Source organism: Trematomus bernacchii, unplaced genomic scaffold (assembly GCF_902827165.1).
Source record: "Trematomus bernacchii unplaced genomic scaffold, fTreBer1.1, whole genome shotgun sequence".
Classification (NCBI taxonomy): Eukaryota; Metazoa; Chordata; class Actinopteri; order Perciformes; family Nototheniidae; genus Trematomus; species Trematomus bernacchii.
Window position 1 is genome coordinate 3,628,222 of NW_022987720.1, and position 144,179 is coordinate 3,772,400.

General features: G+C 40.1%; 8 protein-coding genes across 21 annotated transcripts in view; 3 read left to right on the forward strand and 5 right to left on the reverse strand.

Annotated features, from left to right (window-relative positions):
* nhsl1b (NHS-like 1b) overlaps positions 1-24,094 on the forward strand; it is a 102,261-nt gene extending 78,167 nt beyond the window's left edge. For 7 of the 9 annotated variants that reach the window (XM_034144069.1, XM_034144075.1, XM_034144070.1 and 4 more), the window contains exons 2-8: positions 708-860; positions 5,217-5,338; positions 9,016-9,220; positions 12,438-12,569; positions 14,336-17,653; positions 18,516-18,648; positions 21,377-24,094. In XM_034144069.1, coding sequence (XP_033999960.1) covers positions 708-860; positions 5,217-5,338; positions 9,016-9,220; positions 12,438-12,569; positions 14,336-17,653; positions 18,516-18,648; positions 21,377-22,283 — 4,970 coding nt within the window. In that variant the 3' untranslated portion in view covers positions 22,284-24,094. The remainder of the gene's footprint in view (positions 1-707; positions 861-5,216; positions 5,339-9,015; positions 9,221-12,437; positions 12,570-14,335; positions 17,654-18,515; positions 18,649-21,376) is intronic. The other 2 variants (XM_034144071.1, XM_034144078.1) reach the window with 1 other exon arrangement.
* Positions 24,095-25,792: 1,698 nt separating this feature from the next.
* hebp2 (heme binding protein 2) lies at positions 25,793-29,606 on the reverse strand. Of its 4 annotated transcripts, none has more exons than XM_034142223.1 (5): positions 29,520-29,606; positions 29,156-29,256; positions 28,101-28,236; positions 27,267-27,447; positions 25,793-27,006 (listed from the first exon to the last, which is right to left on the reverse strand). In XM_034142223.1, the coding sequence occupies exons 2-5, from the start codon at positions 29,231-29,233 to the stop codon at positions 26,823-26,825; spliced, it is 579 nt and encodes a 192-aa protein (XP_033998114.1). In that variant the 5' UTR covers positions 29,234-29,256; positions 29,520-29,606; the 3' UTR covers positions 25,793-26,822. The 4 variants fall into 4 exon arrangements, with proteins under 4 accessions (XP_033998114.1, XP_033998115.1, XP_033998113.1 ...); XM_034142224.1 differs by having other exon boundaries at positions 29,156-29,259; positions 29,520-29,588; XM_034142222.1 differs by having other exon boundaries at positions 29,156-29,296; positions 29,520-29,580.
* Positions 29,607-30,305: 699 nt separating this feature from the next.
* Positions 30,306-41,351, reverse strand: cmtr1 (cap methyltransferase 1). The gene is made up of 24 exons (XM_034143175.1): positions 40,956-41,351; positions 39,820-39,918; positions 39,519-39,673; positions 39,160-39,318; positions 38,877-38,969; positions 38,224-38,295; positions 37,783-37,877; positions 37,432-37,504; positions 37,154-37,352; positions 36,473-36,591; positions 36,193-36,289; positions 35,813-35,945; positions 35,129-35,308; positions 34,985-35,041; positions 34,830-34,887; positions 34,620-34,688; positions 34,215-34,346; positions 33,643-33,768; positions 33,235-33,326; positions 33,053-33,121; positions 32,567-32,614; positions 32,366-32,478; positions 31,661-31,769; positions 30,306-31,580 (listed from the first exon to the last, which is right to left on the reverse strand). The coding sequence occupies exons 2-24, from the start codon at positions 39,914-39,916 to the stop codon at positions 31,445-31,447; spliced, it is 2,481 nt and encodes an 826-aa protein (XP_033999066.1). The 5' UTR covers positions 39,917-39,918; positions 40,956-41,351; the 3' UTR covers positions 30,306-31,444.
* Positions 41,352-56,211: 14,860 nt separating this feature from the next.
* On the forward strand, positions 56,212-70,599 carry si:ch211-225h24.2 (testis development-related protein). Its single transcript, XM_034143318.1, has 4 exons — positions 56,212-56,722; positions 62,962-63,018; positions 68,311-68,423; positions 69,573-70,599. The coding sequence occupies exons 1-4, from the start codon at positions 56,636-56,638 to the stop codon at positions 70,009-70,011; spliced, it is 696 nt and encodes a 231-aa protein (XP_033999209.1). The 5' UTR covers positions 56,212-56,635; the 3' UTR covers positions 70,012-70,599.
* Positions 70,600-71,998: 1,399 nt separating this feature from the next.
* fbxo25 (F-box protein 25) lies at positions 71,999-90,749 on the reverse strand. 2 transcript variants are annotated; one of them, XM_034143434.1, is made up of 11 exons: positions 88,447-90,749; positions 87,539-87,705; positions 78,894-78,997; positions 76,239-76,288; positions 76,036-76,128; positions 75,818-75,911; positions 75,331-75,515; positions 74,933-75,115; positions 74,397-74,540; positions 73,280-73,306; positions 71,999-72,838 (listed from the first exon to the last, which is right to left on the reverse strand). In XM_034143434.1, the coding sequence occupies exons 2-11, from the start codon at positions 87,664-87,666 to the stop codon at positions 72,749-72,751; spliced, it is 1,098 nt and encodes a 365-aa protein (XP_033999325.1). In that variant the 5' UTR covers positions 87,667-87,705; positions 88,447-90,749; the 3' UTR covers positions 71,999-72,748. The 2 variants fall into 2 exon arrangements, with proteins under 2 accessions (XP_033999325.1, XP_033999326.1); XM_034143435.1 differs by lacking the exon at positions 73,280-73,306.
* Positions 90,750-91,517: 768 nt separating this feature from the next.
* fam110c (family with sequence similarity 110 member C) lies at positions 91,518-92,759 on the reverse strand. The gene has a single exon (XM_034143436.1). The coding sequence runs from the start codon at positions 92,598-92,600 to the stop codon at positions 91,542-91,544; it is 1,059 nt and encodes a 352-aa protein (XP_033999327.1). The 5' UTR covers positions 92,601-92,759; the 3' UTR covers positions 91,518-91,541.
* A 21,799-nt stretch (positions 92,760-114,558) lies between these two features.
* acp1 (acid phosphatase 1) lies at positions 114,559-123,253 on the forward strand. Of its 2 annotated transcripts, none has more exons than XM_034143424.1 (6): positions 114,559-114,642; positions 115,597-115,670; positions 116,023-116,136; positions 119,412-119,473; positions 120,386-120,491; positions 122,943-123,253. In XM_034143424.1, the coding sequence occupies exons 1-6, from the start codon at positions 114,600-114,602 to the stop codon at positions 123,018-123,020; spliced, it is 477 nt and encodes a 158-aa protein (XP_033999315.1). In that variant the 5' UTR covers positions 114,559-114,599; the 3' UTR covers positions 123,021-123,253. The 2 variants fall into 2 exon arrangements, with proteins under 2 accessions (XP_033999315.1, XP_033999316.1); XM_034143425.1 differs by lacking the exon at positions 116,023-116,136 and adding an exon at positions 116,206-116,319.
* Positions 123,254-125,479: 2,226 nt separating this feature from the next.
* On the reverse strand, positions 125,480-127,513 carry LOC117493043 (ALK and LTK ligand 2-like). Its single transcript, XM_034143426.1, has 5 exons — positions 127,231-127,513; positions 126,808-126,861; positions 126,508-126,588; positions 126,344-126,418; positions 125,480-125,597 (listed from the first exon to the last, which is right to left on the reverse strand). The coding sequence occupies exons 1-4, from the start codon at positions 127,511-127,513 to the stop codon at positions 126,354-126,356; spliced, it is 483 nt and encodes a 160-aa protein (XP_033999317.1). The 3' UTR covers positions 125,480-125,597; positions 126,344-126,353.
* Between the last annotated feature and the right edge of the window lie 16,666 nt (positions 127,514-144,179).

The window sequence follows — 144,179 nt, forward strand, 5'->3', positions numbered from 1 at the left end:
CACACCGTCAGCTGTAGCAAAAGAGAAAGCAGCTAAATATTGTTTGAGGATGTCTAACTGAAAGAAGTGCTCAAGAAAACAACCATCAAGAAACAGAGGAGTGTGTTCCCTATTTAGTAAGTACAGAGATGGTTTGATGTTTAACACAGTAGTGTTTGTTAAGCTTTTAAATACTTTTGTGATCTAGTGATTTCATTGAATGAGTATTCGTTATTGTTTTTCTGAAGTGGTTTTTCTCAGGACAAGTTAGCTAGTTTCAAAGTTAGCGTTTGTATCTTTTCAGTATCATGTTTATGTTTCTGAGCTGGATATCATGTGGTTAGTTTTTCCCTCCAACTTATTCATCCCTCCTCCCCCTCTGACTTGTGTGGCCTTGTGTGTGATGTCTCAGATGTGTGTCATTTTGTTGGTGTGAAGACTTGCACCTCGATGCAAAGCACCTTTAATCTACTTCCTCTTCTCCGACAAATATAAACAAATCCCTCCAGTTGCCGCTACTGCCTGTGCAGGACACTATTCATTCTCAGACTCCGTTACCAAAGGATATAGACTTTGTTAACCCTATTTTTGTCATATTTCAACTGTTGCTGGTCTGCAACAACTGGTCATGGGAAGATGTTTTCAGAATACCCTTCAGGAGTGTTAATACAATTGGAAGTTTAACTAAATTAACTAAATTCTCTGGCCTTATCTCTGTGTTTCTGCAGCTGTGTCTAACCTGGATGAGGAGAGCAAGTGGACGGTGCATTACACAGCTCCGTGGCACCAGCAGGAGAACGTCTTCCTGCCAGGCAGCCGGCCCCCCGCCGTAGAAGACCTCCACCGCCAGGCCAAAGTCAACCTGAAGAGCGCCCTGCGAGGTATGCATTACTATAATTGGACTGCTTCTTAGAGTTTGTAATGGTCCAACATGATCACAACAACAAACAATGGTGGTGGGTTATCTGATATTCAGGTATATACAATGGGTCCAGTGCTGCTGTTGAGTATAATATTACAGCCTCTAGAATGAATACAAAACATGAAAAAAAGAAGAAAGCAATTTGACATGGTAAAGTTGTCTTGTGTTGTTTAACTCAATATACAGTCATGTAAAAGGTGGAACGTTGTTTCAGCTCTAATTGAATTTTTTTTGAGGAATTTTAGTTCAAATGTATATATGAATAGCTTCCCCAATCAATCCTTTACTTCCCTATAAACTAAATCTACAAATATACACACTGAAAAATCTAAATTGTGGGAATATTGCCGGACCTCCTCATATATGGAACTGAACATCAGGGCATCGGAGAAAAGATCAGCTGTGTTTGTCTACAACATTGTTAAAATGTCCAAACCTGTAATCTGTGTTCACCCCAAAGTTTAGCCAACAACACAACGGTGCGAGATCCTCTCCTTCCTGTTTGTCCAGTCCAATCAGAGAAAAACAGACACAGCCTTGTTGTCAGACAAACACAGGGAGTTGAGTCACAACAGAGTGACAACTTTTTAATATCCACATTCCCGGAACAGGAAGTGGGAATACCATTTAATGCTGGCACCTGTTTACCCAACAGTTCCTGGGAACCAGAGCTGGGAAAGTTGTCCGGTCATTTCTAAGATAACGGATGACAGGCAGGTGTGAGAAAAGGCTTGGAAGAGTGTGTTTTTACAGTCAAGGCTTGTTGTTTACATAGGGTGGCCTTGTTTAGCGCCAGATAAAAAAACAGGCTGATACAGGCGGAGACAGAGATAAATAGGGAGAAGCCGGTTGTAACATGAGGCCTACAGTGTGTAAAGCTATAGTCATCACCGTAAACAAACATACACACACCCAACGTTTTTTTTCTTTGTCCTTTGCATTGTTTGACACCTTTGCTGTTGCATATTTCTTCCTGCAATATTGATGTTGCTAGGTACTCAAACACCACCTGGTAGGTAGGATTTATTCAGCCCCCCCCCCTCCTCATTCTGTCACTGGCCTTTCCTCCTGTCATCCCCTCCCAGCCCCAGGGGTCCTCACTGAAAGACAACAGGTGTCCAATGGGAGCACCTGTGCTGAATGTGTCTTTGTGTTCATTTGATGGTCCACTCCCATGCAGCTGAGAGTGGAGGTTACACATCTACCTACAGCCCAGCCTTAGAAATATATTTAATTTAGTGTTTACTCAGTGGTGTTTGCATTATTTCCAAATATAACAATATAAAAACTTTTGCATACTACTTTCATTACTACATTTCATTCAATTTCCATAATAATAACAGTATTTCTTACAAGATATTTGATTATTTATTGCTTAATTTATCAGGAGCGCATACCCAAATAGTCCTTAAACCCAGCAGGATACACATATCTACCTTCTACACTGCAAAGGCAAATAATCAAACAATCAGATGGCATGTGCTTCCCCTTTTTGTTTCACTCTCACATGGACTTCTGTGTGTGTTCAGCCGTGAGGCTTTTGCAAGCTGCTGGTGAGATACAGAACATAACCCAACAGGTCGACATAGGGCAGAGGTGTTACATAACACTCGCCTGTGTGTGTGTCAATAACATCACAAACAATAAAGTCAATGATGTCATTCAGGCGCCGTTTACACGAGGAGAAAACTGCTTGTATCTGCATAGTTTCGCGTGCGTATAGCCCTATTATTTACACGAGGCCGATAGAAACTGACCCCACAAACAATAACGGGTCCCAAGGTGGATAGATTTGCAAACGAAACGCTCTGGGGGGTCAACCGAGTCCGTGTAATCACCTCGATACGAATATTTCCTGAAAAAATAACGATAGCCCCGTCTCTCCCCACCTCTCCTGCTCACTGCTGTAGCAACTATCAAAAATAGCTGTGTTAATTAAACGCACAAGGGGTTCTTGAATGAAATAATATTATAAAAGGCAAACCAGAATTGTTAACGCCCAATATACTCCTTAAACAAAATAAACAGAGTCAGATTTCATGCATTGATCCATTATATTGACAAAGGTGCGATCTCACCCGGTGTTTGTAGAGAATATCTCTCTTTCTGAGCGCGTCCTCTCCACGGAGACGTGCTTCTTGGTCGGGATGCAATATCCACAGATTCGGTTTCTTTCAGTTAACTTCCCCGTTGCATTTATCCATATGCTGAGGAAATTACTATATCCCGCTGAATACCAGCAATAGCCACACACACTTCCTCCTGTCAGTAGCTACTGCTAGTGCTACTGCTACTGACCATGCTACAGATATTAGTGCAAAAATATACAGCTCCTCTACCACAACCATCAGCAACAAGTGGACATGGAGAATTACATGAACTACATGTTGCTAAATACACCGCAGAAGGGTAGCCATGGCAACATTGCGGCGGGGGCTGCTGGGCTGCTCTTCTTCGCTGCTTTTGGTGTATTTTGGCGGAAGTTACAGCGCCACTTACAGTCCCGGCATATGTACTACAGCGTTTCCAGCGGCCTCGTTTGAACAGACACGTTAAATGAAACAAATGCATGTGAACGGAAGACTTTTTTGAATACGCATACTGTGCATAAACGCAAACGGTCCCGTGTGAGCGGGGCCTCAGTGTTAACCAGGGGCACCAGCTTGTTGTTAGGATTTATTTTTGCAAGAATAAATGTGAATGAATAAATATGTCTTTCTAGCTGTGAGGTCATACAGAAACTCTAAGATATAATGTTTTAAAATATTGTTATATTCTTTCAATTCTCACTATCCATGAGTCTTTCTGCTCCTTGTCTCGTGTCCCCTCCCTTCACTTCTTCCTAGCAACAAGCAGCTCATCAAGTCCTATTTATCTAATCAACCTTCCCCAATCACCACAACTGCTCCGCTCCCCGTCATCATCCTCATCACGCTTCTTTAAAACCCTTCTTCCACACCGCTACCACATCAGCTTGTTACACTTGCTACCTTTGCCAACCCCATTAGGATCCATTTACTGACAGCATTATACATGCACCAGCGTGTGTCTCCACTGAGATGGGCTGTAATTAGCTATGGAGATATGTGGCACATGAAAGGGATCTAAAAGCAGCATCTCTGAGGTGCCAGGCGAGGAGCGGTGTGGGTGTGCTTTGGTTCACACACGTGTCACTCAGCAAAAGGGATTTTGATTGTGCATCACACACTGAATAAATCCCAATGAAGCAAGATAAAAGACCAGCGAGGTGTTTACATTTGTATGGATTAGGGATAATATGCAGAGAAAGACACGTATGCATGTCAGTTGATATGCTTTCAATTTAGAAGAGGGCCAATTTAGTTTATTTTTATTCAAAGCTTTTCAAAAACAAATGTGCGAGGTTCATAATAAAACAGTACCTTTTGGATACAGGCATCAGCAAATGGAAACACAACCCCCAACTGTGTGTTTTAGTCATAACAGTACTAAGTGAATATAATTAGCTAATTCAAGACTAGACAAAGGATATACTAGTAGATATTTGTAGTGACAAAGAGAGATGATGTGCTAAATGCCCCCCTTAGAGGAAGAGGGGGATGGAGGAGAGAGAGGGACAGTTCTGCCATCTGTGTGTGACAGACTGAAACTGATACCCGTGCCTATTACACACACACAATCATATATCAAGTGTTTTCTTATCACACAGTGGCATACACACACACACATACACACACACACACACAGACGTACATCACCAGCCCGTCACAGCAGGTGGTGACGAGAGGGAGTGTGAGCAGCGCTTGGCAGCGTCCAACAGGGACTGATACACTGATGAACACACACACACACACACACACACACACACACACACACACACACACACACACACACACACACACACACACACACACACACACACACATACACATACACATACACACACACAGTTATAGCAATACATCTTTCTGTGTCCTATGGATATTTCACACATCCCTACTACTTTAGTGTTATTGAATGACTTATTTATGAATATTGTACGCTCAAATTAGCCTGTACAAATTACACATTACATTTTTGGTACATCAATATATCTTGGAGCAGCAAAGAAGGATGAGTGTGAACTGTAGAAACTCTTCAGTATCACACTCAACACAAGCTCTGTTCAAAGGTATTGTGATCATTTCTCCTGACAAATTCTTCGCAAATATATACCCGTGATCTTAATGAGTGTCTGGTTGCAAACATTAAAAGCTCAGAGAAAGACAACGATCAGGGCAATCCAAGTATTTGTTGTCTTTATTAACATATTCCTTTGTTGTTGTTTGTCCTGCAGAATGCGACAAGTTGAGGAAAGATGGATTCAGGAGCTCTCAGTACTACTCTCAGGGTCCCACCTTCTCTGACCCCTTACAGTCCAACAGCAGCCTGCAGGATGAAGAGGAGGATGATAAGAAGGTACACAAACACAACTTTGCAGATGTTACAGTCAATACATTTAGATGTTATTGAAGTACATGTGTTCACAGCAGTGCTTTGCAACTGATACAGCAGAAACTCATCTCCAGCACTTTAAACAGTGTCAGACTGCCCTCTAGTGGTCAGATATTATAATGCACATTTTTCTTAATTTACAATAAACACTTCTCTGGCTCCCGGGCAGACAGTACTTTCTAATTTATTTTTTACACAAATAATTCTACATTTTAATTTCTGGATTTCTACCCTGTTAGTCTAGCTATTTAAAATACTCTAGCAAACAAGATTTTGTGAGTTAGTTAGAAATGATTTTACTTAAAGGGGGCCTATCATGCAAAATGCACTTTTGTACGTCTTTTATACATGAATATGTGTCCCCGGTGTTCCAGGGAACTCACCAAGTGTCAGAAAACACAACCATCTCTATTTTCCTCCATACCCACATTTCTAAAAAAGGGGCTGCAACGGATCTGATAAAAACTGATCCAGATTTGAACACTTCACTGACGTCACAGAAGTGGCGCTACGGCTATTGGGCCAACTCTCCACCTATCAGGGGAATGTGGAGTTGGGCCACAGCCGGCCATTGCCGCTCGAAAGCGCTGGAGACGCTGTAGTACATATGCCAGGCCTGTAAGTGGCGCTGTAGTCTGCCACAAAAGCAGCGAAGAAGACTTCCCGCCCATAGTTACCATGGTTACCCTTCTGTTTATTCTCCGCTGTGGCTTTTTTTCTCCCTCCCCGAGGCAAGCGTTTGCTCCCGCTGCAATGCAATCCCTCCCCGTCGAGGCAAGCACTGTAATTCTCTGCGGTTAGTCCACCAGCAGATGACAAACACCCACCTCTCCGCCTCTTCCAAGGAACGAGGGGACCGTGCGGCAGAGTTTCAGTTTCAGTTTCTTTCGCCAGTCAAAGATGTCCGTTAAAGTTTAAATCTTCCGGACAAAATTAGAAAAGTGCCGGTCAAAGGTCTTCTTTGTTATTTATTGAGCTTTAAAACAAATGAATAACGACTCTATAGGCCTATAACAATATAATAAAACATGGAGGACGGAGATCTTTTTTTCTCCCCCTCTTGACTTGCTCAGAGCACGGCTACCCTCTCCTGCAGGGGGGCGTGGTCAGCTGCAGCTCACAGAATCAGCCCCGTAGACAGCAAACAGCACATAGAGCGAAATGAGGCATGGCTAAAATGCATGATCTGTTTGGTATTTTGAAAACAGAAACGTATAAATATACCTTATATAGGTATGGCCCTACAATATATCATTTAAATATAGCATGATAGGTCCCCTTTAAAGAACAAGCACTAAGGCTTTTTTGTTGGGGCTGTCGGCATGCATTATGAAAAAGTATAGTTAAATGATAACTTTAACTTAATTGCCTCTCATTCTCTGGCCTGTCATCATTTTCAGGCAGAGCTGAATGTACTGTATAGACAGAATAAACTGTTGCTGGCTTCAGTCTTTTTTTAAATTATTCATCTCTTTCCTTTATAATTTGTAGAAAATAAGAAGAGGGATCGAAATAGGAAAATAACAAGGCAAACAGACACAAGTGGATGTATTGCTCTTTTTAGTGGCGGACCATTAGTGTGTACTGACATTCTCCTCATTTGTATTTCTCACACACAATGTGATATGAGGGGTCCTGAGAGGATCACAGGGGGTTTCACTGTTATGATCAGGGTCTCCTTTGTTCCCCAGAGCCCCTCGTTGTTAGCCGCTCTCTTCATGCTTGCCCCTTGACCTTCATAATATGCTGTTGTCTTTCTAAACTGTCCACTTCCATCTCTCGTTATCTGTCTTTCTACTTTCCGCTGTTTGTCCCTCTTCCATTCACTTCCTGTTGTCCTGGGGAAAGTGAGCCTAACTTTGCCTGACAGCAGCTTCAGAGGGAGAAACAGGACCGCAGGTTGAGCCACAAAGCAAAAATAACAAGCTACCAAACTATTGCTGAGATCCTTTCTTTATACCCTCCCCCTTTTCTGCCTCCTCTTGTTCCACTCCCCTATTTATTTATTTATCCATCCATCCATGCATGGTTTGTATGAAAGCACAAATAGCCGACCTTTCTTTTGAATGCTTGGGACTGTCAGGATGAACTGTAATGGACATAGGGATTTATCTCTGGATGTATTTGGAGATTCTGAGCATTTTTTTACCAGTAACTTTCAAACTCTGACGAACAAAACACACTGAAAGCTCAACCTGTTCCAGATACAGTCGGGAAAATGTTAGGTAGTGAAGTCCAAATAAGTTCGCTTTGCTTTTTGTGTCTACTGGCTTTTGAAATCTTAACCTGTCTTTACTCATGATTCAAAACAATGATTTCAAAACCTCAAATGGACACTGACAGCAAACTGTAAAAAGCTAGTTTACTGTTGACTAACTGCTCAATTTCAAGCGTGAATGGCGCAGTAAACTGTAGTTGTCTGTTTGCTTCTCGGCAGTCAATTCTGCTTCAGATGGAGGGCTGTTAGTGTGTGAGACACAGTTTAATGCATGAGTGATTCTCTCTCTTTTTCCGCACGGTTGCTCTGCTTTTATCTTGCCATCTTTAAATTGTCTGTCAGGTTAACTCTGAAAGATGTGTCTGTGTGCGAAAGTGTGTTAATGTGTGTGTGTTTCCATGTGGGTTTGATTGTTTGTGAAACATGTTTACAGCATACAACACAAGCATCTAAAGTCCCTTACACACCAAGCCGATTTTGTCCGTCGATAGATGTCGGGCCGTCGATGAGCGTCGTGTCGCCCTACTCAGATTGGTGTGTCTTGGTGTGTCCCACACCGTCGTGTCTTTTCGGCCGTGCAGACACCTTCCGCCGCCAATTCAACATGTTGAATCAGGAGGCTGTCGGCTAAAGGCCGTCGGCCAAATAAATCACTCTGATTGGCTGTTCAGCTTAGCGAATCAGTGCATGAGAAGCGAAACGGAAGTGAGGGACCCAAACAAACTATTAAGAAGGCAAATCTGAGATTTCATTTAACTCCGGCTCTCGACACAGGTTCGGGAAAGCCCCATGAGCTTCTCGCTGTAGAGTGAAAATGGAACGCACACGCTATTTGTTGTTTGTTTATATCACGCAGTCTGTTCTTCTTCTCTCGGTGTATCACGCAGTCTGTCTTCCGGTTGTTGCCTCTTTTGAATGACGAATACACTCTACCGACGCCTGCTGGTAAGGAGAGTTATTGCCACTCACGCATGCGCAGTTCGTACGTGCTACTTGGCCGTCGGCTGAAGTCTTTGCGGTGTGTTCCAGTGCGAAACATGGCCAAGACGCAGGAGACGTGAGGCGACGTTCCGTCGGGGCGTGTTCTTTGGTGTCAGTTTGGTGTGTAAGGACCTTAAAGGTCACAGCTATTGTAATATGTTGAAGTGTGTTCATACGTGTCAATATAGTCTGTACAGTCTGCCACATACTCCATTCTATAATATTGTTTTCTCACTCTAATTGTGTTTGGTTTTAATTTAATATCACAAATGATTTGTTTTCCAATGTCTTTCATCTCTTTTCCTGTGAATTTCCTTTTTTCCATACTCTTCTGTACATTCCCTCTCTTCCTGTTTCTATCTCTCTTTTCAATCCCTTTCTCTATCTCCTTGCTCCTCTTCAAGTTATACATCTTGTTAACCCATTCTTTTTCTGTCTTCAGTCCACAGCATCATCAGCGGAGGACGACAAATCTCAGCTGTCCATGAGGCCCCAGACCCCCCAGGAAGGCGTTGAGGGAGAGGAGGGGTACGAGGTTGACGGAAAGATTGTATGGAACAAGGGCGCACCCCTCCCCACCCCGGAGCAGAAGATGAGGCTGGCGGCTCAGGCCGTAGCCACAGACATCGTTGCTATCAACGTCACAGGTATGACCTCTTCGCAAACCTCTGTCACATAACCATTCTTTTCCCATCTCTCAATCAGTAGCGAGTAGCGACCACTCTCATCAGTGTTTGTAGTGGAAAACAAATCTCCTGATCCTCTAGTTTCATACAAAAAAGCAACGTAGAAAGATTCAACTGCTAGATCTGGTCTCAATCATCCCCTGGTGTCTATTCAGTAACATTAACCCCGCACCTCCCATCATACATTGTGTTTAGTTTGTCATCAAGGAACTTTCTGACTTTTTAAAACATTTTAAATCACAGAGACTTTGATGAAAATCTCAACATTATTTGAATGTCTTTTGTTGGCTTTAAATGAGATTACAAGGTCAAAGCCTAGAATACAGTTAGCTGCAACCTATATACACAGCAGCTGAGGTAGATGGGAAATGTCAGTCGTTTTTATGTCAGAGTATTGGACAAATACAAATGATGACCTGGTGGTGGCGCGATAATATAAACCAGCTATCATGTTTATTGAAATACAGTTTTTAATAATCTCAAAACTGCCATATTAACATATTAAATCTTCTGATTTGACTGGCCTTCTCATCTAAATCTCAGTAAGGCAGCAACATGGAATGAGCCAAACAGGCAAAATGTCAGACTGTTCCTTTAATTAACCCTCTGTGGATGAGTGGATTATAGACTGATCAATTACTGTATCCATGCATCCACAGAGGAAAAACCTGTATGTGTCAGTCATGGATGTCTGCCTCTCCTCCTGCACCTCCGTGTATATTCTCTCCTTCCATCATGCTTCATGCAGACTGACCTTCACCTTCCTTTATGCGCGTGTGAGCGAGTGTTTGTGTGCTCCTCCAAGGGTCAAGGCTTGTCACTGACTTGATGTCAGATCACAGGGCGTTTGACAGATGAACACAGCGAAAACGTGGCGATGCAATACCCCTGTTATCATGTCACCATTTTCTGCGCTATCGACCACACACACAAAGAAATAACGTCTCATTCTGCCAGTTCTGGTCATTAAGAATACACTGAAGCTTGTCTGATGCTTCACGAAGACTTTTTGTATGACATATAAACAGATGAGCATCACCTCAAACGCAGTTCAGTATCAAACTCTACATTTGAAGTGTTGTCAAAGGGAATACAGCTGCAATCCTGTCGTCCTTCAGACACTAATGACTGCTTAATGTGGTCCCACTCCACATAAAGCACTTCATCTCCTGTCACTTTACATTACTCAGAAAGAGAGAGGAAACACACACATACTGACACACAGAGAGAGATCAGGGATTTTTCTGTCACTTTGAGGAGGAATGTGATAGACACTATCTGCCCCTCATATCAATTTCTATTTCCCTAACGCCTGCTGGCTGTCACCAGCTAGCCAAATAGCAGAAGGAAGAGCAGCTCCTTGTAAAATGTTACTCTTCCTTCAGGGAGGATGGGTTGAAAGTGAGAAGGATGAATGTGTGTGCGTGCATGCTCCTACTCATATCTGTTCTGTGCATGTGTATTTTTGTGATAAGAGCATGTATTTTACATCTCACATTTCTCACATATATGTTAACACCTCAGTTGGGAATTATCAGAAACCTTCAGATTAAACGTGTATGTTTTATTTTTGCCAGCCAGTGTTTCCATTAATGGCCATTATATTTGGCTGGTGGAAAAAGCAGGGATGCAAACTTGTCACCTTTCGGCGAAATTCGCCGTTTTGAATCCAAAATAGGTCGTTTGTGTGATTCATGTAGATCTGCAATAAAAATATTTTTGGGGTATGGGGGGGGGCAGAGCCGTATAATAGACTTCTACTTTTACTAAAAGTAGATCGTACTCAGATCTTGTACTTGAGTAAAAGTAGAAGTACTCAGATCTTGTACTTGATTAAAAGTAGAAGTACTCAGATCTTGTACTAGAGTAAAAGTAGAAGTACTCAGATCTTGTACTTGAGTAAAAGTAGAAGTACTCAGGTCTTATACTTCAGTAAAAGTATAAGTACTCAGGTCTTGTACTTGAGTAAAAGTAGAAGTACCAGAGTGTAGGAATACTCTGTTTCAGTAAAAGTCCTGCATTCAAAATGTTCCTCAAGTGAAAGTCTCTCTTTCTCAGTATTCTCATCAAAATATAGTGAAAGTAGCGACAGTAAAAAGTAGTCATTGTGCAGATTGGTCCATTTCAGAATAATATATATGATATGTTTTATAATGATTGATCATGAAAGTGTTCTCAAAGCTGGTAAAGGTGCAGCTAGTTTGAATGACTTTGTATACTGCAGGGTAGCTTGTGAATTTACTCCAGGTGGAACTAAAGTCTGATTTAAGACTTGATTATATTTCACATCATTCATCCACATCTGTGAAGTAACTACAGGTATTAAATACATGTAGTGGAGGAAAAGTACACCATGTAGTGGAGTAGAAGAACAAAGTAGCAAAACATTGAAATACTTAAATAAAGTACAAGTATCTCAAAATTGTACCCAAGTATAGTACTTGTTGAGTTTATGAACTTAGTTACTTTACACCAGTGGCTATAAAGATAGAAAGACTAAGCCTTGAACAGAGGCATGAAAATACATTTTCAAAATGCTCAACAGTGCTGCCAACATTATAAACTGACTGCTACACAATTAAAATAAATGCTTTTATACATTTCTATTAGATGTGACTCTTTGGCGTTTCTGTTATTAACTGCTTTAGTTGTTCTGACTGCTAAAATCCTGTTATTCCTCATTTGAAAGCCGATATTCCGTGGGGTCGGGGGGCTCGGATCCTTGTCACCTTTTTCATACCTGATGAGTTTGCATCCCTGAAAAAGAGTTAAGGGGTCAGCTCACCCTAATAATAGTCAAACTATTTATTTTTATTTTATTTTTTTACTTTATAATACAATACAGAATTTTTAATGTGGTATTTGCCCAGAATTGGTTAGCCTATTAGAATGGAATTTGATTTGTGGCAATAGTTGTCTGTGAAACTACATATTAGTCCTTACAAAACTCAAACTTGGGCAAAGAAAGACAAAACGATATGCCTAGTTAGATACCACTGAAGGGAACTGTTTTGTTACATTTGGTTAAACTGACAATTAAGGTCTCTCTTCCTGCTGCATGTTAAAACTGAAAAACACAAAAAACGTTCTGCATGTTGTTGAGTTTGTGCCTTTCAACTAACCGACTGCTCTTTGCCTGTGTGTCCGCCTGCGTTGTTCTCGCCCTCCCGGCTACCAGGGGCCGTGTTTGACCGGCAGGCCACCGTCCGACGCTCCCTCATTAACTCGGACACCGTGTCCCGCCGGCCCAAGAAGGTCAAACGCAGAAAGACTATATCAGGGCTGCCTGACAACTTCAACCATGAGCTAGGTATGGATCACTGTGGGGAAATATGTTGCCCTGTACTGTCCACAGACCTGTACCAACACTCTGGACAAAGCATCCCTCCTTCTTTCACTACTTACTATAACCTTACTCACTATGCATTTTTGCCTAATCCATTCACTTTAAACATTAAGTGGAGAATGAACTCACCCCACCACCAGTATTTTCTGAGAAGTGGAGGGAGAAAATGTCACATGCAAGTCCAAAGTGTTGGATCGGGGCCCTGCAGATGTTCAGCTGTTTCAGTTCTTCATACAGAGTGTCCTCATTTGCTCTCCTCCACCTTTTTGAACTGTATCCACAGCCAGGGACCCATTATGACATTCTTTTCACTTGTATTTCTTCCCCCCTTTTTTGTCCTTACATTTGCACTTATTTAATCTCATTTTAGACGTTTTTCTCATGTCAGATAAGTCAGTTATATATATATTGTGCTATAATCGTTCAGCTTAACTATCGGCTGTGCTGCTTCTGTGAATTGTGTCTGTAAATTGTGTCTCTGTGCCTTAATCCTGGGGCTATATTGATAATCTAGCATGTGTCCCATGTGTTTTTATACTTACCAACATGTACTGATTATGAGACCCTGATCAAGGAAAACCGCCCCCCCCCCCCCAACCCTCGTCATTTTTCAGAACATATAACCCTCAAGCGCTCCAAACAGATGAGGGTTAAATAACAAATATGAAGCTCCAGTAGACTCCTTTCCTTAGTCACACAGCTGAGAGGGGTGTTAAGCGTGCGCTAAGCTTACTAAGCTGACACTGCTGTGCTGGCTGATGTTTATTTACACATCTCTGATCTGTAGGACAGCAGACATGTGTAAGGAGAATTGTCATTTCTCTTCGCGATAACATCACCAAGGCTGATAGTAAAGGAGCTTTTAGAATCTGGTTAGTTGACCAGCTGACGACAGCCTCTGAATGTCATGATTACTGGGCCGGGGTAATTGTCCCAGTGCTTCATCCCTCCCTCTCCTTGTACAAGAGCTGCCTGCGAAAGTAGACCTGCAGCTTAATCTATCGCAGCAGCAGCAGCAGCAGCAGCAGCCAAGCTGTCACTCCAGCTTTTAGCAAAGGAGGAAGAGAGTGTATGTGTGGTTCAGAGAGAGAGAGAGAGCGAGAAAAGAGGACGCAAGAATGTGTGTGTATGTTTTGGAATACGAGCATCAACAGGAGAGGCACCACAGATGGGAGACACAATAGACATCATCTCCCGTTTTACAACTCATTCTTCAAATTGTTTGTTTACAAGCCGGTATGTTCGGTGTGTGTGTCTTTGTGATATCTGCATTTCTGTGTGTCCTTGTCTCAATGTCTATCTGCAAATGCTGTATGCTCTGTCCTGTGTCAGTGCATGACCATGTCAACACTGTGTATGTCCGTGTCCATGTATGCATTAGTTGGCTGCCTCGCACCTAAACAGCTGCCTGTCCTGGACCCCAGGGTATAATTCGCTTTTCTGTCGGACTGAGCCAGACTAGGAGAGGGAGCTTAGTAAGGAGTCTTTCTGTCTCCCCTCATACCCTTTCCTCCTTAACGAAGAAGACCAGGAGTTATTAACGCATGTGACGGTTACAGCAAATCAAATTAATTAGCCTCCATGTGACCACAGTTTAGCTGTCCAGGCAGAAGAGCAGAAGCATTGTGGCTGAAGTTTTAAGAGGGGCGATATGCTTAGTGGTGCGCGAAGAGAAAACAAGGTATGTTGATCAATAACATGTTTTATTTTCCTCCTCCCTTTGACAACAGCAAAAGGAGATCTCCGACCGCATTCCATGTTCATCCCGGGACAGTACTCCACCTTGGGCAGAGTTGGGAGCGTCAACTCCACGCTCCGCCATTCGATCACCAGAGACTCCGGCTGCCAGACAGAAAACGTGAAGGTTGTGCCCCCGTCCATGAGGAGGATCCGGGCTCAGAGAGGACAGGGGATCGCGGCTCAAATGGCCGGCATTTCTGCTTCCTCCTCAACAGGAAGTATATCCATCTCGAGCAGTGACAGCTCGGGGATCATGATGCTGCCGCAGTACAACAGAGATCTTTCCCGTTTTCACAGTCTGCCTCGACCGGGGGCCAGAGTGTCTCTCAGTGCTGACCCCATCTATAGCAGCACCCCCATCAAGTCAGAGGAGCAAACTACGCCTCAGAGGCAGATTGGGAGGCTGCGGGTTGACGACACAGTGGTGCACATGAGAAATGCCCCAAGGACAGCCACCCTTCCCCGGCCCAAGTCTCAGGAGCTGAGGGGGGCGAAAGCCAGTGATTGGGGGGGTGGCCCGGCATGTGTGGTCTCCCCACATGCTGCCTATTCCACCTCCCTCCTCCCCAACGCCACAATGTCCAGCTCCTCTGAGGTCATTATGCTCAACACCTCTGGTCCCTCCCCTTCCTCATCTTACCCCACAGCTCGTCCGCTCAGTCTGGCCTCCACCAACACAGACCCCATGAGCCCCAGCCCAACATCTTTTACCCACAGTTCCACCTGCCCAGCCTTGGCCACCTCGACCCCCACTCACCCACCAAGGGATGGCGGTCTGGTGGTCGCAGCACCTGCCAGCGACTTGGGGCACTCTGACAGCAGTATACACAGCCGCAGCACCTTGGCGCCCACGCCGCCCTCCGGACTGCCCGAGGAACAGTGGATCTACGACACGCCAGAAAACATGGTGATTCCACACCGCACCTTGACCTCCAGCTGCTCCACTCCCATAAACCAGCTGTACGGCAGCCTGGACCACTCCTCCAGGACTACTACTGACTCCAGCTCCCTCTATTCCCAAGACAATGACGGATACTACACCTCCATGCACATGGACTCAGGCCTGCGCTCTCGCAGCCATGGCAGTGGGCACGGAGCGGCGCCTGCACGGGCCACCAGGCACAGCATGTACGAGTGCCGGGAGATGGCCAATCAGGAAGACACTGGAAGCTTGTACAGTGATCGCTCGCTGTCACGGAGCATCTCACTCCGCAAGCCCAAGAAGCCTCCGCTGCCTCCAGCACGCACAGACTCTCTCAGACGTAAGACCTCTGTGAAAAAGCCCCTCGGAGGCGTAAGCGCCATCAGCGGTGCTAAGGATTCAAACGGAGCCATGCTCAATGAGACTCTAATTGCCAGCTTGCAGCAGAGCCTGCAGATGGGGCTGAGAGGGGGGAAGGGGATAGGGGCTTCACCTTCCTCGCCCTCTCACAGCCCATGCAGCGACTACGATGACCCTTGGGTGCTTCGGCCACGCAGTCAGAGTAGCACCAGTGCATGTAGCTCCGCAGCGTCACTTGTAGCTAATGCCAACTGTGGCGGCGTGTCTAGCGTGTATTCGCTCTGCCATGTGACGCCTGCTCAAAGCGACACCAGCAGCTTGCGCTCAGACTATGCTGATTCCTGGGGCTACTACATGGACTACCCGCGTAACCAAGGAGACCAGAGGGCCCACTCCCCTCAGGCTCATGGCGCAAACAACATGTCGGCCGAGGCTCACCCCGGAGAGTTACACAATGGAGGTGAGATCCTCAACAGCAGCCAGGCGCCTGGAGCTCCAGGGCAGGAGGGAGGCGTGGCAGCCAAGCCCAAAATGTCCACCTCCTCCCCGGACCGGGTGCACAGACTGACCTCGCCGTCCAGCGGCTACTCCAGCCAGTCCAACACCCCCACAGCTGGGACCCCCGTCCCCTCGTTCGTCAGGTCCATGTCTCCATCGGGGACCCGGCCCAGGCCCCGGGTGCCCGAGAGGAAGTCCTCTCTCCTCTCCTCTGTGTCCATGTCCTCCTCTTCCACCTCCCTGTCCTCCAACACCTCCGACTCTATCAAAAGCTTCGGACCTCCTCCCCCACCACCTCCACCCTTGCCACTCCTCTCCTCCTCAGCTCCCACCACCCCTCTGAGCCCACCTCCAGCCTTTCCTCCCCCTCTACCGCCAAGCTCCATCGCAGGCCCTCCTCCTCCTCCATCTCCCCCGTTGCCAACCACTCCCCAGGGTCAAACACAGAGCCCACCCCCTGCTTGCTCCACCTCCCCAGATTTCCCTCCTCCTCCATCCCCTGATACACTATTCCCCTCCAGTTCATCCTTCAATGGGAGCTTCAGCCCTCCCCCTCCACCTCCCCCGCCTATCCCCCCTATGGGGCCCCCTCCACCTCCTCCTCCTCCATTGCCTGCTTGTGTCCCATCGTTCTCCTCCCCAGGCTTTGCTAAGGCAGTGAAGGATGCTCCTAAAGCAGCTCTCTCCAACAGCCCTACAAAGTCACCTAATCCCCTGATCACCCCGTTTGCGCTGCAGAGCGTTCAGCTCCGCTCTGTCAGGCGGCCAGAGAAGGAGATTAACGGCACGTCAGGCCACACCAAAGCTCAGGGAACGGGGCCGGACCTCCTTCAGGGTCTCAAGCCCCTACAGAAGTCTCAGTCTCTGGAGCATCCCACTATGATACACCTGTCAAACGGCTCCCTAGAAGACGACGACTCTCGTAACTCCTCACCATCCCCTGTCTCAAAGCTCTTAGAAGACTTCCCTTTTGACTTCAGTATCACAGACGACACGACAGATAGTGCGGTCGTAAATGGGAGATCTGAGGATCAGAGTGACTTTGTTTTACACAGAAGAGAAAAAGCAGAAGAACAGAATGTATTGCCAAGCCCCCCACAGAGCCCTGAAAGCTCCCCTGTCAAACAGAAGCCCCCAGTAGTCTCCAAGAAACCCAACATGTCTTTTCTCCACCAATTTAGCCCCCAACAAATCATTGAACAGATTCCATCTCAGCATGAGGGTCCAACCGGCCCGTTACAGACAGAAGACCAAGTGGATGCGCTGCGAAGACAAATGAAAGAAGATATCAAAAGTGAGCAACAGGCGGAAGAGGACACTTCGGAGATCTCCGAGGTTCAAGCTAAGAGCCGTGAAACATCTCCCACAATAACCCAGGAGGAGCGCACACCTGCTGCTGCCGGCCAATCAAGTCCCGACCACGCAGTGTATACCAATGGAGCGGCTCATGAAGAGGACGAGGACGAGGAGGAGGGAGATGGAACAAGTAGCACGACTGGATCCGTCAGCTCCAAGGAGGACGACACAGGTGAGTTTCACAGACACCATTTGACTTTTTGATTTTTTTTAAAAACCCCCACTCATTTGAAATGGAGTCTACTTCAATGAATTGTTGGTTCAGCTCATTTCCATAATCCTAAATGGTTAGTAGTGAAGCCGCTGCCTGCCAGCTCTTCAGGCGGCTGTGAAATGAATGTTGCCCTCCGAAGCAAACCATCCAAACTTGAAACCTCAAGCTTTTTAAAAACTGTGAAAATAGCTCAGGCTTATCAGTGGGACAGGCTCCTCTCTGACTCTCCCTGCTACATTTCATATGCAGAGATCTCTTGTGGTTACTGTCCCTTCCTTTTCCCTGCATTGCCCCCCCCCAACACACACACACCCCATCCTCCACTGTTTGTTTGCCTTTTCCTCTCCTTTACTCTTAATCTCAGTCCCCTACTCTCTTTCTGTCCTGCTCACTATCCATCCCCTCTTCTTTCTGAGGTAAGGGAGGGGGGGGGGGGCGGGCAAGTGTCCAGAACAGGATGCTTTTCATGGTGGTAGGCAGAGGGGGGAGGAGCTCCAATCGTAACAGAGGGGAGGGGAACGGATCTAGTGACGGTAGGGAGGGAGGGGGGGTGGGGAGCGTAAAGTGAGACTGCCTGCAGCGGCTCAGGCAGTCGGAGCGCAGGCGGGGGAGGAGGAGGAGGAGGAGGAGAGGAAGAGGGAGGGAATCTGGAGACTGAAAGAGAATGTAAGAAGACAGTCCAGCACCTCCTCCATGCATCTCACAGACAGCCAGGTTAATGCCACGGGACGGTGTTGAGGAAAGTGTGTTGAGTTCACTCTTGTTAGTGTGTGTGTGTGTGTGTGTGTGTGTGTAACTTGGATGTCTCTCTCTCTCTCAGGTGAGGTGTTCTTCTCCAGCACGGCTGAATCGTCTCCGGTCCCGCCCGCCAACGGGGCCTCTGAGGAGAAAATGGTGACCCCGACTCCCACCCGGCCCCGGACCACCGAGGACCTTTTTGCCGCCATTCACAGGTACAATGATGCTTCTTATTTTGTGTCACTTCTTTACACACTCCAACTTCTTCCCTCTGGACCGGCTTCAACTCCTGATGTATAATTGATTCCACTGAGCTAGTGTTTTCCCCCCCCCTCTAGTATGTTGTCATTGTGTCTCCTTCCCCCTCTTTCTCTGTCCGCATCTCATTCCCTCTTTCTCATAAACCACAGTATATCACCTTGGCTCCTTCTCCCCCTTCGACCCATGATATGTCTTCTTCCATCTCCATCCCCCCCCCCCCTCCTCCTCTTCCTCTGCCCTCCACCTCTCAGTCATAACTTTACTCAGCGCTGTCCCGTCTGGAAGCATCCATATCTGTCAAACAGCCGCTCTCTGGGGGTCTTCAAGTCCTGAGTGGCTTTTCTTGTTTCTGGTCATGGAAACGATGCGATGAAGCCACACAAGTCGGTACCAGTCATATCTGCGTTAGCGAAGTCACATTTGCGTTGCTCGTTCTCAGCAAGAGAGAAAAGGCGGGTGCTTTATCCATTATTTATCTACTCGACACCCTCGGGTCCTAATCTAGGTTAGAGGCCACGGGAGAGATTTGTCTTTCTCCCTCTCTCTCTTTTTGTTCTTCTTCGACACGCTACTCACTGACATATATTGCATACGTGCTTCAAAGGGCATACATTTCTCATGCAGCCCGCCAGTTTGTGTGTTTCACGCTCACGTGCAGCGGCAGTCGGGGTTCTCTTGAGCATCACGGGATTTCATTTTCACAGGGTTTTATTTCAGCTGGCGACAGATTGCCGATGTATTTATGGTGCACACGTCACGTGTACAAGTGCGATTTATTGTGCACTTGAATTGGATGGCAGTATTGTGTAAGCATGTGTGGGTAAACCTAACAGTGGGACTTTGTCTAGTGTGGAGCATATCGAACCATTTGACAGATTGTTTATATGCAGGGTAGTGATGACTGGAGAAGAACTAAACGTACCTATTTACATGATATCTTTCATTGAATTATAATCAATTTGAGACATTTCAATTGAATAATGAATAGAATATACGTCAGAATGATCAGCTTCAATTTGATATACTTTATGTTTTATAACATTTATCTCAGTAAATGTTCGACACATTTCCTCTCCCCCTCTTACCTGTCCAATACTTTCGTTCCCCCTCTCGTTCCCCCTCTCATTCCCCCTCCATGTTGCCCCCTCGCTCTGGGAAAACCTAGAATGATGAAAACCCTGAATGAAATGCCTTTACAGCAGCAGCCATAAAATACAACCTGTCTGGAGGGAAATCCTCCAAAGCAAATGTAATACGGCCGGGAGAAGGAAATCGATGGAGCTCTCGGAGACGGGTCTTAAATTGCAGCCTTGTTTACTTCTCTATAACGGGGATCGGTATAACCTCCTCTCCTGTGTGGCCTTATATTTTGTCTTCACAAACCATGAGTTCAGTATGGAGCTGTCGTGTGACTTGAGTCCAGGTGTGTTAGCGTGTGCGTGTGTGTGTGAGACGGTCTTATGTAATGCTGATGGGCTAATGTGAGCTCACGGGACAGCGCTAGACGGAGGTTGAAGGGCAGACACATACTTTGCAGTGTTTTCTAAACGACAAAGCAGTCTTGGATTTTCTCACAAACCATTCATACCCTCTCGTTTGACCTTCACGAGTATATTCTCTACACGTTTGTTGTCCTTCATGTAACCATTTCTTTCTGAGGATTAAAGATTTGTTCTCCCACTGCTCCTGACTTTTAGCATCAAATCGCTCTCACAGAATCTGTATTCATGCATGTATCTCTGTCTCCCCTCTCCTCTCTCCCTCCCTGTGCAGAGGGGGCATGCAGAGGGTGGGTTCCTCCTTTCTAGAGAGGTGCGAAGTGGCAAGTAGCCCCTTCCCAAACCACCGCAGTGGTGCTACCTCTGGATTAGCAACAGAGACCCCACAGTGCAGCCCCCTGGACCTCAGATTATTAACGCTGTTTCCCTGCTAGCCCTAACCCCCCCCCCCCCTGTATTCGGCCAGTTGCCGCTTTATGGCTATGCTCTTGCGCAGGAGTTCCAGCCGGTGTAGGCTGAGTGAGTGGTGCAGTCAACCACTCTGATACCCCCTGTTAAGAGGAGGCGGGATTGTCACTGTGATTAAAACTGCTTTGGGCACCTTTCCCAGTTTGTGTGTTTGATTCATTTCAATGCGTCTGAGCTTTTCTGCAGAGCTGCAGCGTCTGCAGCTTTTCTTCTAAAATCTCTTTATCCAAAATGCATAACTCTTTTTCTTATGACCTCCTTTTCTTTTTTGGAGCATCCACGCCACTCAATGCTTATTGTTTTTACCTCTTTAAGATGTGTGCTGTGACGCATAATGGCTGGGGGCAGTGCTGACATATGGGACAAAGATTGCGGCGCGTAGGCCAAGTGTTTTAAGTTAAATCTTTTTTTCTTTGGAACATCTACACAGAAACAATGACCCAACTGGGCTGAGCAGGCTGCTTCCTGCTCAGTTGTTATATGAAATCCCATACGCTGCAGCCTCATTTGAATGTGAATAATTGGATCTGATGATTGCTTCCTGACAAACTGCCCCTAACTCTTGCATTTCTTCTCTGCTCTTTCATCAGTTCAACAATTAGTTTGCCCTTAAATGATTTAACTATATCAATTCAATAACCATCCTTGCAGTCACTCGCTCACCAAGCCACATTTGTAAAAACGTGTCCATAATTAGATTTTCATCTTATCCTAGGTCGAAGCGGAAGGTCCTGGGACGCAAGGAGACGGAGGAGGACAAGTCCCGGGCTGGGAGCCAACCCCAGTCTCCACCGGCCACCCCAACTGGGGGCTCCCCAGTGATGGGGTCCCCGTCCCCGGGCATGGTGTCCCCTGGCATGGCGTCCCCGGTCATGGCGTCCCCGGGCATGGCGTCCCCAGTCATGGCGTCCCCGGGCATGGCGTCCCCGGGCATGGCGTCCCCGGGCATGGCGTCCCCGGTCATGGCGTCCCCGGGCATGGCGTCCCCGGGCATGGCGTCCCCGGGCATGGCGTCCCCGGTCATGGCGTCCCCGGCCATGATGTCCCCGGGCTCGACGTCCTCCTTGCCCCGCCAGACAGGCTCCATCCAGCGCAACCTCCGCAAGTCCTCCACCAGCAGCGACACCTTCAAGGCCCTCCTCCTGAAGAAGGGCAGCCGCTCAGAGAGCAGCTTCAGGATGTCGGCCACGGAGATGCTTCGCTCCACCGGCCCTCGCACCCAGCGAACATACTCCGAGTCAGCGTTGGACTCTCCTGCTGCTTCTCCCTCGTCACTGGGGTCCCCAAACAGCCCCTGCAGCTCCCCAGGCCGCGGGAAGAGGGCAACAGATGAGTGGAGCCGCTACGACGCGTTCTCCCTGTCCTCGCCGACGGCATCGACCTATTCAATGAGCGGGTTCAAGTACGGGCGCTCCCGCACGCCGCCTTCTGCCGCCAGCAGCAAGTACAACGCCCGCAACCGAATGCTCAGCAGCCCAATGACAGTCATCTGTGAGCGGGAGGGGGAGCTGGCTGAGAGCGAGTACGGAGACCCTGCAGAAAGTCTGTCCGGACCCTCGGCTCAGACCCGGGCTGTACTCAATAACTCCAATGGCACTTTATCTGGAGAGAGCAGAAGTTAAAGAGCAAGGAGCGCCCCTTAGATACAGGGAGCTAAACTCGATCATCATAACCAGGTAGCAGGCAGGAGGAGGAGCCAATAGTTGGCCCTCTGGAGAGAACTTCCTGTGCCACTCCCCCTCAAAGCCCGAAGGGGTGGGCGTCGGGTGCTGATGTGAGGTCAGAGGTCACCCCGTCATGGACAGAGCTGAACTTGATCTGAAGTGGACTGGTTGTGCTGCAGCTTTTCATGGATTCTCACTCTGTCCTTCGTTTCACATTTGTGTTGAAAGAAAAGTGTTTCTTTTACACCTGGTGTTTTAAGTATGTTTTCCATTTGTTTTGCTGTTTTCTTTTACTGTATCATGTCCCTAACACGCAGGACCTTTTACGTTTCTTTGAAGAACAAGGTTGGGGTGGTAAACTAAGATGAAGTGAAGGAATTGAAAAGTAACTTTGCTGCTGTGGTGCTACGTAGCTTGGCAATTGGAAAGAGTGGGATGTAGACGCTCGACTTGTGAACCTCCTCAGCTTCTGCTTCTCTTCTGTTGGCTCTGGAAAGTGTTTGAATGCACCCCGTTGTGCAAGTGTTGGCTTCAAACAGCCCATAACATTGTGGAAAGAACGAGAGGAAGTGGTACGACAGAGAGCACCACGGTACCTCTTAAGCTGTGGTTATGGCCAGGTTTTGCTTCTTGTTCTTAGGTCAGAGCTGTAGTTTGCAGAGCTGGTGTGTTCAGTGGTCCGTAGAAAGTGCAGAGGGCTCAGAGCTTCACCTAGTGATGGCCAGGAAGTCAAAAACTGTGAAGTTTTAAAGACACCAAAACAGAACATTTGTTCTAAAAACGCTCATAACATTTTAGTTCATAGATTTTGCATTGTTCAGAGGTCCTTTTCTTTGTGACTTTAAAAACATTTTAATAAACAAGTGATGTCATGACTTGTGTTTGGGAGTTCAGTATGAATCTATACATGTAAAGAGGGGATGACATTAAAAGAGAAGCTTATGTTACTGTCGGGGTCTTTTAGTGTCCATGTTTGTTACCAAAGAGCTGAAAAATAATCTGGAAGTGAACACAATCTGAGTTTGGCTTCTCTAACACCACGCGTTGCGGTCGAGTCGTCGCTAAGTTTGCTGCGACCTACTAGAAGCTTTTTAGGGCTCGAATGATTTCTATAATGATGTTAACATTTCTGCTCAGTTTATCTTTTTGCAGTTTTATATGATTCTGTATGTAAATACATAGAGGACTTTTAAGTAACATTTTGACTTATTTTCAAAGACTGTACATTTTTTAGAGCCCAGCGTTTGCTGAAAGGGAGTGGTTTCCTATTTGTAGATTATTTATGTTCACATAGCAGGGCTGCAAAGGTGTCGCGATCTGAGTTAACCAGAGAGGTGATGGGGAGGCCACATTTACTACGCTGATCCCTCCTGGCTGTTTCCTTCATATAACAACAAAAATGCAATCATGTCAATATTTGTGCTAAATCCTTCAGCTGCCCTTAATCCTTAGCCATGCAAAGCCAGCACTGGTGCTCTCAGCTGAGTAAATGTGGTCTCTATGGAGTCATAAAGTGAGGAGACAGGCGTGAGACTTCCTAACCTCCTAACAGCCATAACACCCCGTGGGTAATCACCTGTGACCAAAGTGTGTCTCTGAGACCCCGCTCGGCTATGATTGAGCACTTGGGGCTCCGAGCTTTGTCTCAGGACAGGAAAGCGTCTCAATCGCAGGCAGCTTGTGAAAAGACACGACAGAAAAAGTACTGGGGGCGGAGCTGCTGAAGCTCATGTGTATGTCTGTGTAATAAAAACAAAGTGATATTTAAAGACATGGTTTCTGTCATTTTTTTCTATAAGTGTGTGTGAGCCATCTGCCAAAACGCAAATCACAGTCTCATTAGTGCCGTTGCCATGACACCCACACTCGTCCGTCAAGCCCCACGGGGCCCACTCCCCCCCACCCAAAGGTTATCAGTTATGTCTCCTTCTGGACATCCTATTAGGACACACACTCATTCACAGGCTTGACCCATAATAGAGCTATCCAGTGACTGCAGAGTGACTGTCTGACTGCCCACGACTCACACCTCATTCCCAGACCAGTAATATGTCGTGGATCCCTTCCCAAGGGCACAGAAACAATGACCGCCCCTCAGTATTTATAATGAAGTCCCTCCACCTCCAATTCAGCAGTGTCATCTGCTCTCTGATGCCGTGTCCATCTGGCCGTCAGACCGAAATCAATACAAATCCCTCCCTGTCCAAATATATATAAGGGTCCCCCCATTATGAAAATTTCACTTTTTTGATGAGGGTCTCCCGTTGAGTCAGGAAATATTTGTTTAGATAAGGGTCCCCTAAGCACTTACTTTTAAGATAAGGGTCCCCCCTATTATAGGGAGGCGTGTTGTGGTGCAGTGGGTAGTGCGTTGGTGTTCGGATCAGGGGGTCACAGGTTCAAACCCCACTGCAGTCAGCATGTCGTTATGTCCCTGGGAAAGACACTTCACCACAAATTGCTCCTGTGGGGATTGCCCACAGTATTGAATATGTAAGTCGCTTTGGATAAAAGCATGTAATGTTATATATAACGTTAACTTTTTTGATGAGGGTCCCCCTTTATATAAAACATTTTTTATTTACATAAGGGCCCACCCTTATATAAACATTACATATTTTAGATAAGGGGCCTCCCTACGATAAAAAAATATTTTTTAGATATAATTCAAGTAACAATATATACACACATGCTGACAAACCAAAATGTCCATTTCAATCCCACCACTCTCCCACCCAACAACCCGTACACCAGTCCAGAAAGTACAGTTTTTGATAAGGGTCCCCCTTAAGTCCGGAACTCTCTTTTTAAATATAAGGGTCCCCCCTCAGATAAAACATTATTTTTGATAACGGTTCCCCCTTATATCTGGAACTAACTTTTAAAATAAGGGTTCCCCCCTTTAACAATATCATAGTATTTAAAAAAAAAAAAAAAAAGCTTGATCACAAGGCTTGGAATAACGTCATCAAAATGATTTACCAGTCCTTTTTCCTCCAATATATCTCTGACAATTATTTTACATATATGCTGACTGAAGTCCTCCATCAGGCAGGAAAGAAATACACGTGTTTAAATGTTAGCACCATTATACATTTGCTATCTGTAGCATAGTTTCACCTCACTGAGCAGGGACGGTGAGATTGATCTGACTGGCGAATAACAGATATATAGTGTGTGTGTTCAGAGGATAAAAAAAGATGTCAGATCTGCTGAGTGTCTGAACATGATATTGGGAACATTTCTGCCACAAATAAAGAGAATGACTCAGCAGACATGAACCAACAAGAGAGCCAGAGGAGAAGGTGAGAGAGGACGAAGCTTACAGTGTGGAGTACATCACCCTGCTGATGAAAGGTCTCAATGATCAGTGTGTGGAGGACGGCCTGCACTGTATCCCCTGCAGATCAAATACACCACCACACTCCAGTGAAGATGGAGGTACAAAATATCAGAAAAGTCAATCATTTAATGCAGAGGTATATTTATTAATAATGAAATCATAAATGTTTACATTCTTAAACATCATATTTCCCACGATTCATACTTCAGTGCAGTGCTTCTGTCACCATTCCCTCATCAAGTACCATGCCGTTTCCCTTCTGCAGGATTGCAAGCATGACTGGTCTAGATTTAACCCGACTCCCTCACTCATCACAACGAGCGTGATAAGGTGACAGAAAGTGAAGTCTGAGATCAGATTTACCAAGTCACCTTCACAGCAGGTACACGGACTGATAAAGGGAAAACCTGCTGTCAGTTTGTAGGTGACCTACAGAGTGAAAGGATTAATATAATAATTAAGATAATTACACTATCTCTGGCTATTAAAGCATCATATTGGTTATGGCTCAACTTAGATTGCATTTGTTCGCAGTCGCGCGTCATTTAGCATTCTCTGGGCAACTCGAACAGACAAGAGGAACCATTACGTTGCAATTATTGCTTTCAAACATGTGAACCTACCCTTTATTTCATCAGTCTTTTCATATTACTATTTAGGAAAACAAAAATTGAATTCCCACATAACAAATCAATTTGTAATAAAATAATGAAGAGGCACTTGAGGTTTTTGTCATGACAAGACGCACCAAATGAGAGGAATGTTTTCTGACTAGTTGGCACCACCTACTGGTAATATTTAACTATTGCATGCAGTTTTTCCCCAGGTTTTTTTTTTTTTTTTTTTTTTTTTTTTTTTTTTTTTTTTAAATGCTATTGTAATCATTTGTTAGGACTCTTTGTCAAGACCATCAGTAAGTGTACAATTCAGTAACTTTTAGTCAAAGGAAATAAAGCACAACACACAATCAGACAAATTAATATAATAATAATAATAATAATATACAAAAAGTATTTTGTTAGTATGACCTTCCATTTTGTTCCACATACACATACATAATAGGTATATTTTTTCCCTCATGTATTTTCTGTTCTTCCATGATATGGTTATTTAAAGCTTGTAGTGGTCAGAGCTTAGTGTAAACATTAAACGTATTATTCCTGCTCCTTCTTCAGGATCCACACCTCGTTCCTGCGGTGGGTGAGTTTGAAGGGACTGTCATACCCGGCTACGTAGAAGGGATGGTCGACGTATTGAACTGCGTCCCTCTTCAGGCTCTCAATAAGTTTCAGAAGCTCTTCACGCTTAATTTTCTCATTGGAGAAACCCCCATATGTCCTGAAACAATAACAAATTATCTAAACTTAAAAAGGTCACCTATTATGCAAAATCGATGTGTTAAGAGATTCTGAAAGTTTCAGGAAAAAAGATTTGCTCACTTTTTGTCCTGAACCATTTATATAAAAATCTGTCTGAAAATGAGCGGATCAGATTTTGGCCACTTTATGATGTCATAACGATGTTTTGGCTCGTTTAACCATTAGCCAATAACCAACCAAGGAAAAAACATGTATTATCAGTCATAAGCTGTACTCTACCTGACATAAGCTGTGAACTCTTTCCGGTGCTCCACAAACACGTCGGGGTCGCTCGGCTGCGGGGGGGCGTCCTGATGCTCCTCTGGGATGTAGAAGGACACGGTGAACTGAGACTCACAAGCGGGCCCGGCTCCAGGGTCAACACGGCACGACACAGGAGCCGTCATCTCCACTTTCACCTCTGACAAACAAGGCACAATCACAACACATTTTAGAAAAAGGGAATAAAAGACAAGCAGAACTCACATCTGCCTGCGAAAAAGATATAAAAGTACGTGAGAAATGTTCCGATTTGGTTGAGGATTGGTTTGAAATGTATTCTATTCAGCGAAATGTGTAAACTATGTGTAAGTTGCCAGCTGGAGGATCTACATTTCACTACATAAAGACACCTGAACAGATGGTGGAAACATAACACAATGTGTGGCAGATGTAGAGGATTAAACGGCAGGTTTACACATCAGCCTACACTGCAGTACTCAGTTCACACAATGTGTATTCTCATAAATAATGCTGCTGTAAACTGCTGAGTCAGAAAAGTCAGAGGTGCGGTTTGAAACTGCTGAGCAAGCACTAAAGTGAACTTTTTCCTCAGCTTTCTTGTCTCCACTTTCCTTCTGCCACTTTAAACATTATTTACCAGACTGATTGTGTTTTATCAAGTTTTTTTTAGGTTTAAGGATCTAACACACGTTTCTTTAACAATAGCAAAGAAAAGCCACTTCCACACTTCCCTGAATAAGTATCGACAGACTAAATAAAGATGTATACAGCCTTAGATCAGGCTGTACATGCTTTATTTATTATACAACATTAGGACTGGATGAAACTCACTGTTTTGATTGTTGCCTTGAATGTATTTGAAGAGCTTGCGGAAGCCTGCGCTGAGGGCCGCGTCCCATTCCATATCACTCAGAGTGGTGCTCACCCAGTTTGTGGCAAGGTATGTGCGGATCTCATAGTCTTGTCCCTGCAAACACACTCGTTATAAATTCATCAGTTGATTCCTTTTTTCAACTAGCAATAGATCAATAAAATACCAGAAACCAGTGTAAAATAATCAGTTTACAACATACTCTGTGAACTGATCAGGAACCTTGCCTGTATTTCCATAGGGATTGTTTTATCTATGTAACTAACTGAATGTGTATGTGTTACTTTTTAACTATGAGCCCACATATTTTAATATAAAAGTTTATATGTCACATATTTTAGAAACATGATATAGAAATAAAGTTTCAAAAGTTGATCGCTCATCAATACTATTACTGTTCTCCCCCTCCAGCATTACAGAACCTGACTGAATAGAGATTTAGATCTGCAAATGTCATGTTTGTTTCACACTCTGTCCAAAAGTGACTTCATCTAAATTAAATGCAATAAATAAAAGCAGCAAGTTCTCACAGTGGAGAATCTGGAACCAGCAAATGGTTTACACTTAAACTGGATAAAATTGAGTTTTAAAACCAACTGATTTTCTGTTGATCAACTTGTCTTTAGCACTACAGATAACTTTGAAAAAAACCTATCATTCACGACAAAACGACATCCTCAAATATTTCATTTATTATGATATATTCAACCTACATTTGTAGTAGTTCATATGTATTTATCATCAACGTGTATTTTATAATCCACACTAGCCTTATCATTATTATTGCACTGTTTTCACTATAAATTAGTCTACTTTTTACACATTACATCTGCATAAACTGCTATCCGAAACATAGAGATTGTGCATTCGCTGAAGGTTTGTCACTTTAAACTGTATTTTTCGACATTTCAGCACTACCTTTACTAACATCTCTTGTCACATATTCAAAGAGAACAATCCACATCAGTCCAACATTTTACTGTCATTTGACACAATGACAACTGGAAACATTTACCTCTTTCTTCTCTCCTTCTGTGTATTTAGGGTTCTGCAGTCCGGATGAGAACAGAGCCTGTCCCACAGCTTTCAGCATGACTGGAGTGAAGGTTGTCCAAACTACTAAGAGCAAAATATCGGTGAACTCGTTTTCCAACACCTGCAAATTAATTGTTCATGGAAAGGCATTACAAAACCCCACAGTAGCACCTGTTACATCAGGTCACGAGACGAGAACTCACACCTTAGCTTATAAAACTCTGCACATACATATTCACTCAATAATTCAGATACTGGGATGCAATTATTGACAGTACAAGATATTCTCACCTCGTAAGATGTTAAATGACTGAATAAATAATAAAATAGAAATACATAAATACCTGTAACGTCAAACGTACTCTCACTATTTGCAAGGGTGTGAATCCAGCGCGTTTGTTTTCAGAGCATCGCTTCCTGTTAAATAAAGCTGCAATCTGATTGGCTGAGCGAGTGGAACTTCAAAATAAGAGTCCCTATCTTTTGTGTCAACAACACCGTGTAAATAAAGAAAAGTTAAACTGAAGTCACCATTTACACTTGTTTGGGTGTTTTTGAATCATGCAACAACGCGGTGCAGGAATTGATAAAAAAGTATACGTTAAAAAATAAAAGAATACATGTAAAAAAACGAACTACCGTCAGGTGTCTATCAAAGGGAGGGGATACATTTGGCCGGCTGAAAATGCTGTTTTTTTAATTAATTTTCGTACCCCTAGAACTTTTGCTAGGAAAAAATAAAACTCTATATTCATCAATATGTTTGGGCATGTCCTCTGGTAGGTACAACATAAAACACTTTAAAGTAGGGAAACGCATCATGAAGGGGTTACTGTATCATTTTAGACGACATGGCCAGCGCTTAGACAATTATTGCACATTTGTTTACTTTAAAAACTGAAGTAAACTACAAACTGGGTCCAACATTATTATGTAATGTCGTGGACCTTTGTCAAAATGTAGTTATAATCTTTTTGTTTTTGTGCTCACTGATTGTATCGCTGTGTCTCTGTGTTACATATAATGAAGTTGGCGCCTTACGGCAACAAAGGACTCAAAGCTGCTTTATCGTCGTATTGTTATCATCTTCAGACAGGCGTATAAATGAAATGTTACCAGGCAGTTAAAAGTTATTTTTGGGAAGAGCATCTTCACCCATTTATTTACGACATCATAGTTATTTACATCATAGGGATTCATAGCTAACTTTACAAGAACAAAAATAAGTCATTTGCAGTATTTAAGAAAAACACAGTCCAGGCGATATGAGGCACAATAACAGAGGAGTCGGAGTAAAAGCCTAAAACCTAACAGGACCCCTTCCAACTGTTTAACAAACACACCCAAACAAACAGGAGATAGATAGACCACGTATGAACGAGAAATGCTACATCTATAACTCTTACCAACTTGAACGAAATGGTGAAAATAAGTCGGAAAATGATAGCTGTATTTGGGCTTAAGCTACATTTTTGCTTGAGTGATTACAAGGGGCCTGTTGGTGTGAGATATAGTCTCCATGGAGATGAGAGGTTGAGCAGTTGTAGAACAAGGCAAGCGCGACAGATATGGATGCATAGTTTAACAGCTGAAACTCTATCTAGCATTTTTCAAAATAGCAGGTGCATCTCTCTTGTCAAAGCTAATGTGATGTATGCACCCACACCCACACCCACACACACACACACACACATGCAATGTATGGACATAAGTGTAAAAAATGGATCTACAGGGACATGCGATCTAATGGAGGGATCATTGCAGCAGCTTTTTGTCTCCATTTTGTCCTATGAAGGGAGACCTATTCGTTACTATCCATAGAGCCAAGGGCAGTGGAAAAAGGCAAAAAGACAGAGTGGTTTGTCAAATGTTCGTTGCTTACACACGGTCCAAATGTCACTGCTGGAAATAGCAGCAAACAGTTCCTCCCCTGAGCCCCAGTTACAACCTGTTAATCATTTCCATACGCTGCGTAATATATAGTAACAAGCGGGCCCTAACAATGGTTATAAAACAATTTACTGATTGATATTTACTTGGGCAACAAAAACAGGGATTTATAAAAAACTAAAAGTTTATGATAGCTCTCATCAATGCATTGGTGGATTTATTGAATTGGTAGTATTTTATGAATCCCTCTTTAACTGTCGAAATAAAATCAATCAGGCAATGAATGATAACCTTTTTTCAAAGACTCTATATTCTCCACATGGTAGTGCGTTCTCCGTGTAGTTTGCAGCCAGTGAAGCTCCAGGGCTCTGTAAGCGTTTCAGGGCTGGTGGTTCTGGTGGACGAAGGACAGAACATCATCTTTGGACAGTTTCTCGGGGTCCATCCGTGTCTGAGAGTCGTGGACTATGACCCCGTCCACCCAGGCCCAGAAGTACCGCTCAGCGTGGCAAACACTGAAGGTGAAGACAAAGGAAGGAAACTGTTAAATCACATAAAGATGTTGCTATCTCAATGTGGAGAAGACGCTACAAACCTGAAGGGAGCAGCAGCGATGGCTGGCATTTCATAGGTGGAGTCCTTGGTGGTTTTGTTGAAGAAGAACTTCATTTTGGAGTTTTTGCTGTATGCCATCGTCCAGGGCTCTGATGGAAGGAGGCGAAGAGACACACATATTTTGAACATTTCTGAATTTAAATGTATGAAATGTAAAAGGTCCCCTATTATACTGTTTTCATCAATATATTATAGGTCTCAGATATATACAAACATGTCTCTGAAGTGTTTGGCTCGAAATACCAAACAGATCGTGAATTGTAGCATCCCATAATCCCCTCTGTTTCAGCCCTGTTTCAAAAGTGCTGATTCTCTGTCTATTACTTTAGATGAAAATAAGGAGCCACTCCCCACGCCTCTCTGAGAGATATTTGGTTAAAAATAACACAATGGTGCTCTAGGAGGAGATTCAGGTGATAAGGTGGGGGGGGGGGGGTTACCTTGGTTGGTTATTGGCTAATGGTTACACAAGCTAAAAAATCGTTATGACATCATAAAGTGGCCAAAATCTGATCAGCTCATTTTCAGACAGGTTTTTATATAAATGGATCAGGACAAAAAGTGAGTGAATCTTTTTTCCTGAAACTTTCAGAATGTCTTTACACAGAGGGGACACATGTTTATGTGTAAAAGACGTGAAAAAGTGGATTTTGCATAATAGGTGACCTTTAAGTGCCACTCATACCATTGACAGTCTTCACGACGTAAAGGCCGGTGGGAAGGAAGTGTCGGTCGTCTCTGCCCGTGTAGGACAGACGTGGGATTCCTCCTGAACTCTTCGTCACCTTCATCTCTAGTCTGTATGAAGAAAAGATAGTTAGAGAAATGTGAAACTTGGCCTGATGTTATAAAGCTTACATTCTCCATTACCGACATCCTGCCATACCTGACAAAGATCTTCTCCATTTCCTCCAGCCTGTAGACCTCCTTCACTCTGTTTGAGAAAATACAGAAGTACCATTAAAGAAATGTAAGATATAAAAGTACTCTCAAACTAATCAACTCATTCAAACCCGAGCACTGGACCCATATCACATTTTGTTTGAGCTGCATATTGGACCGGCATCATAAAGTAGTAGCTATGTCACAATCTCAGCACGTGGGTGTGTATTGTTTTAGTGTCAAATAAACTTGCTGACCATGTTGGCTTTACGTGATCAGAAAATGTCACAGGGGGATTAAAGTCTAAATCTACTTGTAAGCTTTGTGTTTACATTTCCATGACATTTGAAATGTTTTATGCGTGAAGCTTGATACTATAAAAGTGAGTTTTCTTCATGCCGGCCACACTTTTGGTGCTTTAGTGAGAATAAGATCTCTTCAAAAGACGACAAAGCACATTTAAAATAGTGAAATTCATTAAAATGATGACCTGATAGGGTTCATGTCTGGTCGGCTGGGTTTGGCCACTGCTTTGACAAACTTCTCAGCCATCTGGATCCTGGATACACAATGTACATTATTTAGTAAAATACAAAAACTGGTGTGAAAGGGAATTGTAATGCAATCGTAGGTGAATTTATTTATGAAGATGTGTGTGTGTATCATTCCTACCGTTGGTTGAAGTGCCGATCTCTCACATCAGTGCCATTCAGTATCAGAGCATCCATCACATGAACTGCGTTGATTCTCCGCTGGGCTTTGCCCTAAGGACCAAAGAAACTGTATTGAAACCTTTATATCTTTACAAATACAAGCAGCAAAATGCTTTTTGAGGTGTTTTTCTAACAATATGCAACTGTTCTTTTTTTCACGGGGGAAAAACACTGAAAACTCCTACAAATACAACTGAACTCAACAACCTGAAGCATGTTTTTGGAGAAAACAATTAGGAATGCAGGACACAACAGAAGTACATAGCATCTCATGAGAATTGTTGTTATTTCAGAAAGAAAATAAATAGAGCCGAGCTTAAAGAGATTACGATACTGGCTCCCATATTTCATCTGTTCTTCGTCTCACCTCGCCCTTTAGTTCTTGGACGATCTCCACACTCAGAAGTGTATCTCTTGGCAGTTCCAGCTTGAAACTCTCCAGTTTCCTCCAGCGCACCGGCAGCTTCCCCTCCCATATGTATATCTGAGACTTCTACACAAGCCAAGGGGAAACAGGGAGAGCAGATAAAGAGGTCAAAACAGGTTCATCTACAGGCTACCATGCTTTAAGAACATATTCAATCCCCTTGGCTCACTACTAGCCCTCTGAATAAACAAATACAAACATTAGGGTTGAATAGATTAGCCTTTCAGCGCTGCATGAAAATCTTTCCCAAAATCAAAGCAAAGCCAAGGGGAAGTTGAGAGAACAGATAAAGAAATGGGACGAGGTTTAAGGACAGCATTTGATGATACTGGCCTGGATGTTGAAATACAGTACATCACACATATAGGCTGCTATCTGATATCAAATATGTTATTCTTGACAAAGACTTAAATTACATTTCAATATTCTTCAATATTATGACATCTACCTAATAATAGAGGATTGAGCAGGTTGTGTGGAAAAGACATAACTACAGTGCTACATTGACTCACCCCTTGCGAAAGAAGGAAGATCTGCTCTCCACCTCCCACAATGCACCTGTGGTCAAGGATATGACGCAACTTCTCGAGTGAAGTGGAGGTGAGAGGTGTGAGCTTTGTCTGGAATGACTCCACATCTGAGTTCTGAGGAGATATGGAGACACATGTTACATTTTAAACCAGCTCATATATTGGAGTTTTACTCATTTGTGAACAGATCAAAACAAATATTTGTTTTGAAATCTGTTTTGAACCAGATAAATACTGTTTAGGATTCACCAAAGTGCAAAAAGCTGCCCCACTTTTTTATTTGACATGTATTATTAATTAGGAAGTAGAATCCTCTGACAGCCCACATTCATCAGCGTCACCTTTTCGCCCAGTAGGGTTTCTTTAATCCCAGATTCATTCACTGACCTTTATCAGCTCGTAGAACTTTGACTTTGGGTCTGAGGAAGTAGGGGTGACTCTGGCCTTGTCTGGGACCTGGGGATGGGAGTACAATGTATTTAGGAGTAGAATTACATAGAACAAAACGGCATTATTCAACCAAACCTATTGCTTCTATTAGATTGGTTTTATTCCGACTTCAATCTAGTAAATATATAACACAGTTTCTCCACTCACCCCCCACAGTTTCAGGCACTCCTTCCTAATCTCTGCCTGCCTCGTCTCAGAAAGAGTCCTAGAGGAACACACGTCACATAATCAGTAAAAAAAAAAAAGAAGACTTTAATGTCATACAGATGAATGCACACAGAAGTACAAGACAGCTCACTCACTGGTCTACAACGAAGGCGTGGATCTTAGCCAAGGCCTTGATCTGGACCACACAGAGGCTACAGTGAGAGTAAACACATTTCTGTCAGTCATTGATTCTGAAATAAAAAGGTTAACAGGCCTTTGTGAATACTGTGTGTCTGAACCTCTCGTTGGAGTTGACCATGAACTGGTAGAAGTCTGTGTCTTCCTTGATGAGGCTCAGAGGAACCACCTCCGTGACGTCAGTGTCCGTGTTCCTCAGCTGGTTCAGTTTCAGGTTGACTCTGAACATGTATTCTCTGATGGCGTCTGAGCCGGGCTTCAGACCACGGCACACTACGTACCTGCAGAGCGAGAGAAGCACCAGTTTCTTGTAAGAATGAATGAAACATTTGATCCATAGCACAGAGTGTTCCATTTCTGTTGGGTTGAGACTTGCTGAACTTTATATATATATATATATAAAGTTGAACAAAATATCTGTCATCAAGAACATTTTTATTTCATTATGGTCTTTATGGTAACTTTTATTGGCCTGCAAAGCCACGTTATGTGTAAGGCTGAGGCTAAATGATACAGTAAAAAAGTTATATGAGGGAAAGTCCATGTTAGAATCACATGATGTTTTGAAGACTAACAGTCAGTCTTCATAATGCCTTTATCTAGTCATGTAGTTTACAACAACGTTTTGCACGTATGTATGATATATATCAGAGAACATGCAGATTATATAAGTTAATAAAATGTGTTTAAAATACAATAATTACCCTGTCAATAAACATACACAAGCAACAAACTCCACACAGATTTTCTAGCACATGGTGTACATTCATCACACACAGCCGCACCTCTCAGAGTTGGCCGGCCTGCTGGTGATGGGTTTGAAGAGAGAGATCCTGTCGAAGGAGAGGTAGAGCAGGTAGATCAAACCCACACTGAAGGGAGTGAAGAGGTCAAAGGTCTTGCAGACAAAGTGACCACCTGGAGAAGCAAAAAGAAACTGGTTTATTCTAATCCTTAGCGTAAACAAACAGTACATGTGTGCAGAGGTGAGTATAACATCATGAATAGGATGAAGGTACGTATAACAAGACTGAACAGAAATGTTTTCATTAGTTTCCCAGAGTTTTAGGGACATGTTGAAAGGTTAGGAGCTACAGCCAAAGTCTAAAATGTCATGATGGACAGGAAAGCTGACTGATTCATTTATGCACATGAATACACACACCTGTCCTGAGTGTCGAGATGGCAGTGAGGAACTGACAGAGCAGCAGCTGTTTGCTCAGGATCTCCTGGATGTTTTCCTGGCCTTCCACAGAGAAACCCTGCCAGAAACAGTCAGTTAGGAAACCAAAAGTGATCCAATCAGTAAAAAAAAAACCCAGAGAGCAGGACTTTGTAACCTTATCTTCTGCTTGATATGTATATCTAAGATACTTTGCTGCAGAGCTGTAGCTACAAATAAACCCCGCAGTAAAAACTAAAATAGACATGTGAATTAGTCTCACCCCATCTGCCATGAGGAAGTGCATCCCTCTTCTCTCTGTGCTCTCCAGGACGAAATTTCGGAAGGCGGTGATGTTTTCTGGCCGAGTGATGTCTCCGTCCCCATCCACCCCTCCCTCACCTGGGACACATAAAGGTCAAGAGTTTGTCTGAATCATTCATCACCTGAGACGTGACTGTTTTCTCTCCTCCTCTCTGAACGTGATTATTATTATTATGTATTTATTTCAACAAGGACCATGCATACAAATACATTAATCTCAGAAAAAAGAGAAGAGATGAATTATGCCAGATTATAGGTAATAGCTCATTTCCATCTGCAGTCCTGAGGTAGGTACATAACAATCAACAAACACTAAAAACATTGCTTAATCTCTATCACACAAACGATTATAAAACATGATCTAAGTACAGGTCAATCAAATAATACATAGTACAGTTCAAATATAATATTACAATACAGTTAAAATGGAAACACTCAGATTACAGTGTAATTAATGTTGGCATGACTGGTTGCTTAATATCAATTTGTTTGCACCATAAGAGAATGAGTTAGTGTTTTGATGGCGGTAAATGAAAATGCAGATTGTGCAAAGGCAGTGCGCCTCAGAGGGACGGTAATATCTGCATTTAGTGCAGATCTTGAGTTTCTGCAGCTCTGCTCACGTGATGTGTGTGCGTACCGTAGTAAGGCTCAAACAGCTCACTCGGAGCCGCAAAGAAATCTTCCAGTTTGAAGTCAGAGGGTCCTTTCAGCGTCATGCCAAACCCCTTGGCGTGCCAGCGCCTCCTCCACAGTATGTACTCTGAGAAGCCTCCAGGCCCCGCACAGACGTCACCGAAGTACAGAAGCTCGCCCTCGCGGTCCTTTGTCAGAGGTTTCTGCATAATGAGAGAGGTTTGTTTAAGCATCTGTTTATAAAGGTCTCTGTAAACACATATCTGCTGCTGACCAACTCACCCCTTGTGAATCCTTAGGGTTGGTAAACATTTGGTCGAAGCAATGGTCGATGTTGGACATTTTCATAGCGGCTCTGAATAGAGAGAGACACAAAAACAACTTGTCATTGTCGTTAGTAAAAGCTGGAAACTATTAGTCAGATTTTATTTCCTGATATTATGTACAGATGATATATACAAATGTTAATTAAGCGTACACACAGCCACATTCTTTACATTGCCATTGTTCAAAAACAGCTATTAGTAATTCATAATTTGAGTTTTTTCAATATGTAAGCAGAGCAAATGACTTACACAAAATGACCCACGTTAATAACATGACAACTCTGCTGATAACCGCCTACGTACTGACCTGTTGAGGAAGATACCTCCTCTGATCGTCTCGTAAGGGTTAGAGCGTGTCCGTGCTCTCCTCATCTCCTCGCCCTCCAGGTTATCGAATACTGTCTGAAAAACAAACACACACCGTGGTTAAACAACTCAGGTATATTACAGTATTATGATTTAGATGTATCCAGTATATGTGGACATTCACAGAGCTTTACACAAAGAAGAGTCCATTGATAAACTCATTCACCATAGCACCATATTGAAAAAGGGATTCCAGTAGTTTATCAGAAGAGGAAACAGACAAGACACTTAAATGCAGTAGTGAACTCTTTTGATTGCCTAGACAGCACACATACACACTAAGATGTTCATCATAGTGTTTCATAGGTAGGTTCCTGTATAGACAGTTCGATGTTTGTTAATAACATTTAAAAAAGCATAACAATTTGAAGTTAAAGCTCACCTTGCACCTTAGAAGAGTGTGCAGAAGATCTTCAGTGCAAAACTCTGTTTCATCCTCAATCTTAAGTTTTCTCTGTAAGCAGAAAAAAAGAAGACTCAGAACAAAACGTACACATTTGAGGCAAAAGAGGGCGCTTGATGTTACAGGGCTTTCAGCACCACACCAATTCCATACTTGCAGACCGCCCCTTCAGGTGTTTTGCTTTTAAAATCAAATTACATTTATTTAACTTTAAAGATCAAAGGCCTCTTCAGATATTGAGTGTTATCAACAAATATATCTTCTTGTAAAATATCCTGAGTTTTTGGTAAAACCAGTGTTTTCACAAGTTAATTAACCGATAGGCACACTGCGGCATCCCTAGGGCCTGCGTGAACAATGAAATATATATACAGTATATATGAAGGCAAGTTTATTTATTCAATGCAATTCAAAATGTAGGTCTGACTCTCAATCATTGCTAACTTTTTAGCAGAAATAGTTTTCTTTGACCTCAATTTCTTTCTACTTTATTTTTTAACTTATCCTTTAGTTATTTCAAGTGTTTCGTGCTAAACGAATCCACCTTTTGAAAATTTTAATCTGCAACCCAATATTACGAAAATGCAATGGATCCTGGGTAGATCAAGTAAGTTTGAAGTGTTTGTATTTACCGGCCCCATTTTCATCCAGTCTCTCAGCTCAGTGGCATCTGGGTTCTCTGTAGTGCATTCTGGGAACCAGTCTACCTTTTGTACGGCCGTGGGCTGGAAAGAAAAAAGTCAAAAAAAGAGAGAAAACAATAAAACAATGGAGATATAGATCATGTCAACAGGTCATTATGATGTATGTGTAGGAATTAAGGATTGGAAATGAAAAACACAGTTGATGGTTCAAGATAATTTCACATAATTAAAAGAGAAACACGCAATATGGTTATTATTTACTTCTGTGTACCTCTGGTTCGTCGCGCCAGTCGACACTGAGCTCCCCCTGAAAGCCCTGCAGAGTGAGACCGAGACCCCTTCTCCCTCGCTGGGTAGAGGCCTCAATGATCTCTTTGCGTCCCTGGCCAAACTTTCCCAAACCTGAACCCTCACGGAAACCCATCTTGGCCTAAAGGTGTAAGAGGAAGCAGAGAAAAAGGGAATTATACAAAAACTGTGGAAAACTCTTCTGAATATCTTTGCAAATAATCTAAAATAAACATTATCTGGGTTCCAGAAATCTGCAGCACAGACTATGAAACTGTCAATATCTAGTATATTAGATAATTAGTAAGTAGAAGTAAGTAAGTGCGGTTTAGAATACATTACCATGAGTTTCTGTGACACACTGTTGTACATAGAGAAATCAGAGGAGGCATCATTTTGAGTGGGGTCATTGTCCGGGTCATCAGCTATTACAGAGGGCATGGAGAATCCTGGTCTCTGGTCCTCCTGGTCACTGAGGGAGTCATTTTGGCTCGAGTCTAGAGAGAATAAAACCACAGACACACAGGGAAACACATTCATTTAGAAACAGGAGCAGGCAGCGACACGCAGGCAAACAAACAAACTTCTTGATAATCTTTTCACTTGTGGGAGTCATTGTTTGCAGGGGGAAATAATGTTTTACCTTGTCTGGATAACTGCGACTCTTCATCTGAGCTGCTGTCATCGCGTGGCCTCTTCGCCCCCTGCAGTGGTGCTGCTTCGACTCGTCTCTTCATCATGGCTAAAAGAGAGTAGAGATAAAACAATTATGATGTATTATTGTATCTGATGGATGAGGTGTAACAGAACATAGATGATTTAGTAGAGGAACAAGGACTGAGACAGCAATACCAAACCCTGGATGAGGTAACTTTAAAAATAATCTGAAATAATAATCAGCAATGATGCATGTATGAAAAACAAGTATTGTGACCGAAAGTGCTGAAGCTTTATTATAAAAATACATGGTAGTGATTCATGTTGAATATGTTGTAAATCAAAATTATATTTGCTGAGTAGTTTTACAGCTAAACATTGTTTCAGATTTTGTGTTTTGGGACATCAGATGATGTTGTTAATTTTTTTAAATGTAACCTTAGATAGCTCTTTGCAAAATAAACAAACCCCAACGTTAGAGAAAGAAAACATTTAGTTGCGAATGTAATGGCTTTCTATTGCATAGTCAACAATGCAAATGCACTGTCTTGCCCATGTTTTTCTTACACATGAATTCGTGACATACAGTACACAAACAATATATGTATGAAGTAAAAAGAGGAAAGTCCTTTTCAACAGTAACCACCACAACATTGGATCCACCAATTGTCCTGCTCTGAGCTTATTTCTTATCTGAACTAAGCAAATAAGAAAAAGTGCACACTTGTTTTGTTGTTGCTTTTTGTCTGTGGCCGAAAAGGGGAATTGGAGGGAACACTTCCATGCAAGCACTAAGAAAAGCATTAATGCGTAAATGCTATGTGACTGTATTTATATCGTGATGCAAGGCGTAACGTTATTAAAAGCAGCACTTCTACCAAAGCATGGTTATTATCAACAAGTCTTCCTTTAAACAATAACATAAACGGCTCGCTTGGTTATATTGGGACACCTTGCCCCAGCTAGCGCATTTGATGTATTAAAATTACATTCACAAAAGACGTAAACTGTGACTCGTCAACATCACATATAACTCAAGCGACTTCTTCACCCTCCACCTGGCCAGAACTTGACAATAATGTCACAATCTTAAATACATTCCTTGGAAATATGAACAGTTACCTCTGTGGTTATGTTGTAGTTAGCAGCAGTCAGCTATAAAAGTTTTGTATAGTCGGCCCATTCCACTTTCCAAGATATATTATGGCAGGAAAACACAGCTTAGGTTACAGACTATCTAGTTAGTGTCAGAGTGTTTTCGTGTTTTCTGTGAAACGAAACTGCGCAGCTGTAGCAGCTTTAGCTCTTAGCTAAATTAGCCAGCTAGTTTTTACCAGCTCAGAAGAAACACTTCACTCTTCTGTGTCGAAACAGCAGCGACACAACGTTAACTCCGCATGTGTTTCGAGCTCCCCACTTGGATTTTTATTTGCATGGAAACTTTTGTTAAACACTTTCCTTTTTAAGGTTTACATTAGCCCGCGTTCTGAAAGTAGAATTTTCAGGGGTCCTTCCTTCAGTGAGGACAAACAGTAATGGCGCGCGTGACGTAACGAGTGTCTATACAGATGCCTGTATGTTTTGGTTGTTCTTTTTATTTATTTATTATTATTTATTAATTTTCTATTCAATGTATAATATATGATCAATGTCCAAGGTGATACTATGCAGGGGCGGATCTACCGGGGTGGCAACTGCCACCCTAAAAAATAGCCTTGCCACCCCAGCGCCCACCTCAGTTGGCAGCTTTGTTTTGAAAGAAAAGTTGTGGCTCATCGGACATTTATGAGAGAACATCTCTAATGTCCGAGTGCAAGTGAATGCAGCACAAGACGCGAGCCTTGCCGGGCGATACCACCAAATCTTGATTCGATCCGATACCAAGTATTTCAGGGCCAGTATCGCCGATACCGATATCGATACCGATACTTTTTTAAATGAAAAGCGTCTTATGTACTTTCATATATGGGAGAGCTGCATGACATGATTTTTGAGCTGAAAGCATCATAAATAGACTAAATCTGAATTCATTTTCATGAATAAAGACAGGACAGTTTTTATAGACAAATAAACGTTTTATTTTTGCAAATTTAAAGTGCAAACATGAAAAATAACAATACAAAGTGGCCACAGTAGCGAACTGCCTTCTTGCACACATCACAGTTCGCTAAATTGTCATTGTCAGTTGTGAAATAGCTCCACACAACGCTCCTCTTTCTCTCAACCATCATGCGTGTGTGTGTCGCACACGCGAGTCGCTGGCTGCTGCTGTCCTGCCCTGCTGGCTGCTGTCTGTCAGCTTGGCGTTCAGGCAGGGAGCGCGCTGCGCGTGCGCGAGCCTCGAGGAGAGGAGGACAGCAGTGGAGAGAGAAGAAAAGAGCGCATATACTTGTGTTCGTCTGCACATAGTTTTTGATGAAATTGACGAGTAGAGGAGAGGAAAAAAAAAAGTATAAAAGTATCGATCCTATTGGCTCTAGTATCGATATTTTGAAACGTAACGTAATATCGGAAGTATCGATATTTTGGGATCGATCCGCCCACCCCTATTGCCCCTCCTCCGGCCCTGGCGCGAGCGTCGAAAATATGATTGGCGGCGATTGCATCTGAACAGGACGGCGCAAAACGAGAAGCATTTCGGACCATAGACTGTATAAAGATTCGGACCCAAGTAGATGGAAGGAATGAGGTATTTGCGGTCTACAATGACAGAGAAGAGACTGTCAGTTAGGCTGTACTCAGCATTGAATCAAAACGCACTAAAGCTTTAGATCTTAATAAGTTTGTGAGGCGTTTTGCTGAACAGAATGGTAATCACCGCATTCAGCTGTTATAGGCATGCCAACTGCTCATGGATGATCATAAACAACTGTTAAGATGATGACCTTGTATGTGTGTATATATTGTTTTCCTTTGTGGGGGTCTGCCCCCAAAAAACAGTTTTAAGTCCTGAGAAAGTCAAATAAGACGGTGTGTAAAACTACACATGCCCAGCCAAAAAAAAGTAACCACTTTGATTTAAGTAGGCCAGTAGGTAAGGACTTTCCACTGGATAATAACTGCAGCGATGTATATGTTTTAGCTGAATACACGTTTTTTAACCCTAACTGATGCAGTTAGTTACTTTTTTAATGTTTGTTCTTTCTGATGTAAAGTCAAGGTTGTAACTGTTAGCAATAAAGTCGTGGGGCGCTGAACTATTCCTTTGAATCTTTAGAATTTTGATATTTGATAGTAATTACTTGTCTTTCAAATTTGAAGGAGGGTGAGCAAACATATTGAGGAACATTCATCATTAACTCCTCCAAAAAATAATAATATATATATATTCAATACTAAATGAATATGTGAATCATAACAGTGATTGACAGCTGATAGGAATTATATGATTGTTAATATTATCATATTCATTCAGACAAACATCGATGAGAGAGTTATTAATTAATGTACTTATTGCAGCAGTCTTCATAGATGTGGTACCCCTGCTGCTCTAAGAGTGAAACAAACTCATTCAGTTATTGTTCAGTTAAAATTCATTAAATTATGTCTGCCACCTTATATATTTATATTTCAGGCTTTACTGATGTGCCACAATAATGTCACCTAATGTTATTGAGTTAAAATATCAATATTGTGGCTTTCAAAGTTAACATTGATTGATATGCCACAACATGAATATTTTTAGATTTTTAGATCTAGAAAACAGCATGTCATTTTGCTTGAAAATTACTTCGAGGATGAATGCAATTATTTTCCTGACGATTGACTAATTGATAGAATACGTAGTGTGGTAGCTCCAAATACCTTTGGAATGTTGAAATTAAAAATAAAATGTGCATGAAAAAGTAATCACTTAATCCTTCGTCTTCAAGTTATTACGAGTGACTTGGAAAAAATGGTGTATACACAATCAACACAGAGTCTCTTCTGCAGCAAGACAATCCTACCTGTCATTGTAGTTAAACTGGCCTGTAATGGCTTACAACAAAAACTAAGTGAAAATGCTATCTTTACGTCGTATTTATCTTTTAAAGACCTAGAAAGGGTTATTAATGCCTTTGTTACCTCGAGACTGGACTATTGCAACGCTCTGTATGTGGGTATGGACCAGGCCTCAAATAAACGCCTGCAGCTAGTCCAAAAAGCAGCTGCACGTCTTCTGACTGGCCACAAAAAGCGTGACCACATCACCCCAATTCTGCCTCACTACACTGGCTTCCAATTCGGTTCCGAATTGATTTTAAAATCCTTTTATTTGTTTTCAAAGAGCTGGCTCCTGCCTATATAGCCAAACTCCTCCATCGCTACACCCCAGCCAGAGCTTTAAGGTCTGCTGACCAGCTGCTGCTGGTAGTGCCCAAGACCAGGCTCAAAACCCGAGGGCACCGAGCCTTCGCAGCAGCTGGCCCCAGGCTCTGGAAGAGTCTGCCCCTCCATGTGAGGTCGGCCGAGACACTAGGGGTTTTTAAATCCTCACTAAAAATACACTTCTTCTCCCTGGCCTTCTAGTCAGAGCGGAGTATGACACCTGACTATTCCCTGTGTTTTTGTTTTTTATATTTCCGTTGTAAATTATTGTCTTTTATTGTGATTGTAGTAATGTGTTTTTATTACATGTACAGCACTTTGCCTCGACCAAAAATCGCTTTTAAATGTGCTATATAAATAAAACTTGATTTGATTTGATTTGATTACAGTTTTGTGGGTGCACACAGCTTTGAATTTATTGTAAGAATACGCTGTAGCTGGGACTTATTAACATAACACTTTAATTGCATTGTTTTCTGTGTGTGTGTGATAGGCCTCCTTCACACGGGAACGTTTGCGTTTATGCACAGTATGCGTATTCTAAAAAGTCTTCCGTTCACATGCATTCGTTTCATTTAACGTGTCTGTTCAAACGAGGCCGCTGGAAACGCTGTAGTACATATGCCGGGACTGTAAGTGGCGCTGTAACTTCCGCCAAAATACACCAAAAGCAGCGAAGAAGAGCAGCCCGAGCAGCCCCGCAGCAATGTTGCCATGGCTACCCTTCTGTTTAAGCCCCGCGGTGTATTTAGCAACATGTAGTTCATGTAATTCTCCATGTCCACTTGTTGCTGATGGTTGTGGTAGAGGAGCTGTAGATTGTGCACTAATATCTGTAGCATGGTCAGTAGCAGTAGCACTAGCAGTAGCTACTGACAGGAGGAAGTGTGTGTGGCGATTGCTGGTATTCAGCGGGATATAGTAATTTCCTCAGCATATGGATAAATGCAACGGGGAAGTTAACTGAAAGAAACCGAATCTGTGGATATTGCATCGACTGACCAAGAAGCACGTCTCCGTGGAGAGGACGCGCTCAGAAAGAGAGATATTCTCTACAAACACCGGGTGAGATCCTCCTTTGTCAATATAATGGATCAATGCATGAAATCTGACTCTGTTTATTTTGTTTAAGGAGTATATTGGGCGCTAACTATTCTGGTTTGCCTTTTATAATATTATTTCATTCAAGAACCCCTTGTGCGTTTAATTAACACAGCTATTTTTGATAGTTGCTACAGCAGTGAGCAGGAGAGGTGGGGCTATCGTTATTTTTTCAGGAAATATTCGTATAGAGGTGATTACACGGACTCGGTTGACCCCCCAGAGCGTTTCGTTTGCAAATCTATCCACCTTGGGACCCGTTATCGTTTGTGGGGTCAGTTTCTATCGGCCTCGTGTAAATAATAGGGCTATACGCACGCGAAACTATGCAGATACAAGCAGTTTTCTCCTCGTGTAAACGGCGCCTAAGTGATTAGATGTTCCTTTAATCAGTCTTGCATGTCTGTTACATTTCACTAATCTGTTCTTGGCATGTGAGTTAAGAGATCCTGAGCTTCCCTCCAAAACAATGATTAGGCTATTTCAGCTGGTACTTTACAATGGTTTAGAAAAGTATCCCCTTTATGCTTTCCTGTGGGAAAAAAAGCACTATCCCAAATGTCAGCGTAACCTTTACGACTCCAGATAGTGTACACATTGGGAGAAGATTATTTCTCTCCCACAGGCTAAATTAACCATCGTGTTAGTGTATTTTAAGATACACTGTTCTCTAATACTATTGAAGTAAACTCGCCAGTGCATTGCATGCCTTCAATGATGAGTCTGTGAAATCCTTCTTAGAAGAATCTGTCAAAAGCTTGTTTTCGTGACACCAAAGAGATAAGTAAGCACTCTGCCTCACCTCTTCCAAAAGTAATTATACATTGCTGTGTTGTTTTTCAGAGGTTATTTAATATTGTCCTGTGAAGATTTTTGAACTCGGATAAATAATAATAAAAATATTAGAGCAAGGTAACTAAGGTTATATATACATAGTGTTAACCCAGACAAAGTTTTGAAGTAGCAGCCTGTCTAGGATTTTCTAGGCAATTCAAAGTGCTTTACAAAAATGAAAGACATTAAGAAAATGACATTTAAAAACAGTCATTAAAAAGCAAAGATAATAAAATAAACATTGAAAGAAAAAATACATGAATACAAGTTACAGTGCAGTTTAAGATGTGAATAGTTCAATTAAAAGCAGCGGCAAAAAGATAAGTCTTCAGCCTTGATTTAAAAGTAGTCAGAGTTGCAGCAGACCTGCAGGTTTCTGGGAGTTTGTTCCAGATATTTGGAGCATAATAACTGAACGCGGCTTCTCCATGTTTAGTTCTGACTCTGGGGACAGAAAGCTGACCCGTCCCTGAAGACCTGAGAGTTCTGGATGGTTCATAATTTGAGCAGGTCTCCCTTGAAAAAGAGATCAATGATCTCAATGGGATAGACCTGGATAAATAAAGGTTTGAAATGAAATGAAATGAATTTAGCAGTAGGTCAGAAATGTATTTTGGGCCTAAACCATTCAATGCTTTATAAACCAGCATTTTGAAATCAATTATTTGACACACAGAAAGCCAGTGTAAAGACTTCAGTATGTATAGTATTAACCTTTTACTAAAGACATCCCTGCTAACTTCCCCTGAACTTTTAATTGTCCTACATTGTTTATTTGCCTCACAGTGACCCCAGCAGACGTCAATACAGCAATGCTTGTCATCTGTTAATTGGTCTATTTGCTTCTCCCTACATAATTGATTGCCAATGGATTTAGGTAATCTGTCACAGGTATATTAATCCACTCAGTTGCTCTGCTAATCCTCCAATGACACAAATGCACACACACACACACACACAAGGACCGACACAAACCTAGTCCAACACCATGTGACCAACTTACGGAATGAAGCCAAGGCTTTAAATACTACCTATGGGGACTGGTTTCACTCAGGGGAGATCATCACAGAGCAGGTGTGTGTTGGTGTATCTAAGAGCGAGAGGCAGCGGGCAAGCAGGGTGTCTCTCTGGACACAGGGGAGAGTTTCTGCTGCTGCTGCCAGGTGGAGAAGACAGAGACCAGAGGGATACAGAGAGCTTCACAGAGAGAAAGTTGCCTAGCAGACAGTCCTGAGGGCTGGTTCCAGAGGGGTCTCCTGTGGTCTCAACTGTGAAGCGCTGAAGAGAACAACAACAATGTTTTTTCGAATCCCTCGGCTGACCCCAGGATATATAAGATACCTCCAGGTGCGTAAGATGCTTTAGACGATTTTCTTCTTTGGAAAGATTAATTATGAGTCTTGGACATCAAGGGACATCTGCAGTGGCGCGCCAGTCGAGCAAATTCCATTAGAGCCTCTAAAAACAAACAACCGTTGAGACCTAGATCACCAGCCCTGCACATTTCTTCAGTAAAAAGTAGCAATGTAGTAAACCAAGCCTTAGTGAGGAGATTTCTCTTAATGCTGCCTTTGTTATGCAATGTGCTGTTGGAGTTCAACCACACGATTCATACCCTTAAAAGGTCAACATATATTGAAATGAGATTTATATTAAATTGTAACAACTTGCTTTAAAAGCTTATTTTATTTTAATTCCACTGACCCATCCCTTTACACAAGTGCCCACTAGTGTGTGTCATGGCAGAATTTAGAAGAGAGGATTACAGCAGCCTGTCTTTGAATGGATTTGAATTACAGATGCCTTAGCTAACAGGGTCAGGTAAATGCCCTCTAATTGGATCTCCAGGGGAATCGCATGAGATCTATGTTTCCTATCGCCCTGGTGGGTATTTCAGAGACCGACAACTGCACTTAGAAATCAACAGTGTGGCATGTGATTCTTTAAAAAAGGACAGTTTCAAACCTCATGAGTCTCAACTCATCAGAGTTTGATTGGATAATCAAATGGGGTTCTCATTGATTTATTTAGCTTAGAAAATGTGTATTTTCCTGTTGAGAAACACTTAATCCTTAATTTTTATATAAAAATAACTGAATGTATATCTGACTTTAGGACATGTCTTGGATTTGCTCACATTTCTGAGATGTCCCCAAACCTGCACAAGACTGACACACATGCAATGACTGTATGAAGTTGAGAATGTATTGACAGTTGACAAAATGGAGACTCTAGTGCGACTCTTCCCCTACGGTAAGACCTTGGCTGGGATGAGGCAGGCGTGTGATCAGAGTCACCTCTTTAAGGACTCCACCGCGGCCAGAGCCAGGAGGAACGCTGCAGGCAGACCGCCTTGGTCGTCATCGTCCATGGCAATGATCGTGCCTGGTAGTGGTTGTCGTGGTGACCCCTGCTCTCTCTTTCAGACTCAGGCAGCCCAGACTGTGCTGCAGAGCCGGGAGGGCCCTGCGATGCCGCGCATGGCTATGCTGCTGGGGTTCATGGGGATCGGCGTGTCCGGCTACAGCTCTCGCCAACTCACACTGAACTGCAAGCCATCGAGTCGCCTCTTTAGATGAGAAGGATAGAGGACAGGGTCAAACAAATGCACATTCTAAACACTGAGAACTCCACTTTGGACACTACATAAACACATGTAAGCACATAGATACACACACACACACACACACACACACACACACACACACACACACACACACCTTCTTTTAGTCCAAATTTGACATTTTGGGAAATATGCTTTGTGTAACAATTTCTTAGCAGCATCTTTAGGAAGTTTGTGATTTTGGAAATAAATTCTGGCCCCATAATTAACTGTAAAGCAGCACATTGACATTTTATTCACTGGTTTTTGTACAGAATAGACAATTAATGTGCTTAAAGGCACTGCTATGTGGATTTTATTATAATTTGACAGAACCAGCCAAGCCATTTACCTGTTTTTCAACTCTTATTTCCAAGCCTGGCGTTATGTAGGCTATGTATCTCATCAAAAAAGCAAATACGGTATTTCCCAAAATGTCCAACTCAACCACAACATTTACAGACAAACAGGATTGAGGGAAGAGAAGGTTTTACGTTTCTTTTTTTTCTGTGCAACATTACTAATAATCCCCTCTGTGTTTCAAGTTCAGGTTCCTTGTTTTTTGATTTTATTACGCTTTCATTGTGTTTGAGAAGAAAAGATTGTTGCCGTAAGGCTCCGTTTGTGCAGTAAAAGTAAAAGCAAAACCTCCCTGATAAAATCGACCCATCCTTTTAAATGTTATGGAGTGGAAAAGAAAAGCAGCTTTTGATGTTTCCAATGACCTCGGTTGGCATACTTGAACTACAATCCCTCCCCATGTCCCGTGCCTTATCATGGGAGTATAAAGTCAGAATTTACCATTTTAATGATTACTTAATGCTATTCTTAGCGCTGAGACCCCAGAAAAAATATAACATGAGTAATTGCTCTCAATCTGTTTGAGTAACTCCTGAAAATGCACAGAGAAAATATTCCATTACAAAAAGAAACATAAGAACTGTGGGACCTTTTGATGCGTGAACAATGCTACTTTGCACTTTTTGTGTACATATTTTGAACATAATCATGTATGTGTGCTGAATGAGATTAGTAGAATATGACATGGGGTGCTACCAGCCTGCGTTGTGAGCTGGACTGGGCGACATATAGCTGGATTGACACACTGCTGTGTTGTCAGGCAGAGGAACCAGGACAGTCACCCTGGATACCTCCTGAACCAACACGTTAATCCACCCGGATCTCTCCCAGTTGCACACCAGCGTCAGACAAGATGAATGTAGATGAATGACCACTACGGTCTCTTAACATAGGTAGACTTCTTTTGACTGTATATCTCTTGTCCACAATGCTTTGCAAAGGAAAACAATATGACTTTGACAGCCTTTGGAAAGTATCACGGACGTTAACATTTGATTGTAAAGATGATTCAGTGTCCTGCTCTGGTTAACAAAAGTAAGATTTTGTCTATTCTTTTATTTCATATTAACGGATTAGCAGGTCACAGGGTGTGTGCAGTGATAGAGTGATCCCTCACAGATCCTCTTATGATGCATGTCTTTTTTTGACCAGCTTATACTTACATATGAGAGGGGTTATTGAACCTGAAATAGAGACTGAAGAGTGTGACAAAGCAAGGCGTGTGTGTTATTTATTATCATTTATCTTGTGACTGGGATAGTAATTTAACATGGGATTTCAGATGGATGTATTATATTGTCGTAGTGTTGTACAGTTTTTCCTGTATCATTCGTTTGTTAGGTTTTTGTTTGTTGACTGCACATCATAATCGTTGTACAAGGTCACGTCTCAAACACACATTTAAAAAAAAAAATGTCTAATGTAATAAACATTGTGTACATGTAAGTCATGTATAAATGTCATGGCTGTATAAATTCAGTATAATGGTTATGTACATTTTGCAGTTGTTAAACTCAGTTGTGATGACATGTTTGTCCTTAGATTTGAAGCATTACAAATGCAAAAAAGCACCTTTTATCATGCTTTATGTTTATTATTAAATCGCTCTGTATGCAGGAAATTAAATAAATCCCAATGATTGTAAAACTGATTTAGTATGCGTCTTCTGTGAAGAAATACTTCCCTCATGCTCTAGATGTCAGCATAGATTGTCTGCCCTTTTCACACACTCAGGCCACAGGTCTGGGTTGTACTGCTCCATTGTCCATTATGGTGTGTATTGCATATGGGCCTAATGTACAATACGTCACTGCTGGAACACAAGTTGATTAGTCAAAGCAAGTGAAATCCTATAAAAATCAACTGCAAACCTGTCAACAATCACTTCAACAGCTTGATATGTTTTGGGCAACTTCATGTAGCAATATTGTATTTGGCTCTCTCTTTTAGTTTTAGTGTGTCTCTCTACACCTGTAAATCAATAAGAGGTTTAATGCAGATGTACAGTCTTGTAACTCGTTGATCTGCCCTTCAGACAGTTGCCTCTGGTGTTGTAAGTTTGCTGGTAGCAAGTCATGCTCACGGCTAAGACGCAGGGTCCTGACGCAGTTAACGATCTAAGCTGCTTTGGAAACAAGCCCAAATCTTTCCTGAGCTTTACAGGGAAAATGTGTGCAACTATACCGGGAGATCCCAATACCTACAGTGATTAACATTGGTTTTATCGCTACCTTGAAGCCTTTTGTGCATGGAAACATACCTGTTTGTCTGGATTATTTTTTATCAGGATCCCATGCAGCCTCAGGGAGGAGAGGAGTCAGGAGTCAAGGACAGACAGACAGAATTTCTCACTGTAGAACTCTTCAAGTTAAAACACACACACACAGACACACACACACACACACACACACACACACACACACACACACACACACACACACACAGACACACACACACACACACACACACACACACACACACACACACAGAGGTCTATTGTGTGTCTGTTTCAGTGGCTTCTCCTCAGGAGGCTCTTGTTACCGTCTCTTACGGTCAACAACAAAGAGCTAAATGTCTCGGCTACCAAAGAAATGGATGAGAATGAGTCATGGACATATCCACAAGGTCTTTTAACATTTGAACCCTTAAAAACTGCCTGTGTGTGTGTGTGTGTGTGTGTGTGTGTGTGTGTGTGTGTGTGTGTGTGTGTGTGTGTGTGTGTGTGTGTGTGTGTGTGTGTGTGTGTGTATATCTATGTGCTCACATGTGTTTATGTAGTGTCCAAAGTGGAGTTCTCAGTGTTTAGAATGTAATCTTACAGTATCATATGAAAGGGGAAGAAATATCAAAAGTAGTCCAATGTATGAAGTCCAGCAACACATTTGTGAGACTGTGTAACAGTTGCTTCTGATGAATCAGAAAACATTGTAGAACCCCTCACTTTCTTACAGCTAGTGCGAGTGTGTACAAAGAATGACAATTTGCTCATTAGCTGCACATATGGTCAGTGGCAGAGCAGCTGCAGGCCACACTGTTAACCTACAAATACAAGCATTGTGCCAAAGTGTTAGTCAGCACTTTATTTGGGTTCTTTGGAGTCTAAAGTTCAAACCCAGAGCGTGGCAAGTGCAGAGTAAACACCCCATGAAGGGTCTTTCAGCGAGACACTGAATCTGTATCAGCGGGTAGCTCTCTGTTGAAGATTGTGGCCTTTGACTTCCTTGTGGATGTGAATTCTTTCAGCGTTTATACAATATGTCATCATATCAAATTACTTTTGGGAGCTTAAAGTTAACAACAAAAGTGTAGATCATCATCAGAGCCATAAAATACTGTAACTTGCAACAATCATCAACAATATAAGCATGTAGTGTATTCTTTGTTTCTTATTTTCACACCTGTATATTACTTTTCTTTCTCCCTTTACCTACACACAAACATAAACACACTTGTGCACACATTTTCCAGCATGATGAAGCACAATTCTTTTTCGTGCCTGGTGTATTTGTGTGTTGACGCAGCACTTTCCTCCACCCTTTAAATGGCTCTTCTTAGACAGCGGAAAAGCTTAGCCTTGTTTTAAATATGGTCACTACCTTGAGCTCATTAAAACACCTCCCGTGTTCAGGAGATCTTTTTTTTCCTTCTGTCCTAATCCATGCTGCCATGCTGTGACACACACACAAACACAAAACAACCCCACATATAACAATATAATATATGAACATGACCTAAACATATTAGATACATTCACAGAGGAAGTTGCAGTCGTGTGGATGTCTGATGTTAACTGGCAGCTTGTTACCAAACACAAGGTGGGTGCGTGCCAAGGCACATCCAATCTATTTTAGGTCTGCTGTGCAGAATTGATGAGCTGTGACTGAATATTACCTTCTTGTGAATGGACTTAGGAGCCAGTTACAAGCCTTTTGGAAAGCTAAAATGTCCTCTTGCAAATATAAAACTGTTGAGCTCCTTACACTAATTAAGAAAATGTTGGCCGCAGATGTATAAAAAGACAATCAATACTAACTCGTATGCACGATTGCCTGAAGGACAATTTAGATAAATCTAAATGTACTTCAAAGCTCTACACTTACTGCCCCTTATTTCTGTGAAAGAAAGCTGCACCAAATGAGCCAACACTAAATTCACAGGTGTTCCAAAACTCGACTACCTGCTCTACAGCTTCAAGACCCCCCAAGATGTTCTACTTTTCCAACACCTTACCCCCTCTTGTGACCTTTGACATTTTCTAGCAAAGACTTTCATTCTCACATTTTGTTTCCTTCTATATTTCTTCTGAAAGAAAGCTGAAGTTTAATGAGCCGGTTATCGAAAATTCCCTCTCAAAAGACAGGAAGGGCCATTGTTAAGAAGAAAGCAGGCAGAGAAATAGGAGCATCTTTCCAAACCATCAAAACCATTTGAACTACGTAAACTATATTACAAATTCGTTTTTAAAACAATAAGGAGACTGGAAGTACAGATAAAAGGGAAAAAGTGCAAAGATAGTTATTATTTGGCTTGTAATTTTAAAGTTACACACTTCAAAGATTCTTATTTATTCTGATTTAATCACATACAATTGTTGTGTAAACATGTTAAAAGGTTTAAGTGCAATGTACAATTGCAGTCTTGTTGAAACAACTTTTCCCACTAACAATGAGTAACTCTGAGCTTTTTTGCCTGATCTTACCGACTTTGTTGATTGAAAACTTAAAACAAGCCTTACATTGAAATTACATAATAAATATTCTACAATGCTCATAAATGCAACTTGAGCATGCACACCTCAAATGTAAATGGTAATTTAAATGATATGGAGTTTAAATCACTCTTAAGATACAAACTGTTCATTAAAGCTACACTGAATACAGTCTCTAAGGAACATCCCACAGAGTTGGCCTGTGAACATAATTAAAGCTTTAATCTCTGTTCCTGGCTAACACGTTTTGATGTAGTCCCGTGGGAGAAACCCTGTGACCTTTGAATCAAGTCAGCTAGTTGTTGAGTCATGCTTTATCTCTGCCAGCTCCTTCTTTTTGCTGAGTAAAATGACTGAAGCCTTTGTGAAAAAATATATTTTAGGTCTATTTAACCAGTTCTTATCATTTATAACTCAAATAAAAAATTATGATGAGAACCGAGACAGGGTAAAAAATAAAGTTTTATACAAGATATTTACTGTCTTGTTCTGACTTCATGGAGAAAAAAACAACTTAGCATTAAAGAAGTTAAGCACATTGCCCCAGACATTCTTAAAGACTAGTTTAAGCTGCACAGTACAGTACATCTGTGTCCATGTGAGACATTCAAAGCAGGTTGGATAATCCCAGCTGTGTCCCATCATAACTGTGACCCTGTCAGACCTTACCTGCTGTCTCAATGATTAGAGTGTAAAAATATGCATATCGTACATGCCAACATATAGTACATATAGTGGGTGTTCTTGTTGGTATTCTGAAAAAGATTGCAAATATGGTATAGTTTATTAGCAGATAATCCATACTTCTAACACAGTATGAAGGACGTCAGTTTGTCCTCTCAGATCTATGAGTTCCTAGAGGGGTTTCTAATTTGTAAAAAATAGTCTTTGTAGGGCAAAGACTATCAAGAGGATTGATTAGTGACATCCATGTCGCAACCAGGGCCACCTAGACTGTAAATAACCAATGTAGAGATACTCTGGGAATACACATCCAAGAAAGGGTCTTAAATTGGCAGTTGACTAACTGATGACCTCAGAGGTCAGAGGTCACTGACCTCCCTGTTGATGGATGACAGTCCTAACAGCCAGTCATTGCTTGTGTCAGCTGCTAATGAAGAGCTGACACTTACACATATAAAAGTAATCAATAAAGAACATTACTGCAAATGGACTTTGGTGCACACAGACACAACAACATTGCATAACACCTTGTATGACTTAAACACTGCTGTCTCAAAACCTTTTCCGTTCAGAGAAATTATGTAGAATTCTCAAAAACAGCGTCTGTGTTTTTTGCGTTTTTCCTATAAGTTCTTAGACATGTAACAATCCACATTCCCCACTGACTTTACTGTATAATGTGGACATTGAAATGGGAATTTAAGAACCTTTGAATCAGGTGAGTGGTCTTAACCGGAGCTAAACTGTTGCTATTTTAAGCGGCCAGCGTCAGCCCAGCAGCATAATGTGTCATTTGTTTCCTCTGGCGTCAGAGGTCTCAGAGAGAGAGAGATTTCATTCTTACCTAAATACATTACCAACGTCTATAAAAGGTCCTCCTGTCCTCTGTTCGTATAACACATTAAGTTTCCTAACCCCAAACAGGTAATAACCGTACTGAAATACATTTTATTTATTTTATTCAACAAACAATCTTTGTCTATAATTAATACAGGATCGGCCTTTAAAAAAGTTGAGATAGAAACAAACCCTCAGTTGTTTTCATCCTAAACTCACTCAATGATTGATTTAGTTCCTGAAAATATTTGGAGGATCACAGTGAACCTTTAACCGAAACTACTCATCTCAATACATCAACCAACTAAAAATAATTCATGATTGAATAGAAAAAACCTAGATTAAGATTGTTCCTTTTTTAGAATGTGTGCCCATGTGTCTAGATATCCTAATAATAATTTCAGAACTCCTTGTGTAACATATCCCACTTTGATAATACTGAAAAACACTCATAGGAAAAACACAGCAGCAAGACAATTACATAATAAAATATATTTAGGAAAATATTTTTATAATTTGTATGACTTGGTATAATAGGATTTTACATTACATACCATGACATTTTTTTTAATGAATAACGATGTATTGTTGAAGATGAAGCTGCCTATACGAACATTAATTATACGATGACCAGCAGCAACATAACTGACTGGTTTATGAATTAATAAGCATAATTCAATAATATGGTACTTTCATTTTGGTTTTCAAGACTGTATAAGAAGTATTCACATTGTGTTGCTGCTATTTTACTGAAGTAAATAATCAGAGTACTTCTAGTTCTTTCACCTCTGCTTATGTCAGAGTATATCATTTGAACATAAAATAGACAATATACATATTTCAAAAGAAAATACTCAGGCAACAGCTTCCAAATATCCGTTTCCGTGTTTATTCCAGTCTGCACATATCAAAGATATGAAAAAGTGACAATATATTTGCATGATGCGTAGTTCAATGCTTGCATTGGCCGGAGATGAGACGTATGACCCCTTCCTCCTTCTTCTACCATGGCAACATCAAGGATCCGGAGCAGGGGGGACGACTGGGAGGAGCGAAGGTTTGAGGTCCAGGTGGTCGAGCCTGCGTAAAAACGCACCAAACACACTCCAAACGCTTGCGGAAAAGGCAGAAAAAAACTCGATCGTTGCAGTACCTGGCACTTGTATGAATTAATAAGCTTTTCGGAGAAAGCTGTCTGGATTTGTTTCTGGAGAAATAACCAAAAGAGCGGAACGTGCAACGGAGGTGCCTCGCTACGACCTCCACATTAAACGGACAAAACGAGACCAACTGTTCAAGTTGAACCTTAGAATTGGGGCCAAACAAGGCAACCGGCCAAGACGGTTTGTTTCAGCGACAAGTGGAGATATGTTTAAGAAAAGCAAGAGTAAAGTGCTGGTGGATTATGCGTCAGAGGAAGACGACATGTCCTGGCACCAGCATCACTCCTACAAGGTAATGACACGGATTGAGACAATGTATCTCTAACAATGACAACTATTTACTGTATGATAGTGTGTGTCTTTCCTCAAACAATAGTGTTAGAAAATGGCTAAATGATTAATTGGAGCTCGGCTAAAATGTATCAATCCACTTGTTCAGTTGTCTTCTAAATGTCAGGATATGAATATGAGGCTCGAGGGATTTAGTGAGTCAAAAAAACATTGTATGACAACAATATATTTCCCCAAATACAATTTTAAAACAGCTTAAATTATTTGTTAAGATGGATACTTTTACACAAATTATTTTAAAGTAAATTAATATTGAATCCATGAACTGTAGACATAACTTATTACCCATCTCAAAATGATTTAAACTACATTACCCAACTTTGAAGATGATACATTTCCTTAAAAGGTGAACAAATACATCTGATTCTGTTACTGAGATTGTGGAGCAGAGGGAAGAGGACAAGTGCTCAAACTTCTGTCATGCTAACTGAGGAGGAAGTGACAGAAAAGAGGTAGCTCAATGTCTCCCAGAGAGCCAATCCAATCCTAACATAGGATACATGAAGACTGCAAAACTGTAACAATATATAACAAATCAGTTTAAATAGAAAACATTCCACATTGTGCTTCTTTGAATATAGGATACATATCAACATGAATTACATATAACATTTTGATTGTCAGACAGGACTAATATGTAAAAATGAATATAAACACACATGCTCTTTTAATACAAATCCACATTAGTCAGTTGAGCAATGGTGTGTGAGGTCTAAGAGCCGCTGTATCAGCAGGCAGCTGGGATCTGTCAAGGTATTGGGGGGCATAGGGGAGAATCCATGATAACACACACACACACAAAGGCCAAAAGTCATAGCAGTCCCATCTCATTCTAAATAGTAAGCTGCATGTTTATTTGTTCAGCTTCTTGCTGTAAAATCCTATCTAATTTGTACTTTTTAACCTTTGGAACATATATTTGTTTTATAGTAGAATTTAAATGAGACAAGTATCAGATTTTGACTTGTAGTAAAGTCCTAAATGCTACTTAAAGGAGCCCTAACATTAGTTTGGTTGATATACAGTAAATTATCAAATGTCCGAGTAGACATAGCTTAAAACTCACAGACACATGATGTGCTATCATCATGCGTCTGTCATCTTTTTTCTTAGCTTAGCTTCTGTAAGTGTGATAAAAATGTATTCAAACTATTACACTGTGAATAAAGGTTTAATGGAGAGACTAAATAAAAGTATTCAGTTGCAGGCTTACTAACACGTCAATATTATGTGATATAGTGCTTGAATTGCTGAAGTAAAACCAAACATTGACGGATAAGATTATCATGAAAAAGGGGGAGCAACATCACATAGAAAAGAAAATACTTTTATAGTTTGGATCTTGTGATGAACCGTGTCAGATTTTACCCATGACCCGCATTTAAGCCACACAGCAATCCCTGGATGTATAAATGTGTCTTGGCAATTGGGAAGATGGACCAACACCACTTCCCAGCATTTTTTTATCTGTTGTGATAATGTCGAGATCTGTGACCCTTGGCTGGGTTTTATTAGACTTCTTTACTTCCACCCTGGGAACCAACGCTAGTGTCCCTTACCTTCACAGAGCTGCTCAGAGTTCAGTTTGTGTCTCTCTCTCAAGTCCTCACCAGATCTTAGGACGATGAGAGCTGGTCTGGGATCAGGGCAGCGACTTCTCCTCAGAATTCCTGGGAAAGTCATCAGGGAGGTCCTCTTGAGTCGTCATGGCGATAAAGTACATGGATGGGTCAGGGGTCGGGTCATAAAAAGTTGTAAACAAAGTGAAGAGGCAGATCGAGTCCAGCAATGATACAGGATGAACCAAAGAGTTATGAAAACAACTTCTGGACTTGCTGGCCTTTCCTTTCCCTTATTTACAATCCGATGGTCATCAAGAGAGGGTCAAAGATATTTGCGTCACGATCACTTTCATGAATGTTTTAGTTAAAAAAAAAAGTTATTTAAGATTCAATAAAGATAATCAGACTGTCAGACTGAGTTAAAAAAAATTGAAATTAACATTAAAGCTACAAAAAAGTGAAATTTAAAAGGAAAGGGGTTCAAAATATGCTTATGGTATAAATAACAATCTTGTTTAGTAACTTAAAACGTTTTTATTGACTATTCACGTTATATATCACACAATAAGGAAACACTCATTACAATTTCCGACAATGCAAGTTGACATAATCATATTGTTTGTTTGTCTGTTCAACAGTTCGTAACTTAAATACTTACAGTTTCGTGGAACACAAGGAAACCAGCAAAAAAGTTGAGAAAATGGAACAGATACAGATTCACAGATGCAAATAAAATGTATTTAACTTTCTCCACATTAATCCTGGTGGTACACACAGGGATAACACCACTTATCTGACTCTTGTACAAAGCTGTATTTTATTTCTTGATCAAAATGTTATGTTTGCTAATAATCATTAAAGGGGACCTATCATGCAAAATGCACTTTTGTACGTCTTTTATACATGAATATGTGTCCCCGGTGTTCCAGGGAACTCACCAAGTGTCAGAAAACACAACCCTCTCTATTTTCCTCCATACCCAAATCTCTAAAAAAGGGGCTGCAACGGATCTGATAAAAACTGATCCAGATTTGAACTCTGTCCTGACGTCAGGACAGTGGCGCTACGGCTATTGGGCCAACTCCACCAATCAGGAGGAGACAGCCACGGCCATTGCCGTTCGAAAGCGCTGGAGACGCTGTAGTACATATGCCAGGCCTGTAGATGGTGCTGTTCTCACAGAATCAGCCCTTGCAAAAACAGAGCTAACATTTTTCAAATTGAGCGAAATGAGGCATGGCTAAAATGCATGATCTGTTTGGTATTTTGAAAAAAAAAAAGTATAAATATGCCTTATATAGGTATGGTCCTACACTATATTATTCAAATATAGCATGATAGGTCCACTTTAAATGACACAGTAGGCCTCTTAGTTACATAGTGTTTGTTTTCTGTTATCTCCATTATGTTTTATGGCAGTGGATATTATTTTCCTATTGTGCCTGTCAAATTAGTTGAAACTATCAGCATCGCCCATACAGACAAACTGCAGACAGACAGAGACAGAGAAGTATAAAGGGATAATAATATAATAATAAAAGAGGCAGAGCATAAAGGGAGAAATTAATATCCACAGTGCTCCAGGGCGACTACAGACCAGGCCCTGTGCCGCAGCTTGCATTCACTCCACTGAGGTTCAACAGGCTGCTAGAGGCAGCTGTGAGCTTGCAGGAGGTGCGTGTGCCTGTTTGTCTTTGGCTTAAAGCGCTAACACACCTGAATACTTAAATAACATCACCCTAAACCACCACCGTCACAGCACTCTTTGTGAAGTGGGATCATGAGAGTACAGATCAGGCCTGAGCATTAACTTCAGAAGACCTCACATATAAATCATTAGTGGTGAGGAGAAGAAAGGTAAAGCCTCTGTGGATCAACTGTTGAAGGGGTTAGGGTTTCAATCAAATAAAATCAAACGCTGTGAGTTTTAACTGAGAAGTTAAACCAAATCCTCAGGATATAAATTAAAAGGGTTTGTCTGAAGCTTTCATAACTTTGAAGGAATCATTTGACGTTCAAAATATGATTATTCTTTGTAGAGAATTACGTTTATCATGAAGCCGTAGCAGCTTAGCGCACAGACTGAATACAGGGGGAAACAGCTAGCTCGCCTCTGTCAAAGGACTCGAGGAAGTCACTGTTTCTAATGTAAAACCACAAGCTGTGATTTTGACAATGATGAATAAGATATGGTGGGCTAACTAGTGAGATTTAGAGATGCTATAGGACAGTTGTCTTCTGACAGATGCATCATTCTAAACCATTATTATGAGCAGCTGAGTCGGGAACTTGCCTCCGACTTGAGATGCTGGCAATTTCTGACAGTAATGATATCTCATGCTCAATAAAATCCATCATTGACACTCATTGATTCTGCTGATTTAAAAGGAGCTATACACAGATGTGGGTATCTGGTCTTGTTTGTATCATAACACCAACCAAAAAGGCACATTTAGGTTATTCCTGTTTTAAAAGCTGGAATATCAGGAAGTTCTCCTGTGTCTTCCCACTTTGCTTGATTGTCGCATTCAAGCTGTTTACCCCATTTTCCAGTCTTTATGCTCAGCTAAGCTCAAATTGTCCTGGCTTTGTCGCCCTATTTTGACTGCACAGGTATGAGAGTGGTAGCAATATTCTTAACTAACTAACAAAAATACTTTAGGTAGATGTGGCCTAGTGTTTGTCAGACAAAAACATGTTGTGAGTGTCTGGGCTTGGACAGTGTGGTTTGTTATTGACTATTGTTGGGTTGCAATGCCTTTCAAAACCTCAGTTTATACTACTGTGTTAAAATTCACCGTGCGTCTGTATTGCCTAGTAATCTGGCATTTAAAAGACAACACTGGTGAAATGTACACACTTGTACACAGACCCAGTCTAAGAGGAAAAAAGAGGCAGACAGAGAACAACTGCCCCCCCCCCCCCCGCGAGGTGCCAGAGCAGAACTCTTGATTTCTGTTGGCAGGAGCGCCCCTCTCCCCCCCTGAGTCTCCCCCTTCTCTCACTCTTTCCTCTGTTCCAAGTTGTTAATGCTTTTACGCTCTGACAGTAGTCAGCAATCAGTATTGTGTCTTTGATCAGCTCAGGTGGCGGAGACCCAGTAGACTTTGCTCAGACATGTCCAACCAGCGTCTCTCCTCCTCTCTCTCATGGAGTTGTTAGATGTAAGAAGTTCTTATAGCTTTGATCATTTTACAGGAATTCTGGCTCCACTTCAGTAATCTCAGGCTCAGCTGTATGTCTGATGACTTCTTGCCGCCCCCTTATGATTTCATGTTTTTCGGAGCAAATCCAAGTCATGTTATATGTCTTACAGTAACAGGCAAAGCACGAGTCAATCACGCACTGTAAATATCAGTCAAAATGGATATAAAAGGTTACCAACAACATTATTGAATGTGCTTTATCATTTTTATGGAACACTCAAGTCACAGGCCATGTTCAGTGGTGTAATATATTGAAGTACATTTACTCAATTACTGTGCTTAAGTAAGATTGTGGGGTATTTTCATTCGATTATGCTACTTTATGCTTCTGCTCCACTGCATTTTAGAAGTAAACATTGTTCTTTTTACTTTACTACATTTATTTGAAAAAAAGTTACTTCACATATTCAGATTATAAGATAATACAACATATATATAAATGAATACATATGATGATACAATTATAGGTTAAGATATAGAGCAGCAGTATATCAAGTAATTAAAATTAGCTCCACCTTCACCAGCTGGGATGAACACATTAATGCATCCATAATCAAGTACATTAAATGATTCTGAAATAGGACATCATGCACAATAAGTACTTTTTCTTGAAAAATAGTTGTTTTACCATGTAGTATTTCTACTTTTACATAAGTAAAATATCTACTTCTTGCACCACTGGCAATGTCTTACCAAAACAAAGTTACAATATGCTTCACATAAAATAATAAACAAAGAAACTATCACACAAATATTATACAAAGGATATATGACAAACGGAATAAAAGCCCGGAGACTGGAGGCACAATGGAGCCCAAAATAGCTCTACTTATATACTCAAATAGTGTAATGTACTGTTGAGGCAATAGGTCATAACCTTATTTCTCTCTCTTTTGTTTAAATATGCGCTCTGAGTTCAGTAGCTTCCCCTCATTCTCCATCCATCCCTGCATTTTGCCCTCCAAACAGAGCGTGTTTACCTTACAGGTGTGTGTGTGTGTGTGGTGTGTGGGTGTGTGTGTGTGTGTGTGTGGTGTGGGTGTGGTGTGGTGGTGTGTGTGTGTGTGTGTGTGTGTGTGTGTGTGTGTGTGTGTGTGTGTGTGGTGTGTGTGTGTGTGTGTGTGTGTGTGTGTGTGTGTGTGTGTGGTGTGTGTGTGTGTGTGTGTGTGTGTGTAGTGTGTGTGTGTGTGTGTGTGTGTGATGTGTGTGTGTGTGTGTGTGTGTGTGTGTGTGTGTGTGTGTGTGTGTGTGGTGTGTGTGTGTGTGTGTGTGTGTGTGTGTGTGTGTGTGTGGTGTGTGTGTGTGTGTGTGTGTGTGTGTGTGTGTGTGTGTGTGTGTGTGTGTGTGTGTGTGTGTGTGTGTGTTGGGGTGGCTATTTGTGTTAACCCACTGCTGCTGTGTGTGTGTCACAGGACAAAGACATAGAAGGAGAGGAAGAGGAGGAGGAAGCGGTCACTGCAGTCTCCAAGGTAAACAACTCCCCAGCTATTTGGACATCACACACACACGCACTTTTGATTCCAAATTAAACTCACCAATATACACTTGCCCAACATGCTCTTCTCACACAATGCCTGAACAGGTACACACAATCACCATATTGCAATGTTGATATCACACTTATGATTGTGTAACCCTTAAATAATGTGTCTTGTGTAACCAGAATATCCATATCTTTGGATTTCTCAAAGCAGCTAATGCACAGGCAGTGTCTTATTGTCAGATAAGTGTTTCAGGGTAGAGCTAAGGTAAAGCAACAGGGTGCTGCTGTGTTTATCTGTAAACACGCCAGCCTTTAGTTGTCATCTGGTTTTATCTCTAACCTTATCCCTGGAAAGCGGTCTTGTTTATTGTTATGGCTATTGAATGTTTACTTGTACTGTTATCCTTAAACTGTGAAGTCAGGTCACTGTAGTTTTGACTATATATATATCTTATATTTGTAGTTTGACCATCATTTCTTTCAGGAATATTAACATTTTAATCACCTGGTGATGCAACCATATTGAAAAGAGAGTCAGACAGAGCAAGAGGCTCAAGCAGTCAGAAGATCATACAAGTTTTAAGCAAACCCTAAGGCAAGCAGAGGTTAGTCAAACATATAAGGAAGAAAAGAAAAGAAAGGCAAAAAGCAAACTTCCTAGTTTGATTTTGGATTAAGGAACTCTCTGTGATTGGGATTATCATGTGTATCCAAATAGAAACTACAGGGGCACCTGGAGAGTGCAGACCTGCGCCAAGGCCTTTTTTGTAAGTTAAATAATAAAAGGGAATTTTGAGATTCACTGAGCAATTGAGATCAGCTCCAAAAAACAATGAGTTCATCTTTGGCCCATTGTACATCCTTTCTCCAACTATCAGACGTGTTTCTTCTGTATTCCTGCTGACAAACACAAATATTCTTACAAAAATATTTATTTTAGCATGCTAATAAGTAAAACTTTTAGTAAAGTGTACCAAGATATAGTTGATTGGCGCTTATTTAATTTATATATATATATATATAATATATATATATTAAAGGTAGGGTAGGTAAGTTTGAGAAACCGGCTCGAGATCGCTAGAATTTGAAAATACACAACCGGAGAAAATCTGCCACTTCCTTACAGAGCCCCTCCTCCAACACACACGAACGCGCACAGGACCAATGAGGGCACGAGATAAGTTTGTGCACAGATGGAAGGCTGACAGGCAGGTAGAACATCCAGTTATTTTAGCCGGGCCGACTAAAATGATTGGTCGTGCTTTTTACAGTACTACAGCTTCCACAGATGACATTTTTTTATGGATTTTTTGTCAAAGCACTTAAGATATTCATTGCTATCGGGATGTTAAGAGCATTCCATGGAATATAACAAAAAGTGTATCTCGAGCCGGTTTCTCAAACTTACCTACCCTACCTTTAATGACACTTACACTTTTTAATAATTCAAAGCAATTTAAACTGGATAGTTTTAATTTTACATTTCTCTTAAACAACACATCCGAGTGAATGACCTCATGAGATTGGTTAGACAAATATATTCATAAATATTCCTCTATGTGCATATTTGTAATAAATTCAAAAGATGTACAGTTAAGTTGAATACATAATTTGGCTCCTAAAACTGTGTGTGTTTTTGTTTGTATTGTTTGATCTACAGATTGTTAAGCATACAACACACTGAAAGTCCCCTGGGGCAAATATGTGGTTTATAATATTGGGTTATATAAATAATATTGACTTGGCTAGAATTAACAGAGCTAAATATAATTCCTAGCAACCAAGTTACCCGTTGCTCGAGTCTTTACTACCTAAGGTATAAAATACGTTTTAAAGGTGCAACCTAACGGAGTTCACCAAAAATATGACACCATTTATTGTTAAAAGTGTAGGGAGGACTTCCTACACACAGTGATGGATTTACGGATAGGTGTTGCAACCCAATCCAGAATTGCTTAACCATCAAAAGCTGACTGATGATTGTTGGAAACTAAACACACCATTAATTGCTCTGTGTGTTTAATGAGATAAATCTTACATCTCATGATTTATAATGACGGAAAACAAGTCTTTACTCATATGGCCGTGTCTGAACTCTTCTGATCGTGTAAAGCTTTGGTGTAAACCTCAAACACTAACAATGTATTGTCTTCGAACTCTGGCTGCCCTCTCGCATGTATAGCTCCTGTAGGTGATTAAGTTCATATTTCACAACCTGTCCTGTTTGTGAGGACAGGGGTGGCTGGACTGGAGAAGGGAAGGAAACGCAGCATTCTTTCTAGGAGCTGGGCCTTTTGGACGGGAACAATCACCGTGGAAGAAAAACAAGTCTGAAAATAGCCTCAGACTGCTCCGACACCGTGAAAGTACAATTCTTTCACCATAGGCAGTTTTATGCTCATATTAGGACACAAAAAGCCGACTCATGAAAGTGGAGTTTACCTTTCACTGTTAAAGGCTGATTATGTTTTCATTGTCAATTCTTCAAGCGGTACTTGCAAAACATTCTTGATTTCTGCGATAAACATATATTTCTTAATTTTGTAAAGCCCTAAAGGACCCATTTAGGAACATATAGCCTATCTGGCACTTAACCCCCTGTGAAACCACAACCTGTCGTTTTAAGACTGGTTGGTTAGGCAGATTAAAGAAACAAGATAACACTTGTTTCTAGGTGAGGTGAGGTAGTTTAATTGGTTGACAGAATTTGTTACCCTTACTTAATCTAACTTTTAGCAAAATTGTAAATAAGTGTACCTATTTTCTCATCACATTTATCAACCTAAATATAAAACAAATGGCTGCTTCTATAACAGCTTCTCAAAAGGGAGAATTTGCTGGATGCTGGTCTGTGATCTAGGGTTACCGTGTAGACTAAAAGATTATTACATGTAAGAAAGACAAAAAGGCGGGTGGGCTAATATTCGTGTAAGTAAATTCACTCCTAAAAAAGCTTTAAATATGAGAAAAGATACACTTCAATATTTTACAATTTCATCCAAATTTCCGATCTTATTATTTGTATTTGTGTTTGTTTACTTGAATATACCCTAATCCACCTGCCTCCACATTTTTTTGTTTTACCTAAAATGGCCCTTATAAATTGGCAGACCAATATGGTAAAAAAGATATCAAGCAACAAGAGCGTCAGATGGATCAGAACCCATTAAAAGTACATGCTGCTTATACCTCAAGCGGAGGCATTTAAAGTGGACCTATCATGCTATATTTGAATAATATATTGTAGGGCCATACCTATATAAAACATGTCTGTGAAGTTTTTTTTTTCAAAATACCAAACAGATCATGCATTTTAGCCATGCCTCATTTCGCTCTATTTGCTCTTTTCCAGCCCTGTTTTTGCAAGGGCTGATTCTGTGAGAAGTCTTCTTCGCTGCTTTTGTGGCAGACTACAGCGCCACTTACAGGCCTGGCATATGTACTACAGCGTCTCCAGCGCTTTCGAGCGGCAATGGCCGTGGCCCAACCCCCCATTCCCCTGATAGGTGGAGCTCCCCGTTTCTGACGTCAGAACAATTTCAAATCTGGATCAGCTCCGTTGCAGCCCCGTTTTTAGAGATTTGGGTATGGAGGAAAAGACAGAGGGTTGTGTTTTCTGACACTTGGTGAGTTCCCTGACACACCGGGGACACATATTCATGTATAAAAGACGTACAAAAGTGCATTTTGCATGATAGGTCCCCTTTAAGTAATCTCAAAAAGGCCTGATTGTTGTCTCTAAAAAAAACTGTATTGTGTCTGAAAACCACAATTAGCAGTATTTCCAAATTCAAATGCCTCTTTAATCTCCGAGCTTCCATCTCTGGAGTATGAATGGAGGAATTTGGTCCAATGAGAGCTCTATTGTTCTGCCAGGAGTGGAGCTGTAGGTAAAGCTCCCCCACACAGCGAGCCTCAGTGAGCTGCTTGGTTTACCTGCTTTTTGGCCGGAGAGATTACTGGGCACTGAACTGCTTTGGATCTTAAGGCCCGGAGGTTAACACTGAAGAGAACGGTGAATAGGAAGGCCTGTGTCTGTGCACACATGCATATACACAACTGCAATTTAGAGACTGTTCATGCACAGACGCATCTACACACTGAAACACTCAATCTGTTTTGGCTTCTCTGGATTTTGTTACTGCAAAACTCGAAATACAGCAAATCTGATACAGTTTACACTTGACGGCACACAGGAAACAAGAAGCAGAGCGAGAAGAGAGACAGAAAGAGACCCCGGGTGTTGAAATATCTAAGCATATTTTTCTTGATAATTAACTCCTAGAAACTGCATTCTTGCCCTCTGGCATGTTCATGTTGAGGAGAGGTGAGATGAGGATTACATTTTCCGTTTATCAGCAACAGTGCCTGTCTCCTAATGAAATACCATGGTGTACAAAGTGCTTACAAATCCATCAAATGTCACCTAGCTTTGGATATGAAAAGAGAACTTGAGTGAGATCAGGAGTAACTTCAGGAGTGTGTGTTAGATGAAATGTAGAGCTTGGGAAGCATGTAGCAACTAACAGATTGTACGTGTTCCTGTTTGGTTTGAGAGATGACGGCTTTCATGTCCAGCTAGTTGTTTGCTTGTTGTAGTTGCTGTCACATCCTGTGTGTTAATAAGCTAATAATATAGAGACAATAGAAGCAATTGAGAGGTCCCAAGGTCAGGTGCTTCCATCAAATATTGTTCTGAGTTGTGAGAATGTTTTGACTATGGTAAAGCGAAGACACGGATAAGAGTAGGAGTAAATGTTATTGCCTTGACAGTTGACATTGGGAATTCTTCCCAAGCACAGAGAGAAACTGAGCCAAAAGCTTTTTCCATAATCGCTGAGGAGGGCGGTATCTGTGCTCGGTGGAAAGCAGCAAGGGCAGCAAGGAATTCTGATGTGACTGGGGAGACCGGGGGAGTTTCAGAGGGAATGGAGGGTCTCCCACTGGAATGTGCCGTTAGTTTCTGCCAAGTCAATGCCATTCAAGCTCCCTGTATTTATTAAGGTTTTTGTACAACAACAATAAGAAGGTTGCATGATGAAAGATGCGTGGATGATTTAGATTCGACAGAGAAAAACATGTATTAGCTCAGAGCCAATGAATTGCATTTGAAAATAACTCATAGTCATCAAACTGAAATTGACTTCAGCCTCTTTGGAAAGTAAATCACCCACAAACAGGGAGCAGAGATAACAAGTTAACATGCAACAGATGCGGGTAATCTTTTCAGCTCTGTAATTCAAAATCAAATGCTCTTTCGTCTGCCGGTTTCTGTCAGGAGGCCAAGGTGAAGAAGATCATGTCCAAGAAAGAGAGGAAGGAGAAGAAGATTTCCTCCAAAGACGACGAGCACTTCTTGTTGACAGGAGTTCAACTTGCCGACCGCAGAGGGTGAGTTTACACACACAATAACATGTCACCCCATGTGTCCACAGTGTATTGACATGTATTCATCACAAGGTAATGCATACATGTATGTAGTAATTGCATCAGTGTGTTGTGATATAGCAGCAACACCAACTAATAAAGAATACAACATTTACATTTCAACTATAAGGGGGAAATACAGTATGAATCAAACTAATCAACTCCAATCAACCCATTTGATACGGTTATATGTTTGAATGTGAGAAATAATTTTCTTCGCCAGCAGATATTAACTTTCAGACTACTTGAGGAAGTAGAACTACATGAAGAGGAAAACCTTAATTAACCAGCCGATGTGACAAACAACCGGGAATTCCTTTATAATGGCTCGCTGGGGAAAGTTCTATTCTCCAGTGTAACGATGTAGTACCCCACCCAGTTGGTCCTATTTATACTATAGATGTAAGCGGTCAAACAGAAGCCCTGAGATTCAAGTGAGAAAATTATCTGGAGATCAATATTTTAAGTCTTATCTAAAAAAAAAATTCTCCTGTGTTTTTTTTTGCCAGGATAACCTTTGAGGTTGCTTTGATATTATTTTACAAGTTGTAAATTATCTTAAAACACAAACCAAACATTTTATCCACATATTCTATAGTTATTCAGCATAAATACTTATTCATACCTGAAAAGTGGTGATATAAATAAAGATGCCTCTCTGCCAACTTCACTTTGAGGCTACTTCCACTGACCCCCGCAGGCATGACTAATCAATCACAAGCATCAAAAAGGATTAACAAGTAAATAAAGACTAATAACTCTGGCAGGTAGACATATACTTTTAAAAGTTTTAAACCCTGTTATCATTTTTTACAGGACCTAAACACTCTACCCTTACAGGAATCAAACATCGTTGTAACTATATTCCTTTGTATTGCCTATTCAATTTTTATAAATATATCAACACATTTTTTTTCCCTAAATGATCTTGACAAAAAAAAGTGAACTACTTATCCTCACATGTTTCACATTTTTCTCCCACCTGGTGTTGAGTCACAAAAAAAGGAGACAAAACCAGATTATTTTTGTTTCATATTTGCCTCCCAGGGCTTCGAATGTTGTGCAACATCCTCTTTCTAACGTTATGCTCCTATCTCTTTTGTTTTTCTTAAGGTCTCACAAGAAAAATAAGGATGATGAGAAGGAGAAGGAAAAGAAGGACAAGCCAGAGAAGGGCCACTGTTTCTGGGAGAGCGTTACCATGACAATGAGGCAGATCTCCCCAACAAAAAAACTGGAGAAGATGGAGGGTTGGGAGCCGCCTCAGCTGGAGAACTTAACTGAGACTGTGACCGATGACGTTCCAGAAGACAAGAACCAGGAAGAGGACTCTCCGGTGTCCTTCCCCGACTCTCTGGGCCTCCCGTTGGAGCTGGCCTCCTGGGCGGGCCGGGGCCTCGAGGAGGACTCCTCCCGCTATGCTAATCTGTCGGACTCCAAGGATTCAACAGCTGCCGTCAGGTGGACAGACCGCGCCAAAGTCAAGCTGGCCGGCATCAGCAGGATGAGCAGAGGGATTGTGTCAGAAAGTGCTTGGGAGGGGTTTAAATAGGAGCCACATTATATTTTATACCCCTCCCTTCTCATCATCAAACCTGAACCAAATTCTTGCTTGTCTCTGTAATCTAGTTCTGGACGAAACCGATGTCAACTGCTATTGAGATGTTGTTGTATAGCCATGAACACAACACATGAAGTTTGCTTATTTTTTAAGCTTTGACTTTCTTGAAGACAAAATAGGTCACTTTTTAATTACTGACATAAAATACAACAAATTAAAGCCTTAAACTACTGGACCATTTAACTGTGATATCCACTGGCCTTGCATTTACATATTTTATATCTCCAAAAATTGAGGAGAGTGATTTTTGTATGATTATTGTGGCTGACATAGGTAGAGAATTAATGAAGAATATGCTAACCTGCTACTGAAGACTTTTTCACTTCCTTTCTGTCTTTGCAGTTACAGCATCTTTGTGAACAATTTAAGTCTTGAGCCTAAATATAAATATAAATATGGGCTTAAAATCTGTGCAATCATAAAACAGTGTATAAAATACTTTGAATCTGGAATATTGGTGTGAATGTGTGTTTGAAAGTTTATTAAAGGTAGGGTAGGTAAGTTTGAGAAACCGGCTCGAGATCGCTAGAATTTGAAAATACACAACCGGAGAAAATCTGCCACTTCCTTACAGAGCCCCTCCTCCAACACACACGAACGCGCACGTGACCAATGAGGGCACGAGATACATTTGTGCACAGATGGAAGGCTGACAGGCAGGTAGGCCATCCAGTTATTTTAGCCGGGCCGGCTAAAATGATTGGTTGTGCTTTTTACAGGCTACTACGGCTTCCACAGATGACATTATTTTATGGATTTTTTGTCAAAGCACTTAAGATATTCATTGCTATCGGGATGTTAAGAGCATTCCATGGAATATAACAAAAAGTGTATCTCGAGCCGGTTTCTCAAACTTACCTACCCCACCTTTAAGAGACATGCACACATACAATTGTAGTAAACCAAAGTTGGCGTGGAAAAGGACATTTGAAGTTCTGTTATATTTGTATATCGTCTAGGGGGAATAACTCAAAGACAATCCCAGTGTCATGTTTAAATCCAATGCTGAATATTATTTATAGAAATGTGTAACGATGACCAGATTAAAGCCAAACTTTGTGTATGCTGGTTTCTTTAGAAAAGCAGTGAGTCCATGTACCTGGAAAGTGCCTTGTATCAATAGAATGACATCATGTGTTTGCTGTACATTTGAACTGAACCATGAGCACAAAGCTGCTGAACTCATCACAATGTTTATGCATGTGCAGGTGGATCGACCCAGCATGCACTTGTGCTGCATCAGCCAGTGAGACACTAACTGGTTTCCATTTACAATCCCTGGCAACCAAAAGCTTGTATGTGTGTGCAATGTTAACATTATAAAAACCTAGTGAGTTCTCTAATGCTGTTTCATATGTATATTTGATAGGACAGAGACAATGTCTTCATTTTTATTATGATTTCTTTTTAGGTGAGGTCACGCCACTGGTCTATGCTTTTTTTTTCCTTTCCTCTTTGTTTCAATCTGTCTGCTGAATGTGTTTGATACTGAAGTCTACTTTGATGCAGCCAAAACTGTTCACAGATACAGGTCCACAGATGCCTGTATCCTGTATTTAGTCATTACAACTGGGTCACACTTTCTCATCAGAATAGTGTCTGGCTCTAATTTATCCAACAAATTAAAGTCTGGAGTAAATGTAACCCTTGATTGAACAGCTGGTTTTACTGATACAGTGGCCAAAACATAGCATTTAAAGCCAGTTGCACAGAAAACAAAAACATACTTTTGTTACATCTTTACAGAAAATGAATGAGTATTAAAGAAAGACTATTAAGCATGAAATATTGCAAACTATTTTCATTGCTTTTTAAGGTAGCAAAACATTCATATCCATGGAGTGGAATCTACAGTTAAAACGAAATGAAGATAGTAAAAAATGATTCCCCGCCCCTTTTATAATAAAATGAACAGAAACATGTTTTTAGAAATATTTAATTATTTATAGCTAGTTCAATCCTGTCCCAAGTAAGTATTGAGACGTTAAATAATGATTACAAAAGTTGGAAGAAAGTTAAAAAATGTTTTCTTTCATAAATAATGTTTAACATTTTCTCTGGCAAAAGTACGCAGTAAAAACATGTCTAGCTAATGGAGTTTTACATAATTTTTCCTTCAATGTATAAAGAGCACAACAAGAATTCACTGAGGACAACATACAGTATGTAAACAGACATGCGTTCAGTTATTGCAGAACAATACCACCAAAACAGTACAGAGTAAAAAGCAGCTTAGTTTAACCACATTAAACGAACAATGAACACGAGTCATCTTAGTCTGCCTCAATGTAAATGTTGACAACTTAAAAAAACTCTTAAACATCACCACTTACCTACCATAAACATGCTGCAACTCCTTTTACATATAAATCTTTCACATTTTCACCTTACATTGACATTTTATTTTGTCTTTCCTCGATGAAGAACAGATTCTTTTAGCCAAGAAGACAAAATATTTGTGCAGCAGGAGGAATATTTCACCAATATTACACATTTAATATTTCCTTTTTCTAGTGGAAACCCTTGTGCGTAAAGAAATTAAGACATAAACAAGTAATCTCTTTCAGTTTAAGCCCTTTGTATTTCGGTAAATGACAAAAGAGTCTCGTGCACACTCGGTTTTGGAGAGAGTAAACGGACGCTTCGCTTGAAGATAAACATGGAGGGTTTAGAACTGGAAGAGTTCGATAAAGTGCTGCGGAGAAATGGGCATGAGGCAGCTGTCCGGATCGATGGCTGTGCACGGATGGCCACAGTCCTAAAAGACAGACAACAACATGTTAGAGAGAAGAGAGACAGAACCAGCAGAAACAGCAACCAGCACATACCAAGAACATGGAAGGACTTCTACACATATTTAGTGATGGATTTACTCATTTACTGGTGTGGTCTAATCCTGGACATTGGTATGCATGCACATAGATAAATATCTGTGTTAAACTAAATGACAACTGACAGTTTACTTTCAGACACGCTAACTCAACATTCAGATGAATTTATGAACTTCAAGAATGTGTGTGTCAGCGGAAAGAGCGGCACTGTTTGCTAAACACAACTCGAGCAAAATGTGATGACATCGAGGTAAACTGAGAACAGTACAAGACAAAAGCTAAACACACGGAAAAAAGATAAGTTATCATCAGATCGGAGACAAACCAGCAGCTGGCAGAACAGACAGGCGTGATGGGAAGAAAAGTACCTTTAATAACAAAGTCAGGTGGCGATCCTTTAAGAGTCAGGGAGAAGGGGAGCCAGGAAGGAAGGAGACAAGCAAGGAGAGGGAAGAGGTTAAACAGTACAGGGACCCAGCCAGGGAGGAAAACAAGACTGTGTGTGGTAGATAATCACAAGTAGGGGGGGGGGGGGGGGGGGGGGGGAGATATTTAAGGAAATGCTGCATTTTTAATCCAGGTACCATTAGTCAGATTAATAACTCAAACTCTGTTTTACACATGGTTACAAGTCTTATCAAATGTGTCAGTGAGTGTTTTTTTAATTTATTTTTTACCACTGACAGTTAAGTACAGTATGCATTAGCACATGAGATTTTAATTACATTTATGGACAACAAGGATAACCATCATCATCACCATTATCTTTTATGTTAAATAACTACTTAACATGTACATTTATGCATGTTTATGCATGAGTGTATACATGTATAATATACATGCTTTGTATATTTTGTATTACATATTTATTGTATTGTAACATTAAAAAGCAATAATGTTGTGTAATGCAGAGGCTTGAAGCCCAAGACACATTTTCCCACGCGACACTCAACTTTATCTTATCTTATCAGTGATAATGTATTCACTTATATATGTGAATCATTAATCCCTGTTGAATATCGAGAATATTGTTTTGAAATGGGATAATTTTTTTGTCCACTTGTGACTTTTCAATAGAGTCGGATTTCAAAGGTGAGCTAATGGCTGCCTGGGAAAACATTTTTTACACTGGTCTGATCTCTAACTACTCAAAGTAAAAAGGCAACATCTTCTTTTTTTCTTTTTACAGGAAGTCAAATTTGAACTGTAATATGGGTAAATGTGTAAAAAAATGTGAAAAAAAACATGTATAATTTAAGAGGTGATAAATGTCTCGGTTTTGCCTTCATTTACTGTTCAAACACTGAAAGGCAAAAGCTAAACTAATCAGTTAAATTTGGATTGATCTTATTGTTACCTAGTTTTAAAGTTTCCCTCCTACGTATGTAAAGCTTGTAATTTATTTAAAGAGTTTTAGCTAGTCATATGGTGTTTCCTATATGCCGCACATTTGGTTTTAAGTGTGTGTGTTATCTTCTGGTTTACCTGCCAGAAGAGGATGCTACAGTGTTTGCAGAAGTGCAGGGTGTCGCCGTACTGCTCCCTCATTGGATAATGTTTCCTCAAGGTGAAATACATCAGCTTCCAGTCCACATGATCACTTTTGGATAGGACCAAATTCTTACAGAACTGCATGTGAGTGGAAGGAAACACACAAAAAAAAAATTAAAACACAATAGACAGTGATGTTATTATAAATGGGACAAGTGAAATCACATATTATTTCGGACAATTTCTCAACCAGACCAACCCTGAGTATGTGTTATATATGATGTGTGTTTTTGTGTGTGCGTTTATGAGGGAATGAGAGTGAGACAGATCAATGTGAGAAAACTTTGGCTATTCTGCCCTCTAGTGGTCAAAGGGTGAACTATTTGGCAGCCATATCTTTGGATGCTTGACCATAAATTATTATTGTAAGTTTATAGCCTATCCCCTTTAAAATAATTTTTAAAATCCCACATTTAGCCTTAATTTCTCCTTGTGCATTGCTGATTAAACTAAATATGTTTTTCTCTCACCTGTTTGTCTGAGAAGTGGAAGTGGCAGAGTTTCTTCCACAGGATGCTGCTCTCACTGAGGCTCTGCAGAGTAGGCGTGGCCTGTCCCAGGTTAATGATGTCACAGGCATCAGATAACTTGCAGAGGATGTCGTTTTGCGTGTGTAGCGGCAATTCGTTGAATGACACACCATTGCAAATTTGCTGGGGAGACAAATAACAATGACACATTCAAATTCAAAGCTGGATTGTACAGCAATCCACTAGAATTATGCCATTCATACAAATATAAAGGATGCAAACCTACTTCACTAAGAGGCGTGTTGAGGTGTTTAGATTTCCTACACACAATGGAATTCACACATGCATACCTGTGCACGTCCACACACACACACACACAAACACCAGTGACCTTCTACCTTAGGGATGTGCAGGTTGTTGAGCTGCTGCTTCCATTCGTGAATGGTCTTTAGTCTGCACAACCAGATGTTGACGTTTCCCACGAGGACACACCTGCCGACATGAATGGCCAGACTGTGCAGTGTCGAGCTCAGGTCCTGCAGCAAATCCTTCACAAGGCGCGGGTTGTAGTGGTCGTCTAGAACTAGTAGAAAAACAAACAGAAAAAATCCTTCAGAAAATCGACACAAAATACCTTGTTTTTGTATCCTAAGATTAAAAATACCCTAAAACAAACATGTCTTTTAAAAGAACCACAGTTTTCAATTAACACTGCTGTATTTTAGACTCCCATATGCATTTCACACACTGTTTCAATTGGTTTTGGGGTTAGGCATTCAGTGCAATAATAATAAGGTCAATAAACAGTAGTCGTTACTTTTACAACCGCAACAAGAGTTTAAATTAGAGGCTAGTGGGCAACAAACATTCCTGAAATCTCCTTACCCTTTCGTACAATCTTCTCCAGTATATTAAAATAGTTTTTCTGAGCAGCTCCACTCAAATTGCGCAGCTGAGACCTGGCTATAAGCTGGAAAAGCTATAGGAGAAAAACAGAGTAAGACATTTAGTGAAGGAGTCGTTTGTTTATGTCACACCAGAACAAACAACGGAACAACAATTTCAAGAGGATTCTTAAATCAACACGTGTCTTCATTACTCACTTTTGCAACATAGTTGAATCTACTTAAGTCCTGAATGGCACTGGAAAAGTCTAGACGGTTGAGGGCTTCACCAAGCGTGCAGTATCCATGTCGCTGTGTGTTGAACATTAAAAACACAAATGTTTCTTTTTTATTAAATATTAGTTTATTTGAAAATAATACGGCTTCATGGGAATCGTTCTGGTAACAGCTGCAGCATTCACCTCTTTCGTGCTGCCTTTCTGCACATATATCCATTTATCTGTGAAAACAACTGGACAACGGGAAAGAACAAACACATTATTGATCCTTTCAAAACAGTATTAATTGTTTTGGTGTAAATGTACATACTTTTATTTGAGGTGGACATAGTATTATAACTCCCTGTGAAATGGAATGCAATCCAATCCAATAGCTTTGCAGTAAATACTGCACCATAAAACACCATTATAGCAAATCTTACATTCTGTCATCTTATTGACTCAAAACCTTTCAAAAAACAAACAATGGACACCATAACCTCCCCACATGTGGTATAATATTACTGTGGGGGAAACTTCTGAAGCAATTTGAGTCAGGACTCAGAGAGACGCGAGGAGAGCTGGAGCTTTGATGGCAAACACTGATGGTTTATCTGGAGCTTCGGCCGGAGAATTGACAAGACAGGTGGTGTGTCACGAGTTGACACAGCGGTTGCCAAACCAATTCTGAAAAACTCCTCTGCAGCTCGAGGTTTTAACTCGAGTGTAATAATCAACATTCTTTATCAGAGGGACTAAACAATTATGGACCCTGAATCTAACTAGAGTTCTCGTCCATAGAAAAGAATGTGCGCCAGGAAACCTTCGTCCCTGAACAGTAAACTACCTCATGCTCTGTCATAGACTGGCAACAACAATGCGCCCAAGCTGCTCCTCCTTAAGAGAGATAGCAGCAATACCCAAGGCCGTAGACCTATGCCGTGGGAAAAGAGACAGTGAGAGGAGAAAATGATGAACTGTGTTGAAGGTTGAATACCTAAGCAAATGATTCCCTAACAATTACAATAGATGTTATAGTTGTTATTATAGATGTTACTGTTAATGTTGTTATGATACTATTTTGTAAATCCTCTGTTTGTGCTTTGGGCGTTAAAATCGCAGAATTTATTTTTATATATAAGGATCTGAAGACATTTTAACGCTATTAAAACGTATTCAAACTTCTACAGTTCTTTATGATTAAAATGACACAGGGCTGCAATCAATGTTAAACCTTTTAACTGACCACAGCCATTGAAACCACAATAAACATAAACATGTCAAAAACTGGGGGAGGAGAGTGCAAACAGTGGCCTAATTCTTCAAAGGGGGGGAAAGGACAAAGCAAACAACCTGAAATGGTATTTGACCAGACTGACTTGTTTGAAGCTGAGCTGAACAGAGTGAACTGAGGTTGTATTTGCAGCCCTCAGCTAAAGTGGACAGCTGTTAACCTGCATACCAGGCAAATACCGGTTTAAATGGCTCTGTCACCTAAAGGCAGCACTTCACAGTAATAAGACTAAGGCTGGAGCCACACGAGAACGGTAACGGTTGTATCCGCTACAGTTCTCTACCTTATAGACGGTTCGGCCACACGAGGCCGACAGGGAAACGCAGATAACGATAACGGGTCCCAAGGTGGGTAGATCTGCGGACGAAACGCTCTGGGGGGCCAAACGGCTCCGTGTCTACGCCCTATACAATCATTTTCTGATAACGATGACGCAATGGCCCCGCCTCTCCCCACCTCTCCTGCTCACCCCCGTGTCACCCGCGTCATTGCTGATGTGTTTCGTCAACAACAACAACAGTTTTCCGAGTGTTTCGAGCCAGGTCCCGGTCTCTCGCAGGACAGTGCACCCAGCAGGGGCCTCCAGTAGACCCCCCCCCCGCACGGCAGAGTTTCCGTTAGCCGAAATCAAAAATTCTCCAGTCAAAATGTCGCTTATTGTTTAGGTGTCCTTTGACACTCAGGCAGTCATATCATTAGCTAGAACTAGCTAGATCTGATCGATATGGACATAAACGCGAGTGAAGTCTAATCGGACAGGAGAGAGAGATCAGAGATCAGCTGCTGCTGACGGAGAAAAAGAGCCCTGCCTCTCCCCACCTCTGCTGCTAAATCCATTGCGGAGAATTAACAGAAGGGCAACCATGGAGACCATGCTCGGAAGTCTTCTTCGCTGCTTTTGGTCTATTTTGTGGCGGAAGTACAGCGCCACTTACAGGCCAGGCATATGTACTACAGCGTCTCCAGCGGGTCGAGCGGTCTCGTGTGGAAGGACACGTTTCTGGTGCCTATTGCGTGTGGACGGAATACTTTTTTGATAACGATTTCAGTTTGTTTGCATTACCGTTCTCGTGTGGCTCCAGTCTAAGAATCACCTTTAGGGGAAGCAAAGGCAATAAAGTCACCTTTTGTTGTCTTTGTAACTTTCTACCTCATTGCAAGTTAAAAACCTGTTTAAGCAGAAGTCAGGAAGTTCTTCAGGTCAGATGTCGTTTAAAGTCATCATTTTCTTGTAATCAAACAAGTTTTAGTTACATTAAGTGTTTCCCACCAAAAAGCAATGTTTCAGTCCTAATGATCTTACAGAAGGGTTTATTGACAATTATGACTACAATGCTTCAGATTTGATGGGACCATCATATCCTTTGTATGTAAAGATCTTAACCTGCAAAGCATAATTGAATTAAATATGTTAAAAATAGGGTAGTATAAGTGAAACACCACAAACTAGAAGTCCTCCAGTAGAGTACAAGCACCTTTAAAATTGTGAAATTATAGCTTCCCTGATTGTTTTATATTATTTTTAAAAACACATGAAAGAGTGATTCTGTGTTGCTGAAACTCACACTGAGATTTGGTGTTATTGTTGTAGAGGTCCTTTTTCCTCTTTGCGGAGGCGAGCTCACACACTTCCCCAACAAACACATTCTCTTTGTTGTCACTGCAGAGCCTGTTGGACACAGAGGGCATGGGAAGAATTTGCATTAGAGAGTGACCAGTGCAACTGTAATACAATGTACAAAACCAACGAGAACAATAAGATAAGCCTGGAGCAAGTGACTCTTTCCTGAGGTCCTGAATGTCACTGCCATGGCATTATACTGTATGTATAACGTACGCAGTTCAAGAGCTGCAGTATTTTGTGGTGAAAAGGGCCAGGACATATACAAGTTTGAAATAATAATCCATCTCTTTTTGATATAGTACAATACAATACAAGTGACCAGCAAGAAAATAAACAATTGAAACATGAAAAAACCCAAGATTAAGGAGTACGTGTTGTTGTGTGGGTGGATGGGTTTTCTGTGTTTTAAGATTTAGAGGGGTGAGTAAAGAAAGTATTAACCATAAAAAAAGAGAAACATAACTACGATGCTCTTGGACGACACTCCTGGTTGGGCTTTAAGACGGTAAATCTGGGGCGGGTCAGGTCAGGACAGAGTTTCTATATATTGATCTTTTTTTTGAGGGCGGCAGTGGCTCAGTCTGCTGGTTCACATCCCGATCGGACCAAAAATAAATAAAAATGGGGTGAGCTGGTAGCTGGAGAGGTGCCAGTTCACCTCCAAGGCCACTGCCGAGGTGCCCTTGAGCAAGAAGATTGAAGATTGAACTTATTGTCATTACGTAGTACAGGTACTATGTAACGAAACGGTTTCTCTGCATTTGACCCATCCTAGTGTTAGGAGCAGTGGGCTGCCATTATGTACGGCGCCCGGGGATCTTAACATTTTGGCAGCTGACCTCAATTTAACTTAAATTGACATGGGAGACATGAAGTGGCTCAGTTCTAACAGAAACTCAAATGTAAGCATGTAACATGTGAGAGCATGTTACTATACTGGATACAGACTATACATAGGTGTGTATTTGTGAGGTTTTGTCCTAATTACTTGCTGTTTTCATTGAATTAAAATGAACCTGTCAGGTCATTTTAAGTGTTCATTTACAATCAACCTTTGTTCTCAAATGTTAAAAAAATAGATATCTGGATGTCCTACATCATCATATGATCTATTAAATCACATGTGTTTGTAGTTTATTTGCTCGCTATGCCTTTGGTAATGCAAACACATTTCTAAAGCAGAGTCTTTAGTAGTACAGCGGATAAGCACAACAATTGTGCATTTTATGAGAAAAGCATGACATTTCTAACATAGTTAGTGCATACCATAAGGTTTATTTTCAGATGTGGAGGGAAGTCAGATTTGACCTGTGAGGACCGTGAGAGGTCAAATCCAAGATGGCCGCCAGTCTCTCGGGTCAAATGTTCAAACACGTTTAATTTTGGAACCAAACATTGTAGAAAAACATTTAAGGTGTCATATCCAACTAAATTAGGGATACCCAATCATTTGATGATACTTTTGAGATTGCCAGAATTCAAGAAAATGCATTTAGGTGAAGATAAAGGTAGAAATTGACCAAAAATAAGCTGTCAATCAGTTGAAATTTGGTGTGTGTGTGTGTGTGTGTGTGTGTGTGTGTGTGTGTGTGGTCACCCAGCGCTAGCATTAATACAGAGACTGGAGGAATATGGCTTTACTTGGCACAGTCTGCATGCTGAAGCAAACATTTGTTTTTGTCTTCAAATACATACTTACATGATTGTGACGAGCATAATATTTGGTCCCCGCCCAACTCTCTAAGTGCTTGAACTCCGTGACAGGAGGATGAAGTATGTATAAATGGATGGAACTATCAACAAAACAACAGCGTTTTATTCCCCAATGTCATATTTAATAGAAAAATAATGATGCACCACTTATTGGAGAAAGAAGAATGGGGAACAGAAAGGTTTAGAGAGGGACAACATGCTGAAACCTTGCAACTTCAGTGCCAGAGAAAAAAGGTACTGTGAGTACACTTGTGGTTATTGTCCTCATGTTGCACATAGAACATTCAATTAAGATGTTTACCGCATGTGGGCAAAAATCCATCAATTTTCTAAAACTTGTTATATCCTTAGAGTCATTTAAAATGAGTTTTTTTCTCCATGCCATGGAGTCTAAATGGGTAAACCTTTGTATTTGTAATTGTACAGCCATGCTAGGACAAACAAATCCCCTTTGCCAATGTTCTCTCTGCACTCTCTGTCACACACACAACATACATAACCCTTTCTTTGCATGACCTCTAAATGTCCATGTGAGCCACTAAAGAACAGAAAAAAAGCTGCGCTACCTTGGCTTTATAGGTGGACAGGCAGGGAATCGAACCCCAACCCTCTATAAGTGGAAAGGGACAGCGGTGAACCTTATAGTTGAGTGCAGCCCTTTGTTAACAGCGAGGGTTAAGAGAGCTGTTTGTGCTCTACATGGAACTGTTTTCCATCTCCCTCTTTGGTTTACATTATTATTATTATTTTTCTATTAAATATGACATTGGGGAATAAAACGCTGTTTTGTTGATAGTTCCATCCATTTATACATACTTCATCCTCCTGTCACGGAGTTCAAGCACTTAGACTTAGAGAGTTGGGCGGGGAACAAATATGATGCTCGTCACAATCATGTTAGTATGTATTTGAAGACAAAAACAAATGTTTTCATCAGCATGCAGACTGTGCCAAGTAAAGCCATATACCTCCAGTCTCTGTAGTAATGCTAGCGCTGGGTGACCATAAATCCACTGGAATATACCACACACACATTTTGCAAATTTCAACTGATTGACAGCTTATTTTTGGTCAATTTCTACCTTTATCTTCACCTAAATGCATTTTCTTGAATTCTGGCGATCTCAAAAGTATCATCAAATGATTGGGCATCACACACACACACACACACACACACCACACACACACACACACACACACACACACACACACACACACACACACACACACACACACACACACACACACACACATCACACACACACACACACACACACCACACACACCACACACACACACACACACACACACACACACACACACACACACACACACACACACACACACACACACACACCTTATTTTTGGTCAATTTCTACCTTTATCTTCAACTAAATTCATTTTCTTGAATTCTGGCGATCTCAAAGTATCACCAAATGATTGGGCATCCCTAATTTAGTTGGATATGACACCTTAAATGTTTTTCTACAATGTTTGGTTCCAAAATTAAGGAGAAGGGTCCAGCTGCGGCCGCGGCAAGTACAAGACACTACACGACACGCCCCCTACACGACACGCCCACCTGACACGACACTACGGTGGCTGAGAGACATTACCGTACATGGCAGATTAAAAATGAATTGCAAATGTTATTGTAGCATTTTAAGCAACTATTAGGCAAATAAATTAATAACCTAGTCTATCCGTTTGAGACACAACAGTATAACTTTCAACCCAAATCATTTTGTCAACAAACGGTGGTTTAGTAAACTTTTTTTAATATATAAAATAGGTATTAATGAGATAATCTATTAATTATGTTTGTCTAACTGCTACACATGTATTTATAAATAAATGTAGATATTTGTGAACATCTAAATATAGTTGTTAAAGGTTTTAAGATATACATAATCACATCATGGGGTCATTAAGGACCAAATTAGGAGGGCCAGTCAGGCCACTAATGAGCTCAATCATTCACATGTGTTATTATTACTTTATAAATTAAAAGTACTAGGGGTCTATTACAAAACCTTTGAAGGAATCGTCATGCATTCTGAATGTTTCTGTACTTTAAAAACATCATGGCTCAAGATCCTGTTCTTGTTTAAGATTATTCATACTCATTTGTGAATTTAACATCCATATTCACTCAAAACTGAAACAACACCAACATTTTTTTTTAAAGCATTGCAGGCCTAAAGCTCCACGTCAGTGACCTATATTTTAATTTCTTCCATCAAACTTTAAAAATGGCAAACAGCATGTTTTTAAAGATTTAATCTTTTAAGAAACAAAATATCAAATTTGAACAGAAGGGTTTAAAAACACGTTTTTAATGCAAATAAACTTGAAACATAAACCTATTTGTCATTTCAAAATTCACTTGTATTGTCTGCGTGAAAGGCACAGTAGGCTATGAGCGAATACATATCAACATTACAAAAATGACAAAGTCGTACAATATATACCATGTGCTACTGTCTAGGATTAAGTATGATGAGACTTTTTTTAAGGAGGGACCCCAGAGCCAAGGGCAGGCCGAGCAGACCGCCTTCTCCCGCCGCAGGCTTCCCCGGTGATGGGCTCCGTGTAACAAGTCCCCTCAGTCTGTGCGGGGAGCTGCACCACGGTGATGCTGCTGTCATCGCTCGCCTCTCCTCCGGTGGTGCCCTCGGCTCCCTCCGCCGCCACACTGCCCAGCACACTGGAGATCACTAATGTCTCTCAGCCACCGTAGTGTCGTGTCAGGTGGGCGTGTCGTGTAGGGGGCGTGTCGTGTAGTGTCGTGTACTTGCCGCGGCCGCAGCTAGACCATATTGAAATTAAGCGCGTTTGAACATTTGACCCGAGAGACTGGTGGCCATCTTGGATTTGACCTCTCACGGTCCTCACGGGTCAAATCTGACTTCCCTCCACATCTGAAAATAAACCTTATGGTATGCTCTAACTATGTTAGAAATGTCATGCTTTTCTCATAAAATCCACAATTGTTATAATATGAGAGCTTATCCGCTGTACTATAGGTGTTTCCCGAGGTCTTAAACAAACTATATCTCTGTTCAGAGTGCTATATTTCTGAAAACTTGCAAGATTGTCTTCTTATACGGGTAAATTAAATGTAATAAAGCTGTACTAAGATCTATTCCTCTGTTAATAGACATTCTGTAATGACCTTTGACAGATCAAAGGGTTCACTGACTGGTGATTGACTCTCCAGGCATTAATAATCCATTGGCTGAAGTTCAGCACCCAACTGGCAACACTTCTAACTCGGGCAGCAAAACATACATGTCAGCTTACTATACTGGAAAATCATAACTTTAACATGTTATTAATTGTTGTTTTATTATTTACAAATTCTAAACTGGGATGATTTGGGCCCCACAAAAGCCCCCAGATTAAAGGGTTTTTGTTATAGTGAGAATTCAAGGGTTATGTTCTCTTACCAAAAATGATGACTCACAAACTGGGCGATTTCAATACACATGCTTTTGGATTTAAAAACTAATACATTTTTCCCTCCGGCATAAGAGAAGGCAAGGCTTTGATTGACCGACTGTGAAGACAACAGATCGGGGTGAATGGGCTCCACAGTAATCCTTTCGTCTCTATCCATTTATCCAATTCCACATGCCTACACACAAACACACATGCAAGCACAGCAATGCCACAGTGCATTACAAGTGAGGAATGCAATAATAGCCTGATTTTTTTAACACAGGTGGCACGCAGAGCATCGGCCTCCACAGAGCCAAGACATTACACAGCAGCAGGAATGTTCAGAGGGATTTGTGGATATTTAAACTATATCCTGAAATACATAGCTAAAAAGGCTGAGGGCTATGTAGGAAGTCAACAGGGAAGAAAACAAATATGTGGCTGAAATTAAGCTGTTATACTTCGCTTACTCACTTTAAGAGTGAGGCATTCAAGTTACATTTATTTCATGCAAGATGACTTAACAATCAAGGCATTTCCTACCTTGTCAGATAAAATAATCTGTCACGGAGATTGATAGAAAAGTAAGAGCCAAATACTAGCCTACACATTTTCTTGAGTGTTAAAGACGAGAGATAAGAAACAAATGTATTAATTAAACGTATGAATTCTTCAATTAAATGATTGTGCCTGATCAGACACATAGGAACATAAGAATGAAATGAAAGAGTACAAATATTAAGTGAATAAGAAGTAATACTAACACCAGTGTCTTAAAGAATAAAGATAAAAGAAGTAAAATAGAAAAGTAGTATTGCGTATGGTATTGAAAGTAGTATTGATAATGATATTAAAAAAGTAATAACGTGTAATTTTGCACATGATAATGACACTAGGTGATAGAGGTTTGTTGACATGAAGAGATACATTATGATGAATTACTTCTGGTACACAGCGTACCATGCCAGTGGCTATCATGTTGCCTTTCTTTCTTATGTGTGTCTGCACCTCTGCTGCATGATGTCACTGGCCTTTTGAGCGAGGCTGCATTTGGAGAGCGGCCAATGTGGACGGATGATGTCATTATCTATTGTCTGATGGTGTGTCTGTTTAGTGAAAAGACTGCTGACAAGCTAACGTGGCACTGTGAGGTACTGTAAATGATTGATCCATAGAAGAGGCAACACTGACTTGAGGGAGATATCACCCACTGTTAACCCCCTCAGCACCAGCAGGACAGCAACATCCTGCTCGCTGTTTACTTGCTTGTGTACTGGATAGATTATATTGCTAAACCTGCTAAATACGGCAAATTCAAACTAAGGTAAAACAACCCCATCATTACTCTCACACACACACTCACAGATAGAAACACACCTACCTAAACAACAAACTTGTGACTTAAACTTGTGCCTTTTATTTGATTGTTAGTTCTTTTACTTCTTTAACTTCTACAATTTTACTTGTTAGTACTTCAAAATACATGTACTTTCGTAGTATTCGTTCCCAATGAAGGCAAGAAAATCCAAAAATACTAGATTTTCTTCAAGAATTTAAGGCAACACAGGTGAATAATTGATATACAAATAATCCTTTTCGAAATTAAAATTAAATTAAGAAGGCAAACATTACAGTAGGCTCGATTGTGTTTCCAGATACTTTCCCGCAACCACAATTTCACTTTATATATTGTTTTGAAATATTATCTCGCAATATAAAGTCAATCATGAAGCCAAAACATTAACAATTACCACCAATAATGACATTTGCAGGTTTAGTCAGTGTCACTGTATAACAACAGGTTATATATATAATATGAAGGTTGGACAAGTTGATTGATATGTGTGCTAATTGACTTCAAGAATGTGTGTGTGTGCTTTGAGGGGATAGTTCGATAAGAAAGTGAAATCAGTACACACACGAACACCCAACCTCAAAACTTCAGACTCTGATTCACATGAGGTAAAAAATCATGTCACACGTCAACTCAAAAACATTTCCTCTGTGCTGTTTTTACTCCACTTTTTTGTATATTTATCTTCTCTTTAGCAGGATACACTGACAAGTTGTTCTTGTAAAATTAGCCTCTTGAGTCCAAACCCAGCCCTGCCCTTGATTGTGTGTTGCCATTACGCCCCTTTGGCAATAACAGGCTGCAATTGTGAGATACAAATTTCATCAAAGTTTCTCCACTATAGCCCTAATAAGAATTGGCTCAATCATTTTTCTTTCTGGCACCAAGTAGACGTGACCTTATCAATCCACACTCACCACTGTATTTATACTGACACCATACCACTCTTCCCTTTTCCCTGTAACAGTTTTGACAACTAAGTCAACGATTACAGTGACCCATGGCAGCTCTAATCAGTAGTTAGACACACATTTAAAACAAGAGATGGATGTCTGATAAACTCGATTCTGAGTAAACTCCAATTCTTATGGGCTAAGAAAGAAATCCAATATACAGACCCCGAGGGGGAAAAAAAATTGCTTTTCAGCTGTTTTTCATGTTCTAATGCGACTCGAATATTTGCATTTTTGAGGGCACAATGATATTTAACATAAATAGTAAATACTTTATTTGATTATATCTGATTACATGCTGTGCTCTGAATACCGCTCAGTTCTTTTTACAGTACAGTTGTCCTTAGTGTCATTCAATAAAGCTAAATGTGAGGCTCTGCGACATATTACTATAAAAGCAGAGGGCTGGACGATTTGGTTAAAATCAATTAAAAAAAAAAACGACTCAAGAAGTAATCCGCACCATGGGTTATGATAAGGTGCTCATCAGTGGAAGTAAACTTGAAAGTCAGGAAAAGTGTTGCACTCTCTGGCTCCTTATGCATATTTTGTGTCATCAGAATGAAATAATTGTAAACTTTTTACCTACTTTCATGGTTAAAATCATAATGTTAACATATATTACATATTACATTCTGTAATCAAATTGGTATCCAAAGAACTGTGTTCTACTGCTAATACAATCTGACAAAACTCACTAATTTAATAGTTTTCAATTACATTTTACTCCGACTCATTACTTTGAAGGGCAGCACATTTGACTCATTATGGTCCTATCATCAAGATATGACACCTCTAAAAGTAAATAATCCATGTCCATGTGTATATCCATGTCTTCCAGACTTAGGATATACTACGTTCTCGGCACTGCATTGAAAGCATCCGGGTGCTGAGGACTTCAGAGAAAAAAATAGTTTTATACTTAAATTAAGTTGCATTTGTTTACTGAGGATCTAATTTTATCTTCAAATCATATACGCAGTCAGTAAAATGTTTATGTAACCTGATAGAATACTGACTCCATCACCATTGAGGTATGACAATGCCATTAAGGGCAGATAGATGACTAAGGTGAGCGAGTAATGATACAAACACAAATAAATGTGAATATAAAATGAACCTTACGCTTTCAAGTCTATTTCTTTGTTGTTATCTTCCAACTCATGTCCATAGAAGATAATCCTTTTCCAGCCATCATCTGTCTTTTTCCAGCTCCATCCAGGTGACCTCCAGTCCTTGCCCAAGAAAGGCATTTTAGCCGGGGGGGAAGTGAGCAGAGATGGTCGCTGCAACTTCAAACACAGAAGAAGAGGCAGAATGTATCTTAATGCTCTAGGTCTATGGTAGCAAAGAAAAAAGAAACTTAGTACCAAATAGAGAAATATTGTCACTGCATAACATATATTTTGTTATTTTCTGATTTCTATGGGTTCAATTATATTTATGTTGCACACATTCAATTCCCATATTTAAATTATATGCAAAATGTGTTTTTTGTTCAAATTAGTTTAGCAACATTTTCTGTGTGAAGAAAGCTCTATGGACACAATCCCTGGGAAGAGAAGAAAAGAAAAGAGCCCCTTGGAACCATATATTTCCGTGGCTGAATAAAGAATCTTATTATTATGGCCTGTCATTCGTGCAAAAATAATCACTCTGCAGTCTACCACTACCTGTTATGGTTTATATGAAGCTTGACAACAACTACCAACAATAGTGCCATTGGATTTATAAACGCTACACAGTCTATATTTAGTATGTTATCACGATAATAAGGGTAAACACTGGTATGCAAAATAGCATATTAAGCCAAATTGCTTAAAAAACACACCTGACAACGAAAAACACGCATTTAATTTGAGTATTTAAAAAATAACAGCATTAGCAAACGCTGCCCAAGTCGTTTATCGCAAAAATGATGAGAAGACAAGCTGTCAGTCGGTTCAACGCGTATATTTACGAGAGGAGGAACATCAATAATCTCAACTACAATATAACAGAGCTGAACATTTGTGCAAAAAGGCAAAACAAACCTTTAGCGACTGCTTTATTTGTTGTCTCTTCAGCTTCTGCTTCTTGTCCTCTGACTGCCGTGTTGGAAATATTGACGGAAGTAAACACAGTGCGCACTCTGGGGTCCAGTGCTCTCTGATTGGACAAAACTCCGGTATTTATCTTGTTGCTACCAAGAATGGCGATGCTGATTGGCTGAATGGTGCTGTCAATCATTTTCAATTTTTTGTATCCATTCAGCTTTGTTGGGGCTTTCTTCTGCACGTGACAGAGGACTGCGCACATGTACTTATGTTTTGATTTTGAAATGGGGGATGGGAACAAACCACTGGACTTTTGTGTGAGTAATGAGGATATATTCATCGAGTCTTTTGCAACAGCCCCACATTTCAGACCTCACTGGTATTAATTTACAGGTATTTAATATGGGTACCTTCTTCTGTTGTGGGCACTTTCTGCTCTGATGTCCATATGCAGGAGTATCATTGTACACTTTATTGTGAGTTGGCTTACCATAGTCTGTTTAATTCTCACATTTGATTATGCTCTTAGTAGTTGGTTAAGTAGTAGTTGTATTTAGTAGCTAACGTTTGTTGGAAAAAAATGTGCATATTCATAGCTTTGGGATTTTAAGAGATAGTTGTCATTTTCAAATATGACAGTTTAAACAGGTTACTTAAATGTTGGTGTAAAGCCATAGCAGACGCAATTGAATGCTCGATGCAGATTATTTTATGTATATAAAACACATCTTTGAATATTAAAGGTGTGAGGCCAAACGAGGCCTGACTGGCACTGTCTTTATATTTAATTGTTCCTGTGTTTTTACATGTCATTACTCTCCACCTATCACTTCTCAAGTAAGTCAAGACTCACAGTATTCAAACCCAATTCAAATACTGTATCATAATTTTAATGGCACAAGTAAAACATCTCACGTCCACAACATTTATGTAAGCTCATCTGAGGGACAAAGTCTGCAGCCAAAACATTCGTTTTGTTTAGTTTTATTTGTCTTCCTAAAAGTAACTCCAAATACTATTACATATAATACGTACCTCGAAAATGGTTTATATGTTGTTATTGTTCCTCTGGGCATATGTGTTAACAGTGCAGTCAAAAGTTTAGTATGCCTGGACTGTGACTAGGTTCAGTCCTGCTACAGTAGTAGATGCTGCCCTCTTTTGGCCAAATATATTACATTAAAAAAACACCTCAAAGCAGTATGGTATTGTTTATTCCTTTCATCCGCTTTTTTGATACACGTATTTAGTATTACTGTGTATAAAGTCAATCAACAGTTTACTTGTAAGAAAAATAATAATTGTATTTGTGTAGCAAAATGTACAGTACTTGAATATAAAACACAAGTTACACAGGCAGCAGCAACACCAGTCATTAGTGTTGGAATAGTATTAACAACAATTTAACATAATAAAATCCCAATATTAGTATAAAATGGAGCCACTGTAAACCAATCCCCTCCCCCACCCTGGTCAATCGTTTTTTTGATCTGATAGAAGATGACATTTGCAAGCCTACAGGAATGAATGCACACAGTGTTCATTTTCAGTCAGTCATCACACATTGCGCACTCACGGTACATTTCTGTAGGTTGAACCACATGTGAAACGTTGAATCAGTAGCTTTACGTTCTGGTGGCAACATACAAGAAGAGAGGGCATGACATGACTTGTCTTGAGGGGAAATAGTCAGCCAGGCTCCTGGAAGAAGTAAAGGCGTGTCTACAACATAGGTGCAGCAGTATCAACCCACATATACTCTACACCTACTTATTGTTTGCTTCTGAGTGTGTGAGAGAAAAACAGAGTGGGGATTAACTCAGTTTAACACTAACAATTCACAATAGTGTCTGTTGCTTCCCCCCCCCCCCACTCATGTTACTGCTTCTGCTCAGCTTAAAAAAGGGCTAAAGACAGAAAGAGAGGAAAAGTGTTAAAGAAACAAAGCAGACAGAGATTTGAAGGGAAGTGGAGATACACGTACATCGGGTCACTGGATTTAAGCCTATCAGGTTATTAGGTACATTCCTCTCACACAGAACTCACAGACAAACTCTTTAAGTCTGTTAATGGAACACAACTAAAAACTAACAGCTTTTATGTCTGGCTGCAGTTACATTTAATGATTTACCAGTGATGTTTGTGTCAACAAGAAACCCTTGATCCTAACAACATCAATGTGTGGTGTGTGTGTGTGTGTGTGTGTGTGTGTGTGTGTGTGTGTGTGTGTGTGTGTGTGTGTGTGTGTGTGTGTGTGTGTGTGTGTGTGTGTGTGTGTGTGTGAAGGAATGTACACCTTTCACCTGGAGAGAAATGGTAAGTGCACTCATTGGATTATGATCTTAAGAAGCAGGTTACATAAATTATGATTCAAGGGCACATGCTTGTCGTGACCTAAAGACCCTGCAGAGGAACATCATTTCAACAGTACCATCTCCAAGCCTTCATTTAGAAGGCCTTTTATAAATGGTATATACGCTTTTAAATGGATAATATACCAATTACTAATGTTTTATAGAATGGTTATTTAAAAACATTGAGTTGCCAGATTGTGATTGAATGATGATTACTTAATAGATTAACACATTATTCGGGATTTAGTAATGGATTAAATGGTTATAGCAACATCTGAGAGTCATTTAAAACAACAGAAAGGGAGAACATCAGCTAAATGGAATTTTTCCAACCTGACAACCGAACATTAGCAGCTTTTAACTCACGTTAGGTTAATGACTATGTATTTACCATTGCAAAACATCAATAACAATTTATGGTAGGAACTCCGTAAGTGTTTTAACGATTTATTTAGGCCAAATTATTTATTTCAATTTAAGAAATGGAAAATATGATGTGTATCAGTGGAGATGAGTGTTTTTGCATTTTTGGCCAGTGTTTTTTACTCCCTGAAGCATTTGCTGAAATTGGCACACACTGACCTTATGCATAAAAATGTAAGAAAACAACAAATGGGCACACACACACACACACACACACACACACACACACACACACACACACACACACACACACACACACACACACATGGATAAGTATTCACCTCATCCAAACACACCAACTACTAAGCAGTTATCTCAATCGAGGTCTCTTAATTTTTGCCCAGTCTCTATAGCATTTTTGCAGCTGTACAGCCATTTGATGATCCTTGCATTGCGCTCAATAACTGACGTCCCTTGACTTATCTTTTCATGTAACTCTTCTTCCATTAATCCATCGCTGTCACCACTGTTCTTGGAGAAACCATCGTCTGACGTAGAGGTGCTAAAACTCCGGATGTTGATCTGAATTTCAGCTGAGCGTGAAGAGAAGTTATCTTTCCCAAATGAGTCAATAACATCACTGCCCAGCCCACAGTACTTGAAAAAATGATCAAAGTCTGTGAAGTTTTTGGAGTACCTGGAGCTGATATCAGAATGAGAACGGCTGACCCCTTTGCCAGACCTCCTTTCAACCTCAGGAACTGTTAGGAGACCAGCAGAATTCTTCGAAACCCCACCTGTCACCTTTGACCCAGACCCACTGTTTTCTTTGCTGTGTTGCCCTGCTTGTCCATTCCTCCTCCGCTGGGATAGAGAGGTTTCTACATATGAGCTGCATTCCTTTACTGTTCCCACAGGTGTTGTGATTGTTTCCTTGTCACCCTCAGCTTCACACTCCTTATCTGTGGCCTCAGGTAACAAAACATTTTTACGCACGGAGCTCTGCAGCAACCTACGTGTTATGTGGTGTTTTCGGTCCAATGTTGACCCTCTCAGTAAATCACACTTCTGTCTGTAGAGCATAATAGAGTCTGGTCGTTTTTTGGAGCTGGACCGACGTACCTGCCCTGGCGAGCTGGTGATTTGTACACCACATGCAGTCTCTCTGGAGTTACTCCCTGTGACACGATTCCCACCACGGTTCAAGCTCCGGATAGAAGACCCAGTGCTACTCACAGAGGCGGATCCAATACTGATCACTGGCGCCTGAGTAGAGTGGACCACCTTTTCGCTTTTGACATATTTCAGTTTGCTTGCAGCTAGCCTCTCCACAGCACTCATGCCTCCTTTTGTCTCACTCTCCAATTCCATTTGTTTTCGAAGGTATTCAGGACCCTTCTCCAAGATTTTTGTGGTATCACTGGTTGCTTCCATTGTGGACTAAATGTAAGACAAATATGTTATTTCCAAAGAGTAGTAATCCTTTTGCGTGCGGTCTCTCCGGTGTTAGAGCTAACAGATTCCATTCAAGTCTGTTCTTTGCCTGAGCACGTATTATAACAGGAGACTTCACCTTGTCTGGTCTAAGACACATCACATTACCCCACCCATCCTGCAGGTTTTAACCAAACACAAGCCTGTTCAAAGTACACCTGATGGTGTCACAAGAGAGAACAGTGTAAGCTGACACTGCTCCAGGTTTTTTTTCTCTCTTGTTCTGGAGGAAATGTGGGCCTTTATCCTTATTGCTCAATACAGTAAAAATGTTACACGATCTCCAACCATAAAAACTTGTTTCTGTCTTACATAGTAACCCCTTCAACAGTTATCAACTTATTTACCAGGGAAAGTGACTCATCAACAAGGCTTGCCGCTCAATATAGTGCACATATTGTGCTATAAATGTTTGCCTTGGCCTTTTCATATCAATATACTGTTTGTATATATATATTTCCAACTGATATTGTTTAATGCGGTTAGATCCCAGCCATTATATGTCAAAACACATCTACTCTATAAAATATTCCGACATGTGTCCATCAGTCATGAAATAAACCACTGATAATAACTTTTGTCCAAGGTTCATTAGATCCTTAAAGTCACAATCATAAAACCAGAGTGCTAATTTGACATGTTTGCAGTCAACCAGTGTGTTCCCTTTGTCTTCATGTCCCATTTTAAGGTTATAAACTAGGAATTCACATAAGGTCAAAGTAACCGCGCAAGCATTTATAAGATACAAACCAGATTCAAACATTACCACATACTTGTTAAAATAATGACTGCACAATGAATAATAAATGGTGAAAAAATACTACCACTACTGCACTACCAGACCATAAAATAAATCCACAAAAGTTCATTAAAAACATAAAATTACCAGTGATTATTGCAGATCTCGTGTGTAGTATTACATTCCAGGTCCTGACTCACATTCAATCTGCCTTGAATCCATTCCAATTATCACTACTTAATCACAGTTATTGTTTTTTTTTAAATATGTTTTTGAAGTTTTCCTTTTATGTGAAAACAAAAGCCTAATAATCCCGGGAAAGACATGCAGCAAAAGACAGCAAGTAACATTTGATCTCGGACCGCTCCGGTAAGGACTCAGCCTTTGAACATCGGGTTCCCGTTCTTTCCTGCCAAGAAAATGTCAAAATGCACCAATATTTCTCTTCTCGAGCCCATTCACTTGCTGAGTCCATTTGATGAAATGTTTCTTGACAGTAGACTGTCATTCAAGATTTACATGCAACATTTGACTTTTAGAATTTAAGGATATCTATTTAAAAAGTTTTAAAGTATATTTTCCAACCATTCTTCAAACTATTGTGCAGTGAGCCTTCATGGCCTTCCTTGACTATGGAGATATTCTCTTTGGTCATGCATAGTGCATTAAGCTATGTCACAAATTATATATTTCAGACGCATTGTTCTCTGTATCCCAGGTTTTGATGAATGTCACTATGCTTAAGAATAACATTCATCTTGTTCATTTATAAAGCTTGACTCTTATAGTTTCACACCTTTTTTCTCATTTAATTTAAGTAACTACACAATCCAGTAACCTAACCTAATTTATTTCCTCATGTAAACATTCATGTTGGCAGACCTGGTTTGATGCACCTTTTTTAATTAAATGAGTTGCAAACTGCTCTCAAACAAGAGTTATAATGTATGGTTCCATTTAAAATGTAAAGCTTTAATATTTGATGTTTTTATGATTACTAAAACTATTTTTTATGACCTGTTTATTGCGTGTTTATTGAATGTTCCCTGGTTTCAGGTCTTTCTTGGAAAAAATATTTGAATGTCAATGACATTTAAAATATTGGTTAAACAATGGTTAAATAAATAATGGTGGTTTTGTAATGGAAAGCAGGAGAAGCTGATGCAACATGTGTGTAATGAAAGTTGCGATTGAGGATAATAGTTCAAAATAAAACATTTGGCAACAGAATAAGAGGTTGCAGCAACATATAAAACTGTTTGTTTCACATCGGCACGGTTCAGCTCTACAGCATTTTGACACACCCTCCATCAAGTGTTGCTGATCGAGTGAGTGACTTGGTTCTGGCAACTTTTCACAGCCTCTTCATAAAATATCTGGTGGTCCCTATACTCAATGCTGCTCCTGAAACAAAACCAGAATGTACAGGAATGTTCATTGGTGTAGCATGTTCCTTAAATGGCTAAATATATTCTGGCTTCTTTTTTACACGACAAAGATAGATGGTTTTGAATACTTAGATGAGCGAGAGAAAACAGCATGGATTATTGCAAACATATATACAGTACATGTGTTAATAATATTGACTTAAAACTAGAAAAATCTCAAGCTGAACACAAACTGAAGCTCAAAGACAGCAGGTCACCATGTTTACTTACTACAAGCTGTGTACAGTACACAAATCGAAACAGTGTGAACGTCATTAGAATAAAGTTTTGTATATGGACAGCATTCATATATATATATACACGTCCTCATTCTTTTTCATTTTTCTAAAAGCAGACATTTCAAATCCAATGCATCACTTTCTTTCTGCGTGTAACAGGGCCAGCTGAATGGGCCAACACAGTACACAGACCTTAAAGCGTTTTGTATTGATTCCACTCAAATCATTTATGCGTAAAGGCTACTTATAGTTTTCAATGTGTGTACATCATTATTACAACACATCTGTTTTTCATGGTGTTGAACTCATATTTTATGCGTGTGATTTCTTTTGAATGGCTTCCCTAAAATCAGAACTCAACAATTCACTTGGGCATTGTGCAATGTTGTTTTGCACTTAATCATTTCTTAATCATGATCTCCATCTTGAGAGAAGTTCTCAGATTTTGAGGTCTGGACAAAATTCTTATACTGCAGCTAACACTGGATTCTTGTTTAAACCACACAGCAAGTCTAAAGCAATGCAAGTGGCTTTGTGTGCCTGCACTTGCTCAATCCTAACATGTTCACAGCGTTCACATTTATAATGTTTTCTGTCTGGTCATCTTAGGTAAGCTAATTACCACTGAGTATAATTCAAAGCTGAGGCTGGTAGAATTTGTATTGTTTATAAAGTGTGATCTCATAATGGCACTGAAAGAAAAGAAGGAACAGGAACCAAGTGTGTACTAAATTTCATGTCAATCAATGCAGTAGTTGACAAGACTTTTCACAAAAAAATGACAAATTGCAACCACCCGATAGTCAGGCAATCACCAAAGTCAGACGGATTCATCCTCTAGGGACCATGGATGTCTATACCGAATGTTATGACAAACCGTAAAACAGTTACTGATATATTTAATTCAACAGCTGACAGACAAATATTGCCATCCCTAGAGTCACGTTGCAAAAATAGGCAAAATAAAAAACGTCCACAAAATGTTAATTGCCAGTTTGACATGGCATTGATAAAGTGTACAATCCGTATAAAACAACGTTTGAAAGAGCAATATAAGTTCTCTCACACACACCTCCCACCTCTCCCCTTTGGGTGTCTGGTTTTATTTGCTGTTTTTCTCTGGGAAGCACTTTGTAAACTTGTTAATAAATACGTTTCATGATTATTATGGAGTTGAAACTAAGTGCACTAACAGCATTTAATCAGCATGTTGTCATTTAATCAGCATGTTGTCTGACTGATTGTTAAACCCTGTTTCTGCTTAATAGGAAAAAAGAAAGAGGAAGCAGACTCTGGGAGCAATGGAGGGGAGAGGAGTAAACATGAACAAAGTCACCATTAGTCACGTCTCCCCTGGGCCCCCACACCTTTATTTAATTTGTTGCTTATGCTGCTTGTTGGATAAACGCATTCTACACTTTAATGTGACACGGCATCATCTGTTAATTGTGTTTTTATGGAGTCATTCACAATAATTACCGTCCATCCTTGAGACGTGAATGAAACCTGCTGACTCAATTAAAAGATTCTTGCAAATTATGAGATATAATTGCTGCAGGCATCTTTTGCTTGCAGCTATTGTTTCACTGTTATGTAAAGTAACTGATAATTGGTAAATATGCATGCAGAGCTAATATAAGGTCGCTTCGCTCTCAATTATTCAGTGTTTATTTATCACAGGCTCATCTTACTGTATCAATACTGCTACAGTCTCTTTTTATGGTACACATTTTTTATTTCCTTTTGCTTCATCTTTTCCTTTTGGCCTTCATCAAACATCATGAGGAGAATACATGTTATTTACAGACTTGTAAGACAGACTTTGAAAGTTGTTGAAATGTTAAGCTGCTGTTTTTATATTAACAATAACGAAATATATGAAAGAGTGCGCTGCTTTGACAAAGCAACAGAAGATCACAATTGACTCTTTTGGGACATTTGTGCCTATGTCAGCCAAGAACTTTACTTTATTGGTTTTCTCTTTTCTGTCATCCTCGTTTTCAGCTGCAGCAGGCAGCTGCGTTTTCAGTGAAAAAGCTTTTGTATATCTGATATATGCTACCTGCTACCTGCTAAGCATGGGTTGAGCGTAGGTTGATTCCGACCGAAACAGGGCTAAAAGAGGGTGAATATTGGAACTACATTAAGCAGGTGCACATACATATCAGTGAATGCTATGTGTTGCTATCTGCTATCCTGTTTGTCAACAGGTTTCTGTATTAACTTAAAAATTGGTACCATGTCTTTGCACCGGTACCAAAATATGCTACTATAGTTGATGACTTGGCTTTCCTGCAGCCAGGAAAATATAAACCCGAAAAAAAGGAAATGTTTACCCGCAAAATGTACTTATTTAGACAAGTGGAGTCTACTAACACCCGACATTTTCTGCCGATCTGAATTACTTGTTTTGCAAATTGCACATCACTTACTGACATCATCATCTCCATCATCATCAACACTATTTTGGCATTTTATTTTTGATTTAATTGGCTGGTAGACTAGCTTTTGCTTACATTTCATCATCTGTTTGTTGTGGCTTTAAAGCCGAATCATAATAATTTTGGCAGTCAGGTGTAGTCAGCACATGATAATCCCTTTTTATTCAAAGCAGGTCCAAATTTATATTAAATCCAAATAAGAAACTCCCATTTTAGTAGATATATAACGTTTTGCAGGGTAATGAGCACAAACACAAAGAAGAATTTATTTGTGGAACACAACCAATACATTTTGTTTTTGCTGCATTCACATTGTAGTGATTAAAATATTCAACATGGGTTATTGCCTAAACCAGCGATATTAGAATCTCTGACCAAAACTTCAAAAATAATGAGTGCATTACACGAAGAAACAAATATGTGAGTGTCTTTGTTTGACAAAGAGTTTTAATATACCGGCATTAGTCACTTACTGTACGTTGAAATAACCACAGCGGTTGACGCAAGTAGAAGAACGATTTGATTAGTGGAGGTATTTTTCAGGTGGAAACATTGTGAGTGTTGCAAACCCAGACTTGCAAGGTCAAACAGGGTTCAATGGCCCAAAACATTTCCATTAGGAGACACGTGCTGCTGCTTCCAATAGAATGCCAATTCAAAAACACATATTAAACCAGTGCTTTAGAAAAAGGCTGCATATCCAGTAAACACAACAGAAGTTCTTCAGGCCTCTGGTTGAAGCACTAAGAGAAACAGCTTGATTTATATCTGTTTCATAATATTATAAAAAATTATAAATGTTTTGTCACCAGCTTGACTTAATGTTAGTATATTCAGCATAAGTGAACAGCAGCCTCGCTCTTAAGTCCTGCTGAAGAACTGTTGGGGAAATATTTTCCAAGGCCCATAACCTTGACCCAGTTTATCAGTTCATACTGTCCTGACTGAGCACAGGTATGAAGGTAGATATGGTGCAAAATGTGAGAGCGTGTAAAACCTGATGTGAGCACTTGCAGAAAAAAAATCTGAGCTTGTGTGCATACATTTACACTTGTATAAAATATCCACGTATCTGTGAACCAAATTTGAAGTCACAGAAGGAAAAAAAAAGGTTTGTAGCTTGTAGAAAAAAAATGAACTTAGTGATTAAATGTTCACTTGCAGAAAAATATATTTTCCATTACAACTGCAACTTGGTTATTACAACCTCTCAAATCAGTCATTACAACTTCACAAATCTGCTCTGTGGCAGTATAAATCGACGAATCTGCGGCCTTGACTTTTGCTACACTTCTTGCGATGAATGTGTATCTAAAGTTAAGTAATTTTCACCTGTAGATGTGGGGGGAGAGAGGGGGGTTGGAGCGAAGGGGCGGAGCTATCAGAACGACGAGGCGCAAGCTCGGGTCAGTCACACACATGACTACTGTACAAGACTGTGTTTCATAGTTGTAATAAACTTGATAGCGAGTGTATAGGCTGGTCCGTGGAGGACTACACCAGCGTTTCTCAAAGTGTGTGGGGCGCAGAGATGTGCTAGGTGGGTCGCGAATGGACGCGATGAACGGGAGATTTAAAAAAAATAAAAAATGTTTAACCCTTCTCTTGCGTTAGGTCATACCCCCCTTCCCATACTATTTTCGGTCAAAATTGACCGGTGTGTTTTGCACAGTGATATCTCTGGAACCCCTTATCCAATTTTGATGGTTGACATCTCATTTGAACAGTCAAAGCAAGTATAATCAAGGGGTGATAGACATAATGACACCAGGGGTGAATTTCATGTTATAATTTTGCATCAGGTTCAAAGATAGTGCTTACTGTACATTACTGTATATTATAAAAATGCTTGCCATGTAGGCTGTGTTTACTGGAGATGGAAATGCTTTAGTTGGTGTTGTAGCTGAGATTCTTCCCGTTCCAATGATGTATGGGAATGGGATGTATTGATTTGATACAAGCAAGTAATTGTTTCATTGTGTACTTTCAACTACAGTATATGGTCCGGACCCACCGGTGGGCCCATCAAGTTCAGCATTCACTGTGATGAATATAAAATAAGACACTGATACTGTTTTCCTCAATGAACATTTAGAGAAAAATAAATATTCAGGGCTCCTCTCCCTCAGGGGCCTCTCCCTCAGGGGCCTCTTCCTGGTCTGTTGACTGTTGGTCAGGCTCATAGTCTGGATCGCTGTTGCCTTCCATTTCTGAGACATCGTCCTCTATGTCTGGTTCAATCTCCTCTTCATCTGGTTCAAAACATTTGTCCAGAGCCTCTCGGACAGAAAATCGCCTAATCGGTCGCCTACTCATTGTGTCAATGAGTCAAATGTGAGCAAGGCACAAATAAAACTGCATGACAGTAATGGAGGGGCATTTAGCGCGAGAAAGTGAGAGGTTCCCGTAACTTAGAGTCAATTGTTTTGACTGGCGGCATTCTATTATTTTCGTCACAGGAATCCGAGGCGTGTATATTGAGGACCCATTGTGGACTTACCAGGAAATAAACATGTCGATCGCCTCGTTTGTCGTTTAAATTAATCTTTTGCTATATCTGCCTTCCTAAGATCACTTTGATGCACATTCAGTACTCGTATGTGAGGTTGTGGGTGAGAGGTCGATATCGTGACGCTTACAGGGAGGTATCGGAAATTACAAAGTAGGTGACTGTGTGGATGCCTGTTCAAACCATTGCAAACTTGAATAAATAATTTAAATTATATATTTGTGTCCGACTTTCATTTGTACATCGTTCTTAATGTGATGTATAGTAGCTTTGATAGCTGTCCACACCTTCAGACAGCCTAAAAGTAAAACACAAGTTGTTTATTCACAGCCTGAAAGCAGCATCGAGATGACTGGATCATCTGTGACAAGTTGTGATCAGCTCCGATTAAATTGTGATATAAATTCTGTAGCTATTCTCGAGCGAGCAAGTTTTTTAATTAAATACCTGTATCCCTCTCATCACAACAAGACTCTACTGTGCAGGAAAAACAATTACATACATGAAAATAACCTTGATGCATAGGAATGAAACAAACAAACTATCTTCCATGGCTAATACTGATATGTATGTCACAGTTACGTAAACCACAGAGAAGTAAGTCTAGCGGGGCACAAGTTGAATCCATATAATACGGTAGTTCTATTATGCCTTTAAGGGATACATTTAACCCATAAGAACCCGGACCCATTTCTACTTTTGGGAGCCCCGTTTAAGAGAGCTGTGACGTCAGTGGCCCGTCTTTGGTTGCGTTTCCACTTGGCCTAGTACCGGCTAGCGGGTCCTAATTCACAGTTTTTCTGGCCCCATAAAATCGTGGTTCTAGGGCCAGGAACAAACAGGGCTGAGTCGGGCTGAGTTTGCTAAACTAGAGAGAGAATCGCTGGCAAGGGGGCTACAACAAGATGAACATATTTGACCGTGATTTAATTGTAATTGTATAAAACTCCCCCATTACTTGGACTATTCCTTGCACCCCCTAACATAGGCCCGAATGGTTTCAACCATGTTGCAGTACTAACGTGCACTTGTTGTCGTAGCAGGATTGCACGGACAATAGTAGCATCGGACAATTGAGAGTGTTGTTAACTTTGTGTGTTGTGGACATGCGTGTGCGTGCATGAAAATGTAAATGCATATATTCTTGCCTAGTTCTGTTATTTGTGGGTTAATGTTCATAATACAGAGCTTACTCTGTAATAGAAGGCAGTTAGCAATAGCCGCTAACTTTGCCATGCTGACTATGGGACAGCACGAGGTGCAGCCGCACCAGGCACGCTCCCTCACACTGCATAATGAACAATGTTATGCCAAGTTGATGCAGGGGCCAATGTATGCAGTGTTCTTTATATTGTAGTCATTATAGAGACTTCATTGTGTGCATTCCTGTATGTTGTTCATGCGTGATTGTTTATAATAGTTAATTACTTATAAGTAACGTGTCATTTCAATCGCCATTCTGTTGCGGCCTTTGGCCAATAGAGGGCAGCATAGGCCAGCTAATTGTGCCATTTCTTTATCCACTTAATTTACTGTGTAACAATGTCACTGGTCATTATCCCTCTATGATACATGTTTATTCATACCTGTTTATCTTTATATTACAGATACCACACCCATCCAATTACCATTGCATGTACCATTCACTACCCTGGACAATTAATAGAGTACTTAAATTGGAACAGCCTGTGGAAAGCCGTTCTTCCTCACACGTCTGTCGCCGACACCTTCTAACAGAGGACAGGAAAATCTAGCTGCAGCACGACCCTTGCACGCAGTGTTCTCAACAGTAATACACGTTTCAAAATGATGCCGAAGGAACAACATACTGATACCGGTTAGTAAAAACCATGAATGAATGCTTTGTCAAGTCTGCAGACAGACGGCAGGCGAAAAACCTTTTAAAATGCGTGTTTTCTAAATGGAGATTGGCTAAGCTAACGCAATATATGCTCCGACCGTCCACACTCACAACAACGGCCTATACAGACATAAATAAACCAGCGACTGTATTCGCCATGACACAGACAGTCTGTGGTTTGTACTTGTTTAACTTTTGTCTAGTTTCTGAACAGATATGAGGAGCTGTGAGCTCTGAGTGCTAACAGCTAACGGCTGTGTTGTTTTTCTGGGGTTCTCATTGAAGATGACGTCACGGCTCCGCCTACACTGCGTTACTATAGTTACTACCCCAGTTCCTAAACTGTAATGGAAATGCGCCATAAAGTGAGTCAGTCCTAACGAGGCCTAGCCATACCGAGTGAGGCCGAGCGAGGCCGTGTAGTAGAAATGCGCCATAAATAGACCGCCTAGAACACATTTCTGACAAGAAACCCCCCCTAGTGTCACATATCTGAAATGTGACATATGTCACATTGAGCTTTAATGGTAAAGTAACTCTTATTTATAACTAAATTAATGAGGATGATTTTTTGGTTTACATTTGTTTGAACATACTTTGAATTGAATAATAAAGAATATATTAACTAAATTAACTGAGCAGATCATAATAATATTTCTAATTGTGCATATGTCACTCCGGGTTTACTGTGAATGTTTAGGGTTAATGTCCCGATGTGACATCAGTGTTACAGCGATATTTATCTCATTTGTTTCATAACAATTTGATCAAGAAATGTTTCCACAACAGGTTAAATGAGGAGAAAAGGTAGCGAATAAAAGTCTATGCGCTCCTGATCGGGGGGGCATAGCGCCACTAGAATAGAGTAGTGGTGTCACAAGAGGATAAGCTAGTTATCGCTCTTGGACGGTCATCAGGCACCGATCTAGACTTGTATACAAGGGTGGAAGCGCGAGTCAAGGCGCCCCACTGGAGATAATTCCCTACCCCCTCTGAAACCTCTTAATTCAGACTAAATTGAGCTGGATGAGCTTTGCTGGCGCGCTGGTGTTTATTACGAGTTCGTGTTTGTTTGTCTGATTGTTTGTATCAGGGGTCTATATTGGTTTGTCTAACCGCCGCCTTGTGTATGTTTTGTAACAACTAATAATGAATCAGTCCACAGCCAGGGTTAAATAAACTAAACTTTACTTAACTCACCAAAAGTAAACGACTTAAGACAAATACATAATATAAAGATGTAAAGCAAAATTCTGGTAGTATAAATGTGCTGCAAAATGAAAATAAATAGCAAAAGAGTGTTTTTTTGTCCTGCATCCGAGTGTGCAGAGGAACATGTAAACAAGGAGCACACTGTTCAGGGTGTGCGCAGTGAGCTGTAGGTGTAAGACGAAAAGTAGATTATATTGTTTTAAGAATACATTCTTAAATTGTATTGCTGGTATGTTAAGATATGTTTGACCTTTTATAAACCCTATGCCCCGTCCTGCACCCTGAGACCCTCAGAGGCATCACTGCTGGTGGTAAACAACCTGCCTGAGGAGGTCAGGGTTGCAAAATCTGTCTGCTCTTTTAGGTCAATGTTGTATTATTTGTTTAATGTATTCTTAAATCTATGTATTGTATGGTAATAATGAAAAAAACGTAATGTATTGAACACATTCAGAAACAAAGCTGATGAGACAGAGCTAGACTCAGACATAATGTGAATTATTGCAGAAACCTTTTGCGCTGTTGCTGCAAAATGGAAACTTTGTTGATTATCTGTTCCAACTGGCCACTGGAATCAGATAATTAATATAAGTTGAAGTTCAATTACAGTTTTAAAAATAGTTTAAACTTTCTTTATTAAACTGCTTCAAATTATTTCTCGTATCAACCAATTTGGTCTCCATAGACATTACTAAAATTGAAATAGTTGTTAAACTACTGACACGTTTTCTGAAACCAAGTTTATGAAAAAAAAGAGTAAAGGTCGCTGGTTAAGCCAGGATCAATATATTTGTTGAAGTTTTTTGTGTGCATAATACATGTGTTAAATGAGACACACACACACACACACACACACACACACACACACACACACACACACACACACACACACACACACACGTGGATAAGTATTCACCTCATCCACATTGTACATGGTTGCCTTCTTTAAAGTTATCAGTAATTCAAGATTCATTATTAAATTAAATGTGGTACATAAGATAAAAATAAATAAATAACTTTGACCTGATAATTTTGTTCACAACATTAGACCTGTCCTCTAATCTCTACTAGAATAAGATAAGTGTGCATGTTTGGGTGTTTTAACACTCCCGTAATGTACCTAATCTTGATATCCTTTTCATTACAGAGCTGGGAAAATGGTCTATTGATTAGATTCTGATCCGTGCACGTCCAATTTTGACTGACTTTAGTTCTAATGTTAATGTTAATTTGACTTCAACCCATAAGTAATTCTTTAAATTAACTCTAAATTTCTCAAGATGATGGATTAGTGTTCCACATTTTTTTCCACTAATTTGTTTTACAATTAGGCCAAAGGTAAAGAGAGACATTGATGACCTTATGTCCCTTTTGTTAGTACGGCTTCACTTAGGGCATTTGGTTCAGATACATGACTCTCGTTACCACAGAGTGGGTTGGGTTTGTTTTTTAAGGCTATTCATACTGCTATGCAGAGGATGCCTGTATGTTGGCAAGCTGTTAAAAGCCCCTACTATTGTTAAAATAGGCCTAATGTCAGGGGCCTCTTAATGTCTAGTTCTACATGTATTCACATTATATAGACAATGTTTACACCTAGTAAAACTAAAGGCTGCACGAAACTCAGGCTACAATACGACCATTCTGTTCTGCTCTAACGATTCAATTTATACATTCTACATCAAAACAAATTAGCTTTTATTGTTTCCAATGATAACGTCCCCTTAAGTGGAGGAATGCAAACCTGTTTTCAAATTTAAGGTTTTGATTTTGTTTGACATTTCTCAGTAATGACACCCTCAGTCACCCAATATCATTCATGCTGCCATCAGTAATAACACAGATGTTAAGGGGATGAAGCTTTTCCTCCCAAATCCGATATGCTTTGTTTTTTAACAAATGTATCAATTTCCTGCATAATATATGTTTCTCACTTTTGTTTTTTGTAAGCTGCACACAGGTGATACTGAGTCTTCTCGATGAATAGATTATAAACTACAGTATGCCATGCTTAATAAATAATAGACTCCTAAGTTATTATTTCATATGTTACATATGTAAGAAAAGGGAGGGAAGAGTCAATTATATTGGGTAATTTATTTATCAAACCTATGTTTTATGGAAGAGAAAATGTATTTCTGATAAATTAATATTTTATCAAAAGGTAAATGGTGAATTAATATAACATTTAGAATCATTGGGAAGGGGTTATATCCACAGGGACTAGCTCACCTTTAACTTACAATAACATTTCTCTGCTATGGACTGATGAGTATATGCTTCTTGCATGTTCAATTACTAACACAAACTTTCAAATGATGCATGTGCATGTGTCAGGAAGGCTCCCAAATAATTCTGAGGGGCTTATCCTATTTTTGTAATTAAATGATAATGTGCTAATCCATTACTTTGAGTTGTCATCACTCAGAAAACATCCCTATCGGGTGTTGTGCCGATAACTAGGACAGCTCTCAAGGCCATGGGTCAGAGAGAGAGGGTCACACTCTCCGGCTGCAGAGAGCACCCCCAGCCACGTGCAAGGAAGCACGAGGTCGTTCGAGATGAGAGGATGCTTCTCTTCACCTTTCTGCTGAGAGGGGGTTCTTCTCTTCATCTTTCTGCTTGGGGGCCTCAAGCAGACAACCCTGCAGGACAAGCGAGGGCTTCAGAGGCTTCTATAATACAAGGTTCCATGTTTCTTGGAGCAGTTTGATGTCTTCCTAACCTCTCCCATCACGGGGGGGGGACACCTGGATGTACCACTAGGAATACGCAGTTGCGCTGCTCTCAAGCAGATAGCAGAAGGAATACAGGCAGATGAGCCTCCGTTTCACTGGGGGTCAGCTACAGTGCTCACTGAATGGGCCACACAAAAGCAGAGCAATTAGGGGGTTGAAATATGGCGCTCTGATGAAGAAGAGTTTGAGTCAATCAGCACCTCAGTGCTAATCTACAGTATCAGGATGCCTTTACACACCAGACACTCGGTGTCATAAAGGGAGGAGGAGAACGAGTCAGGAAGGCTGACGGACATGTTCTCCCAGCTCTCGTACAAAGATGAACTTTGATTTGAATAACCAGATGTTTACAGATTAACAATTAATGATTGTTTCTATATTTCCAATGACCAGACATGTGTTAAATAGTGGTGATTAATATATTTTTGTCAGATCAGATTACACTTTCGCACTAAACAAAATAAGTAAATAAATATATTCAGATTATAAGGTATTGAATAATAAGGTATTTCTAATATTATAACAGATAATGTTAATACCCTTAATTGTCCAGCAATCAGGCTTAACAACACTACTCTATTATCCATGCACAGACAGACCTAAAATGATGTTTCAAGTACTGGATTAATTTCCGTTTTGGCCCAAAACAAATATTTATAATATTTCATATAACAATTATGTAGCATATTTGATCCTCAAATTAGAGAAGTATAGTTTAAAGAAATTGATATTCTATATTCAACATTAGATAAACACAGAAGAACCCTTTCAAAGAACCATAAGTAGATTTTCAGGTAAGTATGGCTAATAAGAATAATTAATTGAGTTAATTTGGTACAGATCAGTTGTAGCATTTACAAATGTATGAATTAAAGTTTAATTTAATAATTTTAATCATTCCTTTCCAGGTTTTTACAAAAGTCTTTGAATATTTGCCTAACCTTTCCTTTTCAGATTGTTAAACATTTTGAGAATTGTTTAACTTTTCCCTTCAGATTTTGAAATGATATACAGTAAGGATTGATAGTTTAAGTAATGCAATTATGTTATCATGCCATAGTCTTTTGATTTAATATTTAATGAAGCTAACGTAAATATAATCCTATATTGAAGACACTGCAATTTTGCAGATTACAGATTAATTAGATCATCACTGTGAATTGTATACCTTAGCTGGATCCCTTATGATCCTGATTTTTATACCTTAACTGGATCTCTTATGATCCTGAGTTGTAAATGCTTTTGACTAGTGATTGCCTTGAGGTAAATCTTTAAACTGCAAGCTGGTTTTGATTTTATAGTTTGATAACGGAGATGAACTAATGATTAAATGTTAAAACATATTAGTTTAAAATAAATGTTTTTGCTATTACAGTATGTATCTGTGATTTCATGTGTTCATTATTATGCTTTTGACAAAAGATGCTCCAAACACTGGCGAGAGATGATTTCTCTATTATGATTGGCTGTCTCAATCATTGTGATTGAATGTTTCAATCTTATTGTGTTGTTATTAATGTGATTGTTATTAATGTGATTGATATTGTGTAAGCCCACACTCAATTCTGAATATTCTCATTGATTTAAGTTCTGAACAAATTATTATTAGACTAAGGTTTTTAGGTTATCAAAATTGATAAAAAGAGAGGAACTGTTGGGAAAATATTTTCCAAGGCCCATAACTTTGACCCAGTTTATCAGTTCATACTGTCCTGACTGAGCACAGGCACCTGCAACCTTGGCTGCTGTGCTCTCAGTGTTGTGTCTCCCTGTTCCTGCCTGTTGGCGTCAGCTGATAGAGGTGTTATGATTCTATCTTGTTATGCACAATGTTGATTATTCTCTCTGAACTAGCTAAATACATGGGTCTGGGGTAGAGTTCTTCAGAATTGATTGTGGCATCTCAACCGTGTGGTCAACTCGTGGCCCGTGACATGTCTTGTGAATTCTCCAGCCGAAGCTCCAAATAAACCATCAGTGTTTGCCATCAAAGCTCCAGCTCTCCTCGTGTCTCTCTGAGTCCTGACTCCAATTGCTTCAGAAGTTTCCCCCACAAAGATGACAGGTGTTCATCAAAGAGAGACCACAGAGCGCTGTTCACTTGTTTAAACATTACAGCCGCATCTCGTAAAGCAGATCAGATGAATGGATATGAAATGGACAAACACACAGACAGAAAACCCCAGATCTCTTGGTTTATAGTTAGATGAGATTTATAGCATTAATAAATGCTAGCATTAACAACAGACACAGATTTCTAGAGAACCCCCAGGATATAAAGTTAGTGACACCAGATGAAAGCATTAATAGGCAGATGGATAAGTCCATAGAAGAACGTCAGTAATTCAATGCATCCCTTGAATTCATCATAATGTGGAGCAGATGAAAAGCAAACTTTTGGATGTCAAGTGAGATGAAAACGCCCAGGGAATGATTGTGATTGCTATAGGACAATCACCTAAAAAGAATATTCTAAATCTACACACTCAGTGTATGCCAGTTTATTAGTGTCACCTATTGACAAATTAATGCAGTTTAATTCAAGAGTTATGTAATAAAGGTTATAATGTTAGAGGTTGATTCTGTATTATCATTTTGTGGGATGAAGTTTGTCGTGTTGTTGCAACTGCATTCTATAGCTGCATTTTCATTATAGTTTACATTTCTTAAGACACAAAAGGAGAGGAATTGTAATTTCACTTTAAGTTTATTTGAATGTGTGGCTTTGACCCTCTGAAAATGGCATGCAGATGCATGTTTTAGCCTGTTGTGCAGATGTGCACAGTAAAGTGGGGGTGATGTTTGTTGAGAGCAGGGCTGATGGATTTAAAAATGTGTTTGCTGATCCAGGTTGGCTTCCTTTTTGACAAAATACATTCACATTTTTTCCCACAGAGGTGAAAGAAGGTGAACTCGTTAATGAGAGGTTATGTCCAATAATGACAAGCTGCTTTTTCCTCAGTCAATTTGGAGAAAAAAATTCAAGAACAAGTTAATGCTCCCTTAAGTGGAGTCAATAACACTAAAGCCATTAAAAAAACATTGTAACCATTATTTTCAAAACAGCTCACCTTCTTTGTGATGTTATTCTTTCCCCATGTTTATTGAAAACGAATAAAGGCAACTCCATATTCTGATTTAATGGAGTTCCCTTCATTCTTTTTGGATGTAGTGTTTTTTCACAATTATAGCTCTACATATATTGGCAGGTAAACAAATCATACATTCACCTAAGAGATCCTATCAAATCTGGCATTGAGGACCCAGGGAGAAAACAGAACTACGGTGATTACTCTGGTACAAGTACAACTAAGTTACCTCAATTAAAAGACAGCCCTTGTTCTTGGATCAGTTATTTCTTGAATAGCCTTCAGGCAGTATAATTACTTTTCCAGAACATTTCATTTTACTAGTTTGAGAGAAAATAATTACACATTTCCATTAAAGACTTAGAGCATCACTTAAATCTGCATCCTCAGCTATTTCCCCACGGGAAATTAAACCTGCACACATTCCATAGGCCTTAGTCTATGTCAATGAAACAGAGCAAAATGCTACACGTTTCAGACAACAAAGTAAAACAGGACATAAACTAGGGATGTACTGGTTGCATTAATTTACACTATTTGTATATAAGCGCCATTTTTGATAGTCCATTCTCAATCAACCTACAAACTTGAATGTGTCTCTTCCAAATGTTGTGCATATCTAGCATTTCTCCACAATCTGTCTGCCATCTCTTCTTCATTGGTTCTTACAAATGGTCCCCATCAATGGCTAAGAACAGGACACAGACCAAATACATCACAATAATGAGTTAATTAGTAACAAAAAGCAAACACACAGACAGGCACTGTTGCGTGCAGCTTTGAAACTGTCCAGTGTCAAATCTTGCTTGATCATGGATCAGCACAACAGCTGGGAATTCACTCTTAAATCTCTTCTGAATGTTCTCTTTAGTCTTTCTGCCAGTACTGCAACCGTTCGTTTAGGGATCTAGGGACCTATTTCGTCAGCTGCCATGACGTGATATGATGATTACACGCATGGGGATGAGCAAGCTTTTGTTTTAGTTGGTTATTTGTATGCTTTCTTCATTCTAAACAATTGCATATTATATCCTGATTTTATAAGAAGTGACAACTGATAATAAAACAATTATACTTCAGTGTGAACAGCTGTCTCTGTAACATTTGTAATCTGAAAGGAGTGTTTGTCTGGTCTCACATACATCATGTAAATGTCCCCTCTGTGGGACTAATAAAGGTATTCTGATTCTGATTCTGATCAACGGGTGCCAGTTGAACTTCCAGAAACTTCCAATATTTCCTTGGAAGAAAGAAGTGTAGCAGTATTCATAATGGCTTCCACCTTGCCTTTGATACTTCAATTCCACTCTTGCCTTGGGTTACTCTTAAGGGGTCTCTTTTTAGTAAGAAACAATTGAGACCGCAAACTAGATAATTAACCCGTAAAAATATATAAGATTACCATCCATGACATTTTGAGGTTGAAGCTCTTTTTCAGACATGGTATATGAGACATATCTTAATATACATACTATCAGGCCAGAGAACGGGATGGAAATATTGTCAATGTAGCAAAGAGTTTATGTCAGAGCATTGCAGTATGGGTTAGATCCATCTCTGTTTGAGTACCTGTAGACAATTAGGTCTAAAATGCTATTCTTCTGTAATCACAGTGTTTAATAGTGAATTTCCAGCTATTATTGTTGATGAAGTTTTAGAACTCATTCAGTCTGTAAGGTCATAGCCAGCAAGTTAATGTTTTGTTATCATTCTGTTCTTCCTGTTTTATTTTGTTACTCACCTCTCCTCTCATTTCAGTATCACCACTTTCTAGGGTTCTTTCCTTTTCCTTGTCTATTTTGGTTGCCTTCCTGACCAACCGTGTACTGAACCTTTGCTAAGTAAATACTTTTTTTTAAACTAAAACCTCTGTCCCTAAGTCATGCTATTGCGTCCTCGACCTGTGTTCACTCAGTCGTTACACAGTCAGTTTCAAAATTATTTATTGTAGAGAAAATGTCATCACTGCCCGCGGGTACATCTGCTTTTGTGGATCTTTGGGAGGGTGTATAAAACTGGTGTGACAAGGGATTATACTGTCATAAAAGCATGTTCTGGTTTTGTCATTTGTTTTCACATCTCCAGGAGCAATCTCCACTGAAGTCCAGAAAAAGAAGGTGGCATTGCTTAGTTGTTGGTAAATTACATGTTGTACAGTCCACGATGACAATGGCTCCAACCTCTGAACTATCGATTTCAATGGAGTTCATTTCTATCTTCTGATTTTTACTTAAGTCCTCAATCATCTTGTATTTCCTTGTTTTGCTTAGAAGATGGAAGACATCCTTCTATACTACTCTGCAGTATGTACTGTATGTATTGATGCATTTCAAATTTTAGGGGGGATAAAGGTACTTTAACCTCTAAAAGGATTACATACTTCAGCTTAGAGTCTTGACTTGGCCTCATTTCATCGCATTGTTCAGCAACTATTTACAAATCCCTTCGGGCCACGTTACCTCACAACAACCGTATAAGAGTGGGAGAAGCTGTAATAATGCCACTTCAAAACTGTTTCAATCTAGTCCGAATGTTTTAGGAGGCTTCTAAATAAAGCAAGTTCCATAACTTTACCAACGCTAATAGTCACCATCGGAAATTCGTAATTGACAATGATGAGCACAACTTTTAGGCAGCCTGTCTTCAGCGACTCGATCAGATTTTGTTCTAAGCTATACCTTAAAAGTGCTGACAGAAAACTTCTATTTTGTGGAAAATCTTTCAATCCATTCAACATTAGTCTTCCTATAGTTCAGCCGCAATCGCAGCATCTATAGCTTCAATAGATTACCAAGCTGCAGACCAACAGAAACATTTTCAACTAATACATAGACATGAAGGATTTGCACCTGTATAAATGCTTTGAAAATGTATCACAAGGTCTTTACCAGGCAAATAATTGTAATCCATCATGAACCCATCACCTTGGCAGGATATAAGTAATCTGACCCAACACTCAACCATGGTTTTACCACACAACCTGGGATTGTTTACAAGAGACTACCCAATCTTCAAATAATGAACCGGCCTGATTTCTTTGTATACTATCCTGCACAGTAATTACAGATGAGGTATGCCAAAGATGCAATTTCATTCACAAAGCCACTGCATTTATTCACCTACGAACAGATGCAATTGAATTGCATTTCATTCAAGAATCTCACAAAAACATTTTCAGATACTTTGACATTAAACTGGTTAACTGGACTCAGTGGAGCTTTACTCTAAACCAGGGGTGTCCAAACTTCTTTTACTGAGGGCCGCATACAGAAAAATGTACGAATGGCTGGGCCCCTCACTAGAGATGAGGTATATTGCCTCATTAGTTAAGTTATAAGCTAGCAAAATCAATCAAATGTAGGCAAATTATGCTTGATACTTATGCTTTAAGAAAAAAACAGCCTTCATCACAGCTTTCAATAATCTAGGGTTTAATTTATTTTGTTACAAAAGCTTATTCCTTAAAACAGAAGCCTCAGATTGCTTATAATAAGGGGAAATATGAAGGGTATATTTCAAGCTTACTATGTAAATAAATTATTGGGCTTTTTTTTATCAACTAAGGTTCACTGAATTTATTTGAAAAACTACTCTTATTAACACCTGAATACTGTGTAATATATTTGTACATATATATTTAAGAAGTACAACATAAGACAAGCACAAGTTTCATGTGTGGGCCATATTCTATTATACTTTTAGAATTTGTTGAGGGCCATTTCAAAATTGACAACGGGCCACAGTTGGCCCCCGGGCCGTAGTTTGGACACCCCTGCTCTAAACAGTGGATTTCATTACTACATCATGTTTATGACTGTAGCCAGATTGTGTCTCTACATCAAGGGGGGATTTGAGAGCTTCTTTTATAGGGTGATAGTTTTTTATCTCTCTGTAACTCAAACATTATTATTGCCATGGGCGTAATTTCCACTGGGGACAGGGGGGACATGTCCCCCCCACTTTTCAAAATCCCATTTGTGTCCCCCCCCACTTTTTTTTTTTTTTTTTTTACGCAAGCGGTCATCGTCACGGAGGAGCGTCTGTGTGTGTGTGTGGCACGAGTGCATCTTGTGAGAGAGAGATAGAAAGAGAGAGAGACAGAGAGAGAGAGACATAGAGAGTTACGGGGGTTGTTGTTAGCATTTGGTGCTAGCTCGGAGCTAATGGAGATTAGTAGCTGTTTCAACAATAAGGAGAGGGAGAGCTCTTTCCTGTCGGACTTTGAGAGACAGAGAGAGAGACAGAGAGAGAGATACAGAGAGAGAGATACAGAGAGAGAGAGGAGAGAGAGAGAGAGAGAGAGAGAGAGAGAGAGAGAGAGAGAGAGAGATAGAGAGAGAGAGGAGAGAGAGAGAGAGAGAGAGAGAGAGAGAGAGAGAGAGAGAGAGAGAGAGAGAGAGAGAGAGAGAGAGAGAGAGAGAGAGACTGAGAGAGTTACGTGGGTTGTTGTTAGCATCTGGTGCTAGCTCGGAGCTAACGGAGATTAGAAGCTGTTTCAACAATAAGGAGAGGGAGAGTCCTCTCCTGTCGGACTGAGAGAGATAACGTCAGCTCAGGGAGGTAAAGGACTCTCTGAGTGATTAGGTTGTAAACTTTAGTCTAGTTATCTCAGTGGGTCTCAAACGGTTTGGTCATCTCTGTAAACAAATATTTCCATCTATGTAATATATAGTTGTATATAAAATAAGTTAAGAAATCCTTCCAATGTGTACTATAGGCCAGTACAAAAATAAAAAACACAGTTTGAAAGGGGAGTGATTAGTCAAATATGCATAAATAAAAAGAAAAAATGCAGACTAGGTAAGATAAAGATAGGAGAGAGGAGTTTATCAATGATTTGTTATTGGTTGTGAGCATATTCTAATGGCATTTTGATTATTGAAATATATACAGTTCTGTTTCATATGAGTGTTGAGAACTGTATCCATAAATCTCTTAATGTTGCCCTCAAAGTGCACCAGATTGATGCATTCAACTTCAATTTAAAGAAACAAATCTTCCCGGGGTGCATGCCCCCGGACCCCCCTAGAGGATGTCAGGTAATCACAAATAAAACAGGTTCACATGGATAGGATACTAGATAAGTGTGCACACTCATTATATACACTACACATTTTTCTTGGATTTGTTAACACTATAGTCCCTAATATATTTGTAGAAAGGCAGGAAATGGAATTAAATTGAGAAAATATTTCATTGCGGAGGACCCCCTGTTTTGTGTCCCCCCCACTTCTCAAACCAAAGTTACACCCTTGATTATTGCACACAAACTGGGATTGACTCATGTAGCAACACAATATTTGTGAGTTTTACAGGCTGGAGACAGCCAGATTCCCGTGTTTCACATCTTCAAAAAATGTCAACCCGGTAGTCTACAAAGGTTATTAGTAAAATACGAGTTCACAAGATACAAAGGAGAACAAATTAACTGTAAATAAATCTAGAAAAAAAAAGAAATGGACCAAAGCTTGACAAAATCTTATAATAAAAGAGCACTTACTTCAATAAGCTCAGTGTCATGAAAGTTGTACCTGTACATTAAGAAAATGTAAAGTGAATATAATATTTTCACAATTTCTATATATAAACTAAACTTAGTTTTAAAAGGTTTTCTAACTATATACGTTTTTGTTCAGGCACTAGTTGGCGGTCACCGGCGGTCTCTCAGGACCCTTCAGATCAACATGGCGACCACCGGATCGAATTCAGCTCTGTTCGTCTGCTTGGGTAAGAGATGGGATTTAACTCCAAATAGGCCAATGTAATCCTCACAGGTGTGACAGTATGAAACAAGCATTGCATTTGACCACTATACCAGTTTAATGTATATTAGTAGTTTATTGTGGTGCAAGATTTACTGAAGAGCGCTAGCTAAAATGGTGCAGCTAACATTAGCTAAATTGTTATTGTGGACTTTAAACTTTTCCCCAAATCCATTTTAGTTTGTGCATTTGGGCACTTGTGGTGTTCAGCAAAGTGCGATGGAAAACCTCTTCGTGCGTTTTGTTAGTTTGTATATTTGCACGAAACTTTGTCGCCATGCAGCGTCCCGGAAGTGACTCTTCAACTGTCAGTTGAAAGTGAAAGCTGCTCGCTTATGACTCTTATCAGGAAAATATTTGTTTGTATTTGTTGTTAATCCTGTCAACATTATAAAGTTACAATTCCAAAAAACAGTCCAAAGTTGCTTTTTTGTTCAGTGATGTAACATTAACGTTTTTTTTGGGGGGCAAAATACGTGGATTTGTTGAAGACGACACGTTCAGAAACTCCAGTTAAATGTTTCCTGATGGTTTGACAATATGAATGAGATGATAAAATGATATCAGCCTATATCGTGTTGACAGGCTAAAATGTATTAAAAAACTAAATTCCAAATGTGAATGTTTCCTTTAGTTAAGCTGTAGAATTTGAAATGTATTTTCTTGACTTGCCTACAGTGCCTTAGATAATGCAATCTGTTTGAGGCTGTGTAATTGTATCATGCTATTTTGTTGTGAAATTTGGTGTATTGTTTAGCTTTGCAGCTTTACTTCTTTATACATATCAAATGTGTGTATGCTACTCTTAGTATACCATAGTATACCATATACCAAGTGTTACATTATAGTGTAAAATAGTTCTTAAACCATTTTAATATTGAAGGGTTAACCCTAACCCTGTGTATTTGGTTTTAAACAGGGAATATTTGCCGATCCCCCATCGCTGAAGCAGTCTTCAGGAAGATGGCAACAGATGCTGGCGTTGTCGATAAGGTAATGTCATAATTCATTATAACGGCCTTCATCACAATATTTCACCTAGTTTTTATACCATGCAATACTCATACATAAAGTACTAATGTGTGATTTGACGGAGTAGGTGAATAGTAAAATAGTTCATTGTTGTCAGAACTAATAATAAATGACAGTAACCCAGCTGCATCCTCTGAAGATCATGAATGAGGGCAAGATTTGTTTCAGAACATTTGTCCTGAATTTCAGCTTTTGAGGGTCTAATCCTCAAAAGTAAATTGCCTTCAATTCTGTATCACCCACTACATGTCTGTAAGTGAAAGTATGAACAATTTTTGCTGTGTTATTGTTCCCCGTGCTCTGCTCTGCCTAGTGGAGGATAGACAGTGCTGCCACCTCCACCTATGAAATAGGAAACCCTCCAGACCACCGCGGTCAGGCCTGCATGAAGAAACATGACGTGCCCATGAAGCATGTGGCCAGGCAGGTACGACCATCCACTTCTATCTCTCTTAGCCGTAGTTAGCGCCCCCTTTTCTGTTCTCTGTTGTTGCAGTGGGTCATAGACAGTGCTGCCACATCTGACTGGAATACAGGCAGCTCTCCGGACGCCCGAGGTCTGGCCTGCCTAAGGAAGCACGGCATTGAGTCAAGCCACAGTGCCCGCCAGGTACAACCAGATATACCGTGGCTCCTCTCAGCTCATTCATGTTTGTTTTTATGAACGTGATGTTAGTAAGATGAGGCCTACTAGGCATCAAGGGTTTGTTGCTCTGTCAATTAGCATCCAATTAGCTTCCTGTAGCTGTCAAGTTTTAATGAATTGCTGCTTTTAGGGGTTTAACCCCCATACGAAGCTACACATTATTGCTTTGTTAAAATAAGCACAGTTTTATCTGAACTGGAACATTTAGAGAAAAGCCAAATAGCATAAGTCTATGTAATAATGATGTGTGTTTGATCTTCTTGTCTTCCTTTGAGATTTTCCAATTTAGTCTGTTTCATTAAAAATTAATTATACCTTTTATAGCTTCCTCATATTTTTAAATAAACGTATTATTATTATTATTAATTTGCCCCTTTTGATTGGTTCAAAATGTGCAGCAGATTTAAATTATACCTCAGATACAGTGACCTCTTGGGATAGCTCGGTGAAATGTACAGGACACAGCAGGTGGTTCAAACATGGGGTTAAGAAGATCACATGACATGTTCCAGACAACACTTGTTTAAACTTTGTCTTAAAATATAAACCGCAGCTAATCCAGTGACAGAGCAACAGCCCTCCACATTTCAGCATTATTTAGTGCTACTTAAACAAATATATCCTTACTGGGATGTCAGGAAGGAAAGTAGCAAAGCTTATTATTAGCTTAACATTTATTTTGCTATTATTGAAATAAAGTATCACTCAATATTTAATTTCTACAGTATATTTTAACGTTCCTCCAATTTATATGCAACCTGGTCAGTTAAAATGTGTGCACTGAGTACTTTACAAGGGTTTCTGATATGATCTGTTACACAGTAATGCTATTATCTTGGAAATATATGTTATGTGTTTTTGATTATGTGTGAAAGTGAACCCGTTTGCCGGGCCTGTCTCTATGTTGCTGTTTTAAATTATGGCACCTGTGTGTGCGAAATGTGATTGCATGTGTTGAAATGTACTGAAACAGGTCTCAAATCACACCAAGATGTTTGCCCATGTAGGGCCTTCAGGCCTTATGGTGTGCTGGCTTATCCTCAGCGCCCTTAAAACCGTTTTATGTTTCCCTGAGAGAACTTGGGGGTTTCACCGTGTGCTTGAGATCTTCCGTCTCGTTGGTTTGTCTCTCTGCAAACCAGTCAGACCCTGGTCTAATCTCCTCAAAGCGGGGAAGGGGAGGCTCACCCCCTGGCTTAAGACCAGTCAAATCCACACAATGAGCTTTTGAAGCTGTTGCTCTTTCCTCTTCAGCACCCTTTTAATTTATATTATTGGCTTCTGCTACCACACTCAAACATTCTTGTATTTGTAACAACTTTTCAGAACTTCTGATGCTGCTCAAATAAAGAGAGATGTTCAAGCCAGCACGATCCAAACATAATCCATAACAAATGGAACATTTAATGCAATGTCAGAAATGGACGACCCAACATTTAGATTTTATAGATATATATAGTTTTAAACTATGACAATCTGGAGACAGCAAAAGGTAGCCCTGTATTCATTTAATTGGTCGGTATATACGTATATGTCCATTTTTTATATCTGGTCTCAACTGAAAATCTATTTAAACATTTGGTACTTTTTATTTATTTGACAAAGTAAGCCTTTTATCACAGCAGACATTTTGCCTTGGCCTATAATTGATAGAGTTTCTTTTACTAGATTTCATGAAAACCGCTCTTTGCATCTTTCAGAATTGACAGTCTTTGAACATGTTGACCCTGCTATGTTCTTCCTGCTCTTATACTTACATTAACAGCTTCCCAGCTTACTCTCAGCCAAACATGTCTGAGATACTCAAAACCAATTTTTTTTAAATAAGGGATTAACACTGAGGGTGTGAGAGAACAAGGTATACATGAGTGGAGAGATCAACAGCTGCTGTAATTATCGCCATCACGGATTACCACCCAATGCTGGTGGGTGTTCAAATGGAAAACAAAGTGAACGGACATTAATGGCTATAATCAGACACAGTGGGATAAACATGGATATCCTAATAAACCTCTCTTTACTACACAGCTCTTACATCAATGACCACAGCAACTGTGTCAAACATCCGGAGCATTGCATGAGTTCCTTCCTTAACAGTTATCTGCCAGACCAGATCGGTCTGGCAGATAATTGTCGTAACTGTGGGAACAGCATTTGCAGTTTAATTCAAAAATTCCTAAGCAGCTTTTTTTGTTAAAAATGCAACAGTAAATGTGTTGGGCATCTGTTTACAGTTCAGCTAAACAAACTCAAGTTATTTTAACAAAGAAATCAGTCAACAATAATCTGATAGCAGATCTCCACACAACAGCAGGTCACAGTGAAGTGTGTTACCTTGCTGAGGTGTTCGAGGGACTGATATGGTTTCATTACTCGCACAATCTGAAAACCATACAGTCAAAATTAGAGTTTTGTATTCACATCTTAATGAACAACTAGTGTCAGAGCTAACCATGGTGACCGCTTCAAAACACTTCCTATGACTGCTTTACTATAAAAGCCAGCCCTGTGTTTGTCCTGTTGACAAACAAAATGTTTCAATTCAGTGTTACCTCCCTAAACTCATTGGGTGTTTCCTTGAGGTCTAATAAACGTGTGGAATACATTTCCTTCCACGAAAAACACTTGCTTTGATCCTGCAGTGCTAGAGGTCAAACACTCTGCAGGAAACCTTTTAGCTCTGATGCATGGCTAAATGGAGTGAACAATAAAGTGTGAGTCTGTTATCAATTAGTTGAACTTGAAAACTGAATTGCTGGAATACTGGCTTGTATCGTTTCCTGTCAATCCTTCGTGTGTGTGTGAAGGCACTTGAAATCCAGATTGCCACCACTAATGAAAACATTGATGTAGCGTGATCTATCCTTCAAAAACTCTGACCATGTATTTGTTTTAACATTCACAGGCTGTGATTTTATGAAAAATACATTTAACCTAATGTCAAATAACCAGTCTGTACTGTTGTGTTGGAAAAAGATTGATTATAACATTGAACCCACTCTGTTCCCACACAGAGCCAGAAGTCATATTTTCTCTGTTTTTGTTTTCACTTCCAGGTGACTAAGGACGACTTCATGAGCTTTGACTACATTCTCTGCATGGATGAGAGCAATTTGAGGTATTTGTATTTCACCCCACAGCAGCAGTGTTTAATATTTCTGTGAATCTGCTTCGCTTTAGGTAAAACAGTAGTCACTGTAAGCACTGGTGTCATTTAGTGTTTAACTAGAGGGTGCCTGGTATAAAAAAGAACATTTGCCTTGAGAGTGGTAAAACTGGCTTGTCCTAAACAAAATCTGGATAGTGATCTGCGCTACTCTTTCACATGGAGGTAAAATGGAGCTATAATTAACGTCTAGGTGAATGCTTTCCCTTTAATGAGCAATATCCTTTCTTAAGCTCTTTCCAGAGGTCAGGGGGAGGGATATTCTTTTGATACTTTGAACGTTTAGGGATCATTTTGAGATCACATGCCTATTGCAGATCTGATCTGTAAGCAGCTTACTGAGTTCTTTGGATGCCTCGTCTTTGCTCTTTGGGCAAGTTTTTCCCCTTTCTCTCTCACATTATGTTTTTTTCCCCACCAATGTTAAGCTGACCAGACTGAGAAAATAAGACCCTATCTGAGACAAAAGGCACTCTGTCCATGTTTAGTTTACTTTTAGCAACACCCCTCTCATTGTCACCTTGAACACGCTAATTAGTTGTTTCCCTTCTTGAGTTTTGATTGTTTTACTTTAGATTAGGATTGGCTTAAACAGATTTGGTTGTTCTGTTTTATTTCTCTAAAACCTTGCCTGATCTTATATAATTTCATAATGTGAGAGAGAAAGTTTATAACATGGATGTCATGAATATGGGGTTGTTATTTTCTGTCCGTTATTGGAAGTAAGGAACATGACAGCTCTGCATATAGGATAACATATGCAGACAAATATTTCTAGTCCATAGAGTCACATGTTAAGACATTTAAGTGTTTCCCTTTAAGTATTTTCGCGTGGATTTTAAAGCTTTTCTCATGTTTTCACAGTGAGTTGAACAGGAAAGCAAAAGCTGTGAAAAACAGCAGTGCAAAGATTGAGCTTCTCGGTTCATATGACCCAGACAAGCAGCTCATCATCAATGACCCGTATTATGTAAGTATTCAAGTAAATTCTCTGGTATAATGAAGATATTTGACATAATGACATTCTGAGCGTTATTATAGCAGCAAACATTTTGAAAAGATCAATTTAAGCTCTTTGTGACACATCATTTAATGTCACCAAGTGAAAAAACGTTTGCCACATCAACACTGAGAAAATGTAAAGCGGGGTTTACTTGATCAAAGCCGGTTCTTACACCGCGATGTCGGATACCTTCAGAAATCACAATTGCATATAGTCGTTCTGAATGGACCTGATATATCTCAAATATGGTGCACATATGAAGATAGTCTCTCTCCTGGTAGACATTCATATTGATGCGCTCATCTTTCAGGTAAAAACTAATAAATAGTTGAGGCATCATGAGAAAGGTAAGCAAGTACAGTTCAGAATCTTTTTTCCATGTCAATTCAGAAAAACGAATTCAAAGCTGGCAGTAAGGTTTTGTTCATGTAGGGTCCCAAACCTCATAGTTAGCAGCTAATCGAAATACACACTTTTCATGGCCTTTAAATCTAAACAAAAAACTTATAGCGATAGTGCATGCTTTATGTAAGCTGTGTCTGGAAATGACACAGACAAATGTAATGTTTCCTTTCTGCGAAAGCTGTGCACCTGTTCCTGACGACAGTTTTGGACAGGACATGTCTTCCTTCAGGTGCATGTGGCAGCTCTGGAGACAATTGAATCTCAGCTGGGAGAAATGGGATCATGTCCAGGCACGTTTCATGAAACAAAACACAGGGGACTGAAACTATGGCAGCACTTTTTCGCTTGCCTTTTCATAAACTATAAGTGTAATACATTATTAAATCCTCTAGCCTATTACACACTAGCATACATCGATTTCATTTGATTTGCTTGGACGTCCCTATCAGAAGCATTTTCTGGTTCAGCTTGGTTTGCATTGTCACGCTCTTTGGTTCACTCTTCTATTTTGTTCCTAACGTAATTTCTCTGCGGTTGAAAATCCTGCCAAATGATTTGGACATGCTGCTTTTATCCTGAGCGTTATGAGAGCGAAAAACAAGAATGGGAGAAGTGGAAGGGGTAAAAGTGAAATAAATTGTTAAGTGATGATATGCTGCCATCACATGTAGCTCTTAAAAACAAAAGTCTTGACTTTGGATGCTCAAACTTTAGATACTTTGAAAACATTTATTAAAGTATTAATTTCCTATGTGGGCTTGTTGAAACATGTGCCGCTTAAGATGTTTGCCAAGTAATTATGAATTTATGCTCAACTGCGGTGCTGTTTTACATTTAGTTGGAACATAAAAGAGTGGTTGGGCCGGGAGGTCGCGGTGAACCACAGTTGATGAGTCTTTTATTTTTTGTGGCAGATTTTGGCTTTGAACAGAACTTTTCTTTGCGTGGCAATTAGCATGAGTGTGTTCTTACAGCTATGTACCGAAGAAGGAATGAATGAAAACCCTTTACACTCAGTGTGGTTCAGATACATGACAGTTGGATTGTACTCCCTTGGAGAGTAACCACATGGCATGACAGTAAAGTGAGTAAAGGGGAGCCAGACATTCACAGTTAATGTGTCAGGGTAAATGAACACAGAGGCTTATTGTAATAGTGTGATTATAATGACAAACTTACAGAATGATTTCTTATAATTGCCATTTTTTTGTTTTCTTACAAGACATTAGTTTCATCCCTTATTACCATTAGAGACTTTAAAATCCCCTGACTACTTTCTTTCTTAACAGAACTTGATTACTTGTTATGCCTGTCACATAATCACCTCCAGATCAGTTTACAGAATCCAAAACATTTTGGCTGTGTCTGTTTTTCTGCAATAATAGTGCCAACATTTTAATCCAGACTGAAATACTTTGACAACCGTTGGATGGATTTGTTTGGAATCTGGTTCAGACTTTCATGTTCCCCAGAGGATGATTTGTAATGGTTTCAGTTTTCTGACTTCTTATTTAGTGCCATCATCAGGTCAACATTTCAATACTTTGGTTTACAACCAAATAATTACAAAACTAATGACATAATGAAAGCCTCAACGGTATATTGTGTTGCTAATAGGCTAACCTATCAGTAATCACAACATAGGAAGTTTGCTATGGTTATAAAAGGGTTTTCCAAAATGTTCTGAAAAAAGCCAACCAATTTGAACCTTAAAAAAATGTATTCAGAGAAAATGTTACTTGCCAAATTTCAAAGCTCACGTTAGGGGTACCGTTGAAAGCTCTGGGATGTGTTTTCTTCATCACTAAAACTATTTGGAATGTGAGCTGAAAATAATTGAATGTTGAGTAAGATACTGACAATTTATCATGTGTTTTATTTCTGTTATGTGTTTTATTATTGGATATCTGTTTCTCAGCTACTAAAAAAATCAAACGGATGAATGTAATGATTCAGCTCAGAACTTGGCTGAAACGCGTTTTAATATATCCATTTTTCCGTTTTATCTATCAGGGGAGTGACGAAGACTTTGAAAAGGTGTATGAACAGTGCGTACGTTGCTGCACAGCATTCCTGAAGATGAACTCCTAACAACATCCGACCTTAAATGACCTGTGCAAAATCAACCAAGTATTCTTCAACTTCGTTACAAAAGCACTAGTCAGTATATTGTAACACTTGTGTGCGTGTCACTGGAAGACCAGTAGGAAACACATTTGTTTCAGTGTTGTAAATGTTATACAAACCACACATTGTGTTTATTTAGGAAGATGCTGCCTAGATGAATTTGTAGAAATGAGGTGAATAAAGGAATAGATAAATCAGTACGACTACCAGAGACTTATTTATACACACAAATCATTAAACTTATCAATTTAAATATGTCTGAAGATATCCTGCTGACGATAATGCATGACTAGACATCTCTGAGGTCAAAGGCCGACACGGGTCAAAGCTAATGTTAGCCTAAATGCTAATCTTCCTGGATATTCTATTAGATGCTGCGTGGTTAGTTTATGTCCTTTGCACAGCTTGTTTGGTGTATGGCTTCTTTTATCTGACCTAATAAGACAAGATTCTTTTTTACAAATATTAGATGTCAAATATATCTGATTAAAAAAAAACCTGACCTGTTCACACTCAATTCCTTTTAACATTCCTCCTTTTAATAGTTACTAATCCAACTGTGCAGAAACCATCACTATTTAAATGGTGATTATAGCATGAGTAAGGACTCTTCAGAGCCAAAACAAATGATCATTAATTGGGATTTATCGACGCTCCTTACACCACAGCAAGGGGCAGCACATCAAGAAGGGATGTTAATCATTAGACAAGAATGGAATTTAGATTTAGGGAGGCTTACTTGTCAAGCAGGGCGTTAACTGGGAAGGGACTTTCATGGAAAGCAGAGGTAAATTGAGTGCATTTGTATGTGGTCCAATCTCATCTGTGCTTTATTTAGTGATGAAATAAAGACCATAAGGCAAAGTAATTCCCTATGTCTCCTGTAGTCCAAATGAATGATGGCTATGAAGTCGACTTAAAGAAAGAAATGGACAACTTTGGACACATGCTTTTAGCCCCTTGCAGAGCGTTAGTTGAGAAGGTCGATACCGGTAATATGCTTAATATAAAATGTACACTCAAAATAAGCGAGTAGCCTGGCTCTGTCTACCAGCTATCCTAAGGCTCAAACATCACATTCAAATTAATACACAAGGCATAATCTACAGAAATTACTATTTGTTTTTTCACATGGGTTTATCTCCCAGATATCACACTGGAAAACATTCATAGACTAGTGTCAGCAATGGTCATACATGTGGGAATTTTTAGGGAAGTCAGTAGAAGGTCTAAGGGTTAAGAAGTAACGAAGACATTGTTTTTTAAAAGTGATATTGACTTAACATGTTGTTTCTCTTTGGTTTAAAAAACAAAAGAACTTGGTGTTTTCCATTTCCATAATAAAAAATAACGGCTAAGGTCTCTGTTGCAGGTCCTAAAGTGTAATCTCAAAACATAGAATACAAATAAAGACAGTTTCATCCGAGTCTATTGGCAAAAAGAAAATGGTTGTGTTGCATTTTGGCTCTTTAAAGTTAAAGGAACCTCTTGTGAGTATTAATGTCTTAATGACCAAAATGTGCTGAACTGCTGTGGGAAGCTCTGCAGATCTGAAGTCGCAGGACTCGCTCCAGTCATGTGTTCATTCAGGGAACATTCCACATGTCAAGACGGGAACATAAGAGAAAGTACTGCACAAAACAAGAAAGACCACTCAAATTTGTACCAATCTTATAATTTATTTAAATATATTTCATTTTATATATATATATATGTATTTAACAGCCATTTGATAAATGCCAGCCACTTTAATTTACGGTAGATAGGTGGATTCCTCTTATGCTTTGCTTTACAGTATATACATATTTATCTTGTTTCATATGGCCAATAGTATGTACAATGAAACCTCGTGACAACTCAAAAATATAAATATAGACTTTACCACGCTCTACCAAGATCCACAGGAGGGCTGCAACTTACAACCACCAATTCCTTTTTTACCATGTCTTGCAAAGACACAGAGAAATGCTCATGCAATTAATAATGTAATCACAAGTGTTTCTCAGTGTGAGCACAAATGGGATAAACTATGCTGATGCCGGGGGTCAGCGAGAGCTTTTTCTCTGCGTAATGAGCAGTGCAGTAGAAGGGATGGGCTCAACCCACAATACTCCTACAGAGCAAATGAAAAAAACAGATCATATGGATTTTGCTCTTTTCTTAAAGAAATGACCAAAATAAAAATAGGTAATCCCTTTTTGTTTTGTTTCAGCAACATCTTTTTGGATGCCAGCAGGGAAATAGGCCCTGTTTTTGTTTTATCTCAGCCACTTCTCCACTCTTCAGTTTCACCATCTTTATCTTGGTGTGGTTTAGTTGGCTGGTTGCCTCCCTCATGGTGGCAGCCGACCATCGGGGCCCAGGCAGAGCGACGGGAGGCAATAATCCACTCCTTAGAAGTGCAGGTCTCCCTGAAGGGCATACTTTCCCTAATGTCAGTTGGGGCTGGTCAGAGAATATTTAGCTTCCCTCTCACTGTCCAAGGAACTTTTTCACCCCACGTTTTCTTTTCTTGTGAAGAACTTGTGTTTTGGTTTCAACCTGCAATGGAGAGGAAGTGAAATGTAACTTGGCAGTACTTAACAAAATATTTGATGTCCAAAGAAATTACAATAAATCAAGAAAACTAGCAGGCTGTACAGCACGCTTATCATTATTGAGATTTTCACACAGTGAGATTCAGCCCTTATTTGCAAAGGATTTAGTCTTAAAGTACTAAAACCTTATTTATTATTAGCTAAATATACTCAAAATCAATCATCTACTCTTACTTTAATACCATTTTAGGACTTTTACTTGTAGCAGCATTTTTTACTTAGTTGCAGTAAAACTAAGTCCAAATTGTCACATATGTTTTGATAATAATGAAGCGGCCAACGTCTATAAATACAAGTACAACACATGTAACCATGTTCTGTTTGAGGAAAGACACTACAGGCAAAAGCATGTTTTTTTTATTGCACTGGTGGTTTATGAGAATATGGGCTAACTTGCTTGATAAACAGCCTTTTTTTCCATTTAGCGGAAATAAATCATCTAAAATGAGCATTTACAGGTTTATTTTCCTAATGTGGATGTAGATGTATCCTGAATTCACCAAGATTAGCATAAACTAATGCTCTTTTGCATAGTTAAACATAATATTTCAGAGAACTTGTAATACAAAACATAAATGTCTAAATGTATATAACCAACTAGGTTCTAAAATGTTTACCAATAGTGTCTCCCTTTAGTTTAAAGCAGAATAACACATTTGTTTATATTAAAGGTGATATATGTTACTGTACCTTGTGTGTGCTACCCCTCTGTGCACTGCGGGCTGCCAGCTAGTCTTGTGAGAAGCCGTGCACATCTTTTGAAGTCTGAGAGAAGAAGATGAAACAGAGAGTATGAGTTGAAGCTGTTGATATTGGACTGACAAAGAGTCTTTCCTCATTTTGTAAGGGCTTACATGCAGGTATCGTGCAGTCTCTGGTGTGGTGGTAGAGTCTGTACACGTGCTTCCTGCACTTTGGACCGAAGTAAAGCGGACCTGAAAAGAAAGACATGCAGCCTGTGAGAACATTTCCAACTCTGGGAACCTGCAGTTACATCTGGTGTACAGCCATTACAGTTTGCAAGACTATCAATCACTCGTCTTGTATTTTTGCCTCAGCCATCCTCCGTCCAATAACATTTATTTCACAAAATGCTGACTTTCTCATACTCCTGACAGGACACTCGAGCACCAGTGACACAAAAGTGGCCTCACCTGTTATATGTTTTAGGAATTTCTCCTTCTTTCTGAAATCTCTGGGGAATACGCCTGTGGAAGGAGAGAAGATAGGAAAGGAAGTGTTAGATTTAAATAGCAAGTATTTCATTAATTGAAGCATATTTTCTAAAGGGTCATCCTTCACATCACCTAAAGTCTAAGTATCTTTTGCATAAATGTAAAACTTGGATATTTAGTAAGAGGCAAACACAAAGAGAAAATCATTGTAAAGCAGTTACTAAATATCTGCATGGCTAAACATATTTGTTGTTATTATCCCTTGTTAGTTAGTTCCATCAGTGTGCAATGACTTTGCAATATGACTAATATTCCAGTAAGCTAGATCCTTCATTAGGCTACAGGCTACAGCATCCCCTTGAATCCACCATAGTCCCGCCCAGGAGACAAGCCGTCACTCACCGACAGTCTGATCCCCTCTGTCTGTTTTCAGCTTGCGTAAATCATTTGGTTGCACCGCAGGGCTCCTCGCTGTTAACGGGGCTGCCGTTTTGGCGCTGTGGCGACCCCGGTTGTCCTCCACGTGTTTCACGATCTCTACCATCCGCCTCCAGTCCTGCTGCGCGTTCCTGCCGCCTGCAGCCGACTCCAGTGCTGCCGAGGGCGCGCTCTCGCTGCTATGGCCGGTCAGCGCGCACATCAGTAGCACCAGTGCCATAGTTACGTGTTTACGCAGACCGCTCATAGCTTCCGTGGAGAGAGAAAAAAGTGAAGTCCTTCTCCAACGCCTGTGGGAAAAAAGTTGAACCGGAGACCTGCAAAAGAGATCAAGCATGAATGGCGAATCAAACCGCTTCTCAATGACCAAGTTACACTTTGGTGTGCTGACTTTGACTGTTAGCCACAAAGCTGTCCAAATGTTTTTCCTACTAGGCCTACATACATCACATTCATTTTGAACTCAGTTGACAAGTAAAACCACATCACGTAGATCACAATTGATGTAATTTGTCATTTTGTAGGCTACTTTAATCCCTAAACTAGCCTTTATAATAAACATCCCACATCGTATTCTATCAAAGTTTTTCGAAATTGTGCTACAATGACTGTTGGTACACTTTTTTTAAACATAGTTTTAAAGGTTATTCTGTAAACTCTATTCTGACCTTAAATCAGTAGAAATATGATGCATGTTTATTAGTAACCTTTACCGTTTGTCTTGGTTACTCTGTTGTTGCTTCACTGTTTTCTTACTTTTTATTTGGGAGTTCCCAGATTTGTTTAGCAAATACAGTTGTTTAGGTTACACAAGATCACATATGAGCAGGACATTAAAACAAACATGTTTATATTTAACCATGAGATGATAGAAATGTAATTACCTTCAGGCCGATAAAGCGTTTTCAAATAGGTTACTGGATGAATACGTTCCGTGTGTCCAACAATTATGAAAATAGAAATAATGAACTGTGCGCAACTTTAGGATCCTGTTCCTGTCCGGTCCGAAGTATGTCCCATTAGAGTCTTCTCTTCTGTATTTAAAAATGGAGCATCAGAAGTCATATGAGTATTCGCTGAGCGTCTGTGGCCATCCTCTGAACACCGGCCAACTGCAGGGAGAGGGTTGACAAACCGCTGAAAGGTCCGGTGCTCAAGTCCTGAGTGCGTCCTCACTGAAGGAGCGGATCAGCTCACTTTTTATTCTGTCTCGCAGACGTCGTGACCTGTCCCCTGTGGGTTACTCCGCCGTGTCTGTGATAATAACAAGACACATAATTGGCACTCCTGAAGCGAAAAGTCCACTTGAGTTGACTGACCATCACTTGCACGCCGTGTGAAGTTCTCTGCGCACCCCTCCTTTCCGTTACTCCATTTATCTCTGCGATACGCAGTTACAGGAAGCGTTTTTCCAACTAATACTTCCAATGAAATTTCCAATTAGCCCAGCACACAGCGCAGATACCGGCATCGAAAGTCTCCCATATATCCATGTGATTCTCATAACTTCATTTAGAGCCATTGCGCACTTTACATTATCTTGGGAATTGAAACACAATTACGCACTGTTTAGGGATGATTCTGAGAAAATTAATTACTCACGTTTTTAAAAGTTAGTGCACTATACTTTCTAGACAAAACAACTGACTACAGCATAGTTGAGGTTTAGCCTACACAAGGTTTCTCCACAAGTAGCCTATAGTGGTTGCTACAGCTTTCTTTAAGTCAGGGCGTGTATTTGGATCTCTACACCCCCTCTCAGTCTGACCAGTGAGGCTTGAGTAGTTTACTCTATTATGAAAACACATTGAATGAAAGCAGCATGTTGCATAACTTTATGCAAATATAGTTCATGCATTGCCACGGGTCAAAACAATGAAAATATGACTTTAAACTTTGTGGAAGTCATCCCGGGAATACCCAACATACACTTTGTGTCTGAGTGCTGGCTTTTATAATAACTATTTGCACAACACCTCCGTTTTTTCTCTGCTAAGTATACCTCCTGTGACCGTATGTGAATCCTTGGTGCTGAAAGGACAGCGCGCACTGTCACCCAGCTACAACCCTCTCCTCCACACAGGGCACAGGCACTGCTCTGTGTATTCTCACAAGACATGAAGTGCCTCCCGGTATAAAGGCAGACAGGGTTCCTTGTCTAAACACTGAGCTGATTATATTTATCGACCAAAACGATGGCAAAAAGAATGGATATTTGGTTTCCCTGGTGAGTCACACCAAAATGATTAATCTTGTTTTTTGTAGATGAGAGATTATGCATCCAACTTTTAGGCAGCGTAATGAGACATCCAATAACATTGATCTGTGGTTTGAGAAGATGGTAAATCCATGAACAAGTTTTTGGACAGCAAATGTTACGTCATGCAGGTGAATTTAGATATTTATTGCACTCTTAAACCTGGAAACCAGTGTAATGACAGTAAGCATGGTGGATCTGACTTCTAACTTTCTTGCAGTGTTAAGAGAGAGAATCTAGCAAACAACCATAGTTATTAGACTATTTATGACAGCCAGGCATCCACTCATAAACTGTTCCAAATGGATAAAGTACACCTGCAGATATTTACCTCCAACACAGACTAGACTAACCTTATATACTTTTCCTATTCAACACATTAAAATGTATCAATTGGCATTCACCTTAAAGCTGCTCTGCAATGCCCACTGATCCCATTATAATTTAACATTAGGTATATGGTTCAATACAAACAGCAAATATTATATTACTCATCAGATAAAATATATATATAAATAAATATTGAAATGTTAAAAAATCTGCAATTAAAAAGGCAGCAGTTTCAGCAGAGGGCGCCATTCTGCAATCGCTGTTAAAATAATTAAAATGTTAATTGTATACAGTGGTGATAATAACAAACACTTACCCAGCATTTGGATGAATGACTTCCTAAATTCCTTTTTTCTTGTCACACACATTTTCATAAACCCTGCACTGGGGAGCAGTGTAGGGGTCTGGTGCCTTGCTCAAGGGCACCTTGGCATCACCCATGCCATGAACTGGCACCTTTCAAAGTACCACAATCTACACCACAAATCGAAACTAAAGAAGAAATAAATTACTCTTGTTTTAAATGACCGGTGACGAAAAAGCAGGGTTGAAGTGTCCGTGATTGTCAGTAATCTTGTAAATAGTCTGGCAAGCAGGTAAGTTATGACAGAGGAATTGTTTTTTAATTCTGTGAGTTTTGGCAAAGTTCAGTGGTTTGTTTTCATTCTTTTGACTGATGATAAGCATGTCTCTTGCAAACTGAAAAGTTTGACAATGTGAAGACAGCATTTAGGACCAGGCGTTCAACCTTGTTGAGCTGCTTCTTATTATTTTGCAATATGACCATGTCACATGTTGTCCAATATGTGTAACCCAATGATTCATGTCCATGTGATGTGGTAGTCACTGCTATAAACGCTCTAATGTCTCATTTTCCTTTATTTTCGAAACTCCTTGTGATATTTTTCTTCTGCAAGACATTTTAATTATTTGTCAGGAGGATGTGGTTGTCTTCCCATAAACGTGCTTCTTTCTTCCTGGATTTCTTGTCCAAGTTATGAATTTCACTTCCTCCAGTCTTTGTCAGAGTGCGAGGTCTTGATGTTGGCCACAGCAAAAGGAACTGCTTCTGTAATCAAGGATGTTAAACATATTTTCATTCGTGAGGGTTACATAAACTGACATCATTGATGGCTGTAACCTTTAAAATCCTGGGCTGGAAACAACACATGTTAAATTGTGTTCAAATAGAAACCATGTACTTTCCTTTCCTGAAAGGAATGTGTGTTTCACAAAAAACTAAGCATGATTAACATGTGCAAGTAGGCCCAGCTTAGAAACATGTTCTCTTCCATCTTTCATTTTTTTAGTATTTACCATGCTTTTTTCACACCCCAGAAATACTTATCACTGTCCGGGCCCCCTTTGTATCCATGTGTTTTTGGGCATAGAAAATCCTCCTAATAAGATAATCTTTATGACTCAATCTATATATTTTCTCTCTATATCCATCTTTCCAGATTCTTTATGTCTCACTCCTAATACATTTAGCATATGGTTGGCTTTTACTTTGCTATAACTTGAGCGCAGTGTAAATGATAAATGATGTTGTGTATCTGTTCAGTCAGTTAGCATATGTATTGAATATGGACTTTTAAGCCAGCCGTGAAAAGCTATATAGTTTATAGTTGGATACAGCTGTAAACGGGGGATATGATATTTGTAGTTGGCAAGCAGCTATAGTGAAAAGGAAGTGGCTTTGATAGCTTAAGGGTACCCATACATATGGTAATTGTTTTCATCAATCATTACTAGCTGTAGGTCGTCTTTTTCCCATTAATATTGACATATTTCTGTGTCTGAGAGCATTTCTTGCCACCGCCTCTAGGTCAGTTGACGACTGCGAGATCACTAGCAGGAATGTATTTCTCATACACATATGAATGAAATAAAAAATGGGGACCCACTCATGAAATAAATGCTCCACACTAAAAGGACCCGTACAACTCGAGGCTAACGGGAAATAATGTCACTGATGCTTTCCACCCCAGACACATACTTTTACAATCACTCCATTGCTGTTCATCATGACTAAAACCTCACACCTAAACCTCAGTTTCTACTGGACAACTCGTCAACAAGGCCCACCTAACATTGAGCCTTAACCCCCCCTTCGGCACCCATTACACTCCTTGAACACAAGATATTTTCTTTTTAATCTATGCATGATTCTTCGTTGTTGCGCTGGCCCTACATTACCCCCAATGCCACTCGATCGCTAATATCTTAAATGAGATGTGTGACGGAAAATGGCAGCCAAATGTCCTCTTTGTTGACAGACCTTGACATTTCACTTCCTGTTTAGCAAAACTTTTAGTAGGCCAGCCCTCCCTGCCAATACTCAGTCAGGCAGACATTTGAGTAAATGTCTCTTCTATTACTAAAATGTGTGTTCAATTTAATGGAGTATTTCCCAAATGTTTTCAATTTTGTTTGATGATCGTCGTCGATGAAAGTCGTCCTTTTTTGATACGAGCATGTGCAGACCTGATTGACATAGGAAGGAAACAGGAGTTGTAGCCTTGTGATGGTAATCTAGGTAGTATCTGGAACAACAAAGTAGACAACAGAATAAATAATAAGTCTAAAGAGTCTGAGCAGATTTTACATGCACCTGGCAACAAATGTACTTCACAAGAAATGATGTTGTCAAAGATGGAAAGATACTAATTATGTTGTCAAAATGAAAAATGAGTTCATGTTTCCTGATTGCAAAGTTGCAATCAGGAAAGCACCAAGGTATGGCTGAGCCAAGAAATGTGTTCCTCATCTAGGGCTTCAGAATAGATGCAACGTGAAAACAATAGACACCAGAATGAGAATAATGGAGAAATGTACACTAGCAGCAGCTTTCTTATGTAAGAAAAAATTGATTATTTTTAGTTGTGCAATCATGACAAATCATTTAAAACTATTTTCTGCATTAAGTGTCATCAGGGCACAGTATGGATTAATCAAACCTCTATGTATATCTTCCTATGTTTATACCACGATGACTGAGAGTAAATGTTTAGATTTTAACAGCCGTCTCATTTTGACATGGCAGTTAAACAGGGTTATGTGATCTCATAGAAACTGCTGTCTTAAATGTTTATCATTCAAGCATACCCTTCAACTTTTAATATGGTAGTTATGAATGGGCTACGATATGAAAAAAGCAGTATACCTAATTGTGAATCTTAAATGTTTCCAAAAAACATAGATCCTATACATTCAAATATTTAGTTTCATCAGAAAATAACAAAAACACAGGTTTCATGTCAGCCATCATCACAGCTTAACCTCCAAAAACACATTTTTGGGGAACTGGCTGTGACTCATGCTTGCTAACGTGTTAGCTAACAGATGCCTATTTAAACATCCTGCATATACATTGCAACATAAGAAATATTTGGAATTGTGTTTCTTGGCAAATGTAAAGCTTATATTGACTTTCCTTTAAGCCTGCAGGCCTTTATAGGGCTATTACTGTGGTGAGTATTGGGCTCTTCAAACACAAAATGTTCTGCTATGCTAGCTAGCTTACTGTGTTAGTCTGCTGGTTGGTTCTTGGTCAATGTTTAGTGGGTTTTCAGATATTTTCAAAGAAACAGGTTCCTTTTATAGCCAGAGGCAACAATATAGAGATAAGATTAAACCGAGTTTGTAGTCGAAGTTAGTAAATAAAACATAATGAGGTTATTGTGGCCATAAAAACGTAGAGCTGAACAAAACTGCAAAGGTCATCATTCTCGGTGAGTCTCATATATTACGCATGGACATTTGATCATTGTAAATATAATCATTATAGTTTTTTATTTTATGTGTGACATCTTTAATAACGGTGGTGATGGCAATTGTAAAAGTAATTAAACATAATTCCATGCAGAAACTTGTGGAGGACATTTTCTAAAATGCCGGAGAGCTTCTTCCTGCTCCTAAAGACAAATTAACACATGTCCTATTGAAATGCGATACCCCTTGCTATTATTATTTTCGTTAAATAATTGCAATCTAATGGGAATTCAAAATCCCACACTATACTCCTCCCCTCCTCGTTGGAAAAAATCCACAAATGTAAAGTAAATATTTTCCTGCATGTAAGATACACATGTTTGTTATTAACGGTTGAAGTCAAAGAAGGTGGAGTGAGGGTGAAAATAGTGTTCTTGAACATTGTGTCTTCACAAAAACCAGACTATCTTTTGCGATATAATCCTGATGGTGACTGGGTTGTGGTCTGCACAACTTATGAAATCTCCATCTGGCTGCCAACCTCAAACTCCTTACTTTAACCAGAAAAACACATAAGGGAAATTAAGGTGAAGCCTTTTTATATGTAACTTTCTCTCATTAAAGCAACTTTTTCCTCGAATCACAGATCATCAAAGGCATGCAAATCATGTTAAATCACACAATATTTGACAGACAGCATGATTGATTTTTTTTCAAGCCTTTTCTTTGTTGCTCACTCACTTAGGAATGACACTTTAGCTGTCAGTGTAATTGGGATTTGTGTAGTGTGCAATGACTGTAGAAACCTTTGGCCAAGTTGACAAGAAGTGGGGAGCTCTGTATCGCTCAGTTAATTAGTAGGACATATTTTTGCTGAGAAGAGAAAAAAATGAACAGTGATGCTGACTTCTATACTTCACAAATTAAATGAAACATTTGGATTTATGATGCAAAGGCTACCATACCACACAGAATAGGTAACAAACAGTTCCATTCCATTGTTGTGTCTCATTTAACTGTGAGACAGGTCTGTGGTGAACCTAAATTAAGTGCAGCTGTTGTTAATGTTCTCTAATACACCTCTTCCTGCCATTAAAGGCTCATTGTTGCGGCATGGGGAACTTTAGTCACAAAATCTGCCAATTTGGTTATTGTTATACCTTTTTATTGGTACTTGGCCTAGAGATATCACAACCGAATCAAACCTGATGGTCATGATGCGCGGGAAGGAGGTGCAAGAAACTGTAGAGGAAAAAATATTTAAAGGGGACCTATCATGCAAAATGCATTTTTTGATGCTTTTTATACATAAATATGTGTCCCCGGTGTGTCAGGGAACTCACAAAGTGTCAGAAAAACCCTCTCTCTCTTCCTCCGTACCTAAATCTCTAAAAACGGAGCTGATCCAGATTTGCGTCCGATATGACGTAATATCGGAAAAGTGGACCCACGCAGGGCCGCCCCTGGCCAACTTGTGGCCCCACGCAAAGTTATATGATGAGGCCCTCTGTGTCGGGGGGGGGGGGGGTGCTAGTGGAGCCTCTGTGGCGCGCTTACACTGTAGGTGCGCCGCATTTGTGCTTCAGATGAGGCTCCCTCTGCTAAATGAAGAACCCTCCGCAAGATGAGGCCCCCTCCGCACGATGAGGCCCCCTCCTGCGTGATCGGCCTGTAGGGAGGGGCGGCCCTGGACCCACGGCACTATCAGAAAGTTGCTATCCGACTGTTTTGGACGTAATATGTGACCCGCTCTATCGAAATCAGTCGGATGTCGCAACGGCTCATTTCAAAATAAACGTGGATTTGCGGAAAAAACTATTTTTTCGGGGTTCGGGTGTTTTGTTTGATTTTAAATAAACAAAGTCTTGGCTTTCAGAATATGAAACTTTTATTTCCAAAATCACACGATAAATACATTTGTGAAGCTTGTAAAGGGAAGATGACAGGCACCTCTCAATCGCAATCTGCTGTTCCGTAGCGCAGCTCCCCCTCCCTCCGGCTGAAATTATGAATGTAAGGCATAAGTAATCATAGATAACACGGCAGGGTCCGTTACAGTTTGTTTTCATCTGATTTCAATTAAACAAGGTCTTGGCTTTCAGAATATTAAACTTGTTTCGGCAAATTTAGATGATAAATACAACTATGAAGCTTGTAACGGCATATTTACAAGCGGAGAACGGAGTAACTTAACGTCACAGCAAGCATAACAACAGCCGGTGTTTCTCGTGAGTGTTTTCCCCGGGAAACAAACACAATATACACAAACGCAAAAATACCCAAACACAGACACACACATACACTCACACACTCGCGAGCTTCCCCCAGACCAGTAATCCAAACGGAAATATTTTCCCTCCGGACTATTTTGATCATTTGCTCCGCTAATAATCAATCAGATCGATGGATTCCAGAGAAGAGGAAACTTTGAAGGCCTTTTTCTCAAAATGATGACTCGGTGACAGTCATTATATAATGTGACATATTTTGCTTAATATTTGGAGTACAACAAAAATCTTGATATCATTAGAAAGCTAGGAATCTCCTCTTTCCAACAGTGTATACAACTCAAAATGTGTCTTCGGGTCAATGCGACTGATTTCGATAGAGCAGGTCACATATGGTCTTTGTTTACATTAGCAAGCATCGCTAACAGTCAGAGCTAAGCTGTACTGGAGAGAGCATGTGTAAAAAAGCAGGAAATAAAGAAAGTAACTCACTTTATGGTAAACCCGCAAGAGAAAAAGCATTTGAGCTCCATACTGTTTCAGAAATAATCCTTGATGTGGTTTGAAACATGATTTGGCATTTAATCACGGCAGCATTCAGCTGTATCTCCGGTAGAATTCTGAGCAGGCACAAGCTCCCCCTCCTTTTTTTTTTTTCAAGCTAAGGACCCAGATAAGCCCTTCTCTAACAGGGCTGAAATAGATGGATATGAGGGATGTCTAAAATGCATGATCTGTTTGGTATTTTGAGCAAAACACATCATAGACATGTTTTTTATATATTTTTATATATCTGAGACCCATATTATATGCCTAGAAATAGCATAATAGGAGACCTTTAAACAAACAATAGCGCCCTTTTTTATTTAACCTTTTTTTAACAAGGAGAAGTGTCATTCAAATTTAAAATCTTCTTTACGAGAAAGTCCTGGCCAAGATAGGCAGCAGCAAAGTAGCAGGCAATACATTAAAAACAGGAACAGAGAAGATTTGATAGTGACAATCAGAAACGTCATCAGACAAAGCAACCACACACAGATACTGGCTGTCTTCTTCTATTTAATTAAATAAAGACCTTTCTTCTGTTTTCAGTTCCTCACAGCAACACCCACATTGTTCCTCTTCCACGTGTTTACAGCTGTGCGGAGAAGAGCGGTTGACAAGTTGTCGGTTTGCAGTGCATAAAACACATAACAAATTTGAGAACCCATTAACACCTCATGGGCAGATCTGATCGGATATTACAAAAGTGTAAATGCACCCAAGACGCATTAACACACATTGAAAACCAATTGCACAAACCGTTTCAGTAGGTGAGACGCCTTCAGATGCTATGTTTTTAAAGTGTTTAAGCATCCACCTTTTCTCAATTTGTAAGTAATGTAAACATCCCGAGTGCATCTTCTGTATACCAAGTGAACTGTGGAACCTTGCAACACTGCAGAAATGTTGCCTTTTGGTTTTTTTCATTCACAGTGATCTTATTTTACCGTAGTCCCTTAGTTAGTGTAAATCAGAACTGACATTTTTTTAATTTAATATAGTCTTTATTTTATCAGGTGGTCTCATTGAGATTAAGATCTCTTCTCCAAAACTACTTACACGAATAATGAAAAACATCAGATAATAAAGCGCTAAAAGCTTCCACGGGAATGCACGTCTCTAGTTTGAGGTTACAGCTTCTACTGCTCGGCTTGTTTCAACTCAAAGCAATATATTATCTTGAGAATAGAATACAACTATGGCAAATTATTTCAGGAAGTCTCTGGAACAGGAAACTGGACCAATCACACTCACTCACTCACTCACTCACTCACTCACTCACTCACTCACTCACTCACTCACTCACTCACTCACTCACTACAATATTGCCAAAGTTCAATTACATAAGACTGAATAATTGTGTTATTTCGTCAGTTTTTCTCTCACACACACAAACTGTAAGTTTCCCCACCCTGATATTATTAAGGGATGTTGAGTCATTTAGGTTCAGTCTTGTGTGTCCGCTTAATGAATCACTAGAATTCAGAGCTCGCTCTCCTGCATTACACCTGTATGACGGGGATAATTATGTTCTTCTTCACATCCGGTGCATATCTGCCTAATAAAATCTATCTATGTATCTAGCCATTTATCCGTCTATCTGGTTTCGTCTTGACGTGACACTTTCTGTTAGAATACAATCTCTTCCTTTATGAGACTTGACATAAAATATATTTTTATTGTATAACCATAAATCTCTATATTGAAGCACTCATAGATCCTGAAAGTGTAATCTGTGTTTCTTCCTGTGACCTGACTGACTGTGGATAGACCCCTTTTGAACCAACCAATGTGTTCAAACAAAGCAGTTGGGAAGGGCTTCCTTATTTTTGGTCAAATTAAACTAACAGCTTAAAAAAACACTGTCACAGCCAATTGTGGAAGATTCAACATAATATTTCATGTTCTGACTGATTCTTAGTTCTGTTACTTTTGGCAACAGTGGAGATACAATTGGGGTAATTATTATCTGAGGAAACATTAGAAAACAAGGTATTACTTCAAATCTGTGCACTGTAAAGTTGAGAAACAAAGTCAAGTGTGTGCCTGGCTTGTAGCAGATTTATAAATTGTGCCTTAGAAAAACCTTTCTCAATCTATTTTGTAAATCACTTGAATCCTTTGTGAATTGATGATGATAATAAAAGAGGACCAGCGCCTTTATCCCTGTCATTCAAAAGAATGAAATATGTACGTTGGCAGCTGTATGTTTGCATTCGTTTTCTGAATCTAAGAAGACACATGATCGATTCTCTTATATGTAGACCTACTGTTTTGTGGGTTATCAAACGTGGGGTCATTTCTCAGGGTCACCCGATGGTTGTGGGAATTTTTTTGTTTCAATAAAATAACACATTTTAGGCAGGCGAATGATTTTGAAGTTACGCCACTTGTCCCGTGATATCATTTGCCTTAGGACAGATATTATTGAGTGTGTTTGTGAGAATGAAATTGTGCGGCCACATGAGTCTCTGACGGGGGATTTCCAGCGGGTCAGGGGGAAAGAAACATTTAAGGAACGCATCAAAAATCCTCTGCGCCTGGAGCTCATTGGATAACGCTAGCTGTTCAAAGTATACAAAACTAAACATCTGTCATAAAAAACAAAGCATTATTTATTTACATTTAATAATGAGTGTGGGGGAAACTTCTGAAGCAATGGGAAACAGGACTCAGAGAGGAGAGCTGGAGCTTTGATGGCAAACACTGATGGTTTATTTGGAGTTACGGCCGGAGAATTGACAAGACAGGTGGTGTGTCACGAGTTGACACAGCGGTTGCCAAACCAATTCTGAAGAACTCCTCTGCAGCTCGAGGTTTTAACTAGTTCAGAGTGTAATAATCAACATTCTTTATCAGCGAGACTAAAAAAATATGGACCCTGAATCTAACTATAGCTCTCGTCCATAGGAAAGAATGTGCGCCATGGAACCTTCGTCCCTGAACAGTAAACTACCTCATGGCGGCTTGTGCTCTGTCATAGACTGGCAACAATAATGCACCCAAGCTGCTCCTCCTTAAGAGAGATAGCAGCAATACCCAAGGCCGTAGAACTATGCCATGGGAAATGAGACAGTAAAGAGAGAAAACGATGAACTGTGTCGAAGGTTGAATACCTAAACAATTATCCCCTAACAATAAGAGCATTCACATTAATCATTCGAAATTGCAAGAGGATTAAACTGACGCTGAAAATAATCAACTTGAAAATCGCAGTCACACAAGAATTTAATCTATTTGTTCTTACAAAATATGTCTTTCAAGAATCTTAATGACGTGCAGACTACTCGAAGAAATAAAGGAAAAACAATCAACAACGACTTAAATGAAAAAAAAGATCTTAAATACAAACAAATCAGGTATAGATTGAGTGCAGGTGGAGCTATGGGTGTAGTGGCTTAGATGAGAGGAATGAGGTGATGAGGTGATCAGGAAGCTGATTGGCTGGGGACCTTCTGGGCAGGGAAGGACTAACGAGGCTGATTAAGAACAGGTGTGTAGATGGGCAAAGGAGGGAAGACAGCAAGGACCACAAGAGGATACAAAACACAAACAGGAAACCACAAAACAGTCTACAACTTAATCCAGTTTTAGGTACTGTAGTCTGAGGGCATCTGGACACGCACAGCCAGACTGTCGCTGGAGGTTTTACCCTACTTAAAGGATATTTACTCCAGGCCGTGAAAGAATAAGGAGGAGAATCATTAAGGATCCCAAATACTCGGATAAGGCCCCCTACTTTTCTCTGGTGGATTGATGGAACGGACCGAATCCCATTTTACTGGATATCTCTTATGATTACATGACATTTTACAAATACAATTGTTTGATGATGAAATAGTTTTTTAAGAGGGAAAGAGCTCTCCAAGCAAGTAAGTCACTATGGTGACAAAAGTTCTCACTGTATATTAAACAACTTATTCACACTATCCTGTCTGCTCTGAAAATGTTTTATGGAGCATTCGAGCGAACAGACCAATGCAACTATAAGCTACATTAGTTTTCTCCATTCTCCATTTCTAAATGTTTTCTTGATTGCTTATTATTGGTCAATGGTGTGCATTTTTTTAAAGGTCCCCAAAGCTTTTCTACGTGTTAAAAGGTTGTGCCGATTTACGCAGTGTTTCTAATGAAACGAAAATATTTAGCACTGACATTTTACTGTTTTATCCTATTTGTTTAAACCGTAAAACTAAGCAGCACTGATCAAATACGATTGAAGAACCTCTTTGCATCTGCATTTTTTTCTTCTTCCCATGTTTTTGGATAAATATCTTAGTTTGACTAGCTCTAAAAAAAAGTTTGTGATCCGGCTGCCATGTTGAAAAAGGCTAAGCCAAAACCGAGCACCACCCACCAACCAAAGCATACGTCCTTATTTTACATCTGAAAAGTAAACTAAAATAAGTCTCTTAAAAAGCTCAGGTGAGAAATGTGCAATGCAGTTACAGAATCTTCAAGTTCATAATTATGAATCAACATTACGTTGGAGACTCCTCCGCTCCGATACCTGTGGGGATTTTTTTCACAGATTATCTGTTTCTTGCACAACTGTCAAAATATAGGGAGAGCTTGAACAAATATCATCAAAAGTTGTTTTATATAAGTTCCCAACTGAACTGTACATCTTGAATGGCACCTTCAATCAATCAATTGTGTTGTCTAGAAGTCTAGTGGCACTAATAAAATGTATTAATTCAAACAGTCAATGCAGGCCCAGTGGACCCTCAGTTGTAAAGTAATAACTACAACCAAATGTGTAAACTGTACTCCTGTTTAAAATGCTGTATGAGTAAATGCCTGGGATCTCATGTTTCTCAGCTGGCTCTAAAACAAAGAAAGAAGGAAATAGTCCATGCATGAGTTGGCTGCCTTCCTTATCATCCTTTGTTCTCCTATGAATAATAACTACTAATGTATGTTTGCTATTATCTGATTATTGCGCCACTGAGAGCCTCTCCTTGGGCCAAGCATCAGGCGATGGACCTCTCCTTATGCCTGCAGTGCAGACATGATTGGGATCCTGCTGTTGGCCTACACTAAGACCATATGTTTGCAGCACGCTAATAATATAAAAATTAATACACAGCTGTATAAAATGCAAAAGCTGTAAGACAGTAAAGGAGTGATGAGTGAAAGCTGTGGCGGATAGTTTATTGGTTCAGAGGAGTATGGTAAAACAAATGAGACAACACTGTGGAATTTGTTTGTTTAGACAGGATGCTCCAGTGTCTCTCAATGTCCAGGACTGCAGATTTACCATGTTTACTTACTTTAGAGAATTGAAGACAACAGATGAAGATGACAGAAAAACAAGATAACTGTGCCGAGGCATTACCCAGTACTTAAGAAGTGAAATGAATCCCATGCCACTGAGAGCATCCTGACAGTAGCCCCTGATCTCAGCGCTGTACTCATACAGTATCCCTCTCTTCTTTGGAATCCACACATGATTAGTCATGCCTCATCATCTGATCCAATGTCTCCTCTGAGGGTCAGCATAACTAACCGGCGTTTCATAATCTGCTACAGCATGCCTGAAAAGCTATATAGCATTTCTGTATCCAGGGCCCATTACTGACTCACACCGTATGTTTGAAGGCGATGGAGACTCTTCCCCAGAGAGAGAGAGAGAGCGAGAGAGAGAGATGAGAGAAGTGTAGAGTAGAGAGAGGAGAGTAGATGAGAGAGAGAGATGAGCGAGAGAGAGAGAGAGAGAGAGAGAGAGAGAGAGAGAGAGAGAGAGAGAGAGAGAGAGAGAGAGAGATGCGAGAGAGAAGAGAGAGGAGAGAGAGGAGAGAAATTAGGTTTTGCGTCAGCTCAGTGTTTGTAAATGTTTGAGAGTGTGAGAGCTTTGTAAATGGAATTTCCTCTGGGAGAATAAATGGTATAGCTTTGTATTGGATTACTTTGGAGTGTGTGCTTTCTTGCAGCAGCATGCATCCATATGTCGAGCATGGGAAACGGATATTGTGAGAGATAGGAAGTACAGGAACAGAAACACAACCAAATACTCTCTGAGGAATACATTTAGAATTAGATCAGAAATATTAATTAATTCTAAGAAGACGGCATTATATTCTGTAGAAAAGGCCTCACTATCACTGTACGGAAATTGCACTCAAACATGGATCAATTACTGTAGCTGCAGCCACTGTCTGGGAGCCAGTTCCTTGGAAGAACTGTAGTACTTATACCATAATCTATGAGTGCAACATTCCCAGATGACCGTTGTTCTTCACGTGTACACAACAGTTTTATTACATTCCAATCAAGAAAGCTATTCTAAAAATGTGCTCTGATAATGAGAGGCCGGTCATTGTCCTAATCTGAACCATGGACAAATTACTGAAGTAATGCAAAAACAGTTCAGACATTATTTAGCAGATCAGGTTGATGTAATAATCCCCTGACAGACTATAGTTGGGCCTCCATGTGACCCTGTTGGATTACAAAGCAGCAAGTTATTTGTAGGCAGCCACTTCCAGAAAGGATTTTTTATTTTTTTAAGCATGCATGTTCAGCCTGCTTACATTGGACACATTTATTATATTGTGCGCTAGTTGCCTGTGTCCATATTGTCTAATCCGTTTAGTCAAAGGTGCAAGGTTCATTCCAACGCCAGTCAACTTTCTTTCAATGTTCTCGTGGCCAAACACCTGAAGTGTGCATCAGTCTTTTGTTATGCGTAAAGTTTGATTGGGTTCTTGTTGCAGGTTACATCGAGACAAGCACAATGCAAGGTACAAAAACCTAAATGCAGTATAGGGAAATACTGTATTATTAAATAAGGTTGATGGGCAAACTGATTGAATGGCTGATTTGATCAGTTTTTGGACACTTCTTCTGGGTCTTCAAGAGTAGCAAGATGTCACATTTAGCTCTGTTAAGTGCCCCGATAAACATTCCTGTTGTCATCTTGCAATATACTAATTGATATAAATAGTTATCACCGCAATAAACCATATTTAATTTTGTCTTAATTTACATTATTTAATTTCATATTCTGTTCTTGTACATATCCCATATCCCATATTCTGTTGACATAGTCTTTTTGCACTACTTTTTATTTTGTATTTTTGTATTTTATTATATATGTTGCATTGTTGGAGGAGCTCAGGTCAGAAGAATAGCATTGCCATTTCTACACTGTAGCTTTGTGCATATGACAATAAAACCTTTGAATCTTTGAATCTTGAAATGTATTTCTTAATCTGTCTGTCTGGAAAAACTAGCGTTACAGTAAACCCTCATTCCTGAGAGGTAACTGATCCTTTGCATTTGAAAGTGTATTGCTCTGTAAGTATATTATCTAGTTATGGTATGTGACACGGGAAAGACACAATTCCCATCATCCTCTCTTTTTCCTGGGTACCATTCTCCCTAATCACATGATCATGATGTGCTGTGTTCCCGTTAGATCCCGCTCGTCCTGATGACAGAGCAGGAGAACCCGACCTCACGCATGAAACAGGATCTTTTCTGTGGCGAACTGCTTACTCCCAAACATAATAGGTGCACAGAAATACAGAAGAACACACACAGAGAAACATAGTCATGCATATAATCGAGAGGGACACATACTGTATGTGCAATACATTGTTATCTAATATTCATCAGTTTCTTTCCCCCGACACTTGATACCTTTGCACTGGCACATGTCTGTTGCTGAGTTGTGCAAAACTAAACTTCCTCCCTTTTTAGTTTACTGGGAAAAAGAAATAGAGAAAAAGCCAAGTGAAGTGAACCAAAATCTTAGAGAGACCATAAAACAACAAATGGGAGATGGAAAAATGTTGAGAAAGATAGCAGAAAATAAGAAGCATTGATAGAAAACAAGA

Coding starts and splice junctions, on each gene's coding strand:
- fam110c (XM_034143436.1), bottom strand. CDS start 92,600: ATGGAAGCAACCAGTGATACCACAAAAATCTTGGAGAAGGGTCCTGAA.
- cmtr1 (XM_034143175.1), bottom strand. CDS start 39,916: ATGATGAAGAGACGAGTCGAAGCAGCACCACTGCAGGGGGCGAAGAGG. Junction 37,878..38,223: donor ACACTCTTCTAAGGTGCAAG/GTGAGCTTTAAC, acceptor TTTGTTTTTCAG/ACAGTATTCGATAACCTGGA. Junction 31,581..31,660: donor ATCGCTGCTGCTCCCTTCAG/GTTTGTAGCGTC, acceptor CTTCACCTTCAG/TGTTTGCCACGCTGAGCGGT.
- hebp2 (XM_034142223.1), bottom strand. CDS start 29,233: ATGCTGAAAGCTGTGGGACAGGCTCTGTTCTCATCCGGACTGCAGAAC. Junction 28,237..29,155: donor CAGAAGGAGAGAAGAAAGAG/GTAAATGTTTCC, acceptor GTGTGTTTGCAG/GGACAAGACTATGAGATCCG. Junction 27,007..27,266: donor GAGTTCACAGCTTATGTCAG/GTAGAGTACAGC, acceptor TTATTGTTTCAG/GACATATGGGGGTTTCTCCA.
- acp1 (XM_034143424.1), top strand. CDS start 114,600: ATGGCGACCACCGGATCGAATTCAGCTCTGTTCGTCTGCTTGG. Junction 114,643..115,596: donor AGCTCTGTTCGTCTGCTTGG/GTAAGAGATGGG, acceptor GGTTTTAAACAG/GGAATATTTGCCGATCCCCC. Junction 120,492..122,942: donor TCATCAATGACCCGTATTAT/GTAAGTATTCAA, acceptor TTTATCTATCAG/GGGAGTGACGAAGACTTTGA.
- fbxo25 (XM_034143434.1), bottom strand. CDS start 87,666: ATGCCTTTCTTGGGCAAGGACTGGAGGTCACCTGGATGGAGCTGGAAA. Junction 75,116..75,330: donor ACAACCTGCACATCCCTAAG/GTAGAAGGTCAC, acceptor TTGTCTCCCCAG/CAAATTTGCAATGGTGTGTC. Junction 72,839..73,279: donor ACCTGACTTTGTTATTAAAG/GTACTTTTCTTC, acceptor TCTGTCTTTTAG/GACTGTGGCCATCCGTGCAC.
- LOC117493043 (XM_034143426.1), bottom strand. CDS start 127,513: ATGAGCGGTCTGCGTAAACACGTAACTATGGCACTGGTGCTACTGATG. Junction 126,862..127,230: donor CAGAGGGGATCAGACTGTCG/GTGAGTGACGGC, acceptor CTCCTTCCACAG/GCGTATTCCCCAGAGATTTC. Junction 126,419..126,507: donor AGACTGCACGATACCTGCAT/GTAAGCCCTTAC, acceptor TTCTTCTCTCAG/ACTTCAAAAGATGTGCACGG.
- si:ch211-225h24.2 (XM_034143318.1), top strand. CDS start 56,636: ATGTTTAAGAAAAGCAAGAGTAAAGTGCTGGTGGATTATGCGTCAGAG. Junction 56,723..62,961: donor ACCAGCATCACTCCTACAAG/GTAATGACACGG, acceptor TGTGTGTCACAG/GACAAAGACATAGAAGGAGA. Junction 68,424..69,572: donor CAACTTGCCGACCGCAGAGG/GTGAGTTTACAC, acceptor GTTTTTCTTAAG/GTCTCACAAGAAAAATAAGG.